At 38.8% G+C, this 104,464-nt stretch overlaps 1 protein-coding gene across 2 annotated transcripts; it reads right to left on the bottom strand.

The window, feature by feature from the left end:
* Positions 1-4,503: 4,503 nt before the first annotated feature.
* On the bottom strand, positions 4,504-99,016 carry FKTN (fukutin). 2 transcript variants are annotated; one of them, XM_078061547.1, is made up of 14 exons: positions 98,882-99,016; positions 94,672-94,859; positions 89,698-89,757; positions 85,717-85,920; positions 81,636-81,913; positions 80,846-80,978; positions 73,813-73,942; positions 71,105-71,238; positions 69,476-69,603; positions 52,571-52,668; positions 38,312-38,411; positions 25,473-25,652; positions 13,677-13,905; positions 4,504-4,773 (listed from the first exon to the last, which is right to left on the bottom strand). In XM_078061547.1, the coding sequence occupies exons 2-13, from the start codon at positions 94,774-94,776 to the stop codon at positions 13,683-13,685; spliced, it is 1,773 nt and encodes a 590-aa protein (XP_077917673.1). In that variant the 5' UTR covers positions 94,777-94,859; positions 98,882-99,016; the 3' UTR covers positions 4,504-4,773; positions 13,677-13,682. The 2 variants fall into 2 exon arrangements, 1 of the variants encoding a protein (XP_077917673.1); XR_013443786.1 differs by lacking the exons at positions 4,504-4,773; positions 13,677-13,905; positions 25,473-25,652 and having other exon boundaries at positions 52,187-52,668.
* Positions 99,017-104,464: the final 5,448 nt, after the last annotated feature.

Genomic DNA, 104,464 nt, shown 5'->3' with positions numbered 1-104,464 from the left:
TATATTTAATTTGAATTCAACTTTTTTATTATCCAGCATTATCTGGGAGAATTAACTAAAGAACATCAATTGCCCTCAAAATACCCACTGCATTCAATCAGTTCAGTGAGATGCTGGTGCATGATATTTAAGTGATAAACCAATCTGAGTATACACTTAACTTTTTAGACTCAGTGTGTATCTAATAATAGTGCCTTTTGATATGGTGACTTGTAAAATATGACTTGGCTCACCTATTTCTTGCCCTGGAAGCTAATTCTTTTCTATAAACATCACATATACCTCTAATATAAACTATCAAACGAAAAATGTTCTCCCTGTGTAACAAATGCAAATATACCTAATTAAAAATCTGACGTTATTAAAAAGAATTATCTCTAGTATTCATGAGTGTAAGGACTACCAAAATGGCAGTCACCCACCAGTGCATAGCTGCTAGGTGTCTGTGGTTACCAACACCCAAGGTTACAACTCACCTCTGTTCAAGATTAACAGGTACCATTACATCAAAGAATAATAACATTGTAGAAGTTGAATGGACCCTTTAAAAAAATTACCTTGGATTGCAAGTCATAGAGAACAGTTTGGGGCAGCTTAAACAAAGTGAGGGATTTACTGAAAAACTACCAGGAATCTGATGAAAGCCAAGGAAGAGTGAAGCCATTAAGCCCCAAGAAGAGCAAGAAGCTGGGCATTTCTGAGGCCAGCAGCAGCAGGTGGGGGTGGGTTGCTCTCAGTTACTAATGATAGTCAATGTCAACATTGTCCCATCTCTGTGTCCCCCTATTCAATACTGCAGGAAAGAGAGCCTGCTGGCCTGATACAGATGTCCTCTCCTGCTTAATCAGCTCTGAAGGGAGGCTGGGTCACATGGACCCAGAGTATTGCTAGGTATCAGAGGCAATGTCCTGAAAACAAAGTGAGGTAGGCAACCATCACAAGAAGTATCTATTACAATCATTTTCTTTAGTCCACTTACTTCAGAGTAGGAAACCCAGGGCTACAGAGAGATCGCAAATGCAGTCAGTGGCAAACCAGGATTTGTTATTATCCTGTTTCAGTCTCTCCTAAGTACTCCTCCTGGGCTTTCTCCTGTCCTGCAGACACCAAATATTCCTCCTAAATTTGCCTTTTAATAACAGATTCATCACCCCTACAGCAATGAAAAGGCTACCAGGTAAGAGCCAGGAAGACTTATTAGGAGTCAGGGCAGTGGGTCAATGGTCAGGATTAAAGGAGTTTGTAGTTTCTAGCATAACCAGTTTGTTGAAGGGGCTGAATTTAGTGGAACACAATCAGGAAGTGAATTTATCTTCCTTCAGACAAAACCCCCAACTATCATCCTATGTCAATCTCCCCTTCCCATCCTTTAACATTATCTCAGCAGATCCCATTGCTTCTTGTCATTAAAGATACGAAAAAATAAAATTAAACAAAAATGTTAAAGTCTACTACTGTTAAATTGTCAGTCTTGCATCTAATTCAGAGCTTCTTATAATTCCATTAGCTTGGTCTGCCTAGCCCAGAAACTTGCTATGGAAGAAAAGGGCATGTGGTCTTTTACCTTTCCTCATCTTCTGCCCCTTCCATCTTCTGTGCCCTCCAAAGTCCAGGTAGAAGGTAGGGAAATTATAGAAAAAGAACAAAGGCCTTCTAGTTAACAAGTGTTGGTTATAGTTTTTGGTTTTGTTTTGGCTATTGATATTTCTTTATGGCAGGCTCCCAGTGCTGACTTATTCATGGGGTGCATTTGTGGGTTCCACAATGATGCCACAGACCTCAACATAGCGAGGTTTCCCAACATCTACAGTTATGGCAGACATCATCAGATGGCTAACACAACAAGTGTATCCAACATTGCACATTGAATTAAAACGTTAAATATGGCTTTTACAGCCTCTCAGCAAGGGGTATTAGAATATCAGCAAATGAAAATGAAGAGGGAGTCTGTTGGAGTGGTTCTAAAAACAAAGTGAAGAAGAACATAGTTGGTGGACTGACACTGCTTGCTCGACCTTAAGACTTACTATACAACTATAGTAATCAAGACAGTGTGATATTGATAAAAGAAGAGACAAACAGATCAGTGAAAACAATGTGACTTCTCTTACAAAGGTAACCTGTGCCCTTGAGATGGGTCTTCCTTTCTTTCTGCCTAGAGCTGTAGCAGCCCTTTTGTGACCATGGGAGAAGGTCAAGAAAAAGCAGATAACTGAAGATATCAGCTATCTCTCTCAGGCTTACTGTTTCATGAGAAAAAGTTACCCTTTATCTGTTTAAATAGAGTCTGAATTGGCTTGGGGGAGAGCTGTGTACCTCCTTCCTCACAAAGAGAGGAGTAGAAAAGCAAACACTCCAAACCTTTGAATTCCCTTCTATGAATTTCCTTTCAAATTGTTGACGTCTTAGGGTATTGGGAGTAAAGGTTTCTGGACCAGTTGTTATCTTTAATTAAGTCCCAGTTAGATGGTCTACCTCCTCTCTTTAGAATATGAAGGTAACATCTTTTGTCTTAGGGGCGCTAGCTGGAGTTCCAAGATAATAACTCCCAATTAACATCTTGGTACACCAGAAAATAGGCAAAAGGGAGAGATTAGAAAATGAGGTCGATGAGGAAGGCTTGAAAGAAAATGCATGTAGCTAAAGCTAAGAACTCACAAAATGTAAGTGATCTGTGTAGATGGGTTGATTAAACCAAAACATTAGGAATGAGAACATAATATGCACCTGACATTTGGGCAAACCAAAGGAATCCTACCTAGAGATGCAGAAGTGTGTCCAAATAACAGGGAATGAATGGTGAGGAGGGTCCATAAGTACAAATAGAGATGGTTAATGCAGTTGCAGGTGGTCTCTGTCCAGTAACAATCACTGAGGCAAATTAATCCAATGTAAAGCTGCCCTTATAGGACAGTTGACAATAAATACGTATTTCATTGCTTGAGCCCAAAGCTATCTAGCTTTCATTCAGAATGTATCTACATTACATATCTCCCAGGTCTATTTCTAAAGTCCCTGTCAATTAGTGGAATTGTATATGTTTCTGTGGACAGAATGTATATTCCAGGGACTGCTTCAATCACTGAATGTTCTTTGAATATTTGTAAATCTGTGTAAATCATGTTAGATGTAAAATCTGTAAAATGTAAAGACCTATTAGTATTTATTATCCACATTCTTATGTTTTTGCATAGAAAAATTAGTAACAAGTTTCCTTAGTCTGAAAAAAAGAAAAGCTGAAGAGAATATTTAAGATTGATTTATTTATTTTAGAGAGAGCGAGCGCGCGCACACATGCAAGCAGGGGGAGAGGCAAAGGGAGAGGGAGAGAGAGAAAGAGAGAGAGAATCTCAGGCAGACTCCCCTCTGAGTGTAGCACTGACCAGGGGCTCAATCTCACAACCTGAGCCAAAATCAAGAGTCCAACACTTAACCGACTGAACCACCCAGGTGCCCCAAGAGAATATTTTTAGTAACAGCACAACTTCTTATAGGCATTATGATTATCTAAGCAGGGAATAATTCCCCAAAGTGTTTTAAACATGGAAATCTATTTTTTTTCTCCCCTTCAAGCAGTTCATGAAACTGGAAATCCAGCATGGAGAACTCATGGTATAGGAAGATAAATCTTTTCCTATCTCCACTACAGTCAGCTGGACTATCAGATTATTTATAATGTTCATTCACTCAGTAAATATGTATCTCATCTTTCAAATGGAGCCCATCAAATCATAACAGGAAAGTCTTTCCCTCCATCTCTTTAGCTACCTCTCTGTTAAGCTTAGCCAGCTAGTAGCAGCATATCAAATTGCATTCTCCATTTTATACCAAGGAGTTAACTTGGGAAACTCTCATCTTGGGAGACAGTGTAGCATACCTGCTTGATAAATCTTAGCTATTAGTCTTCTCCTATGATATTCAGATCTCTTGGAAGGACCTTGGACATTCTTTCCTACTGCTTTCTTAACTACTGAAGTATAACTTCTAATAACTACTAATTTTAGAGGCGTAGTGGTTAAGATTGCAGGTGCTGAAGCCAGAGATCCTGAGTCAAATCCTGGCTCTGCCCCTTGCTAGCTGAACTACCTTGGGAAAGTTTCTCTGTGCCTCAGTTTTCTCATTTCTAAAATGGTGAACATAATACTCTGGACCTCATGGGGTTTTGTGAGGATTAAATATATTAATGTTTGTAAAGAGCAGTGCCTAGCACATAGAAAGCCCTCAATAAAATGTCAGTTATTATTCAGAATTTACTTAACCAGCATTATAAGGACTTCAATAATTTTCTCTTATCATGAATATAATTCAATTGGGACCTAATTTCATTAAAAAAGTACCTACCACATAAAAGCACTCTCAAATTGGTGATCTAGTATATTAACCTAAATAATGAATGAAATCATCTGTGTGCAATAGAAAAGGATGCTGAGGTGACAGACTTTAGTAAGTTCAGTGAAATTGTCTTTAGCATTCCAAGAAAAAATATAGGCATTTCTCCTTTATTTGCTTCCTTTTGGTTTGTGTTTTGTTTTTTATTTTTATTTCCTTCTCTTTAGCATTGTACATTGTAATAGTAATGTGTGCCCAAATAGAAATAACAACGCTTCCCTTAATACATGAAGACAATGCTATTGCTTTGACAAAAGTCACATTCTTGAGCTTTCCTTGAATTCTCTTATCACATCTTCTCAGGAGAAGCCATCTACATTGAAGTCTACCAGTTCAATTCAGAGAAGTCTTTGACAGGGCCTCCAATCCTGTAAATTCACCTAACTTTGAGGTGCCAAAGTAAAAAAAAAAAAAAAAAAAAAAAAGTTAGCCAGAGCATACTCTAAAGAAGGGCTGAGAACATTCCCTACCAGACAGAGGTTAGGACAACTGGGCCAACAGTTGTTGCACATTCATAACTAGGAGAGAGACTGGGGATAAAATTAGATATAGAGACATTGAGACTACCTAAATAGAAGTGGGTAATTGGCAAGTCTGGTCAGTCAAATCATAGCTGACACTAAGAAATCTAACCTGAGGACCAGATGAGGTTTAGTCATCTGGCATTAGCAGGAAATAGCCAAATATATTACCAGAACAAAAATGTCAGGTGAAGAAAAAGTCAAGCCAATGAAGAAAGAAACACTTCAGTGACAAGGTATGGATGACTCGCCGTTGTAAAACCACTGAGGCTCACTGGGCAGGAGCCACACAAGGATTTCTCCCAGGTGGGTGAAGAGTTGCATCAAAAAGGATTTGCTATCCTAAAGTCACCTCCTCAAAAAAAGCTCAAACCATGAAAGAAAAAATTGATGAATAGGATTACATTAAAATTAAGAACTTCCAATTATCAAAAGACACGATTAAGAGAACAAAAAGGCTAACATGAAGTGGAAGAAGATACTTGCTATGTGTATTTATCTCCAACAGAAAAATCTGACCCCAAAAATATAAAGAATTCATATAAATTAATAAGTAAAAGTCAATTAGCTTTTTCAATACAAAACCGAGCAAAAACTCAAATAGATAATTCACAGAAGAGGATAACCAAATAACTAATAAATATGTGAAGAGGTGCTCAACTTCAATAGTCATCATGGAAATGCAAATTAAAACTGCTTATTAAAATTCTTTAAATTAAAAAAAGAGACAATACCAAGTGCAAATATACAATACCAGGTGAGAATATGAAGCCACTTGAACTCTCATACACTGCTGGTGAGAGTCTAACATGATACAGCCACTTTGGAAAACTGGTAGTATCTGCTAATGGTGAACATAGATACCCTCAGACCTACAAATTCCATTCACAAATATACATAGCACCATTATTTATATATATAATTGCTATATATGTATGTATATATACACACACACATATATATATACATGCATACACAATATTCTGTACAGCAACGAAAATGAATGAAATACTGCTACTTGCAACAACATCAGTGAATCATGAATCTCAAACACTATGTTGAGAGAAAGAAGCCAGGGATTAAAAAATATATATATTCTGCATGATTCCGTTAAAATGGAGTTCAAAAACAGGCAAAACTACTCTGTGGACTTAAAAGTCAGGATGAGTGGTTGTTCTTGGAGGCAGGAGAAGGGAGCTTCTGGAATTTTGGTTCTTTATTATGATGTTACTGTGTTCACTTTATTGAAAATACTTACACTTCTAAGATTTGTGCACTTTTGATGTGTATTTTATACTTCAAAAAAATTTTTTCAAGCAAAGTGGAGGAATGGCATTTTCTAACAAACTTACTAGGAAGCTTGGGGCTTGGCATGCAGTCTGGCCCTGACTGGGTTTTCTGTCTCTCCAGGAAGAACCCAGGCTCTGTGAGAGTAGCATGATAAGCCAAGGCATAAAAGCCTATCTTAATTCAATCAAAGGCACTGTTATGTTATCAGCTCAGTCAGAGGTTTCTTCTGGAACTTTGAGAAAAAATAGCTAAGCTGCATGCAATTTTCTTAGTTCATACTCTCCTGAAATCTGTTTCCTAAAGAATTCCCTCCAGAGGAGATGAAGTTAATAATCATCCTGGAGTTAATCTTCAGGTGCCAATAATCTTGGGCCTTAAGAATGGTTAGTTCTTTATATCATTTACCTTTTAAATATATATTCAGAGGCAGAGATGCTTTAAAAGTAGGAGAAGGGGATCAGATGCCAAGTCCACTGTGGGGCCCTTCAATTATATGCTTCTAGATGCTACAAGAGCTCTCTTCTCCTTCCTGAAAGGGAAATAATTTCCCCTAAGTAGGGGTAAGATTCTTGTGTCATTGCTTGAACAAAGGTATACTATGGGCTCCAGGCATACAAATTTTAGTGGGCACTTTGAACTCAGAGCTGGGTGACAGGGAGACCCGAAGTCAGGCTCAAATTTCATTAAGCATCTATTTTCCACCAGGCTGCTAGATCATGAGAGCCAGCGAGGGTAGGGATCAGAATACATCAACTCCCCTAAAGACTGCCATTCAGAAGAAGAATGGTGAATGGTTCAATAGTTATATGAAAAATGACCACCAGCATCTCTGCCTACATTGGGTTCTTGTGAGATATTTGTGAGAAATTCCAATAGGCTGGTTCATGCATCTAATCAACTTTATGGGTAGATGAAGAACACTTCCAGGCTCTTGGGAGCTTTGCTCTACTTGGCACACAGATAAATGAACAAAGATTGTATAGCATAATGAGTACTGTAACAGCAGGAAGCACAACGTACTATGAGAGCCCTTGGAAGATGAACTCCTAACCCAAACTCGAGAGGTTAAGAAAGTCTGGGAAATAGCCATTTAGTAAATGCACTCGAGTCATAACCCCATCTTGTACACCACAGTGTTTGCCTGCCATTTCTGGCTATGAAGCAGGGGATTTCCTTCAGGAGGCTCTTAGCCAATCTCATGGCAGCAAATTAGGCCACTGAATAGCAGATATTCTCCCAGATCTTAATTCACAGTGTGTCCTGCTTCCACTAAAAGAAGAGACTTGGAACTTGACCAGGATTTTGGTCTCCAAGTCTAGAATTTGTAACAGCTGTCTCATAGAAGCCCAAGTACAAGTCCATGAACTGATGTAACAATTTGTTTAAAGTAGAAAGATAGTTGTCCTGGAGGCAAATCAGCCATTATTCGATGGACTATTTTATAGAGCAATCGATTTCTCTTACTCCTGTTTATATATCCACCCATGGAAGCATAGGCCAAGCACTCCACGCACACACACACACACACGCACACACACTCACACACACATATGCACACACACACCCCAGCGTCATATTCTCTAAGGCCCACTGCTATGTCTATTGGTACCTCTTGTGGCCCTTGTTCCATGACCTATTCATCTACCAAAAACTAAGCTCAGAAAGCAGATAATCTTTTGTATCTTTCAGAAGGATTTCCACTACTCTCAGGGCAATTGCAGCATTTACTGGATGGGGACTGGAAATTGGGAAAATAGCCAGAGTGAAACTGAAAACTTGCTGCCAACTTCTGCAATACCTAAAACATATGACATCCTCCCACTACCTTCCCACAAAGTCCAAAGACTAGCCACTACTTGGATGAGAGAACTGGCACAGAGTGGCAGGAAAGAACAATGGGGGGAAAACCAGTGTCACATACCAGTCCAGAGAACTGGGTCTTTATGAATAATGAAAGAGTCACATGGATGGTTCTCTGTATCTTTATAAGAAGCCCCAATACACCAAATCACTAGATCTAATAATCATTTGTCTTTCCTATTTAAAAAAAGAAAACAACACTTTACTGAGGTATGATTGACATACAAAAAGTTACACATATTTAACATACACAACTTGATGAGTTTGGAGATAAGTATACTTCCACGAAATGATCACTATGAGCTATGCTATTGGCATAGCCATCACCTCCAAAAGTTTCCTCCCATCCTCTCTATTTATTATTACTTTGTGTTTTTGTGTTTTTGTGTAATAAGATCTACGCTCTTAGCAAAATTTTAAGTATATAATACAATATTGTTAACTATAGGCTCTAAACTTCAGTAGGTCTCTAGGACTTATTCATCTTGTATAAGTGAAACTTTGTCCTCTTTGATTTAACACCTTCCTATTTCCCCCTCCCTCCAGCCCCTGGCAACCACCATTCTACTCTCCGCTTCTATCTAACTATTTTAGATTGCTTATGTAAGCAATGTCATGTGGTATCTGTCTTCTGTACCTGGTTTGTTTCAATTAGCATAATGTCTTCAAGGTTCATCCATGTTGTTGCAAATGGCAGGATTTTTTCTTTTTTAAGGCTGAATAATATTCCATTGTACATACATACCACATTTTCTTTACCCATTCATCCATTGATGAATGGGACGTTTTTAGCCATATTTCTTTAAATAATCTTTCTGCCCCTTTCCCTTTCTTTTCCTTCTGAGATTTCCACAATGCATATATTCATTTTCTTAAAGATATGCCATAAGTCCCATAGGCTTTCTTCAGTCTTTTCTATTCTTTTTTTCTTTTTTTCCTCCAACTGGATAATTTCAAATGACATGGCCTTGAGTGTGCTGATTCTTTCTTCTGCTTGATTGAGTCTGCTGTCGAAGCTCTCTATTGAAATTTTCAGTTCAGTCTTTATATTCTTCTTCAGGTCTAGAATTTCTGTTTGGTTCTTTTTAATGTTTTCTATCTCTTTGTTGAACTTCTCATTTTGTTCATGTATTGTTTTCCAGACTTTATTTATTGTTTATCTGTGTTCTCTTGTGCTCACTGGGATTCTTTAAGATGATTATTTTGAATCCTTTGTCAAGCAATTCATAGATCTCCATTTCTTTGAAGTCAGTTACTGAAGCTTTATTTTGTTCCTTTGGTGGTATTTATTTTCCTATCTTCATGATCCTTGTACCTTGTATTGGTGTTTGCACATTTGAAAAAGTAGTCACCTTTTCCAATCTTTATAGAATGGATTTGTTAAGGAAAGCCTTCCATCAGTCAATACGGCCAGAGATTCTGTGTGAGCTCGCTGCTGGGGTCCACAGGTGGGCCTGGTCCCAGGGGGTCAAGGGCAGGCTGCTACTGGGGTTTGCAGGCCAGCTGTTGAGAAATGTACATTGTTGGTGAAATCCCCTACCTCTTTTCTTTGTTCTTAACTGATCCCCAGTGATCTAGTCTTGCTGATTCTCTCAATGTTCTGAGTGAAGCATTACAGAAGGGGGGTTCACAAGTAACACCCTGAAAGGCAGGGGAAGTTGAATGCTCACTTTGCTCTCTCTTTCCCTCGTAGAAGACTCACAAGCCAAGGGGATCCCTTTCAGCATTGCACTGTGCTGGCTTGAGGGAATGGTGACATATATAAAGTGAAACTGTTCTTCTTACCCTTTCATTGCATCTTTTCTCATTTCTGTGCTCCACTGGGGTGCTATAACCTCTCACCTGGATTCTAGAGCTCTAGTGATAATATTCTATTCCAGGGATGGTTGTTAAATCAGTGTTTCTGTGCAAGGGATGATGGCTGGAACTTCTTATTCTGCTATCTTGCTGATGCTATTCCTCTGATCTTTTCTATTTGTTAGCTTTCTCTGACTCTAATCCCAGATGTAACAGTGGGTTTTGATTCTTATGTTGCATGTGCATTTGCCAATTTCCATTATGGTACCATAAAAATTGATCCGAGGCAAAACACCCAAAGGTGTTTGGACTTTGTTTTGGATCCTGTCTATTCTAACCTGATATATATAACTCCTTTCCCATTCTTAGTTTTGTCTTTAGTATGCCTGCCTCAATAGTAGCATCCCTTAGAGACTGCACTCTACTGTATAACTGGGGTGGAAAGATCATTCACATGGTATTCTACATTCAAAGATTTGCTGGGTTCTGGCTTTGGAAAATTCTGGGGTCTACACAACACATGGGGAAAAAAACTGCCAGAATGAATTCAATCACATATTTTCTAGCATAACAATAATGTATATTAGTATATTCCATGAAATATCTAACTTTATACAATACAAGCATTTCTTACTCATCAGGTTTTTCTAATGTTAGCCTTTTTTTTTTTTAACTTTCTAGGCTTAAAGAAAATCTACATCACTACAGTTTTCTTAAAGAAGACATCTTTTTCACAGAGCTATGTCCATGATACTTGATTTGAGTGAAGTCAGGGCAGTTAGTTTGGGAAAGTCCCAAGACTTCAGCCCACATCCATCCTAACCCCCAGCCCTTAGTTCATTATAAGAATTTGACATGAGAGTGTGCACTAAATGAGCACAAAAATCCAGTAGGGCAACATTGTAGTGGCAAAAGAAGGCCATTTGCAGCAAAATTATACAAAGATGAAGATGTTTAAATATTCATCCTTGTTTAGATCGCTGAATATTAAACTCAAGCAAAAGTCTGAGATTGGCTTATAATATTCAACCATACAAGGAAATTAAAACTACTGGTGGAAACTCTTCAGACAAAAAACTATCTTAAACCAACTATAAGTTGAGTAAGAAAAACATTTTTGTGCTGAGAAATGGTTTATTTAAGCACATCTGAAATCTGCCACGTCTAACCCTCAGCCTTGCCACTCTCCACTCTAACCAGGGTCTGAAGCTATGAGATGATAAGAATAATTTTTTTTAGTTTTTAAACAAAGATGGGGAGGGACAGACAGCAGAAATGAAATATGCCTTTCTGTTCTTCTGATGGAATCTGATTATTGTTGCATTCTTAGGCTATTTTAGAGGTGATGGAGAGGGAGAAGTGGTAAAGTGAGCACGTGAACTGAGAAGGCCTGAATCATTCATTAATTTTAGGATAGTCAATCTTGTCAGCTCTGTAAGTGAACTGGGAATTACGAGTCTCTCAGATCAGATACAGGAATCAGTGTCAGATCCCAGAGGGAATGAAGACTCTTGAATAAGAGGAACTTACTCCTCTGCGAGCTGTGACAGAGAAAGGTATGTGGCAATCTCCAGGGAGGATACCTGCAACGGCTGGGGCTTCATAACCCAAGGGTACACTCAGCTTAGAAACTACTTAGCAAAAGTGCTGAGTGCTAACCACCTGGGGCAGCAAGAACCTGAAGTGTGAAAGGGTCTGGCTTCAAAACGTGTGTGAGCGACCAATTCAGGGAGCATTTGATGTCTAGACCAAGAGAGGAAGAAACTGAATGGTATAATTACACAAGAACAGTGATAGGAGAGGTAAGGGCTAAAAATGAGCTGAAATTTATCAAAAATGCTTGTTTAGATTATTCCAGCTGAACAATTTCATTTACCCATTTGAAAATTCAAATTGGTTTTGCTAATTGCCCAAAGCATGATTTTTTTTTTTTTTAAGCTGTTGGTGTAACATGTTAACATTTTTGTGCAGTCCTACTCATCCTACACAATAGAATGGAGTACTTGGTCTCTAAGGTCCCCTCTAGCCTTATGTGAGGCAGCATGCTGGGGGTGGGGGCAGGAAGCACTCGACTGGGAACCAGAAGCCCAATTATTAACCAGAGGGTTCATCTTACATGAGCCATTTAATGTCTCCAATTCTCAGTTTCAACACTTGAAAATGGAATTAGAAATATCAGTTTTACTTGTCTCACAGTCTGTTATGAAGATCAAGTTATATACTTAGGTATTTTGAATAAACACAAAGCTTTATATGAACATAAGTGATTTTTAAAATAATCTGTGGAAGATTGTGGAAGATGACTAGCAGGGTCATCAAGCATGAGGCAGAGAAAACAAATGGAAGAATTGCAATCCCCACACTAGGTGTTTCCTACTTTCTGTACCTAAATATCTTTCCCTACCAGAGTGTAAATTCTGAAAAGCAAGTACTAAGTCTTAGACACTTTTGTGCAGACCATAGCACAAAGCATCATCCTTAATGAGTAGTAGGATCCAATAAATGTTTGTTGAACTATACCACCCAGCTTTGGCTTCTGAATTTATATATTGATTAGCCAAGACAGTAAATGCGAGTAAATTGGGTGAAAGAAAGAAGAGGAACCTTACTTTATAAGAGGGAAAAACAGCCTTGTCACTGTGGTCCTTATTGTTGCCTTCACTGTGCTCACTGCCTTTTCTATTCTGAACACAGACTTCTGAGCACTCTAAGTTGTCAAGAGCGCTGTGGGCTTTCCAGAGTAGCAGCTTTGTGTGGCTAAACACAGGACGCGCTTTCTTTTTGCATTTTTTGGGGGGTAGGTTTACCAACAAAGTCCTTGTCCCTCTCTTCCTGGCCTTAGCCCTCTGCAGATCTAGTTATGCCATTTAGGTTCATGAAGTACAAATTAGCATAATCCGATTAGATTAGCTGCTGAGGGACGTCTTTGGTGTGAAAAGCAGAGAAAAACAAAAGTCTCTCACAAAGAGGGGAGCCTGGAGCTTGCAAGGGGAGGGGCGACAATTGGTCCTGGGCTCCTGGCCTGAAAGCTTGCACCTGCACAAGCCCTCTTGTAAATAAGGACTCTTAGATAGTATTAAACAGGGCACTGAGGAGTCCGGGGGAGTTTGGGGAGGTAAGCATCGGGAAGAGAAAGGCAAGACAGCAGCTCTGCATCCCATTAATTGATTTATCTGGATTGGCAAAGCGGGAGCTGCTGACAGAAGAGAATGCCCATTTGATTCCTACTCAGCATTGAGAGTGGGTCAGCCCCATAATCTGGTCTATCGAGATAAGCGTTTTAGAATCTCTGCAAGAGACTGATAAGGGGTTTACTTGTAGGGAACAAAGTTCATTGGATGTTTGTACTTTCTGAATTGGACTCCTGTATGTTTCCTTTATTTCTGGAAAAGAAGGGGGAAAGTGAGGTGGTGGTACCTGTTTTAGGCCTTTGGGTAATGTGTGCTTAGAAGCCACAGAAGAAAAACTCAACAGTCAACTTGTTATAACAAGTGAAGCAAGAAAACTTTTTGACCAAGTGCACCTTTCTCTGCTCTAGGCCGTTTCTGGGTAGAGACGCAATTTTCATCATTTGGAAAACTAAGAAAGGGACTCTACGTGTGCAGTAAATCTCTGTGTGATCTCAGGTTTGTCTCTTAGACTCTTTTAAGCCACAATTCCTCCAGCTGTAAATTGGAACAAGTACTGCCATTAAGTGGTTATTAGTATCAAAGATGGCATTTATAAAATGCCTGGCATGTAATAGACTTTCAATGGATATTAATGACCTTCTTAAGGTGTTTAAACATCCCTTCCCCATCCCCACCTTGCCATACTCACGTCTGTTTATGTTGTATGTAGACGTAGGGGTATCATGATCTTCAAACACAGAGCAGAGAGTTTACTAGTCCCAAGAGCTGACTTTTCTCTGCTTTGTCTCCCCCAACTTTTGGCCAGTATATCTTTCCTTCTCAATTTCTGTGATGGAACATCTTTCCTCTGGGAGCCTAGAGTCATTCTGTCTCTCAGAGAGGACCCAGGAGACCCTGCAAGGTTGTTTTCAGAAGCTCTGGAACCGAAGGAAAAAATTTAGTCTGAGGAGGCAGGTAGGAAAATAATTTCTATGTGCTAGAAGCCAAAGTGAGCATGCAGAACACCCTGAGTGTGAGATGGCGGTCTGGAGGCCTGATACCTAGAGGAAAGGGTAAGTAGGTGATCAGGGGAAGTCCTGAGAAGCTCATTAACCCTGACAGCCCATATCTCCCTCAGGCTGTGGGTTGAAACAATTGCACTTCATACATCTCTTACGTAGAGTGGTCAGATGGCATAAAAGGAAGTGGTGCAGGGTGTCCTTAGTCAGACAAGATGCTCTGCCTTCCTGTGCAGACTTTAGTAAAGGTCGCTTTTGCAAGTCTGACTTTTTCAGGGATATTTTACATCATGGTCAAGATAGAGACTGGGAACATAATTTGACAATATATGCAATTATATACAATTATATATCATGATATTTAGATCATGACCAAGTTAAAGACTTATCCAAACAATGCAAAGAAATATATTAATATTACATATCCCATACCAATTTCAGTAGATACCAAAAACCTTTCATTAAAATGTATTACCTGGCCCTTATTTGGGGTGGGGGGGAGTGAAAACTGCCTTCCTCTATGCCCCAGGAGGTAGATCTATACAAACCTCAGCCTCCCTACTCTTTGACTTCTGGTTGGCTTCACAAATGGAAAGCAGTAGCAGAGCAGAGGGTAGCAGGAGAAAAAAAGGTCAAGGTATTCATCCGTCCCCCTCCCCACCCCTTCATCTGCAACCACAGCTCCTATCAGACGGCCCTCATCCTGAACACGGCTTTGCAGGAGGCCAGTCACACAGCGGGTACCAGGCAGTAGCAGACTTTACCTTTACCCAGCTCTCCCTTTCTGGAGACCCAATTTTTGAGAAAACTGTTCTTCTGAACTTTTATTTCTTTTTTTGTTTTTTTCCTTCCTTTTCATTTTGTTTTGCCTCTTGGATGTTTCTTTTTCTTCCTGCCCAAGAGTGTGTATCTTCTTAGCTCTGCCAGGTTAGGATAGAGAGGGCCGATCTATCTCAGACCTGGTGGGCCCTGTGTCAGAGCTCCAGGAAGAAGTTTTTGAAACTTCTCTTTATTAGAGCCGAATTTAGAATTTGGTGAGGGAACAATTTTATCTATTTGAATTTATTTGAAATATGTAAATTTCTTAATAAGTCCTTCGTATTAAAGGGGAGGAAATACTCAGCATCCCACCACCACCACCATTTCTTGCCTCAGAAACCTCAAAAATGGGACCTCACAGCAAGATTTTAAAGTGGGTTCAAAAAAACAAAAACCTCAGAATGAAGGAAGTCTTTCTAACTATGACTAGAAATTCAGAACCATAAAACTGATAAATTGTATAACATAAAAATCAAATTCTTATACATGACAAATGAACACCATAAACAAAGTCATAAGACAAATAAAATATTGGAGGGGGGATATTTGTTATTCAGGAATATGGTTGATCTCCTTCATATATAAAGAGCTTTTAGAAACTGGAAATAAAAAGCCCAACAACCCAACAGGAAAAAAAGCTAAAAATATCTATAGACAGTCCACAAAAACACAAATGATTCATAAGCATATGATGTCAGCCTCACTCATAAAAAGAAAAATGCAAATTAAAACTGCATTGAGATAACATTTTCATCTATCAGATTGGCAAGTATCCCAGCAATGATCAATATGCTCTATGGTCGACTGTGGAAACAAGAATTCCCACACATTGCTGCTAACAGTGCACTTACCCCACAGATATCTACAAACGGGAAATCTTGTGTGTTGAAGGCTCTTCATTGCTATTCATTGCAGCATTGTTAGTATCAGCAAAAGGCTGGAAAAAGACCCAGTGTCCCTCAGTAACTAAGGTACATCCATATGATATAATACATGCGGAGGTTAACAAGAGTGAGAAAGTTCTCTATGGTATTGGAAGATCTCCAGGATATAGTGTTAAGAGAGAAAGCAAGGCGGTATAAGAAAGAAGGAAATGAGAATATATAGTTTTGTTTGCACAAAGATACAGGTACATTAGTTAAAAGATAATGGTTCACTCCTGGTGTTGTACACTCTAAGGGTTTTGATAAATGTGTAATGACATATGGAAGATGGTGGAATAGGAGGATCCTAAACTCAGGTTTAGGGGATTAACCGTACACTTATGATGAACACTGAGTAACGTACAGAATTGTTGAATCACTGTATTGTACACCTGAAACTAGTATAATACCGTATGTTAACTATATTGGAATTTTAAAAAATTCTAGTTTTGTATTCACTAGAAGGACTAATTTTGTATTCACTAAAAGGACTTCTTTGTTATCATTGATTAATTTTATAACTAGATATTACATAAACTCATACAAATAAATGTTATTGATTTAAAAAATCTAGTTTTTGTTGATGTTACGTGTTGGCATCCTGAATAAAATTTCGACTGGGAGGGGCACCTAGGTGGCTCAGTCCATTAAGCATTCGACTCTCGGTTTTGGCTCCGGTCATGATCTCAGGGTTGTGAGATCGAGGCCCCCCCCACAACCCCTTGGGCTCCACACTCAGCATGGAGTCTGCTGGGGATTCTCTCTCCCTCTCCCTGTGCCCCTCCCCCCACTCACACTCTAAACACATACATACATACAATCTTAAAAAAAATTTCTACTGGAGGGAAAAATGTATAATAACATGTATGCATCATTATAATATCATACAGAATGATTTCACTGCCCTAAAAATCCTTTGAGCTCTCCCTGTTCATCCTACCCCCGCCCACTTCTGGCAACCACCAATGTTTTTACTGTCTTCACAGTTTTGCCTTTTCCAGAATGTCATGTAGTTGGAATCAGACAATATCTAGTTTTTGCAGATTGGCTTATTTCACTTGGTGATATGCATTTAAGTTTCCTCTTTGTCTTTTCCTGGCTTGAAAGCTCATCTCCTTTTAGTGAATAATACTACTTTGTCTAGATGTACCACAGTTTATTTTTCTATTCATCTACTAAAGGATATCTTTGTTGCTTCCAAGTTTGGGCAATTATGAATAAAGCTGCTATACATCTGGGTGAAGGTATTTGTGTGGACATAAGTTTTCAACTCCTTTGGGTAAAAACTGAGGAGTGCAATTGCTGGAGTGTATGGAAGGATATGTTTCGTTGTCTAAGAAACTGCCGAACTGCCATCCAAAGCGGCTGTGCTGCTTGGCATTTTTACCAGCAATGTCTAAGAGTTCCTGCTGCTCCCTATGCTTTCCAACATTTGGTGTTGTCAGTGATGGTTTCAGCTGTTCTAATAGGTGTGTAACGGTATCTCATTGTTTTAATTCACCTTTCCCTGATGACATATGATGTGGAGCATATTTCCATATGCTTATTTGACCTCTGTATATCTTCTTTGGTGAGGTGTCTATTAAGGTCTTTGGCCCATTTTTTAATTGGGTTTTTTGTTTTCTTCCTGTTGAGCTCTTTGTATATTTTGGATAACAGTCCTTTATCAGATGCGTCTTTTGAAAATATTTTTTTCTCCAATTTGTGACTTGTCTTCTCATTCTCTTCACATCGTCTTTCACAGAGCTTAATAATCTTTTTAAAAGAAAAAATAATGCTGTTACTAACCCCACTCCCACTCTCTTTTTTTCTTTTTTTTCTTTAAAAAAATAGCCTTTGAGAGGTGACTGGCTTGCTAGTTGGTAGAGGATGCAACTCTTAATCTCAGGGTGGTGAGTTCAAGCCCCACATTGGGCATGGAGCCTATTTAATTAAAAAAACAGCTTTGGAAAGTGACTTTTTGATAACCATTTCCTGGGCATATTACTATATCCTCCCTATTATCTCAATCCTATCTTTAAAAACATTACTTCTAAAATACAAAAACTATAGATTTTAAAACACTTCAACAACTTATAAAAATATGGCAGTTGTATTGAGACCATTTTATTTTAGTATACTCATAGCCACAAATGATAAAATGTATGGCTTTTTCACTTTTTATACATTTAGCCTATCCACTTAAACATTTTATCTCACTGGGTAACACTTACACATTTATTCTTTAAACAGAAGTACTGGGGAAAAAAGATGTTTATGGCTTGGAAATTTTGTATTTTTAAACTTTTGCTTAGAAAGTTCTCTTTTCATCTATGCGTGTGACTATCTGCTGAAAACTAATTTTTACTCCAAAATATTTTTCAATATGTTTGCCCAAATTAGGGCTCCAAGGCAAAAGCTTTTTAGAAGATTCAGATCTTAATTTGGCAAACACTATATTATCTTGTTTGTTTATTTGATTGTTTTGTCCTCAGCAGCCCTCTCCTCTCCTTTTTAAATCTACTCACGCCCACATGCCGGGGGAGTAAACTCAGAGAACATTTGGGGCTCTCCTCTCACATACTGTTTAAAAGCTAAACATGTATCTGGTTTTTGCCCAGGAAGTGCCTGATGCTCAGTCTGGCAGGCACAGTAATATTCTGTCCCATCCTGAGTATTACCGTACCATGTGATAAGACTGGGGACACCCCAGGACCCTTGGCGGCAATTCCTCCCCCGGCTCCTCCCTATGGGATCTGGCTCATTTTGTGATCTCTGTGACAACCTCTACCTCCTTGGGTAGAGTGTTAAAGAGCCACCAAGAAACTGGATCTTGGGCCAACAGATCCTCAGCTATAACCTTGTCTAGTTACTCATTGGTCCAAACTGAAAGGAGTTGAAGGGCAGGCCAAAAGATGTTACTGATATGACAACCTCTCCCTCCGAACTTCTCTTGGAGACCCAAGAGTCTCATGTAACTGATTAGCCCAACCCCTTCCACATATTTTCCGGGCACCATTGTCTCATTTTTTAAATCCTTCAAAATCCATTCTTTGTGCGATGGCTGTATGAGGTGCAATGGGGTTGGTGCTTCCCAATTGCTGACACAATTGTACACTCTTGGGTGTATTACTGGTTGGTGGAAAGAGAACATGTGCACACATACACACATCGTCAAGTTTGTTGGTTTATTTAGTGAAAGATCAAAAAAAATACCCTGAAGTTATCTGACTACTGAGCAGATGCTAAATATTCACCACAGCACTCCACTTCTTCCAAACTGGGGAGAGGGTCACAGTGGCCATAAAACTATGTGCAAGGCAGAGTCTTGTTGAATCTAAGAGATTTAATTCTCTGCTCTTCCACAGTGTTTCTAAACCTGGGACTTGTATCACTAATTAAAAAGAATTGATACAGCTAAACTGAATATAGGAAGAGAATACGATCCCATACCCAGTGAAGAAAAACACTATCCATTTCCTTAGACCCTCCTTCCTCCTCAACTCCAGAGGAGCTAAAACCAGAAGAAGGACAGGTAGGAGATATGGAGGAGTAGATTTCCCACCTTGTGCATGCTTGTGCACGCACGTGCGTGTGTGCGCACACACACACACACACACACAGTCATTCACAAGTACCAATGCCCTGAGCCATAGTTCATGCTCAAGCCAAGGGGGAAGGGGGAAGCCAAGTCCAAACAGAGGAACAAACAGCTTCTCCTGCAGGCTCCTCCTTTCAAGCCTGCCTCTGCAGGACAGTATCCTCACGGTGTCTTACCGTGGTATCACCCCCAGCTTGGTGCTTCTAAACAAGAGGCTTTGTTTTTCAGGGTTGTGTTTGGTTACTCAATAGTGTTATTGGGTAATATGCCTGCTCCATAATGTTCCATGAAAGTGGTCAGGATTTAAAAGATTAAGAATTCCCACACCTGATATTTATCCAAAGGATACAAAAATAGTGATTCGAAAGGGTCCATGTTTATAGCAGCAACGTCCACAACAGTCATTCTGGAAAAACAGTATGGAGGTTCCTCAAAAAGTTAAAAATAGAGCTACCTGATGACCCAGCAATTGCACTACTAGTTATTTACCCAAAGGATACAAAAATAGTGATTCGAAGGGGCACATGCATCCCAATGTTTATAGCAGCTATGTCCACAATAGCCAAACTATGGAAAGAGCCCAGATGTCCACTGACATATGAATGGATAAAGAAGAGGTGGTGTATACATATACAATGGAATATTACTCAGCCATCAAAAAGAATGAAATCATGCCATTTGCAATGACGTGGATGGAACTAGAGTGTATTATGCTAGTGAAATAAGTCAGTCAGAGAAAGACAAATACCATATGGTTTCATTCATATGTGGAACTTAAGAAACAAAACAGATGAACATAGGGGAAGGGAAGGAAAAATAAAATAAGACAAGAACAGAGAGGGAGGCAAACCATAAGAGACTCTTAATTACAGGAAACAAACCGAGGGTTGCTGGAGGGGAGGTGAGTGGGGGGTGGGGTAACTGGGTGATGGGCATTAAGGAAGGTACTTGATGTAATGAACGCTGGGTGTTATATGCAACTGATGAATCACTAAATTCTATCCCTGAAACAAATAATATAGTATGTGTTAACTAAATTAAATTTTAATTTTAAAAATAAATAAAAAATAAACATAAATAAAAAGAATTCCCACACCTGAAACTAATGCAACATTGTATGTCAAATATACTTCAATTAAAAAAAGACAATAACTTTTTAAAATTTAAAAATAAAAAAGAATTAAGAATTTTGATGCAAAAAAAATCTGTGAAAAGCAGTAATTTTGAGTAAAAATGACTGAGAGTCAAATTCTGACTGCAGTGGAAACTTGAGCAAGATAAATAAACTCCTAAACTTCAGTTTCCTCATCTGTGAAGTGAGAACAACACACATAATTAACATAATGTTAACGATACAACATTGTTATGAAGATTAGGTGAGCTGATACATTGGAAGCTCTTGGCTCAGTTTCTGGCATTTGGGAGGAACCCCAAGAGTCTGAGCTCTTATTCTTATTATTATACTTTTATGTACATTGTAAAATTCTGAAACAGAGATCCATGTACATACATCTCTGACCATAATTCCGATTAATTCTTTATGATAGGTTCCTAGAAGGATAATTACTTAGGTCCAAGCGTTTAGGTTCCTAGAAGGATAATTACTTAGGTCCAAGCGTCTGAACATATTGGATGATAATCCTGTTTTATCAGAGTTATCCAGAAAAGGCAATTCAACAGTTTGCTTCACTTGACTACCAGAAAATCCTCGAGCTCTGGAAGTTAAATTCTTAAATTTATTTGGCAGATGACAAACCTAACTAAATTTATGTATATTTATGTTAAAATCTAGTGCTCTTTAAGATCTCTTTGTGATAGGTCATTAGCAAGAAAGAGAAAATAAGAGGGAAAGTTTCCCTATTTCTGATAAACCCAACAGTCCCAGAGGCGAAAGTGGTTTAGGAGACTGTGCCCCTGGCCTCCAGCAATCCTTTGAGTGCATTCATTCCTTGGCGTTCCTTTCTAACACCTGCCAGTTTAAATCCCTCACTTTGCATTGCCATTGGACTTTCAGATTCCCTCCTTATCTTTGACCTTCTTATTTAAGGATGTGACTTTTAACTAACCTTTGGCCTGTGGGTCAGCAGTTAAGCTGTCCATTCTCCCAGACTTCTTTCATCTTTTGCCTTTTTAAGGACAAAGCCAGTTGTGCATAACTTACACATATTTTGGCCATCTCAAGCCATTCTTAGGTGGTGAAACCTCCTAAGACAGGTGCTGCCAGGGGCACACTGAATAGAAACGAGAAACAAACTGTTAAGAAGAGCAATAGACTTTGGGTTTCTCAGGAAAACTCAGCCTGTTCCAGTTTCATTTCAATGTCCTCTTTTAGGGGAGGCTAGAGGATTATTCTTAACAGAGGCAGTCTTGATACAGTTTTCTCATTTTGAAAGTGAGGTCTCTTGCTTGTGAGGAGTAAATGTTAAAAACCATCCCTCTCCTCAAGGAGATCTTAGCTTACTGGAGAAGGAGGACAGAATATACACACATGTCTGCAACCTAGAGTAGAGGAAGTAAGGGTCACGAAGCACAAAAGGGAATTCTAAGAAAGGAGAGTTTCAATTGAATGGTGGAAATCTAGGAGGACTTCATGTAAGAGATGGTGTTTAAACGAGGAGTCAAGCTTTGTGAAGGAGTGGTGTTTAAGATCAGTCATGAAGGATGTTAGTGAGTGGAATTTGGTGCAGGTGGAGGGGTGAGTAGAACGAGAATGGGAACATTCATGCATGCAAGTGGAATCACAAGAGAAAAGTCAGAGCTACTAAGAAGTAGAACATGTCTGGGGACTATCAAGGGAGGTAGTTTCATTAGCATGTACAATATATTTAGGGGATTGTGGAAGGTACAAGGAAGGACCAGGCTGCAGAGTGCCTGGAGTAAGGCATTTGTCTCAGTCTGGTGGACAAGATGCTGAAGGTTTGATAGCTAGGGAGTGATCTGACCCCAGCTGTGGTTTGAGAAGGACAGTGAGGGAGCTGTGTGTAAGGTGAAATGAAGAGAGAGCCAGAGGTAGAGAGAGAGAGAAATAGAGAGGAGAGAAAGACTAACCAGGGCATGTTAGATTTTTTCTAGACTAAAGACAATAGTGGCAGAGGGGGTCAAAGCCAGAACAGTGGCTGTGAGGATGGAGAGAACAGGAGGAAAAGCTTAGTAAATTTATGAAATTCTTTTTTTTAAGAATAATTTCTTTTCTTAAATAATTTATTTGCAATAAATTAATAGTTAAATAGCAAATTCAGTGGTTAAAAACTCACAAAACACATCAACAAAAAAATCTTTGGTTAATACATCTAATCACATTCTATAAAGCACAATAAATCAATTTCAATAAAAAGGCATATGAAGACTACTGTATGCTGTTGAAAAGAGATGAGCATAACAATAAGGTGCTTATCTGTTTTCAATCTTAAAAAACTTAGAGGCTGAACAGGGCTGTAGAAAGGTTGGACACAGGGTCAGGAAATCAGGCACCGTGTCCTGGGTTTCCATTAATTGTCCATGGGACCTCTGGAAAGTCACTTCATAACACTGTGGACCTATTTTCTCCTCTGTAAAACAAGGAGTAAAACTAGCCAATCTCATGATCTATATAATCAGTGGCCCTGTTTATACCTGGTTTCCAGAAATTTCTAGTGGTGTCCAGAGCAGACCAAACATTTTTTTCAAGTAACAGAGTAGTGTAGATATAATCCATCTAAACTTTTCTGTTGGGTTCAAATAATCCATAAAGAGATGTACCATCAGTGAACTATAATGTGTTTTAATGGAAAATTCTTACTACTGCAATCACCAAGCCTTGAGTATAAGACACCATGAAAGACCACAGAGTAATTTTTGAATTAGCTTCCAGTCCCATGGATACCTTGCCAAAGGTTTTGATCCATGTGTACCTACAATTCCTTTTGACAGTCACTTTAACCCCACACAATTTGATATACCAAAATCTAAGCTTGTAAAATAATTTAAGAGGTAAATTACATCAAGTAATATTTTAAGTGTTTATTCGTTTATCAATGGAATTTCCTGCAGGGTTTCTTTAAATCATTATCCCCCTCATATAGTTTAATGATAACTCAATCTCCTCACGACTTTTCAGGAGCACTCTCTTACACTTTAGTGGAAAGGCCCTCTGTACTCACAGACATGGCCCCAACAGCAGAAAAGGGCACTCAGTCTGAGAAGAGCAGTAAAATCCTGCATTCAGGCAAAGAGGTCCTCTGTGCCCTCGTCAGCAACATGTTAATAGGAAGCTAACATAAAAACGCTGTCAAAAGTGTTATTTTGATTTAATGCTAGATGAAGAGAGTAAGTAATGTTGTTCAACTGACAACTGTCATCAAAGCTTTGAGATATACTATCAGTTGGTAGTTTGGGGACAAATTTAAGTCCACATAACCTCATGAGCAAGAAATGCACATTTGGAGGAAGTCCCTTAGTCTCTGTGCACATGTGTTTCCCTGGACTATTCTGGGTCCATAGGGAAGTGTATAGAATGCAGTTTATAGGAAGACCTAGAAGGAAAACATAGTGCTTCGGATAAATGCACTGGGCTATGAGTGCGAATGCTGTGTAAATGTTAATGACATTATGACCTTGTTATTTGGGGGGAAGGAGATTTTGGGGGAGCCTTATCCAGCTTTTTTTCTGATCACCAAACCAAAGAGGCTCAGTTCAACCTTCCATAAATCAATATCTTCTTTCTAGAGTAGCAGGAAATTTAAATTCTTCTATTGTGTATACACTGGAAACCCATAATTGCAAATCCATCAATTTCATACCTGTGGTTCAGAAGGTTTTAAAACCAATGTACTGTCAAGAACTTTAGGGAAATAAAATGTCCCAGAGACAATCAACTGACATTATTTGTATTCTGGGCTCAGCTATGGGATTCATCCTTGAATCCATCTTTGAATCCAATCATCGGGGGGGGGGGGGGCACGTGGTTGTAAGTAGTTCTGCCAGATCTGCACTGTTTCATTGACTAGTGGGTACCACTCCTACCAGCATAAGATTGAACTAATGCTCCATAGCTAGGAAGACAAATTACAAATTCATTAATTCATTAAAGTCTGTTATTACATTCCTATTGTCTACTAGATCTTTTGTTTAAACTAAGCTCTCTGTTAAATGAGTTGTTAAATGGTAATGTTTGGATTTTCATAATTATATTTGAAGTTTACAGGTCTTAAACCAGGAGGAACTCAGGCTGAATTAAACGTTTTAATGCCTGACATGCGCAACTAAGGGGTTAGATAACCTATTTTAGCTATTTAGAAAACTATGAACTCTAATTCATAAATTATCAAGTCCTTTCCTCTCACAGAAATAATCCACCATTTGGCTTTAGAGATAACATAGATATAAATGGCTCAAGGCAGGTAACACTTCATATTTCCACAGGGATAAAGGATGCAGAGCTCTTCCACATGTTATCTGCTGTGTTTCTGTAATCCTCACGTCAGGAGGGTCTTTTCCCTCAAGTTTTCACAAGTCTCCAGGTTGGTTTCCGTGAGGGCTCTCTTCACATTTATCAACGTTATTTTGTTCACCCTCGATCACATATACCTCGTTCTTCAAAACAATCTGTAAAATATGTTCTGAGGCAAGTATTTTCTACTCATCTGTCTGAGATCAGTCATGGGGAAATTCATTCCTTGTAACTGAAAAAATACTGAGTAAAACAGCGATTTCCAAACCTGTTTTTAACCTATGCATCCCCCCCCCCCCCCCAAACAACATCTTATGCAGATCTTGGATCCGTAAAATAGAGGCAGGCTGCTCTGCCTGGAGCTCCGCGGGCGGCAGACTCCAAAGCCATCTTCCTCATGCCTCTGTCTGGCTCCCTGCAGCTGTCCCTGAGCCACCTCCGGTGAAGCTTAAATGCATGCCTCACAAATTATTCATCAAGTTGACACTGGAACATGCAAAAGGCTGTCGACAGCTAGTGGCTTCTGAGCAACTGCTGCCCTGGGTGAGGACCGCCAGAGCCCTGCTACGCAATGCTGCGGCTTGGCTCAAGTGAAGGAACCTGGTGGTCACCGAGTAGAGTCCTGTCCGGCAGGTGGGATCCTTGGGGGAAGAGTCCCAGAATGTTTCCCTGAGCAGCCACTCCAGTTTGCTGCAGGGTTTGCTCCCCCAAGACCTTGACCAAGAAGTTGATGTACCTCATTGCCAGGCGAAGCGTTTCATTTTTGCTCAGCTTTTTGTCTGGAGGGTGTGTGGGGATGAGCTTCCTCAGCTTGGCAAAGGCGCTATTGACGTTCTGCTGCCTCCACCGCTCCCTGGTATTTGTGAAGATCTTCCTGGTCATGTTTGAGTTCCTGAGACAGGAAAGAGAAAGGGCCCTAAGGGCCAATACCTTGTAAGCGATGGTGGGTATCGCATGCCCTGCTAAGAATTTGAGATGTTAGATCTTTTTGACCCAGGTTTTAGGAAATTCCACTTCCTTATTTTTAGTTTTGGGGTTTGTTTGTTTGTTTTTTCTCTTTTCTTTCTTTTTTTGTTCTTTTTGAGTCTTCCTTTTGATAAAAGAAGAAAATGTGGTAGAAGAAAGGACAGTGTAAGAACAGTACCCTTCAGCCTTTTTCTCCCTAGATGTTTCGAAGCCTCCTGTCGCAAGGTTGTTTTATCCCAGTATCCCCACTATTTCTTTTATCACCAAATCCTCCAAATTGTTCAGAATCAGGCACAGTATAGGATTTAGTACTTGCGCAGATAAAATATATATTTAACCAATAGGGATTTAAATATGGATTCTCAAAAAAATAAAAGCTGTACTCCTAGCTTTCACTAATAAGATAATTTGGGGAATGAAGATGATAGCGTGAAGACCTCACCTGCAGGGTTGGGCCTCACTGTGCAAGACCTAAAATATCCAGCCTGGACCACATTTAGAGGAGGAGGAACAGAGTGACGAAGAGTCTTGAAACCCTGTTGTATGAACAACAGAAGTGGCGATATTTGGTGTGACAAGAAAAGACAAGGGGCAGGTGGGAGTGGCGATTTGCCGTGGATGCTACAGAAGATATTCAGGCCTCCACAAGCCTGCACTTGGGTGACCTTTCCAACCCCGGGAGAGTTGACTATCACCATCTACTGCCAAATCTTCCTTTGCCATTTTTAACTCTTAGGGGCATGGGTCCCTTTTGCCAGGCAGCTTGCATTAACATGCGTTAGTGGGAATGCAGAAGATGCATCAGCAAACAAACCCCTCTGTGTTCTCAGCGTCTGGTGGATATTGAGCACCAGAGCTCTACTCTGGAAATAGGAACCCCTCATCCCTCTCGAAACTCTGTGTCATAAGGAAGCAGTACACTCACCAGATCCCTGCAGTTCTGGAGGCAGGTATAGGAGCTCAGCATAAGGGAAAAACCACCTTCTCCCTCAGAGGGTGTGTGTTCTGGTCACAGCACCAAACACCAACCAGCTGTGAGGCGCTGCCTAAGCCACTTCACCAACCTGAGCCTCTCCTCAGCTATACCATGGGCGTAATTATACCGTCCTTTCCTCAGAGTTTGTTGTACGGATTAAACGGAATACTGCATGTGAAAGCATTCTGTGAACTATAAACTAAGGAATGTAAGCGCAACCAGCGCCTTTGCTTTGTGCCAGGTATTGTTTCTCGTGCATTAACTCATGCTAAATACATATGCAAGCAGTGCTGGTTCTCTGACGGCATTGTAGACACTGCTGGGATTGGCCGAGGGCTGCTGACATATTCCAGAAGTTATTTCTCTACACTGTGTGCTGGGATCTCTGCCCTTAGGTAGGAACCAAATGATGATCTCAGTTAATTAGAACAAGCCACTCTGTCACCCTCAAGCCCTGACTCTAGAGGGATCAGTCTCCAGTGGAAGCATCTGCATGGTGGGTAAGGACACGGGCTTCGGAGCCAGAACCCTGGTTTGGCTTTTGGTTCTGTTCCTTAGCTGTGTGACCCTGAGCAATCTACTTAAACTCTCTGTGTATCAAATGCCTCATAAGTAAAGGGGGACTCAGGGTACTACCTGTAAGGACACATAAAATGATCCACATAAAACACTTTAGCGAAGTGTTTGGCACACAGTAAGTGGTCAATAAATACTAAATAATTACAATTATTATCTCTACAAATAAAACAGGGAAAAGTAAAAGTTCGTTGCAACTTAGCATTTTTTTTTTTCCTAATGAAGAAGCTACAGTGTAGTAGAAAAGGTCTGAGCTTGATTTATGTATTTGTTTGTTCTGCTCTATATGTCTATGGACATATATGTATGTGTGGATGCAGAGCAAAATACCTGGAAGGATTCAGGCCAAAGTGTTGACAGTGGGTCCTTGGGGGAGGACAGTGGGTTGGGGGAAGACAGAAAAAGGAGATGGGTGTGTTTTATTTGATATAGGTGGGTAATATTTTACATTTTTATAACTAGAAAGGATTCATATATTATTTGCTTCATAATAGACAAAAACTAAGAAAGTTTATGGGCTTTAATGTAGAAAGACCTGGCTGTGAATCTCAGCTCCCAATTTCTTAGTTATATGATTCTGAGAAAATCAGTTAACTTCTTTAAGCCTCGATTTATTCTCTGGAAAATGGAAATAAAGCCATCACCAGGGTTCTTGTGAGGATTAAATAATACATTCTGTAAAGTATATAAATACATAAATGTGCCTGCTACATAGGTGCTTAATAAATACAAGGATTCTCTTCCCTATACAGATGGGAAGGGTCATTACTCCAAAGAACAGCATTTTTCAATCAACTCTATGGCCCCAGGACACTTCCCCAACCCCGTTCTTGTTGCCTTTCCTGCTTCTGTCTGGGTTGAAGACAGGCGGCTGTGCTGAGAACCCAGTGGTAAGGGGAAGCCGTGGCCGCCCAAGCTCACTGGCTGGCTTCAGGCTCCCTCCACCAGCCACTTGGGTCTCTGTGGAGACACTCTTGGTAGGACCCATGATCCAATTACAATCATACGCACTCCGAGCTTACGTAACAACACTTACTGACCCAATGTGCCGGACACTGTGCTGCTGCTGGATCCTGAAGAAACCAGTGCCTTGTGAATGGAAAGAGAAGCCCAGGGCCGGTAGGAGCAGAGAAGCAGCACCTACCTCAGGCATTCTGGGGGCCTTCCGGGCTTACCATGAATCCTTCCAAACTGAAGGGGGTGGACTAGGTGATCCCGAGGGCCATTTCTGCTCTAAAACGCCACAGTGCCCTGCCTATTGCCTTTTTTTTTTTTTAAGATTTTATTTATTTATTTGACAGAGAGAGACACACACACACACACAGCGAGAGAGGGAACGCAAGCAGGCGGAGCGAGAGAGAGAGAGAGAGAGAGAGAGAGAGAGAAACAGGCTTCCCGCTGAGCAGGGAGCCAGATGCGGGGCTCGATCCCAGGACCCTGGGATCACCTGAGCCGAAGGCAGACGCTTAACAACTGAGCCACCCAGGTGCCCCTGCCTATTGCCTTTGATCTCACTTAACTCATTTCTAAATAGCCTACTCTTTCATCTACAATGAAAAATATGGGTGTCGTCAGAACTGTAACCAAGTAAAACTAACGTATGACAGTTTGAACCTAAATCAAGGGATTTTAAGATAGAAAGAAAACTATCCAGTTTTGCTTACACCGAGGCTGGCTGCTTTGCAGCCTGGACTGTGGGAGCAAAGTTACTTTCAAGCTTCTCTTGCCAAAAGAGGGTTTAGCTCACTCACTAAGTCAACTCTAGTCCCTTGTGGTGGTGGGGGCAGGGGGCGTCTTTTTCAAGCTGGAAGAAAAAGATTAAGCAGGATAAACTAACTGGTGTTCTCTTCTAAGAGGGCTCAATCCTATTGTGCTAGAAGCAGACAGAGGAAATAAGGAGAGGAAAAGATAGGCTTCAGAAATATAGCCTGCCATCCTAGAAGGAGATTAATAATGCCTTGTTGATTTATCCTCAAGGGTGTTACTCTCCTCCACAGGGGGAAACAGAAATCAGTTCTTTAACAAGCTGGGAAAATTCAAAGTAGTGGTCACTGGGAAATGACTAACGTACTCATTAAATCAAAGGAAAATTGCACTTAGTGCTTTTCCAGTTGTAAGGACTGATTACTGCTAAGCTTGATTTCAGAATAATTTAAGACCTTAAAAAATACACCAGATGCCACAGAATCAGAAAACGTCTGATAGATGTCAAAACAGAGGTAAAACATGTTGTCCCACGTCACATGGGGAGTCAGTGGCACAGCCTCTGTCCCACGCCTCTGTACTGATGCATCTTTGTCACCACCGACTCCTGCTGGGTCAGGGTACATAACATTTTTGCGGCATGGATTCTTTTGGCAGTCTGGGGAAGCCTAGGGGAGGACTCTATCCCAGAACAATGATTTGAAATACATAAAGTAAAAAGCCTTTGGTTCCCTTCTCAAAACAATTATTTTAAATGCATGAACTGAAATAGACACATAAAAATCACCAATTATAATTAGTAATTATTAAAATAATTTTAAAATGCAATACAGTAATAATATACTTTGTTTTTAACATATTAAATTATTTATTACCATACTTTCTACACAGTGATATGTAATCAAAAGATACACATCTGTAAGATGAAAGTATTTATGATTTTTGTCGATGACATCGTCACCCGTACTATTTTTTATTACCTACATTCATAAATAAAGGAAATGCTAAATTTAGATCAAAGGTTACTGGAAATAAAGATGTAATTTTTTCCCCATCCAAATGTATAGAACCCCTGATTTCTAATTACATGCCTCTGGTTGGGTGGGTGTCACGGACATGGGGTTAGGGATGCCTGGGCAGGAGGAACGCAATGGTAAATATAATAGGAATATAGGTGTGCACAAACTTCTCTCTATTATATTGTCACCACTGAAGGTAACAAGTTACCAGAGAGAAGAATGACAACTATGCCCCTGCAGAAATGGATGCCCCCAGTAGGGATTGCTTGCTTTTTTATGACCGTGGTTTCTGGACACAGAGCCTGCGGCAACAAGAAAGGGAGCGCACGGGCTCACTGCTAACATTCCTGCGGTGGCCTGTCCCAGGCATTCAGACTCATATGGCTCTTTGTACATAAGACTTTAAATTTCTTCTGTCCTTTGGTCATGTGTATTTGTCTCTTCTTTCATCTTTTTCTCGAAAATAAGTGAAAACAGACTCCGGAAAGAGAGAGATGAAAGGTGGCTTATAAAGTTGGGTTAGGGGAAGGCGCCTAACCTCCAGCACTGGGCATAGCTTTGCCTTTTGAAATCATTATAGAAGTAACACGTGCTCATCCAAGAAACAAACAAACAAACAAACAAGCACTACACAAGTGCATAAAGTAAAAAAATATAAAGGCTCTCTACCTATTCAATCTTACTCTCCAGAGGCAGCCAGCTTGGTGTGTATAAATATAATACAGATCCTTTAGAGAGAATACATATGTCCTTTAAAAATCAAAACACATACTATTATGCAAATTACTCTTCTCATTAGACAACTCTGCACGTTGATGTTCTAAATAAATACACTTACCATGAGTCACAGTCTTTGGGTGGGCACCCCGCGCTCTGGGAGAGCTGCCTGTTCCACCCGCGCCTCACCTCCTGATGCACCTGAACACTCCGCCCACCCCGCCCAACCTGAAACCCCGGCACACTTCACTTCCCATCTTTTCCCTTTTTAATTTTATAACCTTCGCTCCCGCTAGCCTGAATGCGGCGGCCAGGAAAGCATCTCGCGCTCAAGTTTCGCACCTGCCAGGTGCGGGGGAGTAGCTCACCCGGACGCAGAAGCTACCCAAACGGCCCTCCGAGGTGCTGCGGGGTGTCTCCAGCATCGCGTATCAAGGTGAAGCGGCCAGGCCAACACGCACAAGGGCATCGCTTTGCTCCCCCCGGAGTCGCGCCACCACCCGCCCCCACCCCCCACCCCTCGGAAAAACCCCAGGTCTTCTCACTGAGTCGACTTGGTAGCTGCTACCAAGTCGCCTCCACACCTCTGTCCTCCCGGGCGAGTGCGGCTCGGACTCCAGGGCTGCGCGGGAGACCGGCTGGCCTATGAGCCCGGCCCCGGCGGCACCCACGTCCCTCCAGGGTCGACGCACCTCCTCGCCAAGAGCCGGGAGACCGCGCCGTCGTTGTCGCCGTCACTGGCCGTGTGCGCCCTCGCCTGGACGCCGCGCCTCCGCGGCTGCCTTTATAGGACACGGCCCTTTGTCTCCGCGACCCACGGGGCCCCTTCCCGCCCGTCCCTCCCCACTGCCTGTGGCCCCGCTTCCCAGGCCCACGACCCTGACCGACTAGATCAGGTTTTCTGGGGGTGGGATCCGAAATCTGCGTTTTTACTAAGCATTCCAGGAGATGAAGATGCCCAGCGAAGTATAACAGTCACTCTGCACTGGGCGGACACCCGGATTTATGCATCTCGGGGTCCACAGTGCCCAGCACACAGCTTGGTTATTTCAGTGGCCTTCTACTTGGTCTTTTTGCTTCTATGCTTGCTCTGTCTGTCTGCTATCCAGCATCACTCAGAAGGATCCTATGAAAATCCAGTTTGGATCCCTGTCACTTCTGGTTCAAAACCCTTAGGCGGCTCTCCATTTCACTCAGAGTTAACTTAAGTCTTCACAATGGCCCCTAAGATATACCCTTTACTGACCTGTCTGTTCCTTCTCTCCCTGTGGTTTAGTCAAATGTAGCCACTCTGACCGTTATTTCAGGAACACACCAAACACCCTCCTGCCTCAGGGCCTTTGCACTCTTGTCTCTGCCTGAAACACTCTGCCTCCAAGTTATCCACATAGTTTCCCACCCCCCTCCCCACCTCCTTTCATTCATTCCACCCTTATTACTGAGCACCTACTATGGCCCACCCTGTTCAGGTGTAGGGAGACAACTTCAAACAAAACAGACACAAATCCCTGCACTCAAGGAGCTGACATTCTTCAGGTCTTTGGTCAAATGTCACCTTCTCATGAAGATTCTGAGAACCACATCTAACATTGCACTTCACACACATAGGGACTCTTCATCCTCCTTCCCTGCTTTATTCTCTTTAGTGCTCATCCCCATTTAGTAATATTTTACTTATTTATTCTGCCTGTCTCCTCCCAACCCCAGTGAATAGGAATTCATCAACATTGGTTAATTAATGAATGGATAAGTAATGAATTTCTAGACATCACATTCTCTGAAGGACCCAGCAAAGGATTTGGTACGATGAACTCACAATGCATTACAGCTCAGCAGTTAAGAGTAAAGGACTCTGGAACTGCATTACCCAAGTTGAACTCTCTGGTCTACCCCATTTATGTGACCCTAGGCAAATTATGTAACTTCTCCCTGCCTCAGTCTCCTCATCTGGAAAATAGGGACAATGACAGGATTGTAAAGACAACTACCAGCTCCCTTCCCTGGGAGAGGATTATATAGCCTCACCCACCGCCATGAGAGGGACAGTGCCTCCCTATAGGTGGGGGGAGAGGACTTCCCCACCCAGGGCCAGGCTTGCCCATGTGACTTGCATCAGCCAATGGAATGTGAGCAGACCTGCCATCTGTGGTGATGGAGTGGGAGCTTTAAGAGTCATTCCTAGGGACGCCTGGGTGGCTCAGTCATTAAGCGTCTGCCTTCAGCTCAGGTCATGATCCCAGGGTCCTGGGATCGAACCCCACATTGGGCTCTCTGCTCGGCGGGAGGCCTGCTTCTCCCTCCCCCACTCCCCCTGCTTGTGTTCCCTCTCTTGCTGTGTCTCTGTCAAATAAATAAATAAAATCTTTAAAAAAAAAAAAAAAAAGAGTGATTCCTAGTTGGGTAATCATGAGAAAGTTATGTTTGGGGTTGCTCTTTCAGGCTGAAAGCCACAGAGCAAACCTAAAACCAACCACAGCCCTCATGTAACATGAGTGAGGGGTAAATTTTTGCTGTTGTAAGCCACTGAGACTTTGGGGTTCTTTGTCCCCCTCCATAAAAAAAAAAAATTCAGTTCTTATTATAAATAAAAAAAGCTGTTGCATGCATTGCTAGAGTTTCAGGAGGCAAGAAGGTGAAGAAAACGTTCCATCTGCCTTCAAGAAGTTCACAGCCTTTGGGAGGGAAAGGCATGACAAAAATGACTAAATACAAAAGAAAGTCCTGAGTGCCAGAGAGTGTGATCTTGGAACTGGGGAGGCACAAGATTCTAGCTGGAGGATCAGAGATGGCTTGTGGGAGGGATGGCATTTAAACCAGGCCCTGAGGCAGGGCTAGCCCCTGACATTTGTGGGATCCAGGACAAAGGTACAATTGGAGACTCCTGACCCATCCCCATTCTTTTCCCACTGCCCAGCTCTGTTCTGCTCTGTGAAGGGCCTTGAGTGAATGATGTGGACTCCCAGCCCACATGGACCTAAGGAAGAGCTCTGTGCAGGCTCTGAAAATGGGCTCAGGGCCACTGGAGCAGAAATTCAGGGGTCCTGGATACCCAGAGTGGGGTCTAAATCCAGGGGTCCTGAATACCAAGAATGTGATCTAGAATGTGGAAAATGGGCCCCAGATGGGTACGGGAGGAGGGCTAGTACAGGGCCATCTAAAGCACATCTGAAAAGGCAGGGGTCCCAGTTGCCTGGGTACCTGGGTGGAAGGGTGGGAAAGACTGCCGGAATCACCTGGGGAAGAGTGGAGGAGAAGATAGTCCATGTGAAGCCAACTGTGTGGATTGAAGATGGGAATGATATGTTTAGATTTACAGGTTACAAGGCTCATTCTGGTGGCAATGCAAAGGATGGATTGGAGGGTGAGTTGGAGAAAATTAATTGGTCAACTTTTGCACAAAGGGGGCCTTTAGAAACACAACTTGATATTTCCAGCAAACATCCCTGATTTGTCCTCTTTCTGCCCTTCTGTCTTCTCTGTGTGCTGTGGAAGGGGCACTGTGTCCTCCCAGTACCCAGGCTTTTCTACCAGGCCCTGTTATATCACAATTCTGATAGAGCGCAGGTTATATTTTAAACCAAGGACCTATACTACCCTTCATCTTAGCCAAAAACCTGTGAGAGAATATATGTGCTTAATAGCATATTCTGTGAGTGTAAAAAAGAATTGTGGCAACTGGACCACAAGATCAGAAATGTGTGATGCAAGATGAAACAAGAAGCTGTAAGGGGGATCTGTGCACAGCTGGACATGAGCTGCAGAGAAAGGGGGACCCCTGTGCTGGCACACGGGGACCAAGGTCGACATCTGTTTTCTTCTCAAAACTGTTTTACACGTTATTGTTGCCTTTATCATTTTTAAAATGGGAAAACATTTTGGGGCCCCATACCACTAGCAGTGATTCTTCAGATGATGGGCCCTCTCCCATCCTGGTCTCCCAGTGCCAGGAGTTAGGGGCTAGGTCCGGGTCCCCTAGGGGAAAGGGGTTGAAGGAGGAATTTACATAATCCGATTATTGGGGGATTAAGTTTGGGCAGCTAAACGCCTCTGTGTGCTCGAGCTAAAACCCTTACTATTCATGGCTCTCACTGCCCCCTGGAGAGACTGCACCTGCGGACTCCTGGCCAGGGAAGGGCAGGTCGCTAGGAGAGCCTGGTTTTACCGGCTTAATTGATCTGTCTGGATTAGCCGGTGAATACTGGACCTCTAGTCCTATGTGCAGGGGTTGTCAGCTTCAGGAGAGACCAAACCTGAGGTTTTCAGAAGGGAATTCTCTCAGTCCAGGTGGTTGTGGGCCAAGGTCATTTTGGCTGGAGGTCAAGCATCAGCCTTATTTACCCAATCTTAAAAACTCCTTCCTCCCCTCTCATTCTTAACTCCTTTCTCAATCCCCAATTCTGCATTTCCAGGCCCCAATCCATCCATCCATCTCTCCATTCGTCCATCCATCTGTCCATCCATCCAACTGTCCATCCATCCCTTCTTCCATCTACCTATTGAGTATGCAGCCATCAATTTATTCGTCACATGAGTTAGCTAGTTCTTGATAGTTAATAGAATTCACTAGTAAATCCTTTTAGGTAGGTTTTGTTCCTTCAAGTGTTCTATCTCTTAAGTTAATTTTGGTACTTTGACATATAAACTTTGACATTTTCAGAATCATTAATAAAGTGTTTTATACAGCTATTTGATGATTTTTTAAAAAAATATATCTGGGGGCACCTCGGTGGCTCAGTTGGTTAAGCGTCTGCCTTTGGCTTAGGTCATGGTGCCAGGCTCCTAGGATCGAGTCCCGCATCGGGCTCCCTGCTCAGTGGGGAGCCTGCTTCTCCCTCTGCCTCTACCCCTCCCTCCCGCTCATGCTCTCCCTCTCAAATACATAAAATCTTTAAAAAAAAAAAAATGAAGGGACACCTGGGTGGCTCAGATGATTAAGCGTCTGCCTTCGGCTCAGGTCATGATCTCAGGGTCCTGGGATCGAGTCCTGCATCGGGCTCCCTGCTCCTTGGGAGCCTGCTTCTCCCTCTGCCACTCTCTCTCTCTCTCTCTGTCTCTCATGAATAAATAAATAAAATCTTAAAAAAAAAATGAAAATAAAAAAATGTATCTGTATTTGTGTTGCCTTTCACAGTCCTCACGTTATGTATTCTCTCCTTGATTAGCTTTGCAGAAGTTTATACATTTTATTGTTCTTTTTGAAAACTACCTCTGTGTTCCAACATTTTTATGATTTTCTAATGTATTAATGTCTATGCTATCTTTATTAAATCTGCTCTTTGTCATTTGCTTATGTTTATTTTATTCTCTCTCCACCTCCCATTCTTAAGATTGAATGTTTATTTTATTAATTTTCAGGCTATGAATTTTTTCCTGATATACCTTCAGTGTCATTCTGTGTTTCCATTTATACTACCGTTGTCATTAGTTTCTAACATCTGTTGTTTATTTTAATTTTTCTTTTTGAAAGTATTTTTAAATTTTCTTTTTTTTTTTTTTTTTGTAAGATTTATTTATTTTTTTGCCAGAGAGAGAGAGAGAGCAAGACAGGGAACACAAGCAGGGGGAGCGGGAGAGGGAGAAGCAGGCTCCCCGCGGAGCAGGGAGCCCGATGTGGGGCTCGATCCCAGGACCCTGGGATCATGACCTGAGCCAAAGGCAGATGCTTAACGACGGAGCCACCCAGGCGCCCCTAAAATTTCTTTATTGTATTTTTTGGTAACAATTTGCCATTAATTTCCAATTTCATTGTGGTATAGTCAAAGATATGCTCTGTATATTTTTTGCTTTGGGATATTTATTGAGAGCTTCTCTTTGGTAAAACATACGATTAACTGTTATAAATGATCCATAAGCAATAGAGAAGGAGGTAAATATCCTGTTTGAAAAATAAAATGTGTTTATATACATCCATTAAATTGATCCTTCACATCCTTCTTGGGAGTTTTGGTCTGTTTTAATCCCTTTGACAGAGTTGTATGAAAATTTCCCTCTATTGCGCCATGTCTGTTCCTTCCTTTCAGTTTTTCCAGGACTGCTTGCTTTAGATCTTTATATTTTAGGATACAATGCGTTTGACACATGAAGACTCAGGAAGTTTTATTGATTTAGAGAATAAACCCCATATCAATATAAAAATGGCCCACTTTGCCTTGTTTCTTATCATGAATTTTATATTATGACAACCTACTCTGCATTTTCCAAATAAAACCATGCTCGTTCTTTTACAGTTAATTTGTAGGTGTGTGGGTGTGACTCTTGGTCCTAGGTTTTATCTTTCTGTGAAACTTTATTTGGTAAACTAAAATTCCTTTGACTCTGGTGTTTTAAAGGAGCCCCATCACCATGGTGAATTCTTCAAAGCAAATCTCTTTCTGGTTTACTTGCTCATTGGCTTGCCCACTATACACTGTAAATGTCAAGAGGGCAAGGACTTAGCTTCGTTAATCACTAAACCCCACAAACTGTGTTCACTGCACATAAAAGCTGCTTGATAAGACATTTGTTGAATGAATGCAAGACGGCGCTGACTCATTTCTCCAAACAGCTGCCCCCAGCCTGCCCCGCTTTCTGTCCCAAGACACATAACTTGTTTCTATGAAACGAATGCTTCCAAGGCCATGGGAGGGGTTTGGATGATTGTTTGTTTGTTTTAAGGAGAAGAGAGGAGCATTCTGGCTGCTGGACACAGGGGGTTGAGAAAAGATGTGAGGAGACTAGCTAGTAGGCCGTGACAGGAGAGCAGGAGAGCGGATGCTGCTTGACCTAGGGGGTGATATCAAGCACCAACTGGGGGCCAGGTGCCAAATTCTCTATCCCATTATTTTGCACTGGGTACTAGGTGTCATGCAAGGTATTACATCCAATTTTTCCATTTAATATGAGAAATTATATATTTTGATTAAAAGTGACATAACCAGTTATCATCCTTGACGAAACAAAACATGGCGCCCAAGCAAGTGAAATACTAAAAAGTAAGCCCAAAGGAGCAAGACTTCACACGCAGCTGACTCTGTTTTACCAGTGGTCCTTATACAAACATCTTTCCAGAGCCAGCAGAGGCTGTAAATTCTCATGGACATTAATGTCATTCCATTCATAGGACCCACAGAGCCACTTAGTGATTAGCTCACCTCCTCCAAAGCTCTTCCTGCCTCCCCTTCTCTAACCTCTTGCAAATAAAAAAGTAATAAAGCAAGCAGCTGCAGAGGAGAGCAGGTGATGTAGGAAACCAGGGCATCTGGAAGGAGAAGTAAGCTGACATGGTCCACATCTCTATGGGAGCGCTGGGAAGGGTGCTTGGATGAGTGAGAGCTTTGGTCTTCTCTCATAAGGAAACAGAGATTTGGCTGCTTTATCATCATTTTTGGACTTTCCTGAGGTCATTCCCTAGTCATGACAGAAAAGGAGGGATGCTAGAATCTGCAGGCCAGAGTCTCTGATGTACACTGGTCTTGTGGCCCTGGACATACTCACAGATAGGAACAATCAAGGAAAAAGTGGTGTTGATTTAGAAGGAAACAAACCTGCTGTCCATTGGGTTTTCCCCTACAGCATACAGTGACTTTAGTTGACAAAGGAAGAGAAACGATATCACTCTGTAAACAAAGTTATCCTTACTTGGAAGATTGCCATAGCCTGCCATCAGACATCCTGCATTTCAGAAGCAGCCAACATTGAATCTCAGGGATGATCCTCCACTGGATCCAAATGTAAGGCCCTGTTTGAATGAAGAAGAGGGGAAGGGTGAGTGATCCATCTACAATCAGATTTCAAAGATTTGCAAAGACTTCCTGCACTGTTGTAACACTGTCTTCTTGATGCCTTTTCTTGTTTCCTCTGTTTTCTCTGTGTGCTGTCTAATCCTGCGCCTTGTCTGGGATAAGTACAGTGATAAGGTTACCGGTTCTGATGGCAAGTAGAGGAATTTATTAATTGCTTTACAGGCCCATGCTGCTTTGTTGCCTTCCCACTTAAACTGGCTACTTATTTAAGAAACAAAAAGCTGGTAGAATTGCCAAACAAACAAACAAACATATTTTACCCTTCTGAGGCTGTTTTCTATAACATGGGAATAACAAATACTCATTGATGTGCTATGAATTAAGTGGGATAAAGTACTAAGCAATACCAAGTGAGTAACAGCTAAGAGGCCTTTTCTGTGGCTGCAGAGGCAGACTGATTGGTGTCTGAATCCTTGCTCCCACACTAGTCTCCCAGTTTCAATTTTCTCAGCTGTGAATTGGAAACCTCGGCTTCATGGCTTACTGTGAAGATTCACTGAATGATTTGGAGTAAATGCTTAAAAACGGTGAGAACAGGCATCTAATAAAAGTCATAGCTGCTCAATAAACAATTGTGTTTTCATTTTTATTGCCAGAAAAAACTCTATCCAAAAACTAAATGGAGAGTCTGAACACATGCCTCTAATATCCTCCAGAGGGCACTTTCATTTTTTTTCTTTCATTTGCCCAACCCAGCCATCCCGGCTCCCACTTATTTATTTCCTTCTAGTATTTGAAGCAAACAGAGCCCAGAGCTGGATGAGGGAGATAACAAAGAGGGGAAAGAAAAGCTTCTCTTGAGCATCAGGTTCTCTCTTACAGTTAATTGCCACTCTCCAGCTCCCCAGACCCAGGACCCCTTGGTAACACCCAGAAACACACATGCACACAAATATCTCCCTCAGGACACCTGGTGTTGAGGCCTGTCCAGAGCAAATGTTGACCATTGCAACAGAAAGCGGGGCACATAACTGCCTCAAATGAGTGGGCTTTTCTTCCCATAGTTACAACTAGAGAGATGCACAGCCCTGGGTGTGCCCAGCTGCTGACTCTCTCAAGACCAGGCTGGTTTGGCCTTCACTCCAAAGGCCTGGAGCGGAAAGTGCTACTTCTGGCCAATAACCCCAAGGGCAGTGGGAAAGCAAGGAGGTTGGGGGTGAGCAGAACCAGGTACTGGAGAAAAGAAAGAGGTGGGGTGTGACTCCCCTTCTCCTCTTTATATTCTTTGGTCTTTGTCTACGAGACATGACTCATCAAATGGGTCCCCTAGATGGGGATTTGGATGCTCTGTGGGCAACAGATAAGAGTGCAGCCTTCTTACGGAAAGTAAATTCATTGAATACTCTCCATAAAGTCAATAATGTCAGGCTTATCAGCTGTCCTCATTCCCCACTCAGCCCCCTGGGGACCAGGGGCTGTAGAGTGGAGGCACAGGATGAGTCTGGGAAGGGGCCTCTGCCCCCCTGGGCTATATTTTTGGCAGGTGGGGGAAATCTGCCAGGCCTGAGCTTCCCAGAGCCCTCAGCTCTCCAGACTGACAAATTCCAAACCAAACAACACATCCGCTGAGGGGATGAGGCAGGCACCCCCTTAGTCCTCAAATTGAGCAGATGTTTTCAGGATGCTCCACTGGGGGCTTCTTAGGACAATTAGACGATGTTATTTTTTTTTAATTTTATTTTATTATGTTATGTTAATCACCACACGTCATTAGTTTTTGATGTAGTGTTCCTTGATTCATTGTTTGCATATAACACCCAGTGCTCCATTCAGTAGGTGCCCTCCTTACCAGGCTAACCCATTCCCCCACCCCCCTCCCCTCTAGAACCCTGTTTGTTTCTCAGAGTCCATCATCTCTCATGGTTCTTCTCCCCCTGCGATTTCCCCCCAGGATGTTATTTTAAATGTAACCAATAAAAAACCTACAGAGGAAACCTTGATTTCTTGCCACAGTTCTCATGTTTGCTTTTCATAATACAGATACTTTTGCGCTACCCAAGAACACATCCATCTTTTCTAGCTGGTGGAGATCTGGTTTCTTTGCAAGTTGCCTGAAATAAGTCAATTACCAGCTCGAGTTTCAGACTATTCTGAACGCACATTGTAGCTGAATTAGACTGTTTTTTTAACAGAATACAACTGTGCTTGGCTCCTCTCCTCCTACACTCGACACCCTAGGATCCAAGCAGGCAGTGAGGCTGGCCCAGACCTCATTAGTGAGTAGTCCCGGCTTCAGCTCTCTGACCTAGGCAGCAGAATCTGGCTGGGTGGAAATGGAGAAGAGGGAAAACAAAATGGACTTGGCCTGGCCTGGTTTTGAAGCCTAGAATGCCCCAGAAAGCCAATGGGGACCCAAGCTGTCCTGTGGGGATAGGAGGTAGGGTGGGGAGAGTAAAGTCAGTTGTTAGCATCAGCTGCCCTCCTCATACAACTAGAATAGCTCCTCTTTCTACTTTGGAGACCAGAGTCTCCAGAGGTAAACAGACAATAGGGAAATGAGGACCAAGTTAAGACCTGGAATTTAACATCTCTACTGGGCCCATCTCCTTTCCTGACTTCTGCTTTCCCCAGTTCCCATAGCCAAGCCTTGTCCCCACATGGAGAGTATGTCCTGTCCTGGTTTCCAGCTGCAACAGGTATAGAAACGGCTCCAGCCTCTTCCCCACATCTCTCACATTGCCTGCATTGTTCTGTCCCAGGTCTAACACTGACCACTGTGTCCTTACTCCTCCATCCCTTTCTAGAAATTGCTTTTATCTTCTCCAGAACCCGGACCTCATTACCAACTGTCCTGCCCCAATTCATCTGACAAACTTTTGCCTTGGCTCTCTAATCCCGTGAGCTCTCTGGATCACACCGTACCTCAGTCCCATCATACTTCTTCTCTGTGGCCTGTAGCACTGCTCTTGAGCCCCACTTCCCAGAACAGTACCAAGTGCCCCTGAGCCTTTCGCTCTTCCTATTCTTGGATGCCCTGTGTCAGTGTCTGGCACTAGCTGGGAATTCCTAGGAGTGACCTTACCTGAGCCACTTGGCATCTTATGCCCACCTGGGTAAGCCTCTGTCCTCTGTCCCTGCACTGTAGGGATCCCAGGGTTCTGGGATCAGTCTCAGTAAACCTAAATTCTCCCAAATCCCCACTCTGGCCTTGCGGGTGCTTCATGAATATTTGCTGAGTCAACAAATGAACCTCAGCTCTCAACACAGTATCTGTGAGTAGTACTCTAGCCAGGAGTGTTCATTAAAGACATCATGTTCTTATTCAAATAACCTTTCTACACTTTTCTCTTACCCAACCTTCACAGCAGGATATTCAGTCCCCCGCCCCCAATGCTCCTTGCCCACTTTTCTAGTTGTGTGTGTGTGTATTTTTTTTTTTTTTACTGTTTATCCATATATAGCCAGGTGGTCTTATGTACTGTCCTATAAAGGCCACTCCATGATTTCACTGGCTTCTTTTCTTCAGAAATGCTTTCTTCCCTTTCTTCACTCATATTTACTGTTCATTAATAATGTCTTAAGATCCAGTTGCACCTCACTGTCCCTCCCATGCTCTCCTTCCTGGAGTTTTTTGTAGCCTTGGGTGCTCAGGCTGCCCTCTACAAAGTCTGGGACTTTTGGTCTCCTTTTCTAAGCTTGGTCTGTCAAGTGTTGTTTTAATCCCATGTCCCGTCTCCCCAAAAGACAGCATGCACCTGTGCGCTTGACGCCAGGGTCATTTCTTATCACCAGACCTCAGGACAGGGCCCTATACCCAGGAGAACTCAAATATCTAATCTTACAGAAAAATTATTACTTGGGTTTATCAGGAAAATATAAGTTCATAGGATTTATTCCAAAAGCAGAAATAAAAGCAAGTAAAGATAATACTGACAATAGCTATCATTTATTAAACATCTACTATGTACTAAACAGTGTCCCAGATGCTGTAGATTTCCTGTATTTCTTATAATAACCCTCAAAGGTAGAAATTAATTTTAGCCCCATTAGATGAAAAAAATTGGAACTCAGAACTTAAATAACTAGCCCAAGATCACAAAACTAGGAAATGTCACCCCTGGAGCTGAGTCCAAATTTGTACAACTCCAAAGCCCTTGCTGGTCCCATCAAACTCTCTAGATGTACATTATCCAATATGCTAGCTACTAGCTACATGATGCTATTTAATTAATTAAAATTAAACATTCAGTTCCTTGGTTACATTTGCCACATTTCAAGTGCTCAATAGTCACATGTGGCTAGTGGCTACTGTATTGGATTGTGCAGACAGAGATCAATTCCAGCATCATAGGATGGATGCTCTAGTGGGCAGCACTGCTATAGATAGTCTCTGGTCTTCCACTAGAATATGGGGAAAAGATGGCTCCTAGTAAATTGTAACAGGCATGATATGAGGAGAGGACAGCTTCCTAAAAGCAAAGGCTTTTCCTTTGTCTGTAAAGTCAGACAAATGGAATCTGGTCGGATTAGAGGGTTGCACAGTTTAGGTTCCAAAACAAACTCTCACACACTGCAACTATCATTCTTCTAAGTGACCTGAAAGACATTTGGTGGTGATAAACATTCAGAAAATTAGTCATCCAACTACCCTTCCTGCCATATTCACTAGAAAATATTCTCCAAATTACTGAAACTAGAGAAAAAGATGGAATTTAAAAGTTTTAGGTGAGAAAAAAAACTGGTGATAAATATGAAATTAATTAAACTTACAAAAACCTAAGGATAATGACACCAGCTGCTAAAGGGCTTTGGCTGGTAAATTAAATTGGGGGAAAAGTTAACTAAAAAGGACACAAAAGAATAAGAAAATAAATGTTAAAGAGGATTATTAAATTTACAGAGCAAATCAATGAAGAATTGGAGGAAAGAAAGGAGAAAAAACAAAAACCTAAAAATCTGTCTTCTAAAAATGGTGGCAAGATCATTCCTTTAAATTTTTTATAAAGAGTGTTATATGAATTTTTGTACAATGTTGAAGGGCACTCTCTAATAAAATCATAGTACAAACCATGGTGCACAGTACACATGCAAAAAGAAAGCCATAAAAGAGACAACTACAGTATTTGATGTTATCATTATTTAAAATTTTAGCCATTCTAATAGGTGTGCAGTAATATCTCGTGGTTGTAATTTGCATTTCTCCAATGATTAATGATGTTGAACATCTTTTTTAAAAAGTTGTATTAATAATCAATATTATAGATCTCTCCCTTTACTTCGCTATTATCAATGATAACTTTTACTCCCTCCAGAAAATGCTGTTACATTTAGCACCTTTGCTCAGCAGTTTATAGGTAGCTTTGCAGGGGGAGAAGAGTCCTAGGGAAACATTCTTTATGGGACGAACAGTAAAGGTAAAAAGGTTAGAAATAAAAGTAGTAGTGACTTTTAGTAAAGATGGACGTTTTCACATTTTCTGGAAAATGATACATTTTGGAAGAGGAATATGCTGAAATTTAGCAGATTTTGTATGTTTGCATCCAAAGGAAAGAATAAGAGCTCCAAACACAAAGTGTGATGAAGCGGAGCTGAGGGAGAGGATGAACTACCTGGAAGCTCTCTGACCACAGTCACTTCTCGTACCAGCGACAACACAGAAAATGCTTTCTAATTATCAGCTGAGCAAGGACTGATTTATTAGTATTTGCTTCAGTAATACTTCAGGAGGTGTTCATGGAAGAAATTATGACAAGGAAAAATGGCAACATTTCCCCTAGTTTTATAGAGATATAATTGACCTACAACATTGTACAAGTTTAAAGTGTACAACATAATTATTTGATGTACGTATGTATTGTGAAATGATCACTACAAGTTTAGTTAACATCCATCACCTCACATAGCTAAAAATTTTTTTCTTGTGATGAAACGGTCTTAGCAACTTTCAAATATACAATAGAGTATTGTCAACTATACTCATCATGCTGTACATTATATCCCCAAAATTTGTCTCATAACCAGAAGTTTATACCTTTTGACCACCCTCACCCAATTCCCCCAGTCCCTACCCCCTCCTCTGGCAACCACCAATCTGTTCTGTTTCTGAGTTTGGTTTTTCTAGATTCCACACATAAAATGAGATCATAGTTATTTATCTTTCTCTAATATTTCCCTTAACATAATGCCTTCAAGGTCTACTTACATTGCCCCAAGTGGCAGAATTTCCCTCTTTTTTTGTGGCTAAGTAATATTCAATTCTCTGTATATACCACATCTTCTTATCCATTCATACGTTGATGGACACTTAGGTTGTTTCCATATCTTGGCTATTGTAAATAAACCTGCAATGTACAGGGAGTACAGAAATCTCTTTGGGATAATGATTTCATTTCCTTCAGATAAATATCCAGAACTGGAATTGCTGGATCATATAGTAGCTCTATTTTTAATATTTTGAGGAACATTCACACTGTTTTCCTAGTGGCTGCACCAATTTACATTCACATCGGCAGTGAATAAGATTTCCCTTTTCTGCTCATTCTCATCAACACTTGTTAGCTCGTCTTTTTAATAACAGCCATTTTAATAGGTGTGAGGTTTCGATTTGCATTTCCCTGATGATTAGTGATGTTGAGCAGCTTTTCATGTACCTGTTGGCCACATGAATTATCTCCTTTGGAAAAATGTCTATTCAGTTCCTTTGCCCACTTTTAATTGGATTATGTTTTTTTGCTATTGAGTTGTAGGAGTTCCTTATATATTTTGGATATTAACCCCTTTTCAGATATATTGTTTGCAAATATTTATTCCCAATCTATAGGTTGCCTTTCATTTTGTTGTTTCCCTTGTTGTGCAGAAGCTTTTTAGTTTGATGTAGTCCCACTTGTTTATGTTCACTTTTGTTGCCTTTGGTACTTCTGGTGTCATATCCAAAAAATCACTGATACGAGCAATGTCAAGGAGCTTTTTCCCCATTTTCTTCTAGGAGTTTTATGGCTTCAAGTCTCACATTTATGTTTTAAAATCCATTTTGAGTTAATTTTGTGAGTGGTGGAAGACAGAAGTCTAGTTTTACTCTTTTCCATATGAATATCCAAATTTTTCCCAGCCCCATTTATTAGAGACTGTATTTCCTGTTGAGTATTCTTGGCTCCCTCATCAAATATTAGTTGACTGGATATGCATGGGTTTATTTTCCAGGCTCTCAACTCGGTTCCATTGGTCTCTGTTTTAATTAGTATAGCACTAGAATATGGTTTGACATCAGCAAATGTGATGCCTCCAGCTTTGTTCTTTTTTCTCAGGATTGCTTTGGCTATTTGGTTAACAGTCCTGAATGCTTTTTAGCATGCTTATCACCTGCGGATCTTTTCCAGTGAAATGTCTGTTTATGTCTTTTGCCTATTTTCTAATGGATTTTTTAAGCTGTTGAGGGTCAAGTTCTTTATATATTCTAGATGCTACTCTTTTGTCAGCCATGTAGTTTACAAATGTTTCCTCCTAGTCTGTGGCTTGACTTTCCATCCTCTTCTTGTAGGCTTTTGCCGTTTTTAATTTTGGTGAAGTCCAGCTTATCAATCTTCCCTTTTTCGGATCGTGCTTTTGGTTGGTATCAAGTCTTAAGAAAGAACTCTTTGCCGAGCTCTAGATCATGAAGATTTTCTATTTTTTTCCCCTAAATTTTCATAGTCTTACACTGAAGTACAGGATACTTTTGGGTTCATTTTTATATAAAGTGTGAGGTGCAAGTTGAGGTTATTTTTGTTGTTGAAAAGGCTATCCTAGCCTCTACTGAATTGCTTTTGCTCTTTGATCAAAAATCCATTGAGCATATTTGTGTGTCAATTTCTGGGTTCTTTATTCTGCTCTAGTGATCTATGTGTCTATTTCTTTACCAATACCACACTGTCTTGATTACTGCATTAATCAAGGGCTGCCTAATAAAGTATCACAGATGGGGCACCTGGGTGGCTCAGTTAGTTAAGTGTCTGACTCTTGGCTTTGGCTCAGGTCATGATCTTAGGGTCATGAGATGGAGGTCTGTGTCAGGCTCTGAGCTCAGCAGGGGTCTGCTTGAGATCCTCTTCCTCTCCCTCTGCCCCTCCCCTGCTTGCATGCGAGTGTACGCTCTCTCTCTCAAATAAATAAATCTTAAAAAAAAATAAAGTATCACAGACTGGGTGGCTTAAAACACATTTATTTTCTCACAGTTCTGTAGCCTAGAAGTCCAAGATCAAGGTGGTGGTACGGCTGGTTTCTTCTGAGGGCCTTTTTCCTTGACTTGTAGATGGCTACCTTCCTTTTCCCTAATCAGTCTTCCCTCTGTGCCTGTCTGTATTCTTAAATCTCTTCTTATAAGGACCCAGTCATATCTGATTAGGGCCCACTCATATGATTTCATTTTACCTTAATTTTAGAAATACTGTACTGGTGGCAAGATTTATTATTTTACCAGATTGCTTATGAACATTAGTGGCTGTAATATGTAGTACTGTAAACTTCAAGAATAAACTCAAAACATCTCAAGTGATTAAAAAAATTTTATTTGTCATCCCAAACTGATCATATATTACAAATTCTGATCAAAATAATAATATTAAAGGTATTTTCAGTAGTACCACAAACTACCTGTACCTGAAGATAAAACCAAATAGTCAACTGGTAAGCATACGCTGAAATTTACCCATGTTTAAAATATCATTTTGTTTAAAAAATTCACATACATGTTTTTCTGGTTATGAAGTAGAAGGGGCACACAAATAGCTATATATGATTTTCATTTAACAAACCCATGCTCTGAATGAGTCATCAAAAGACTATAAAATCTTGTAATTTTTTTTAATGGTGCATGAGACAGTACATTGTTTTATAAAACAAAATACAGTACTTCTAATTCTCCTCATAATCCTTTTCAACTCCACTGTGAGAGCTGCTCTGAAGTGTCTAGCAGCTTGGCTGGCTAACGGGTTCCTACATCATCTGTACATTGGGTTGGGTTGTGGGGGATGGCAAAAGGGGCATTCTAATCTACAAGTTCTGAGAATACAGAAGTACAGATTCCTCATTAGAAAAATGTAGACTTGCCTACTGGTCCTGTGAAAAGGTATCACTATTGAATTGGTCTGTTTGACTTATAAACTATAATTAGATTTTAGTTTGTGCAGAGAAGCTTAAAACAGCTTAAAACATACCCTGTAGATTCTTGCCTAAGTGAGACAGAAACACAAATTTGATGGAAGAAGGTGGAAATGAGTATTTTCAATTCTCCTTTACTAAAACACAGATATAAACATTCATCAGCACAGACAGTTACATGAAACTAAGTATTCCAAGTTCTTTCCCTCTGCAAATCATGACTTATATCTGATTTTGCTGGGTAGAGATTTACTAACAAGGAGATGAGGGTTTACCTCTAGAAAAAGCTAGAATATTGAAGAAGTCCAAGGCAGAACAAGTACCAAGAGGTAGAGAGAGTGAATTGCTTGGGACCAAGGAACTATGTAACATAAGGGATCATATAAGGAGAGCTTAGGAGACAATAGCTTGACCAATAAAATGAAAATACTAGTTCTATTTAGAGAAGGAGGCAACTCGGTAATGTCTCAGAATTCATGAACCATACAATTTGTCCTTTAATGCCTTGATACAATGAAACAATTTTTTTCACTAAGCAAATTCAGTCATCCAGCCTCCTGAGTAAGGCTTATGTACTGAACCATAGTTTTTTTAATCGCATTTGAAGAATAATTAGAATAGGGACTTGGAAGTAAGAAATGGAACATTTCTTGAGTATTTACTTAATCCTAGGCCTGATGCTAAGCACTTTACGTTCCATTTTATCCTAACTAAAAACCCTGAGAAGTACACATTTCCCCAATTCACTCATGTGGAAGTTGAGGCTGAGAGGTCCTCTACCACAAACCCCATGTGATGAACCTGGGATGCAAACTCGGGCCTAATTCAGAAGTTTGTGATCTTTTTATACCAACATGTTGATTCCCCTAAGTGAAATGTCAGAGGTGACCTAGCCCAGGTCTTAATGAGAGAAGAAGAGGAGGAGGAAAGAGAAATTGCTGCTGGGACATTTCTTCAAAGATATCCTTTTGTCTGATCAGGAACTGGAGTTTTTCCATGGTAATTATATATTAGAAGTTGGGAATGTGGCACTTTCTCTGACTAGTCTTTGAGGGAAATTTTCCCATGGGGATTTATAATATTAAGGATGAAAGAATTGTTCATTTTCCAGAAGTTGAAACTTGGGGGAGACTTAGAAACATTTGCAGCCTTAGGCTTATGATACTGGGTGAGGTGTTAGGCTAGAGTGTGGGAATTCATTCCAAGTGTGTTTCCCAAATGCAGCTCTGGTCCCCAGTCTACAAACTGCTGCTCTTCTATGTAACACCTTGTTGCCCTATGTGCCATCTGAAGTTTGGAGCCATGTTAAGACTAGATATAGTGGTTTGGGGGTCACAAAGAAGAAAAGGAATGAGTACAACTTATTCTCAACTGCTTGTATCCATCAGAGAGTATGAATAAGGGAAGGAGGAAGGATTCTTCGGAAATGAGTGCTTAGCTAATGGTTTCCTGGGGAAGTGGAAGGGGTGAAGTAGCAATGGGACACATCTTGAGCTTACGAGAATCAGGTACTCCTGGATGTTAAGAGTATCATGATCAAAGGCTGATGTCTCCAAACATGAACTATTTCACCTTTTGGAGATATGGCATTTTGCAGATAAAGGTATGAAGATAGCCTAAGTATTCTGGACAAGGAAGAAATACTCCTTCTTGATCTCTTTTTCACCTCAGGCTCTCAATCTTAGCAGAAAGATATGAAGTGGGGAATGGCAGAAACACCCTGAAACTGACTCCTGAGGCACGGGATGACTTCTCTGTCAAGCATCTCAAGCAGAGTTAAAGATGCTGTGCTGTGATGCAATGACACAGGAACTGGGCCAAAAGTCATGGCACTCTTGAGTTTTAGCTTCAGGGGGTTCTCAAATCACTGCTCTCTCTTATTGATTTAGCTATAAAATAAGAGGGATAGAATGAATGTGACCGCTATAGCTTTTAAGACTCAAGAGCAAGATGATTTTCACTTGAGATGAACTTGTTCTGGGAGGATGGTGGTAGACATTCTGCCATCTAGTGGTCATACTTCAGAGTTTGTAACTAGGGAATCAAACTGGCTATCCCACTGCCCAGCTTCTTAGGGATGCCTGATTTTAGGAACTGCAGTTGTACTGCAGTTTTATTCCAGGGGCCAGATGTCAGTAGCTGCAGCGGAGGGGAGAAGGCCAAGTGATCCCTGCTTAGAGAAGAACCAAGTGGCCACCTGGTTGTCAAGTGAGAGGTTATCAATCTTGCCTCTCAGGATCTGTCTGGACATATCCATGGGTGCCTAACTTCCAAGTTAATATAAGAGGTTTTCTCCTGTAAACCAAAGTGGACCTGAATGTGGCCATAAGAGGAGAACTGTTGTTGGAACACTCAGGTGAAGAAAGAAAAGTGGTCTGATGAGGTTTGATGGTAGATCCACTGGACACTGAGCACAGTTAAGAACTGTCAAGAAGCACAGAATGAAGTATGGCTGAATCTGTATCAGAAGCAAGCCCGGCCTTCAGAGTCTGGGGAAAAGCTTTCATTCCCTCAAGTTAGGGTAGGAACCAAGCAAGAGCAGAAGCCTGTGAAACCAGAAGGTAGTCAAGAAAGGTATTTCAGCTGCCAGTGGGCTGTGGAGGGAAGGATACAGAATCTCTGTCAATGGGGCCAAGACATCCTAGATTTTGGATTCTTCAAGACCTTGGACTCCAGGGATAGATAAAAGAAAAATAACTTAAATAAGGGTGGGTAGAGGGGCGCCTGGGTGGCTCAGTCGTTAAGCGTCTGCCTTCGGCTCAGGTCATGGTCCCAGGGTCCTGGGATCGAGCCCTGCATCGGGCTCCCTGCTCAGCAGGAAGCCTGCTTCTCCCTCTCCCACTCCCCCTGCTTGTGTTCCTGCTCTCGCTGTTTCTCTCTCTGTCAAATAAATAAAAATCTTTAAAATATATATATATATATATATATAAAAAGGGTGGGTAGGACCCCCTGGCAAACAGTGGAAGCCCCAACTTGAAATGGGCAGAAATATGTATGTACTTTTACATACACTTCTGGATGCTGAGCACAAGCAAATGGTCCTCACTAAGCAGGGTAGATTTTGCCAAGGAACACTATTATTATCCTGATATTTTTTCAACCATGAAAAATGAAATTAGGTTCAGCTATTTAGAATTCGGGTATAATTTCTATGGGCTGATTTTCCAGCAAAGAGAATCTGATTACAGTGGCTGGTCATTTGGGGACAAGTGTACTGGTAATCTGTAAGAGTCCCTGAAAAGATCCAATGAGTACACATTGAAAGCTCATCCTAAGAGAGGAAGGTCAGTGGTTATCATTTATCAAAAAAAAGTTTTTGGTGTTTTGAAAATATAGAGTTCGGTGACTGCAGGTCACTTTTCCCAACTTTGTTTTAGGAAAATTCAGTCAGCCTATTCCCTCAGACCCTCTGGTTTCCATTCTGACATTGCTATTATTCTCTGGTTTTAGAGGAAAGTCTGGGATTTTGTTGAGAAAGTAGTCCTAAACAGCCTGGATGAAATGTAAGACTTGGCTTCCTTTCCTGGACAAAGAAGAAGATAGCAGTGTTTACTGTGCCTACATATACCTTTACTTCTCACTTGGAATATACCGTTAAATGACTCATGAAGAGATGGGGGAGACAGGGCCATCCCAGCCCACTCAGAAACACATCTTGAGGTGGGGAGAGGAAACTGAAGGGTTTTAAAATTGGTGGTACTTGATAAAGCAGGGAAGTCTGAGTTCTCGTCCCATCAATATGCAACAGATAGAACATCTAGATAGAACAATGAGAATGGACACAAATTTTACGAACACCATGATCTGGGGGTAGGAGGACGGAGAAAGCATTTGTCAGATTTGCCATTTATCTTCATTTTGGACATGTGATATAGTATAGAGGAGAGGGGACAGGTAGGCTTATATACCATTTAAATTGGTTTATAGGCCATAAATAAAGATATGGAGCTGTAATTGATGAATGAATACACAGAAGAGTACACTTAGAAAAATTAGAGGTATTTCTATTAATATTTTAGTGTTAACATTAAAATTGGAAGTACAAGGATTAAAAATTCAGAAAATATTAAAGTCCATGAATAGCTCGTATTTTTACCTAACAGATGGTTGGTAATGAAACAAGGAAAGTAAGTTTTGTGAAATCATAACCCTTTCAAAATCACGTCTGGTAGCATGATCTCGCTTGAATGATTTGTTAACAAGTGCTACAGAGGTCAGTGAAAATATTCTCACAATAGCTGGAAATTAAAGCATCACACAAGCACAAGCTTCCTTTTCACTTTGAATATAAAAATAGAAAATGTACGGAAATTTGCATATCTTTGACAAAGCTAGAAAGAAGCTCTCATTCTATTGCCTGTAAAATGAATCTGGCATCTTTTCTTGATGCCACCTAAAGTCTGATCACTTAAATATTAACTCCAACTCTACAACCTTAAAAGCAGCACTAACATACAAGCTTAACTTCTGATTACAGGAGCGGGCTATTCTTTTTTACTGGTATATCCCTCCTTAGCTTTGCCCGATAAACCCATCATCCAGTCCAACCATTATCTAACCTTCTGAAAGAACATCATATTTTATAGGAGCTTCAAAGGTAAGGGTGTTTCCCTCAAAGGAAAACTGAGGTGCTTACCAAAGGGAAGGGGAAGAGACAGGCATGTGTATCACTCATCTCCGCTTCTCCACTCTAACCTAGCACTGTACCTGGCACACGGGGACTCCTTAATAAAAGTAAAATCAGAGAATTAAATCAGATGGCTCAGAGGTTAGGACTCTTTCTGCATCTTCACACTTGACATATCTTTGGCCCCTACTTACATTTGACAAATAGAGATTTATCTTCTTAAACAGTTATCCACCTTTGTTTCAGAAGGGGGATTCCACCATTTCAACCTACTGTCTCAGTATAACTGGATAACCTCATCCCACTCAGAAATAGGCCAGATTCCATTGGGCCGCACATTGGGGGGAGAGCGCTTCCAGTCCCATGTCTTCACAGGAATCTTCCAGCTCTTACCATAGTTGGCTTCAATGTACTCAATAGTTTCACAGGGCACATGAATCTTCATGTCTACAAACTCGGTCCAGCACAGTGTAAACTTGGGAAACAGGTATCTGTGGCAAAACAGAGGCAATGGGGAGAGGGGTTAGGCTCAACAGTACAAGTTTGATCTAAAGAACCCAGCTGCTAGTGAGCTCTGGGCTGAAGGAAAATCCTCTCCCATTAAATAGCTTTGGGGATGGGGCACCTGGGTGGCTCAGTCGGTTAAGCGTCTGCCTTCAGCTCAGGTCATGATCCCAGGGTCCTGGGACGGAGCCCTGCATCCGGCTCCCTGCTCAGCGGAGAGCCTGCTTCTTCCTCTGCCCCTCCCCCTGCTCATGCTCTTTCTCCCTCTTTCTCTCTCTTTCTCAAATAAATAAATAAAATCTTTTTAAAAAATAAATAGCTTTGGGGACAGATATAGTGGACATTTTGTTGTTTCTGACTGTCCAGCATCCCCTTCCTCTTCTACTGTTGACAGCATCCTCATTTCCCTCCCCTATGGTTCAGGAGGGGCTGACCCACCCTCAGTCCCCAGAGATGGGCAAAAAAGACCCAGGCCTAACCGGTACATAATAGTGATTGGATCAGGGATAAGAATATACGCAAATTAGGCAAATAAAAGTCAGCTTTGGGATTTTCGTTGGAACTACTGGAAGAAAGAGGCATTCTTTTTGCTGAGGTTTCTAAGCTGGTGGGATGGAAGCTGAGCATCTTTGTTATCTATTAGCAAGGAGAGCCTGTCTGAGAATGAAGTCAAAGCAAAAAGCACCCAAAAGGTGGAGGAAAATGACAGCGCTCATAAAACCCTAGGGAAGGACTTGGATTTGGCTGTGGCCATTTCTTAAACATCTCAGGCAAACCAATGAATATACATATATTCATATATTCATCAAGAATATATATATATTCTTTTTTTACTACATTTCTAATACTTGCAATTCTTCCTACACAGAGGGAGGCACATGTAGCAGTGAGAAAGGAAACAAAACTCTTCCAGCCAGCCAGAGAACCTGAATCAGCTCTGGCAATACAGGACATTCTCCAACTACAGCATCACCCATGCTTGTGCCTTTGGGGCAGGTCTTATTAACTCCCGTGTCCTGGGGTTCACTGTGCTCCTAGATGGCTTCCGATGACCTACTTAGTTGAGATAGTTAAAGAAGAAACTCCCAGAGTCAGCCAGGGTATTTTTCAAACTCCTTTCCTAACTCATACTGTAGTGAAAATTCCACATGATACGTGAGCATGGTAGGATGCACTAAGATGGCTTTTTGAGGAAAGCTTCACACCCCCACCCGCTCCTCAAATGCAGGAATAGAGAGGTCTAATGCCTGGATGTCCGTATGTCAACAAGATGTCCCTTAAAGACAGCTATACAGACCACATTTTTCCTGCTCTGCCTTTTATTTTACTACCTGCCCTTTTTAAATCTCTGTTCTCGGCCACAAACTTACTTTCTTATTTTTAACAGTTCACACATCATTAAATCCCCATCAAATTCAAACTGCTACTGAAAGACTCTAACTACAGAACACTAAAATAAGCAGCATATGTGTCAGGTGAATCTTCTTTTCTTTCATAACCTGGACTTCCCAGGGATAGATAGCAAGCATGACTCCAAGATGCACTCCCAGGCTTCTGTCCCTCACATGAACCTATCTGTAGTTTCTGCCTTTCTTTCATCTCAAATACTAAAGAATCTCTACACCAGTTCAGGCAACGTTAGTTATAATGAATTCTACTCTATCTCTAGTGGAACTATTTTAACTAGCGGGTAAGTTTAAGAAATTAAACCAAAACATGTTTCTTAAAGGTACTCCAGATCAGTAAATTTAACATATTACAAAGGAAAGCTAAAACAAGCAGTTCGTTAGATTTAAGTTTGTATTATAGCCCGATATTCTGTGTTGGTGTTTTCTGAGAAATGTTTCTTCTCTTCACAAAATGAAAAGAACTTTCAGTAATGAGATCTGAAGTGACAACAGCAGAGATCACAGAAATTTAAAATATCAGAGGATTAAAGAAAAAAGAAACAGGAAAGAGCCAGATGTCAAAGCATAATCATATTGTGGAAATGGGATCTAGCTGGGATGTTCTCCAAGGAAAGGTCAGTTCTCATATATTCTGCTTTTAAATATCATGTTTTACCACCAGATGAACATAAAGCCATACATGAAAATGAGAGGCTGAACAAATTCTAAAGAAAGCAACAAGTCCCTTCTACCCAAACCAATGGGTGCTGGCAGTTAATAGACAACCCCAGCTGGCTTCTGTGAAAAGGCGGCCACAGCAAATCTCATAGCTGAGGAAGAAATACGATACAGCATAGCTCTACCATCTGCTGGTCCCAATTTTATTCTGCACACTCATTTTCATGGAATTGCTTATTTTGTCATCAGACACAGCCATCCATCATGGGCCTCCACCTTCCCCTATCAGATGCTGGTCAGCAGAATGTCCACCTGTCGCATCCTATCAAGTTGACACACTCTAGCTGAAATGAGGCAGAAATTATGGCCCATCTCATAACATAGCCAGGAAACTCCTCTCTTAAATATTAGCCTCTCCAGTCTATCAAAGATCATAGGTCCAGGATAGACAGGGTAGATGAGAGTACTACAAATTCTACAAAAGCAATATTTTAAACAATGAAATGTTCAAATGAACCAAACCAAAACATTAAAAATACATAAACAATGTGAAAAATAACTCAAAGACAATTTAACTCAAATGTTCATTTTTGTTCCTAAATGGAAACATCCCTGAATCGTTGCGGTTTTCTTTTCACTGAATAATTTTCAATTCAGTCAGCAAAAAAGAATATTCCAGCTTCCTTGGAGGAGAAGAAGAAAGATAAACAAACCATAAAATGTGAAAAGCGGAGTGTAAAATAGGATGGAGGAGAGGCAGACGGGGGCGGGTGACACACCACCACATGCCATGTACTCTGTCCAGGTTACCAGTGAACAATGACTAAGACTAGAACACACCATGGGTCTGCGACATTACCTTAGCTTTCAGAGCTAAGGTTAAGTTTGGCTAAGCAGTGTGTACTTTAGAGTTCTGGGACAGGATCCAAAATGTGAACAGATTTAAATTCAGACTAAGGCAACCCTTGTAAGCTCAACGAATCTTCTCACACACACAAAAATCCTTCCATTCATATTTTCTATTTCATAGCACGTTTACTTCATTTCATCTCTGCACGAAAGAATAATTAGAATTAAGAGTTAGCTGGAGTTAAAAAAAAAAGAGTTGGAGTAAACTATTTCATTTTTTTCCTCACAAACCTCCTTATAATCTGTAAAACTACTTACTGGTGGTTGGATAAAGTAATCTCATCAGTTTAATTGTACAACCTATAAACATAATTGCTAAATGGAAAACACTGTTTTTATTATTACTAGTTAGCTAGGCTAAGAGAGAGACACCATCATTTACAACTGAATTTGGCCTTTTTAAAACGTAAGTTGCGTTAAACTCTGGAGTTGGAATAGCAGAGCCATTTTTTTAAACAAGAATTTCCTGCAAAACAACACAAATGCTTTATTCTCATTACCAATTTTGTCTCTGCTTTTAATTCTTAATTTCTTTTTCTTGTGTTACTCCAGTGCCTAAGCCCTCTAGCATTCTGCTTAATAGAAGCAGGGGGAGCACACTTTTTTTTTTTTTTCTGATTTTGATAGAAAGTCTTCTAAAGTTGATCATGAAATATGATTGCTCACTCTAGGTTTTGAGAATATTCCCTTCATCCAGTTAAAGAAATTCCAGATCCATTTTATTCCAAGCTTGCCAGAAGGCCTTTCCCCCACTTTTGGTTGATTATGAAATTATCAAAAGTTTTTAATGTCATCTATTGAAATAATAATGGAGGGTTTTTTTCCTTTAATCTTTTAATCCTTTAATGTTGAAAATTACACTAATACACAAGTACTACAAAATTTGATTCATTGTGTTTAAGATAGTCTCATCCGTGTTTAACAAGTGTATTTTCCCTTTAAAAATTTTTTGGCATTGTCCTAATCCAGTTTTGCTATCAGTTTCATATAATGAGTTGCTTAAAGCATTTTTTTTCTTTTTAAATTTTCTGACATAGGAGATATAACATAGGGAATAATCTATTCCTGTGAAGGCATGGTAAAACTTTCCTGTAAACTTTCTTTTGGTAGGGAAAAGAAAGGGAAAGGAGAATTTCTGATTATTCAATTTCTTTCATGATAATGGGTTATCTAGATCTTCTTGAATTGATTTTGACATTTATTTCTTCCCAGAAAACTTTTATCATTTTCACATTATACCTAATTATCAAATTTAATGATTTAAAGTTGTCCCTAGCATTTTCTTTTGAAAGTCAGTGTAACTTAGTTCAGAGCATAAATTCTAAAGCTCTTGGGCTTCAGTAGTGAATACTGTCTTTTAATTTTACTTTTTTTTTTTTCTTGATCAATCTTGCTAGATGTCTGTTTACTAGTTTTTAATTTATTTTTTTAAGAACCAGCATTTGGATTTGTTGATCTTTGATACTGTTTTTTATTTCATTAATTTTTTTTTCTTTTGACTTTCTTTGCTTTGCTTAGGCTACCTGTATTATTCTTTTACTTTCTTCAATTAAATGCTTAATTTTTTTAATCTGTTTTTTCATACTTGTGTTTTTAAGGCTGCAAGTTTACCTCTCTCCTTTTAACTGCATCCTACAAGTTTTGATATGTAGTACATTATCTTTGAGCCCCCCAAATTTTATAATTCCCATTATTTCCTTTTTAAGTCATTAGTTATTAAGGAGGGCATTTTAAAGTTTCCATACATTTTATTTTATTTTTAAGATTTTATTTATTTATTTGAGAGAGAGAGGGGGAGAGGGAGAAGCAGACTCCCCGCTAAGCAGAGATGGAGGACTCGATCCCAGGACCCTGGGATCATGACCTGAGCCAAAGGCAGACACTTAACTGACAGAGCCACCCAGGCACCCATGTTTCCATACATTTTATTTTATTTTATTTATTTATTTATTTATTTTAAGATTTTATTTATTTATTTGACAGAGAGATAGAGAGAGAGAACAAGTAAGCAGAGAGGCAGGCAGAGGGAGAGGGAGAAGCAGGCTCCCCACCGAGCAGGGAGCCTGATGCGGGGCTCGATCCCAGGATCCTGGGATCATGACCTGAGCTGAAGGCAGCCGCTTAACCAACTGAGCCACCCAGGTGCCCCTTTCCATACATTAAAAGATGTCTTTAATTGTTTATAATTTGATTCCATTGTGGTCATACAACGCCATCTATTGAAATAATCATGTAGGTTTTCTCGCTTTAATGTTAATGTAGAGAATCTGCCTCCCTCCCCCCTCCTCTCTTTCATACACACATACACACACAGGAAGATTTTTATTAATGCTTTGAAATTTATTAAGATTGCCTTTATGATATAATACATGATCAACTTTTGTAAATGTTCTATTTATAGCAGATAAGAAAGTCTATTCAGCATTTGTTGGGTATATATTTTATATATATCCAATAAATCAAGCTTGTTGATTTTGTTCATATTTTCAGTAGTTTTACTAATATCTTCTTTGCCTGAATCAGCAGTTTTTTAAATAAAAGTATTTCAGAATCTCCCATCATAATTGTGGACATGTTAAATATTCATTAGAATTTCATCAGCTTCTGATTTACACACTTAAAGTCATATATTTTTAAAAGATTTTATTTATTTGGGCGCCTGGGTGGCTCAGTTGGTTAAGCGACTGCCTTCAGCTCAGGTCATGATCCTGGAGTCCCTGGATCGAGTCCCGCATCGGGCTCCCTGCTCGGCGAGGAGCCTGCTTCTCCCTCTAACCCTATCCCCTCTCGTGTACTCTCTCGCTCTCTCAAATAAATAAATAAATCTTTAAAAAATAAAAATAAAATAAATAAATAAAAGATTTTATTTATTTATTTTGAGAGAAAGAACTAGCAAGCAGAGAGGCAGAGGGAGAGAGAGAATCTCAAGGAGACTCCACGCTGAGCACAGAGCCCCACGTGAGGCTCAATGTCACGACCCTGAGATCATGACCTGAGCTGAAATCAGGAGTCAGACACTTCGGGTGCCTGGGTGGCTCAGACTGTTAAGTGTCTGCCTTCGGCTCAGGTCATGATCCTGGGGTCCTAGGATCGAGCCCCGCATCGGGCTCCCTGCTCAGCGGGGAGCCTGCTTCTCCTTCTCCCTCTGCTGCTCCCCCTGCTTGTACTCTCTCTCTAATAAAAAAATTTTTTAAATCTTTAAAAAAAAAAAAAAAGAGTCAGACACTTAACCATCTGAGCCACACAGATGCTCCTAAAGACCATGTTATTAAAATCATACAATATTTCTGGGTGGACTATTTCTTTCTAAAATTATGTAATGGGTCTTTCAATCCTTTAATATTTTCCCCCTAAAATTCTATTTTGCCTGATACTAATATTATAACAGCAGTTTTTTTTAGTTAATAATGTTGGGGCATATCTTTTTCCGTCCCTATAATTTTCAACCTTTCTGTGTGATTGCTTTAGGTGTGCCTCTTGCCAAGCATTATACAGCTATGTTTTGTTTTTCTATCCCATTTTAATCTTCATCTTTATATGGGTTAGCTTAATCTGATAATATTTCCTGTAATTAATTTTATATTTAGACATATTTTGAATTCTAGAGCCAGACTGCCTGGGCTCAAATCCTGGCTCCACTTCTTACCATTACAATACACCGGTCAATCTCTTTGTGCCTTAACTTCCTCATTTCATTTACAAAATGAAGGTACTAACAGTATCTTAGAGAGATGTTAGCCAAAATAAATAAAGTACTGAGAATAGTGTCTAGCACATACACAGTAAGTGGTATTACAATGCTGACTGTTACAATTACCTTTACATGTTTTCAGTTTGCCATACCTTTTCTTTGTCCCACTTTCCTAATTTCATTTAATTAATAAAGGTTTATAAATTCTCCTTTGTTCTGCTTAATTAGAAGTGATTTTTTTAACGATTTTATTTTTTTTTAAATAAAATAATTTCTACACCCAACATGGGGCTTGAACTTACAACCCTGAGATCAAGAGTCGCATGCTCTACCAAATGAGCCAGCCAGGCACCCATATTTGGAAGTTTTAAATAATATTTCTATCTAGTAGTAGTTACCGTTTGTAATAGCTACTGTCTATTTTTTAACCTATACACTTCAATCTAAGAGTTTCTAATAAAAACTGAATGTATGCAGAATCTCGACCCTCTTCCTACTACACAGAACTTAAATATACTTCACTCCTTCAACACTGACAAATCACCTCCTCCTCAACTTATCATCAAGAATTTTCCTTTTTTGACTTTTCTCTTTTTAACACATTGTCATTTTATTTTTTTACAGACAATGGCTCACAAATTTACTGACATAGTTTACCCATTTTTTTGTTCACCATTATTTCATATATCCTTCTGCATCCTTTAATAGATCTTTAAGCGTGGATCTCTGAGACGTGAACTTTCTTAGTCTTTTTATACATGTAAATGTCTTTATCTTGACCTCCCTCTTGAATGTTAGTTCTAACTGCACATAACTTAGTTATTTCTCTTCAGCTTTTGAAAGATGCTATAACTTCCATTATCTCCTGGCCTCTATTGTTAAAGAGGTATATTTGCTGCTCCTTTGTGAACAATCTATTTTGTCTGGTAGCCTGAAAAAAAATTTTTTTTTAAAGATTGTATTTATTTATTTGAGAGAGACCGAGATAGCAACGGAGATAGTGAGAGAGAGGGAGAGCACAAGCAGATAGTGAGAGAAAGCACAAGTGGAGGAGATGGAGAAGCAGGCTCCCCGCTGAGCAGGGAGCCCGATGTGGGGCTCAATCCCAGGACCCTGGGATCATGACCTGAGCCGAAGGCAGACACTTAACCTACTGAGCCACCCAGGCGCCCCAAATTTTTTGTTTTTGACATTACAGTTTCCTTAAGAAGTATCTAGATGTAGATTTATTATTTATCCTGCTCATCTGTCTTTAATTTGGGAATTCTGTTTAAATATTGCTTTTTCATCATTCACTCCATTTTCTTTTAGCTCAGCTATATCTTTTTGTATTTTATTTGCTTTTATATCTATTTTTTATATTTATTTGAGTATAGGTGACACACAATGTTACATAAGTTTCAGGTGTACAACACAGTGATTAGACAAGTTTATACATTATGCTATGTTCATCACAAGTGTAGCTGCCATCTGTCCCAATACACTGGTATTACAATATTATTGACTATATTCCTTATGCTGTGCCTTTTATTCCCATGACTTATTCATTACATAACTGGAAGCCTATATGTCCCACTCCCCTTCACCCATTTTGCCCAACTCCCTATTCCCCTCTTCTCTGGCAACCATCAGTTTGTTCTCTGTATTTATAGGTCTAATTCTGCTTTCTGCTTGTTCATTCATTTAGTTTAGTTTGTTTTAGATTTCACTTATGCATGAAATCATATGGTATTTGTCCTTCTCAGTCTGACTTATTTCACTTATTATAATACTCTCTAGGTCCATTCATGTTTTCTCAAATGGCAAGAACTCATCCATTTTCATGGCCATGTAATATTCTCCCGTGTGTGTGTGTGTGTGTGTGTGTGTGTGTGTGTGTGTCTCTGTGTGTGTGTACACTTCACATCTTCCTTAGACATTTGTCTACTGATGGACACTTAGTTTGCTTCCATATCTTGGCTATCGTAAATAATGCTGAAATAAACAGGGGTGCATATATCTTTTCAAACTAGTGTTTTTGTTTTCTTTGGGTAAGTACTCAATAGTGGAATTAATGGATATGATATTTCTATTTTTAATTTTTTGAGGAAGCTCCATACTGTTTTCCACAGTGGCTAAACCAATTTAAATTCCCACCAACAGTGTATGAGGGTTCCTTTTTCTCCTTGAAAATACTTGTTATTTCTTATGTTTTTGAATTCTGACAGGCCTAAGGTGAGATCCCGTTGTGGTTTTGATTTGCATTTCCCTGATAATTAGTGATGTTGATCAGCTATGTCTTTTAGACATTCATCAGTGATTTGTGTTGAACCAAAGGGAATGTGGCAAAGTGAGGAATTACTGTGCACGTTAAGTCATTAAGTCCTCACCATCAATTTTGCCCAATTTTCTAAGAATTGCAATCTATTCTTGAGAACCAAGGTTACAGCATGCTGACTAGCATTTTTTAAAGTATCTCTTCCACTAAGCCCCTCACAATTCTACCACAGATAACACAGAAGCAAAAAGGGTAATAGTGGAATGGCTAATATACTTTTCAGAGCCTAAACTAGAATATAATCTCTGAGATCTTTATTGATCCCATACTCCACTCCCATCCCAAACTTCTAACATATAAGCAATATACACAGCACATACATGTTTTATAAAATAAAATTCTACCCACTGAACTCATTTTCCCACTGACTTCCAGTGTAAATTGAGTGATTCCATCTATCCTACCGACTTTTAAACTATGCTATGCAATCTCCATAGGACAGAACTACTGATTATCTGTACCACAGGAGGAACAAGAACAAATTTATATTATCAATGAGTAGACAAATTAAAGCTTGTATAGGTGGTTGTTATCATGTAACACCCGAATGCACCTGCATAATGACTGTATTAAAAACTACCCATTAAAGCATGCACATAACTCTTCTTTAATGCCAGAAACAAAGCCCCAGGACATTTTTATTTCTACTGCATAACTTCCAAAAATTAGATCTATAGTTCATCAACAACCAATTAGACTCAGCTGTGCTTGCTTTCTCTCAGACAATTTTAATAGTATTTCTCTTTGGATATAATAGATAATTTTAAAAAGAGATTAAATTATGATTTCAAATGTTATACTAAATAGAAAAAGCTTGTTTTATTTTGAACTCAGATTACCTAATTTGTACAATCAGATGCAAAAGGCTCAAAGCTTATCATTGCAATTAAGCCTGCCTTGATCAAATTCATCACTCTGGTCCCAGTTATCCCTCTATTTCAGTATGTAATCTTGGGCTCTTTTCTCTTCACATCAGTTTTCTAAGTCATAATTTTTTTAAAGATTTTATTTATTTATTTTAGAGAGAGAGTGCACACAAATGGGGGAGGGAGCAGGAAAAGAGACAAGCAGAATCCATGCTGAGTGCAGAGCCTAATGTGGGGCTCAATCCCATGATCCTGAGGATCATGACCTGAGATGAAATCAAGAGTCGATGCTTAACTGACTGAGGCACCCAGGCGCCCCCATAATTTTTTTAAACTTGTAAATAAACTTGTTTTCTAAATACACTTTTTTGAGAAGTAATTTACATATAACAAAGTACACCCATTTTAAGTTTTGACAAACACATATACCTGTGTAACCACCACAACAATTAAACACAGACTACTTCTACCACCCTGCTTCCCAAAGGTCCCTGTGCTCTTTGGCAAGTCATGCAGTAGATCCACCCTGGCCCCTAGCAATCACTGATCTTACTACATCCTTCATTGGTTTTGCCTGCTCTACAATTTCAAATACATGCAGTTATATAGTATGTACTCTTCCTATCTGACTTCCTCCACTGAGCATAATATTTTGGAGATTCATCTATGTTATTGCATGTATCAGTAGTTCATTTCAGTTGGGCTGTTTCCATTGTTACCATGAATAAGAATGCTATGAACATTCATGTCAACTCTTTTAGCAAAAATATGTTTTTATTTCTCTTAGACTACTACCTTATAAAATACTTTATAGAATTACATTCAAACAACAAGACGTATGGCAGTCTTAAAAAACATAATTTACTTCACATAAATGAAAGGTCTGCCATTTATTCATTCTCAGGTAATTTTTTTTAAAGATTTTTTTATTTTATTTTAAGTAATATCTACACCCAATGTGGGGCTCAAAATTACAACCCCAAGATCAAGAGTCGCATCCTCTACTGACTTTGGCAGCCAGGTACCCCTTGAGGTAATCCTCTCTTAAAAAAACAAATAAGCAAAGCTAACTATATAAATAACTCCCACTTCTGTACATTGTATACAATTATCATACAAAATGCATACAAAATGCATTCAAAGTTCTTCCCTCATTGATATAATGTGTACCTGCTACTCACTAGAGGTCTGGAGATACAATTAAGGAAACCTAAGACAATATATCTGTGGTAAGATATGAAGGCACAAACAGAGTAGGAAATGTGAGATTATTTTCAGAAAAGCCAATGTTTTAAATATACTAATTTAAAGAAATAATCCAAATTTGCCTTTTTAGCTTCACAGCTATAAGTACTAAAAAGGCACTGTATTTTTGAGAGCTAAAACCACGGTAGCCTGCTATCAATCTATGAAGCTGAGAGAACCTATGAGTGGGGATTCAACAATGAACTCTCATCTTTAGCTTCTGGTAAAGCAGAATGACTGAAAAACTGGGTGGCTTCACCTTATGGTTTTGATTCTCCAAAGCTGGTAGGTTGGATCAAGACATCAATCTGGCATCACCCTATCATCTTAACAAAACAAATACACTTAAGAGCTGATTTTGGTTCCATGTAGGGCTCAGGTCTCACTCAGTCCCAACAGATTTGCCAGGCCTGATTCTATCTATAACTCAGAAACAACAGACAAATCAGCAGAAGTCCCCAAATAAGGCATGAGAAAAAAACCTATGGAAATTCAGAGGAAGGGGAGATTATTTCCAGTTAGAGGTACTGAGGAGCAACATCAAAAAAAGACAACTCAATGCCCTTGAATGGGCAGAACTGGGACATGTGATGATGTATAACTTGGTACTACTTAGTGATTAAAATCTTGGTCTCAAATGAAGTTGCAAAAGACTGGGTATCTAAATGCAATGTGGTATCTTGGGTTAGACCCTAAAACAGAAAAAAGAATTGAGGAAGCCCATGTAACTTTAAAGAGTCCTAAGGAGTCAAAGGAAAAAGTAGAGACTGAGGAATAAAATCTTGAACTTTACTGGTATTAGAACATTGCCCACTTACCCTTTCTACTTCTTAAACAGCACAAACAATAATAATTCCATTTCTGGGAATCTAGTCAAGGAAACTCCCTAATAAGCCTTTTACTTTATGTAAAAAAGACGCTCACAGAATTTTTAATAAGAAAAAAATCAGGAACAGTCTAAAGAGAAAAATAGTTAAGCAAAACTATTATCAGGCCTTTCTCCATATTCCTACCAAGTCTACCTAACAGACTTCTCTATTTTTAAGCCACACTTCCTTGCTGTTGCTTCTAGACAGACTTTGATTTGGTAGCTCAATTATATACAACACATACTTCAATTACTATACTACTGATAAAGTACTTCAATAATTTGTTTCATGGTCCTCATTATGAGAACTTTGAGAGCAGAACCTAAGTATGTTCACGTGAGAATCCTTAGCACACAGGGTTAGTAAATAGGCTCTGCAGGAATGAAACGTTACATTATATAGGAGGCACACCTGGACAGGAGTCCCACAGAGAACAAATCCAAATTTTCTGAAGATCTGTACAATAAGCAGAAACTACAAATATCAGAAGATATAAGGAACCACTAGTAGCCCAGAGGGTAGCATATTTCCTATTAGAGGTTAGAGAGGTAGCTGTATTACCCTGATAATATCACTGAGTAGAAGGGCTATTTTCATAGAAGGAATATTAACAATATGATAGATCATGGTGACACTAACATTGTGTTTTATCTAAGAATCCAGGCTCTAAAGGGATATGGCCCCACGTCTGAATCTTAGCTCTGCCTTAATTTCCACATCTACAGAATGAAGGTGACAAAATTAAGATCTCTCTCATAAGCTTGTGAAGATTAACTGAGATGATGCATACAAAAGCTTGGCATAGTGCCTGGCACATAGCAAATATTCAAAGTTAATTTTTATTATTGCCTCTCAAACTTCTGGCCCCTACTTACATCAGCTGATTCAGATGGGAAGGAAAGAAATAATCCCAAGAAACCTGGGCAGCATCTGTAGGAACTGTGACGTGATGGAATAAAACATCACATCCTGGTGGCACAGTTCACTTTTTATTGCTAGTGACTGGGACTCTGGAGAAGAAAAATAAGTATAAAAAATTCAGAGCCCACTGGAGTAACTAATCCAAGTTACCACTGTGTTGAAGGCACCATGCTTTGTGTCAGAGAACACAGTAGCAGTAACAGTAGTAATAATACTGTCATGATAGTAGCAGCAGTAGTTAACGTTCACAGAGCACTTCCTATGTGCCAGCTACTGTTTTAAATGCATTTCATGTATTAACTCATTCAACCTATTAAGTCTTAGAAATAAGCACTTAGGCTGACGAGTCCAACAGCTCTGGAGTTAAATCGTGGTCCTGCCATTAATGAGCAAGTTACCTCACTTCTCTGAGCATTAGTTTTCTCCTAACTGGGAGTGAGAACACCTAACCCACAGGCATAATGTGAGGACTGTCTGAGATAACAAACGTAAAGTACCTATCATGTGCCAGATAACCAGCTGATACCCTCGTAGCTGTGTCTTTATTATTGCCGCTAATATTATTATTACATCTGAGGACCAAAAACATCATTCTGCAGGCATGCAGAGTAAAGTTTCAAAAGGGGGAACTTTCTTCTTCCTTCCTGAGTTCCTCTTAGCCTTTTTCTTTCCCCAAATGGTAAGCATCTATATTATTAAGCTTTTCTCAGAATAAACTATACATGAATACAAAGTAAAATATTATACAGATAAAAAGACCTTTAGAGTAGCTTTAAAAGGTTTCTTTTCCCCCCTCTAGGAACAGTAGTGGTGAAAATACTGTATTTCCTTCAAGTAAATAGTGCTGAAAAGAATGAAAATGGCATATGGCTGGGGGAATCTTCCAAAGAAACTACTCTACACAGCCATCCCCTGTTCTTTTCTCTGCCTTTTAAGGTCACAGTAACAGGATAGAAAATCTGGGACTCACACCATCTGTCCAGACAGTTTCATCACTGCTCATTTCTCTTGTTAAATAATTAGAACACTTCACACTTCCCAAACACTGCTACCATAAAGAGCAGTTAAAGCAGAATGAAAGAAGCTCTTTCTATGCAGAAATGTAGTGGTTAGAAATGAACCATTCTTTTGAAGTTTGTGGGTTTCAGATCATGTCAGTGAGAAGAAAGAAATTCAAGTCTTAGAAGGAAATTTAAGAATAAAAGAATTATAATACTGGCTCTAGAAAGTATCTTTCTTAGAAAAAAGGTGACATCCTCATATGACTTCTCTAAGAATAGATTTGGCAGTTTAATACTGAGTTAATTATATATGTATCTAATCTGTAATTTTCTCATAAGACTATGAAGAGAGATCGTTTTCTTTACCCCTGTCCTACTAGTATAGTAATAGTAATAGCAGCTAATAATTACTTGGCACTCAGGACTTCTTTAATTCTCTTCAAAACCCTTTTTTGTATTAACTCACTTAATCCTTAAAGCCATTCTATGTAGCAATTTCTATTATTATTCCCATTTTACACTTGAGGAAACTTAGGCGGAGAGGTTAAATAACTTGCCCAAGGTATGGGCGCCTGGGTGGCTCAGTTGGTTAAGCAACTGCCTTCGGCTCAGGTCATGATCCTGGAGTCCCTGGATCGAGTCCCGCATCGGGCTCCCTGCTCGGCAGGGAGTCTGCTTCTCCCTCTGACCTTCCCCCCTCTCATGTGCTCTCTCTCATTCTCTCTCTCTCAAATAAATAAATAAAATCTTTAAAAAAAAAAAAAAAAAAAAAAATAACTTGCCCAAGGTAAAATAGCTGGTAAAGTATAAAGCTGGGGTTCAAAAGCAAGTAGACTGGCTCCATCCCTTTAATTTCTGTGCTATACTATCTTACAGTTTTTAAAGAAGCCTCTAAATTATACATTAAATTCAGCTTTTTTTGTGGGGTTTTTTTAAAGGTTTATTTATTTATTTTAGAGAGAGAGGGAGAGAGAGCGAGCACAAGAGGGAGGGGAAGAGGGAGTAGGACAGAGAATCCCAAGCAGACTCCATGCCAAGTACGGAGCCTGACACAGGACTCTATCTCATGACCTGAGCTGAAACCAAGAGTTGGATACTCAACCAACTGAGCCACCCAGGCACCACCAAATTCAGTTTCTTTATTATATCTGAATAAACAAATTATAGCTGAATGTCATAAACACTTACCCCCATTCACCTAGTCACAGGGAGAATGTCAATTATATATTCATAAACTTAATTTCGGTCTTATATTCAGAGCTTACCCAGCATGAATGTATTGTTGTCATAAAGCAAAATAATTTTTCATATTAAATAAAAGTTTCAAGAATATCCTCTGGGGTCAATGTCAGTTTGGGGATACTTTATAACTAGAAAAAGGTTTGGATTACTCTCAAACCTCCAGAATTTACCTTACATGAAGACTCCTTACCTTCAAATAAAGATTCAGCAATACCAAGAGGGTGTGTCAATGTACCCAGGAGAAACCAGTCTGAATATGGCATTTCTCTTCTGTGTCACAGAATTCTCCCCACTCTGCCCAATGACCCAAATTTATGATAGAAGCTCCAATCTCAGCTAGTTAGTGAGTCAAATTTAAGCTTCTGGTCACATAACTACCATAATAATGACAGTAATGATAATAATCACTTTAGTAATCATAATAATAACAATGATAACCATCATTTACTGATAATGAATGCTAAGCATTATGTCAGGTGCCTCATATCGTCAGGTGTATCAGGGAGACAGTGGGGAGTAGTGGTTAAGGGACAGGCTGCTGTCTGAGTCCTTTCATTACTTGCTGTGTGGCCTTGAACAAACTACTTACATTCTCAGCACCTCACAGAATACCTGTCTCCTAAGATTGTTTTGACGATTAGATGTGTTAACACATGCAAAATGTTCATAACAGTCAAACGCATAGTAGTGCTACCCAAACTTAATAGACTAGGAGATTAATGTTCAGAGAAAAGCTAAAGGCCACAAATAGGTTAGGGTGCAGCCAAGGTCCCCCAGGTCTGCCTTGACTCCAAAGCCCATGCTCTTTGGGTTCTCATTCCCATTCCTTTGCCTCTCCTTCTCTTTCTCTCTCAGAATTGAGAATAGGTCAACTGCTTCATAAAGGAGAGCATTGTTACTCTAATGTCATTTTTGTCTTTTCTCATCAGAGAGTTTTACTGTAGCAGCATTAAAAAAAATGTTAAAAATGTCAATCTAACATACTGCACTCCATCAATTCCGAGACATTTCCCCCCACCCAAATTTTTCCATCTGTGAATCATGTGTCTTAGAATTATAATTGACAGTATTTTTCCTTTCTGAGTAGCACATAAAATAATGGTGCAGCATCTTACAATCCATATCATCTTACATTTGACAAAATATGGTAGCTGTTAAGCTCAATGAGTATGCTTTAAGGATCAGCCCTCAGTCATTGTTGAAGGCTCATTCCTGAGCTTGCCGAGCATTTGTGGCCTCAGACCAGTTCAGTTCCAGTGTCCTCATTTAATCTTCACTTCACCCTATCTCCTTCTTACTGACCCTTATCCATTTCCATCAAATTAACAAGCTCCTGTAACTCTAACAGCCAATCAGTATTTTGGCTAAGGCTCTGGGCTTGGTTTTTGTGTTCCTTGTTTTGGTTTTCCCTTTCTGATGACTCAAAGGCTTCTAATCATAATGACTCTTTGGACTGAAGTCCCAGGGGCACTTCCTCCTCTTACACTGTCCTTATAAGTAGTCCATACTTTCCAAACACAATTGGGCTTTATGGGTAAACTGAGGAAGTTAGCTAAGAGTGAAGCTGTGACAGTCTTTCGTTTGTTTTTCATTTTCAGTTACTTCCTATTTCTACCTTCTGAAATTATTTCTCTAGCCCCTTTTATAAGTACTTATCTGATTCATACTTAAATTTTTTTCCCGTTTTGGCCTGAGTGCCTCCATTCCACATATGGTCAGTCTCTTCATAGAAGAAAAAAATGTCGAGTTTTATATCATCTTTTCCTTGGAAAGATAGTTCCAAGCTGTCCTCTACCTAGGAGGAAGACAAAAACCATCACAGACTGAAACGAAGGAAATATATTTTCTTAAAAAAAAAAAAAAAAAGATTTTGTTTTATAGAGAAAGAATACTGATTCTAAGATAATATATTTTTTCAAACTGGAACATCTCTTAAATTGGGATTTATCAATAGTGTGCCAAGATTTGATTTCTTTTTTAAATGCATATAAAATAATGTTGCTTCTGATAATTAATGAAAACTCAAAGTAAATGATTTACAGTAGCTCAATTACCACTCTGCAGAACATTCTGTTCCTGAGCCCCTTTCTGACTAAAGAAGGAAAGGAACCAAAGAAAAATGATTCCCTTTAATAATCAAGAAAAACTATTAGGAAATAAGTCTCTCATCTCAATCAATAATAAGTACTTAAATAAATGTGGCATCATAGAAACCCATCTATGTAGCATAAATTATATTATGTATATAAAAAAAGAAAAAATAAAAGTTAGAGATACAAAGAATTCTGAGAGCATTTCCCTAAAGAAACTTAACCTACAAATAATTATATTCCCATTAGACTTGGTGCCTCTGTCTTGTTATAGCACTAATCACATAATTACTATGTTTTTTTTTTTTCCCCAATTAGACAGTGAACTCCTCAAAGAAAAGTACTGTAACTTATTCATCTTTGTGTCCCAGGTGCAGAGTGCAGTGCCAGGCAGAAAGTGAGTGTAGAGTAAACATTTGTTGCATGCCTAGAGTTCTACTGCTTTGACTCTGACCTCTGGAAAATATTTTATTAAATATTTTTTATAAACTGGAATAATTAGGATAAAGAAATTTTTCAGTGACTAAACATACTTCTACTCACTTTCCAGGACAACACCTCAGTGGGAACAGTCAAATTAAGAGTAAGATGTTGTTTGGGGAAAAAAAAAAAGAGTAAGATATTTGCAAGGAATCATGGGCTTAGGGCATAGAAATCAAATTGTCTAAAAGGAGATTTCATTTAAGTCATGATGACCTATTCCTAGTTGAACTCAGAAAACTGCTATGACCCAGAACATGTGAAATAAATAAGAAATTCAAGTACTATCTGAAATGATTCTATATTTCTAACCCTTAGCCACCAAAGGACCATTTCATGTTGATAATGACAGGATGCCTAAGTGAATATGAAATTAAGTGACTTATGAGAAACAATATAATTTCAGGTAGGGTAGGTGAGATTCTTAATAATTGTATTAATTTTACATTACATGGTATACTAATTACATTATATTGTTATCTAACATAATGGCAATAAATTCACCTGTAAGAGTTCAAGATCCTTTTCTCCTTCTCATTGTCAAAAGAAAGCCAGATTTTCTAGTTTCCTTAAATAGTGCAAAAGTCACATAACAAGCTTCTGCTAAGCTCAGCCTGGCCAATACTGATACACATGTAACATTCTTAACCATCTCTGAGTTGTTTAATATAAACTTTACTTTTGAGACATGGTACTTATGAAGTAAAGCAGATTTTTACTACTGACCTTCCCAAATTTGTGTTTGAGTGGAAGTCCTACATCCTGAAATGCTGAAATAATACCAGATTTATAATCTCGTATAAAAATTCCTAGGTCAACATCTTTACTATAAGGAATAATGTTGCATTGCCGATACCACCCTAAAAATAAAAAAGAAAAGAAACAAGAAAACTTTTTAAAAACTTAAGTTTGGAAAAAATTAGTCACTATTGTATGATCTTTGTAAGAGTGGATTTTATTTCTTAAGATTAGACTTACAGTGCTTTACCAAAAATATTTTTAAAAAATTAAATCCCAAACTAAAATCTGTGGTTATAAGAAGCCATCTGTTGAAGAACCTTTCTTTCCTTTTTTTTCTTTCCTTCATTTTTACTGCTCTGAGCACTCAGCATCCTCAAAAACTTTCATGATGTATTTTAATTTCTAAATAAGCTATTAGCTTTAATAATGTTAACTGGGCCAGGCCGCCGGGGTGGCCCAGTCGGTTGGGTATTTCAGCTCACGATATGATCTCAGGGCTGTGGTACTGAGCCCTGCATCAGGCTCCGCGCTCCATGCAGAGTCTGCTTGTTCCTCTCCCTCTGCTCCTCCCTTGCGTTCTCTCTCTCCTCTCTCAAATAAATAAATAAATAAATAAATAAAATCTTTAAAAAAATAATGTTAACTGGGCCATCCATTTAAAAAAATTAAGTTACTTTTGAGAATGTTTGATCAGAAACCTCTAATGATGAAGGCTGCCTTTAAGGTATGCTAAAAAATATAATTTAATTCCTTTGCTTAACCAATATCCCTTTCCTGAGAAATAATTTATAGAACTTAACAGCTCTGAACAGCTTGTGTCTGATGGCTCATATATTTATTTATTTTAGAGAAAGAGAGCGTGAAAGTGTGGGGGGAGGAGGGGAGAAGGGAGGGGGAGAGAGAAACTCAAGTAGACTCCCCATGGAGCATGGAGCCCAACGAAAGGCTCGATCTCAGGATCCTGAGATCACGACGTGAGCTGAAACCAAGAGTCGGTCGCTTAACCGACTGCACCACAAGGTGCCCCTGATGGGTCATATAAAAAAGAGAAGTATCATCCTCAATTTTCAGCACATTGTCAATATCAAAAGATATTTCTAGGTATATTTACTATGTACCTACTTCTCAATTAGGTGCTATACTACTGTTCTAAAAAACCAAAATCTATACCATAATACTACTAAGGGCTCTTGGGTCTCCCCTGTATCCTTCTAATTCTTTCATCCAAATTATTCAGAAAGTATATAAATGTCTATGATTGTCTTTATAGGCATTGCTATTGGGCAACACTGTTTGGCATTCTAAACTTTAATTTCATTGTAACACAGATGTTTAGAAGTCCAGGATGGCATCTCATCTCTAGCTTGAGAAAATTCCACACTCCACATCTATCAGAGAGTCATAAACTATTAAAAATGGAAGGGTCCTTGGGGCACCTGGGTGGCTCAGTTGGTTAAGCATCTGACTCTTGATATCAGCTTAAGTCTTGATCTCAGGGTTGTGAGTTCAAGCCCTGCATTGGACTCCACGCTGGGTATGGAGCCTACTTAAAAAAAAATGGAAGGCTCCTGAAATAACATCTAATTCAACTCCTTCATTTTGCTCTTAAACGAAGAAAACCATGGGGCTAAAAATGCATAATAAAACATGACAAGTAATTAAGAAGTATTTCTGATGACATAGTTTTATAACACAATCTTACTTCAAAAAGTTAAACCTTAAAGCATATATCATATACATGTGTGAGATGTGTTCTTTTTTTCTTGGCTTACTCTACCTAAAAGCTCTGTGACAATAAGAACCACATGAATTTCCACAAAGCCTAATAAATAGGATAACCATATATCCCAGTTTACATCTGTCATATCAACATAATTACTAATGGTACTCCTTTTCACTCTTAAAAGTCTCTCGAATTGGACAACAAATTATATTGCAACACTATAAAAACAGAAGCAGAATTAATTTTTGTACAAATAAAGTTATAATCAAGAAAGAATACAGTTATGACCAACTATAGTTATTAACAAGAGGGAATAAAAACAACAGAATTTAGATTCTTAATAATTCTAAATTCCAAGAAGTTTGATCTAATGTATAGTGGAAGGAGATCCAAAAATCTTTCTCTGATGCTAATAACAACTTGCATAAGGACTCTAGAAAAGTGTACATTTCCCCACCTCAGGATGAATGGAATGTGGTAAGGCAGTGATGTCCAAACAGTGAGAGTATCAGTGACCTGGAAAAGACTTGTGGAAAGACCTTATGGAACTCCCTTCAGTCTTTCTCTTGTTTACGTAAGTAAATGTGTAAGTAAGTAAAGAAATAGAATAGAGGTTTTTTTGGGTTTTATTTTTTTTTTAAAGGCAGAACAATCTTTGGGACAGAAATAATAAAATGCTAATCCAAGGATTGCCTGAAGATCAAATATAGTCTACATGTTCTGATATAAATTTTATACATGACTTACAGTTTTTGGTAAACACAACATGGCCTTCCTAACTCTCTTGTATGTTTCTGAAATTAATTTCTTTAAAGAAATCAATAAATTCCTGCTCCGTGCACTACATTTATTCTGTCTATAAATATGACACTTCAAATATCACTGATGTTTTGTCATCTCAAGCAGTCATCCCTAAAGCCAAAGAGGATGAAATGACAAAAAGACAAATGAAAAGCAATAAGAATTTTACCTAGACAAGTTCCACTGCTCAGCCAGAACCGTACTCCCAATTTCTTTAATGTTTTGGCTGCCAGTTGCAATAATTCCTTTGCATTCTTCCGAAAGGCCATCGCTTCCACAGTGTTATCATCAAGGTACTGCTACACATACGACAAATACTCAGCTATTACAGCCATTTCTAAATTGCTAGAAATATTTCTGTGACATCTAAATTAAATCTGAAAATTAACCCCATATTATACATTTTTCTATTATAAAAAAATCAAGTTTCAGAGTTCCTTGTTAGTTGCACATTTATAAGACTACAGGAACAGATTCTAGAAAAAGACAAGTTAAAGGGGAAGGAGTATAACCAGGATTCCCAAAGGATGAGACTTCCACTTTTATCAACTCCCTTCACATCACAATTGAGCAGATTGGGCAGTTAGGAGAAAAGAAGACTAATTCTGAGAGCTATAAGCATATCTGAACCAAAAGCACTTAGTGACATTTTCATGATGCACTGATTCAGTTGGTCTTTAGAGACTACAGGGCATAATGAAAAGAGCCTGGGATTTTGGTTCAGATTATCTGTGTTCAAGTCCAGCCCCACTTCTTCTTAGCTGTGGTGCTGGGCGTATCACCTCAGGAGAGCACAAGCTCCATGAGGAAAGTGACTTCATTTTATCACTTTCTCTCTAGAGCCCAGCACAGCACCTGAACATCTGCGGAATGAGTGAGAGAGTGAAAGAACAAAGCTCTCTTAGATATGGTTTCCTCATCAGGCACTAAAGGATACTAATTACACTTTGTAGGACCGCTGTGAAGACTTAATGACACAATGGATTACAGAAAAATGCCTCATAAATATGAAGTTCTAGACAAATATTATCATTATCATTTACCTAGTCAGGCTTTTCTAATTTTCTCCATTTTTAGGGTGTTCTAGACTGAGGAAAACACTATAAATTCTTCAGTGATGCTTCGTTACCTATGGGTCAAAATCTAAACTTCTTCGCATAGCAGACAAGGACATTTGTGTTGGGGTCCCTGACTACTGGTCCAGCCTCACCGCCCCCCTCCTCACACTTCATAATATAGCAATAACCTCTAACTCCCCAAATACACCGTGACTTTTCAAGCCTCTGTGCCTTTATACGTGTTTCCTTTCTCGGAAATGCTCCTGACTAAAAAAATCTTTCAGGTCTCAGTTCTACCTTTTGAAAAACATTCCTTAATTTTTCTAGGAAGATGTATTTATTCTCCCAGTGCTACCCTTTTGTTCAACATTTAGGGAGCAAAGAATAATATTTGTCCTAGATATAGACAAAGACAAATGAAAGAATCTGTCCAATGAGTTTATAATAGTTACCATGTGTATATACTTTCACTATAATTATTATCATTTTTAATTCACATTATTGGTTTTACTTATGTTTCCTCCACTAGGCTGTAAAGACAGTTCCTTGAGGGCGTGTACTAAGCCTCTGTATCACTGTATGTAACAATTTAGAATGGTGCCTGACACATAATATGTGAGAATCACATATAGTGGTGAATGGGTAAATGAATAAATGACTAAGCCCCTCCTGTGCTAGGCCCTGCCTATAATATCCAAAATATCCTGTCACTCTTTTACAATATAGCAGGAGAAAATATAGCTGCTGGAGGGACTCTAAGGATCTTAAGAAAAAAGTATCCCTAGGAAGAAAGTGGGATCCCAGAAGATAAGTTGCCTTCTCTACACATACAAATTATACAGGATCCCTTCAAGATGAAAACATTCTCAGAGCTACAGCTTCTCTGAGGACACATGATTGGAATGGGAGGCACATGTTCTTATCCTTGGTGTGATGGAAAATGCTCAGTCTATGCTCAGCCAATAATGACTGTGCAGCACACTGAAACCTCAATTTTTTTATTTGTTAAAAGCAAATACTTGCCTAATTTCAAAAAGTGACTGAAAGGGTCAAATTAAGTAACAGACATGAAAACTCTGTGCTTGATAAAGACATTACTCTGATAGTTATGTCCTACTGAGGCTGCCCCTGCATGGACATACTCTCACCTCTGACATACCTTTCCTAGCACGACACTCCCAGAAATTCCATTTCTTAGAATTGATCCTGTATGTATTAAAGTATATACACCTATAAACCTTTTGCATCTGTTAGGGATTTTTAAAATTATAGTATGCATGTTTTTTTCTACTTAAAGATGTCTTATATCAATCTTGGGCTTATCACGCCTCTAGAAAAAGACAAAATCCTAATTTAAACATCATGTCCATTTGATCTTTGTTATTCAGGTAACCTTTCCCCAGGCTTCCCCCAAAATACGGATGGAAAATAACGTGACATTTATTTTATAGATGAGGAAATTAAGACTTAGAAATTTGTCCAAAGTCTCAGAAAAAAATTAGTAAAAGAAGGAGGATAATATAGCTTTGTAGATATCCCTAGGCCAGGTGTCCAGATAGTTCCATATTTCCCTCTGGTTTTTCACTGGAATTCAACAGACTGGACTGAAAGTCATTAATTATTTTTTGATGGTTACTGCTGAAACAAAATCAAGTTCAGGAAAATGTATATTATCCTACTTCTAAACTTCTTGATAGATTGAGAAAATAGAAGTAAATAAAGTAAGTCAAGAGAGCATTTCCTCTTCTCCGCCTCCTCCCTTCCTGAACTATTCAATACTAGAACTATTAGGTAAGGCAGAGCAAGAAAAGGCACATGGGTGGCCTGGTATGGGTATCAGAGCCTGAGGAAGTGATGAGGGAATCCACATGGAAGGGACACCCCCTCCATGTCCAGTGTGGGGAGTCAGAGCCCGAGCAGTCTGAGAAGTGTGTCCATAGATGGGGGCAGCACAGGGGGAGATTAGCAACATTCAAGCAGGGTGAGGACAGCAACCATGTGGGAGAGGGGACAGAAGCAACGACAGGAGATTGAACAAATAAGCAAATGTATTAAGAATAATAGGAGTCAAGTTTCTCACTGTTTGAGAAGGGAGTCACAAATAAGGAAATAAACCCTATGCTGTTTAACTGAAACATAAATTAGTTGGACTGGCAATATCTATGTAAATTCACGGATCTTGATAGATAGACGGATACAGAAATAAACACACACGCACAGTCACTGAGAGGGCCTGTGTGCAACAAAACCCAAGTAGCAAAGAGCACACCTGGCATCCAAACCTTGGCTTCTAAAAGGAACCAGGACTTAGAGAAATGGCTGATTCCAGTGTTGTCACAGGGAAATCACAAGATGAACCTAGAGCATCTTGTTCCAAAAAGCAAAAAAGTACTCAAAAAATGATGAAGACATGTCAAAAAGACATGGAAGCCATCATGAAGAGGTTCCCACTGGCCAAATAGAGAATAATTTGAGGATCAAAGTAAATAATGAAAATAAAGGGGGCTCCTGGATGGCTCAGTCAGAAGGGCATGCGACTCTTGATCTCCGGGTTATGAGTTCAAGCCCCACATTGGGTGTAGAGATTACTAAAAAAAATATGAATTAATTTTTAAAAAAGAAAATAATGGACTATAACTTATTGAATAAAATAGGAAATCATGAGTTCATACTGATGTAAACAAATAAATTGAAAGATTGATAAGGATGTTGACAATTATTTTTTAAGAGAGAGAGAGTGCAGAAGTAGTGGAGGGGCAGAGAAGGGGTAGAGGGAGAGAGAAAATCTTAAGCAGGCTCCATGCCCACTGCAGAGCCTGATGTGGGGCCCAATCTCAGGACCCTGAAATCATGACCTGAGCTGAAATCAAGAGTCTGACTCTTCACCAACTAGGCTACCCAGGAGCCTCAGGATATTGACAATATTTACCTGGTGTTAAGGTACCTTCGGGGCACCTGGGTGGCTCAGTCAGTTGAGCTTCTGACTGATTTCGGCTCAGGTCATTATCTCATGGCTCATGAGATCAAGCCCTACAACGGGCTCTGTACTCAGCAGGGAGTCTGCATGGGATTCTCTCTCTTCCTCTGCCCCTCCCCCACACCTCATGCACGCTCTCTCTCTCAAATAAATAAGTAAATAAACCTTTAAAAAAAGATTCATACCAAATTTCTATTAGTTACAAAGGAAAAAACAGAAACTTTAGAGGGGTGAAGCTAGGATACCACTTTAATCAAGTGATCAATGTGAATATCAGCGGTAATGGGACAAATCACAACCATGCAGCACCTGATAGGATGTAATGAGAAAAACATAGAATCACTTCTGTATTATTCCTACTACAGGTGTATTACCTGAATCTAACATGAGGAAAAACCAGACAAACCTCAAATAGGGACAATTTACAAAATATCTGGCCTGTAATCTTCAAAAGCATCAAAGTCATAAAAGTTAAAAAAAAGACTATGAAATCATTCCAGACTGGAGGAAACTGAAGAGAGAAAAATTAAATACAGGAGTGCCTGGGTGGCTCAGTCAGTTAAGCGACTGACTTGATTTAGGCTCAGGTCATGATCTCAGGGTCGTTAGATCAAGTGCTGGGCTGGGCTCCACGCTCAGTGCAGTGTCTGCTTGGGATTCTCTTTCTCCCTGTCCCTTTACCCCTCCCCCCACTCACATTCTCTCTCTCTCTCCCTAAAATAAAAAAAATCTTTAAAAAAATAGAGGGAAAAAGAAATATTAAATACAACATGTGATTCTAAATCCTTTTATCATATTTTACTCTGAACTGGATCCTTTTATTATAAAGGCCATTACTGAGACAATTAGCAAAACTTGAATGGGGTTAAATAGTGATACTCTATGTGTTAACTTCCTGATTTTTTTATTAAGACAATGTAGACAATGTCCTTGTTTTGGGAAAATACTAAATTATTTGAGGTTGTGGGATACACAGTCAACAACTTACTCCCAAATGGTTTAGGAAAAAATTACTTGTATTTCATTTATAACTTTCCTGAAAGTTCGAGAATGTTTCCAAAAAAATATTAGAAACAGAAAGTTAGAAGGTTGTTTTATGAGCTCTATTAGATTAATTCATTGCTTGTTTTATGCCGGGCATTGTATTTCAGACTGTTTGGCGCCATCAAGCGTTCAAAGTGATGTATGCTCACTTCAATTTGAAAACTGAAACTCCTGGTACTTTTAAATGATGAAGAATGAAACATTTAAGAGAATAAGAAAAAAGAGTTATCAACCTAATTAGGCACCCTACATCAGTAATATCAATACAACAGCAAAAGAGAAAAGCAAATTAGAAATCACAAGTATACCCTGCTTCAAGTGAAGGACACACATGATCCTACTATAAATATAAACCTCCAGACAAGATTACAGTCTCCAGTGTGATGGTACTTTAAACACCAAAACTACAAGGCTATATATGATAAGCCCTCTGAGCATCTGTCATTCGCATCCTTTACTCAAATGCTGGTTGAGTGCTTGACTGAAAATTTCAAAAGCAATAATAAAAATACAGAATTAAAAAATTTGATACTATCCTAATGCTGTATCAATATTTTGAAACATTTTATATTTTATACTGCTTTCTCACAAAGATCAACAAAATGAGTCTGGGGAAATGCTTGCTAGGTAATGGAGTAGTCCTAATAAGTATCCTTAAAAAAAATAATTTGATTCAGATGAGCACCTTACTCTCCATACGTTTTTCCATAATTCTAGGATCTTTTCTTTGTGCCAGATGCTGTTCTAGATACTGGGGCTACAGAGGTGAATAAAGTAAGATGCCTGCCATCAATAAGTTCACATCATCTAGTAGGGGGACAAGACCTACATTCACAATTCACTGTGATAAGAGCTCTGACGGAGGCAGCAACCAGAACAAACTCCCTTAAGGCCAGAAGAGTGAGTGGTCAAGTCCAAGCACCAGGCTGCATCGCCTCTGCGTCTTGTTATTACCACGTGATAAATGAAGATCAGCGCTTGCCTATGAGAGTAGGCCCATCCATAGATGCAGTTTGCCAGCTTTTCATCCATGAGGCTGACTGGGTATGTTTCACAGCTCCACAATTACAGATTTAAGGGGACTGGGCTGGGAAGACCCACCAGGGAGGCTGGCAGGCCTCGGTCCAGGGGAATAACACAGCCTACCAGAAAAACCTTGCATTTGCGGGTGTGGGGCACTTGGCCAGTGATGATACGGCTGGTACTTCATTTCCTCATTCCATTCCTGTCCATGTGTCTACAGTTTTCTTGGAAGGGAATCCCAGATAATAAAGGGCAAGTGGAAGGATTAGGGTACCAAAACCCCACCATAAATCTGTTTTTACTGTATTTCTGTTTCAAGTCATACCTTAGAGCTAAACCTTGATGTCTCTCAAAATCATCTTTACATCCCCAGGGTCAGGAGAGTTCCTGGGAAACAGGCTTTCAATAAATGTTTATTGAATTGAAAGCTACAGCAGCAGAATAAAGTAAAGTTCAAAAAGCACTGGTCTCTGTGTAGCATTTACCTTCAAAAACCTTCATAAACGCAAAAAATTCATATTCATTTCATTCCATGAAATCTTTTCCAAATCTACATGGTCTATCTTCTACAGCGGCTTCATCCTAACTGGGGTGCTTCAAGAACACACCACCTTTGATAAAGCATATGGTGTATCCTAACTGAAAGCAGAGGCCAGTGCTAAACCTACCAAAAGTCTATCCAAATAAAACAATGTCTCCATAAACATCACACCATTCAACTAGGGAAGAAATAGTTTCTTAAGGTTAATGTTTAATCTACTTTAGGGCACCTGGATGGCTCAGTCAGTGAAGCCCCTGCCTTCAGCTCAGGTCATGATCCCGGGATCCTGGGATTGAGTCCCGCATCAGGCTCCCTGCTCAGGAGGGAGTCTGCTTCTCCCTCTGCCCCTCGCCCTGCTCGTGCTCGCGCTCTCTCTCTCAAAAATAAATAAAAAATCTTTAATCTACTTTTAAAAAATTAAAACAATCTAGAAGAAAACAGATGAATCAAAAAAGATGTTTTCTTACCGATTTTCCGTAAGTCCCTACATTTCCTCCCCAGAAATGTTAAAAATAAACACATCTCTTTTTACAAAGTACAACACTTCATTATTTCTGACCTGAAAGAATGCTCGAGCTTCTTTATACCTACACTCAATAAACCTAGAGTGTGGTATTTCTTCTAGAAAGTGCACTGGATCTTTCGGGATGAAAACTTCTAGTCCATCAACAGTAATTTGTTGCAACTCTGGCCTGAAAACAAAAGTTAAGATTTATTACAAGGACTTAACCCAGAAAACTGGCAGCCTCTTCAAAATATACAACATAAGTAAAACAGCTAAATATCAAGCATATTTTCCTCAGTCACCTCTGAGATCACTTTTTAAGATCTACTCTCTCAGCAACTTTCAAATATACAATTCAGCACTGTTAGCTAGTCACCACACTGTACATTATATCCCCAGAACTTATTTGTAACTGGAAGTTTGTACCTTTTGACCATGTTTACTATGTAAGCATATATCCATCAACATACTTTCTCCTGTGCTTGCACTTTTAATAAATATAATCAAGAGCTGTATTATTTTATGTCTTGCTTCTGTCACTCAACATTGTAGGATTCATCTATATTGTTACACAGAGCACTAATTCATTCACTTCCATGCTCTACAATATTTCATTGTATGAATATACAATGTTTGGCAGCATTGAAAACAATGTTGTTATGAACATTCTTATATATATTTCCTGATGCACATGTCCCTGAACTTCTTCCTGTTGAATATTTACATTTCAAAACTGATTTTTGTGAATTACATATTAGATTTAATTACTAAGTGTAAACAAAGAATAAGAATTCATGACTGGACAATAGAGGTTTCAGAACTCATCTTTAGATCCTGAATTTACCTGTCAAAAGCTCCAGGATAACGACCAAACTGTAACTTTCGAAAAGGAACAAATTTCCTATCCATGTGTCCTTTGAGTCGTAAATGGCCATGCCAGAGGTAGTTGCCATTCCTCTCATGAAAGACCACCAAGTGGATGGCATGATTGGCCAATCTGCAGACATAGTGCAGGGGAATTTCAGTTCCAGAAAGGGAGTCTATCCCATCTAGCCGGGGATCTTTGCTCTCAATCTTTAGGCATTGAAATCCCATATTTTCAGCTATCCGGAACCAGCCTTCCTAAAACAAAAGAAACATCAAGCTTAAATATTTAAAACCAAATACTGGTAGCAAAACTAAAGTGATTCTTACACTGAATTAAGCCATACATATTTTTGCTAATCTGCTCTTTGCCCAAAGATTTCAAACTAAGGGTGGCAAGGGGGAAGGTGGTGGTGGGAGAATAAAGGAGAATACCAAAAAGGGAAACTACGTAGCTTGGTGGACATGTTCAAAGACTCCCTTTATGCAAATTAATACCAATTTCTTCCTTGAAAAGAGAATGCTCAGGTTAGTGTTCTCTGGTTAGTATCTATACTAATAATAACCATAACAAAAAATAAACACCTAAAATGAAGGGATTTAGAAAAATAAAAAGTAGCAGGGAGCAAACAACTAAACAAAAACCAAAAAACATGAAAATCTACAGAGCGAAAAAGACAAAACTGCACCCATGAAACAAGAATCCTATTATAAGAGTACACAAAATTTTTAGAAAAATATAAAATTTTTGAGCAAGAATATGAAGAAAATCAATGCCATTGTTAAAGATTTTGCCTAAAAGTAGAACAGTTAGAAAAAAGAGATGAAAAATCATTGAGCAAAGATAAGAAAATGAGAGAATTCTGGAAGTCCAACATCCCAGTAATAAAATGGTCTTTCTTTCAGAAAGAAAAAACACTTTTAATTAATACTATCCTGGGGGGAGGGGAGTCCTACTTAAATCAATAACACAAGAAAAAGAAATAAGGTCTAAGGGTTGGAAAGGAAGAGACTAAAATGTCTTTTTGTGCAGAAAATACAACCATCTACATTCAAAGAAAGAGAAAAAGAAAGAGAGGGGGAATGGGAATGAGGAAAGGAGAATGGGAGGAAGAAACTTTGGAGTTTATCTATACAGTGCAGAGTTCAGAACAGTAGCTGGGAAATAGCATCAATACACAAAAATCAACAGCATTCTCATTACCTATAACAATGAATTGGAGAAGGAAGAGGAAAAATATCCACATTATCCACCGCCCCCACCCCTCACACACAAACATACACACACACCCCACACACAAAACTATAAGGTAGCATGGAATAAATCTTATCAAAAATGTGTAAAATATGGAGCACCTGAGTGGCTCAGCTGGTCAAGTGTCTGCCTCTTGGTTTTGGCTCAGGTTATGATCTTAGGGTTGTGGGATTGAGGCCCACGTTGGGCTCCACACTCAGTGCAGGGTCTCCTTGAGATGCTCTCTTTCCCTCTCCCTCTGCCCCTCCCTCCACTTGTGCGTGCTCTCACGATAAATAAATAAATAAATAAATAAATAAATAAATAAATAAATAAAATCTTTTTTAAAAATGTACAAAATCTGTTAGAAAAATTACAATATTCTGTTAAAGCTCATTAAAGGACACCTGAATGAAAGGAGGTATATTTATGTTCATGGTTAAAAAATCTTAATATTTTAACAATGTCAAGAAACCTCTCATGTTTTTGCTTTCTCAGACTAGCCTGGATAATGAAAGACACATGGCCCAGGCACCTCCACTGCCCATCTGACAGCCAGCCATCCTGAAGAAGTAGAGCTGCCTAGCTGACTGGAAACTGAGCTTAGCTGAGATCAGAAGAACTGCCCAGCTAAATGCTACCCAAATCATTGTCACAGAATCATGAGCTACACAAATGGTTGTCATTTAAGCCACTACATTTTAGGGTGATTTGTTACACAGTAGAAGCTAACTGCTATATAAGTCAAATTAGAAATCAAATATGCAGGTAAAAAGAAACATTTTCAGATATGCAAGGTTTCGACCTCCCATTCGCACTTTCTCTGAAGGGAATTCCTAAATGTTGTGAAGGGGAGTTACAGAACAGTATCTGCACAGCAGATCAGTCTGTATTAAGGCAAAAGACCCAGAGTTCTAGGAGGGATGTCTCCAAGGGCAAAAAAGTGGAACTGAGAGATTACCCAGTATGTTAGATCCTATTGGCAGTGTCATGTTTCTGTTACAGAGTTTATACACAGATTATTAATAGATACATAGAAAACTAGTTAACAGAAAAGGAGGAAAAAAGAGCAACTGATGAATTGTTGAACACAACAAAAACTTACGATGTACTATATGTTGGCAAGCTGAACATAATGGAAAATAAAAAAAAAAAAAGAGTTGCATGAGAAAAGGAATATAATGAGATTAAATGAGGTAGCATCCAAGTGATTATATGTTCATAAGGTCAACACTACTGGTTTAATACAAAATGTGATATAGTCATTTTAGGATGATGATGGCAGAAGAGATTGTGTGTGTATATAGGAAGACAAAATAGATATGAGCTAAATTCTCATAATTTATAAACTAAATTAGAAATATTAAAATATGAAAATTTTATAATTAAAATATGAAATATTAACATGAAATATTTTATGAAATATCAAATATGGAATATTAAAAATAGAAGCGGAAACATTTCATTTATAAATGAGAAAATAAACAAGGTAGAAAGAGTTGAGAGTGGTTGACTCTAGGAGTAGAAATAAGGGATGAGGAGAGAAGAGCAGATACTGCTCTTTTTCCTTATGAGTTCTGTATTACTATCTGACTTTTAAAACTTAGGACTGGTATTATTTTAATTAAAAATATAAAAATTAAAATACCACATCCTAACTTCTCCACAAGTTTAAATATTTTAAAAATATAAAATTGGGAAGAAAGAAAAAATATGCCAACAAAAATCATGTACTTACATGTACACTTTGTCTGTCTCATCACTTGTATCACTGCCTGGAAAAAACCAACTGTAGGCCAGAAAAAAGTCAAAGCTCAGTCTCTTGGCCCTGTGTAAGAGCCCGGGGCAATCAAGGAAGCGTGCCACTTCTACTGCCTTCCCGTCGCCACCCTGGAGCACAAGCCTACCTACCAGGGGTCAACACACCCAGAACAGGTCCCACTGCACAGCTGGTGCACATCCATCACAGGTGGCTGGCTAACTACTTAAGTTCATTTAATCTAATGCTGATTTTCTCACCCTTATTTGAATAACTCCTCAGAATGAAAAACAGTGAAACTGGGTAGTTAGAGGTATTCCAAAAAAAGAAGTAAGCAAATTTTTGGCATGTTTGGTCGACTCTTGCTTGTAACCATTAAACAGGATGGAAATAAAGTTTGAATTTTTGGATACACTTAAGCAGCCCTCCATTTGAGTACCAAACAAGTACTGCACCCCTACAGAATGGAAAGAGTAGTGCTATAGACTAGTGATATTGCCCTCACATACCTTATGTGGCAGATACTGAATATTCATTACCAGATCCCTTCCTACTTGCCTGCCTACACTGATGGAAATCCTAAATACCTGTCTTTTTAGCTCCCTTTACAACAAGAAGACATATGAGTCTAATTCTGGACAGTGAGTATAAGCAGTTTATCAGAGCTTTTGAGAAAAATTTTTGCTTCAAAGAATGAATAGCGTCACCATCCCTTCCTCTCATATTCCTGCCTTAAACATGGATATGATGCGTGGGAACTATGACAGCTATCTTGTAATGACGAGAAAAATGAAGAAAGAACTTCAGTGATGCCATCCTGACATCAGTGGGCAGCTGAACTAATACCAATGGCACCAATCTTTCAACCGCTTGTTACACAAGAAAAATAAGTCCCCTATTTGCTTAAGCCACTATTAAGTGTCTTCTGTTACTTATTGCTGAAAATATTCCCAATACAATTTATAAAAAGCTTTAAAGATTTTTGAAATGTTTTACTTTTCAAACTGGTTTAACCCCACACTATTTTGCAAAAGACACATTCTGTTATCTGAAAGTGAATCATCTTACCTCATTCTTCCACAGGTGATACCGCAGTGCAAACGCAGTAAAGTCTCTTGGAACACAGAAAAACTTGCATTCTGAAGTGGAGCCATGAGAAGTATTTTTGACTTGTTCAAAGTCTTTATTAATCAATTCCAGAATCAAAGGATCAATAAGGAACACTGGTACATTTTGGCTGGATGTTAGCATAATAAATTTTTTAACTGCACGCTGTTTGAGAGGAAAAGAATCCCCTTAATTCTTCTAAACCAATACAACAATCTACCTTATTAAATTTTTATTCATTAATTTTATAAGAATATATATGTTTCACTCAGTAGATTCATAATATAAGGTAAAATATGCTATAGCAAAAACATATGCAACACACTATAGAGAATAGTAAGCTACTAATTAACTGTACATCCAAAGAATAACAAAATCTTCACAGAGGAAGTCGTATCTGAAATGAAAACTCTGGGCTTACAAATTATTCCCTAGGTATTAACTAAATCTTTTTGAGCCAAAGTGGGAGAGGAAATACCAGATGTCAGTTTTTAAAAACTGGTCATGTCAACCTTTTCAAAATCAAAAATCAATTGTATGGCCACTTTTCTTCGTATTTGTAATACTGCTTAATAATTTTTCTAAGCAAAAGATTCAAACTAAAATATATTGCCTGCTTGAGTATTCCCATATATAGTTTGATTTTCTAGTAATAATGTAATATTTTAAAATACAATTCTTTTGGGCAGTAAGTAGAGTCCCCTACTGAAAATGTAAATTTCAAAATTAGAATAGAAACACAATAATCACACTCAAGAGTAACTAACACCAAAGAGCAGCAAAGATAAATAGAATAACTGGTGTATATCATTGCTTAAAAACATACTTCAATGAAAGTAATAATCATTTCAAAGGGATGTACGCCATCAAAAAGGTGCCTCATAGAATTAAGGGTAAACTCTTATTCACAAAATCTGAAGAAATACGTAAAATATATACAAGATATAAATAGATAGGATATTAAGAATTTTAAGGATAGAAAAAATGACCATAAAAGACCCTCTTTTTTTTTTTTTTTTTAAAGATTTTATTTACTTGACAGAGAGAGACACAGTGAGAGAGGGAACACAAGTAGGGGGTGTGGGAGAGGGAGAAGTAGGCCTCCCACGGAGCAGGGAGCCCGATGCAGGGCTTGATCCCAGGACCCTGGGACCATGACCTGAGCCAAAGGCAGACGCCCAACGACTGAGCCACCCAGGCACCCCAACTAAATTGAATTTAAATAAAAAATGAGATAAAGCTAGTAGTAAGCCTTTTACCATTTGTTTTTAGTTCTGAGTATGCAAATACCAAGACTACAATAATCTGTGCTCTAGAGGAGTTTATTATCTCTTAGTGGGAGAAACAACTAAGTAAAAAGTTAGAAAAACAACTCATGCTAAAAGATTCAGTAACTTAAATAAAATGGACAAATTTCTTTAAAAACACAATTAACAAATTACCACAAGATGAAATGAAAAATCTGAATTGCCCTATACCTATTACCAAAATTGAATTTATATATATATGTTATATATTCATATGTATTTGTTATACATAGATATATATTTGTTATATATCAAAACAATAGCAACAACAAGAAAAAACTCCAGACTCAATGGTTCACAGGTAAAATCTATCAAATATTTAAGGAATAATACCAATTCTACAAAAACTTTATCAGAAAACTGAGCAGGGAGGAATCCTTCCTAACTCATTGTATGAGGCCAGTATAATCCAAATACCAAAACCTAACAAAAATATTACAAAACAGAAAATTATAAACCACTATAAAGATACTAGAAAATAAATTCCAGTAGTTTAAAAAAAAAGATAAAAAAAAAAAAAAAAGTAAATATCCTGACCAAGTAGGGTTTATGGCAGAAATGAAAGGTTAGTTTAGCATTTGAAAATCAATCAATGAAATTCACCATATCAAAAGAATAAAGGGGGGAAATCTTATGATAATTTAAATACAGAAAAAGTATTTGACAAAATTCAATACCTATTCATGATTAAAAACTCTCAGCAAACCAGGAATAGGATACTTTCTCAATCTGAGAAAGAGTATGAACAAAAAATCTGTTTCTGAGTTGTGGGAGTTCTTTATATATTCTTGATACCCTGTCTTTTGTCAGATACGTGTTTTGCAAATATTTCTTCTTCTGTGGCATTTCTTTTCATTTTCTTAATGGTGTCTTTCAAGGAGTAGAAGTTTTAAATTTTGATCTTCTAATTTATCAATTTTTTTTCTTTTATAGTTGTTGCTTTCTGTGCTTTACACCAGGAGAATAAAAGAAATTATTTTGGAAGAAAGATGATGACGTGACAGACACCTGCGCATATAAGGTGCTTAATAAATGTTTGTTGAGTGAATCTCTTTCAGCTTAGTGTTAAATAGAAACATGATGAACACATTTATGGCTTCATTACAATTATTGATATAAATATAGATTAGGGCAGGGTAGAGGAGAGATTCTCTAACTCACCTTCTAAATATGCCTTCCAGGTTGTTATTAATGCAATCATCAATGCTCCTTGGAAACAGATGTCCAATTGACTCTAAATCCAATTAATTCTAAATAAACATGACTATTATCATCTGACCTTCATTTTGTTTGCAAGAAAGAAAAATGTCTTGTTGAAAACAGGGTATACTGAGACTATAATAGTCTATTCATCTAAAAGGGCTTGGTGGGACTTGTTCTTAGTGAAAGGCTAGCTCCTAATAATCATTCCCTTTCCTAAGTGCTCTCAAGTCATCTGTTTAATAACTCATTCTAGAATTTTTTTCAGGGCTCAGTATCACACTTACTGATCAGATTTCACTTTTCCTTCCTTTTAAAATACTATTACAAAGTATTTTAGTACTTCTCCCCTTCCACATGATTCTGCAATTATAAAGACTAATTCTTAGCACCATGCAATGTAATTAACAAAGAACTCACTGAATGTAGTGAGCTGTTCTTTAATTTTTGCTCATTTATCTTGGAAGTAAACCCTTTAAAAAAAAAAAAGTTATTTTCTCCCACCTCAGGATCCTTCCCTGAATGAAAAAGATGGGGCTTCCTGTTCCCCTCAGACTTCCCTAAGTCCACAGAGCAAACATCTGCTATTTTTAATAAATTAAAAGTTCATCTTGATACTTCATAACTGAGGAGCCTGGTATAGGATATCCCAGACTTTACTTTTTAAATAGTAGTTCAAAACCAATTGGTGCCAGCAAGGACCTAAAATTATTACTACTTCATTGCTGCTTCATGATTTTCAAAACCCACTTCCTATCTTAGAAGCTTCATGTCCTGGTTAAAGAGATGCCAAAGACTGAGGTCATCCACAGAAATAACTAGTCATATCCAAAATATATACAAATAGGATAAATGTAATTTTTTATTAGTAACTAGTAACCTAGCATTGTTTTTCATTCAAAATTTGCTTAGAAAAAAGGTAGGAAAACATTTTTATAAATGTATAGGCTCTGAAATTTATAAATCAAAACAGGGCTATATCATACATACTGCTAGTTTTCCTTATCTTAAAAAGGAAACCAGCTGAATAGATTTTTATTCCTAATCATTATTTTCCCTTATTCATAGTTCAATTCTGATTCATATATTTTTTCATTTGGGGATGCACCATAGTTCAGTGAGTGAGAATTTTGAAGGCAAACACTTAGGAATCTGGACTCAGCCACTTATTAGCCAACTAACCTTAAATCCTTTAAGTGAACTAAGGATAACAATATGTACTGACTTCATAAAGTTTCCATAAGGACTAAATGAGATACTGCACGTAACGCACTTGACACAGGGCCTACCCCTTCCTCTCCACCACCTACTCCCACTGCCCACCAAGACAGCTATTATCATCATCATCATTCAACAAATACTTATTGAGTACATAAACAAATGAACCAAATGAACACTGTAAAGGAGGAATTTCATTCGTGCTTATCATACATACCCACTGTGTGCTATCAAATCCATTTCGGCTTCCTTTAGATTTTGATAAACCAGCTCCATTCTAAGAAGATAACAAAAAAACATTTTAGTAAACTCAAAGCTATCTTTCTCTGACTTATTTTGCTTGGCATACAGAGAACAAACTGGTTGCGGCTAAAGGGGAGGAGGTGGGGGGATGGGCAAAATGAGTGAAGGGGAGTGGGAGATATAGGCTTCTAGTTATGGAATGAATAAGCCACAGGGGTGAAAGGGACATCCTGGAGAATACAGTCAATGGTACTCTAATAGTGTTGCATGACAGATGGTAGCTACACTTGTGGTGAGCATAGCGTAACTGCTGAATCACTGTGTTGTACTAATGTACTAACTAATGTACTAATGTACTAACTGCTGAATCACTGTGTTGAAACTACTGTAACATTGTGTGTCAACTATACTCCACTAAAAAATTAAAATTAAAAAAATATTCAGGTCTATAGAATCAGAAGGAAGAAAGCATTATCAGTTTTCATCTGATAAGCCCCAAAATACTTTTTTTTTTTTAAAGATTTTATTTATTTATTTGACAGAGAGAGAAACAGCGAGAGAGGGAACACAAGCAGGGGGAGTGGGAGAGGGAGAAGCAGGCTTCCCGCTGAGCAGGGAGCCTGATGCAGGGCTCGATCCCAGGACCCCAGGATCATGACCTGAGCCGAAGGCAGACGCTTAACGACTGAGCCACCCAGGCACCCCAGGCCCAAAATACTTTGAAAGTAACAGGAAAAAGAATGTCTGATGGTCTAGAGACAATAGGAAGAATGTTTTAAGCTCAAAGAAGATCCAGAGAAGTTTCTTATGCCTTGAGTAAGTTCTTTACCTATAAGATATAGCTGGGAGGATGCTGAAGAACAGTAAGAATAGCTTTATCCTAAAAATGAAATATGCCCCAAGTTCCTAAAAAGGAGACTCATCTCCCCACTAAACTACAAATTTAAGGGTAGGGACCAAGTCCACTCCTTCTCTGTATTGACAGTGCCTAGTATAGTGCTTGGTAATGAGTAAATGTTTAATGATGGTTTGTTAAATGCAGGGAAGGAGAGTGGAAAAGAGGAAGAGATATACTGAGTAATTAAGGTAAAGCCAGAACTGGTCTCTCCTCATAAGCTCTGCAACTTAGACAATAACATTTTCATACCAAGGGATATTTGAGATTAAACCACAAAGAGACAGCTTTGTAATCTTCATCCTTTAAAAGAGACAGCAAACTGTAACACAGCCCTTGTTGCTCACCATAGCCCGCCATGAGTAGATGAGAATGAATTTCTGAGCTGTTTGCTTTCTTTGCTGGATCATTCTCATCAATATATAAATGATATTATTTCTCCTATCTTAAAACAAACAAACAAACAACTCCTCTTTTCCCAACTAACAATTTTCTGTCCTCCTTTAAGCAAAACCCTTAATGGGTTGTCTGTTCTCACTGCTTCCGATTCCTCTCTTCCCATGAGCCCACAAGATTAATTTCACTCTTCCAAGTATTCATCAAGATCACCAATGACCTCCACGTTGCTAAATCCAATGATCAGTTATTACTCCTTGTCTTATTTGATCTATCAAGAATTGTTGATCACTTTTGTCTCACTCAAACATTTCACTTGGCTCTCAGAATCCCGACTACTTCTGGTTTTCCTGCTACTTCTCTCTGGCTGCTCCTTCTTGTTCTTATTTGCTAGGTCTTCCACCTCCAATGTATTGGCGGGTCCCAAAACTCAGACCATGAGACTTTTCTCCCTCTTTTTACTCTATGTTCACTTTCTTGGTAACTCATTAACTCTAATGGCTTTAAACACAATCTATACGCTTACAACTCTCAATTTATATTTCCAACCAAACCAGTCCTTTGAATTCCAAACTTATTCAACTATCTATTCACCTTCTTCATCTCGATGTCAAATAAGCATCTCAAACTTAACATGTATGAAAAAAACTCCAGATCTCTAACCATCCCTCAAGCTTGCTTCTCCTAGTTTTCCCGTCTCAGTAAACAGCAACTTCCCTTTTCCAATTATCTAAGCCCCAAATACTAAAGTTATCCCTGACTCCTTTCTGTTTTTTATACCCAACATCTCACCCATCAACAAATTCTGACAGCTCTACTTTCCACTTTTCATGAACTCTGCCATTAGCTCCCTTGTCCAAGCCATCACCGTCTTATGTAAATTACTAGAACTGCCTTCTAAATGATCTGTGTTAGCCCTTGACCCAATAATCTGTTCTCAACAGAGCATCCACTCTACTACTTTTTTTAAGTCAGATCATGTCACATATCAGCTCAAAACTTTCCTATGGTTCCTAATCTCACTTAGAATAAAAGCAAAAATCCTCTATAGCCATATTCATCTCTTTGCTGTTCTTAAAACTGCCAGGCATGTTCCTGCCTCAGGACTTTTGTGCTTCCTTTGGTCTCTAGGTAATATGCTCCTCTTCTAGATATCCACATAGCTCATCCTTTTCAAATAGGCTATTTCCTCTATTTGCAATGGCCTTCCCATCCTTCTTTACCTGGAGAACTTATACTCACATAAAACCAACTCAAAATATTATTTCACCCATTAAATATTCAATCATAACCTCCCTATGTAGGTTATTCAGCTGTTTTTCATTCCTTATAAACTTTGCACTTACCCAAGCTTGAAGGGTCAAGGATAAGGACATAGGAGGATCCAGTTTTATAGGGGCCTGAAAATTATACAATTTTGGTGGTCCTTTTTAAGAAAAAGAATGCAAAAATATCTTCTGCAAACTTTACCAAAATATATAGCCCTGCAGTTTAAATTTCATTTCTCTTAATGGCTAATCTATCTCTGGTGAGGAACAGTTACTGGCACCCAGTGGCTACACTGTAGCTGTTTCGGAGGAATGCAGTCCCTATCAAGCAATGATCCTAGAAATAGAGAACCAAGAGACTAAATAACCTGACCACTCTTTCCTGCTGGTCTCCAACCTCCGGGTGATGTTTCCCATTGCCTGACCTCAACTAGAAAAGGCAAGGGAATTCAGCTAATGCAGTCCATACAGGTCAGCCTCCTGAGGCCCACAGTATGGGGAAGACAGGATCTTGAGAAGCAGAGACTATCTACCATACCATGGTAAAAAATTTGGATCTTATTCCACAGGTATGCTATGCAGAGAATAAGTGGATCAGATCTTAAGAAAAATAACTGTGACAGCTGTACAGAAGAGGATTACAAAAGCTAGAGACTAAAGAACAGAAGAGTTCTTAAACTATAACTAGTAAAGTAGGCAGAACAGGGTTTATGAAGTGTGCTTTGAAGAAGTAACATATTGTCATTTGTTTGTGTGTCTCTTTATGGGTTTCTCTCCTTTCTTTTCTTTTTTTTTTAAGATTTATTTTAGAAAGAGCCAGAGAGCAGGGGGAGGGGCAGAGGGAGAGAGAGAATCTCAAGCAGACTCTGCGCTGAGTGCAGAGCTGGACATAGGGCTTGATCCCTGAGGATCATGACATGAGCTGAAATCAAGAGTTAGACACCTAACCGACTGAGCCACCCAGGTGCCCTAGGGTTTCTTAACTCCTCTCCTCTTCAATCCCAAATTTCCCCGATTTGTGACTTCTTAGACAGCAAGGATTACACTTGACTCATCATCTTGGCTCACAGCCTAGTACTGTGTTTGGCACACAGAAAGCACTCAACGAACACTTGAGAGAAGGAAGGGAAAAATGAAGGGGGGCGGAAATCAGAGGGGGAGATGGACCATGAAAAACTATGGACTCCAGGAATCAAACTAAGGGTTTTAGTGGGGCGGGGGGTGGGGGGATGGGTTAGCCTGGTGATGGGTATTAAGGAGGGCACATTCTGCATGGAGCACTGGGTGTTGTATGCAAACAATGAATCATGGAACACTACATCAAAAACTAATGATGTAATGTATGGTGATTAACATAACAATAAAAAATAAATAAAAAATAAAAAGTTGGGAGCTTCAGCATCTATTACTCTAACTACACCTACTATTTTTAAATAAAGAATTTTTTTCCTGTTGGCATAAACTACTTGTATTCCTTACAGATAATATTTTATCCTCACACTAATAACATACAAGAAGCATCTATACTTCCAGTAGCATCCATCCCCAACAAATTATAAATAAATGGAAGAGAGGAACCATTTCTCATTGCTTCTATCACCCTGTCAAAATGCCTGGCAAATGGTGACTTTTAAATAAAGTTTTGAATTAATAAAGTTTAAAGCTCCATTTTATAGAATGCAAAATTACTTGATTAGGGATAGCTTAATGTAATTTCCATATTTTTTAATAAAAGTAACCTTTGGTATTTCAGAACTTAGATGTCATCATTTCTACCTATTTTAATAGTGAACATAAAAAACAAGAACTCTAGTACAAATAATACAAACTTTGCAAATTTAATAGTATACAGGTTTAGTGAACTTTAATTTTATGCCTTATTTTGTTCAATTCTGCTTAATGAATATGGCGCTTATTACTAAGGCAATTTGTATGCCATGGACATGATATAACAAATACTACTTCTGATTATAAAATTGAAGATAATAATAAAAATAATAGCTCATAGGGGTGCTTGGGTAGCTCCAGTTGGGCTTGTCCCAGTCTTAAAGACTAATATGCATTTATTTTCTGTCAGATCTGCAAGTCAGCCAGGCAGCTTTCTTTGGTCTGCTTCATAAATCCCATCCAGGGCCCAGACTGGAGGGACAGGATCTACCCAGGGCACATTCTTCTCCTGGCAGGTCAGGGATGAACAAAGGGCAAGTCATACCATAACAGCCCCTTTGAAATTTCTGCATATGTCTATAACATTCCACCAGCCAAAGTAAGTCTCATGGTCAAGGTCAACTAGGACAGAGAAGTATCCTCCCCTAGAATGGGAGGGAGAAGTACACTGTACTAAAATAAACTAATTTGCCTAATGATGAGAAAAGAGAAAAAATATTACCTTTGCGGATAAATAGTGCTTGTAGTAGTACAACTGAAACAGTAGAAATGCAGAACTTGTCAAAGTTAAAAGCGCCAAAATCACGTTCTTATTGATTCTACTCATTAGTCTAAGGTGCTCACTTGGTTGTCTTTTGAGAGTAACCGTGTTGGTTTCATCTTTTTTGAATAAGAAGATAATCTTGCTTTCTGTAAACAAAAAAGATATTGTAAACAAAAAAGATATTTCTAAAGAAACAAAACCTACTTTTAATTTTTCCACCTCTAATAACCAGCACTACAACAAAGAAAAAGTTACCTAAAGTTCTACGGAACATTCTTTGATTTACTAATTTCCTCTCCTAAATAATTAGATATGAGACCAAACATGAAAGAACAAAAATATTTATCATGGCATTCTACAAATAACAACTGCAAATAACAAACATAAATGGGATATCTGTAAAACCTGACCAGCAGAGATTTGGGGGCTTTTCCTACAGTTTCTGATTCAGTAGATCTGGCATGGGGCTTCTGAATTTGCATTTCTGACAAGTTGCCAGGCCATGCTGATGCTGTTGACCATATTAAGAACCACTTCCATAGAAGAAATTGAGAAAATTTTTGGTCAAGAAACATCATCTGGGGTGCCTGGGTGGCTCAGTCAGTTAAGCGGCTGCCTTCAGCTCAGGTCATGATCCCAGGGTCCTGGGATCGAGTCCCGCATCAGGCTCCCTGCTCAGCAGAGAGCCTGCTTCTCCCTCTCCCTCTGCTTGCTGTTCCCCGCTTGTGCTCTCTCTCTCTCGCTCTCTGATAAATAAATAAAATCTTTAAAAAAAAAAAAAAAGAAACATCATCTGTATGATAGCTTTTTGTTGTTTTTTTGTGATCTAGGATATGGTCAGTTTTTATAAATATCCCATATATGTTTTCAGTTTTTTTGCAAATGTAAAGTGTAAAGATAAAAATTTTTATTCTTTCATCTTTGGTTGCATCTACTTAAGAAATTTAATATAGTTCTACTTCTTTGTACCTCCTATGCACTATTTGATTTTGGTTAAACATATTATATTTAGTTCTTCAAGTGTTCATCTTTATTCCTTTAAATATACTAACACCTCCATTACTTGATGTCTAAACTTTTTGTCCTTTGTTCTCCAGCTGACAAATAAGAGGAAATCAGCAAATTTATACTTACCCTCCTGCTTTTTCTCCTCCTTCAATCTTGACTTTATTAGTTATTTCTACCCTGTAACAGTTCTATTATACTCTGTTACTACAAATCTCACAGTTAATTTGTTCTTGTTCATCCTATCTTCCTGCCAATCCTTTTGCTGAATCATCTCCATTCATCTACTGGATTGCTGATATTCATCTTCTTATACTTTATCAAAAAACTTATAGATACTATTTACCTTGAGTTCTTACATTGTTCAAATACACTTGTCAACTGATAGTTTGGCTGAGACCACACTTTCTTTCCCCTGATGACTTATAGGCTTTGTACCACTGTTCTATAATGCTAAATATCCCCTTGACAATATCTGATCCTTCCCCCAGGACTCCCCTACAGGTAAATTGACCCTTTTAATGGTGTGAACAGAGAATGCACTCTTTACCTCTGAAATCCAATTTTTTAAAAACTAGATTACATATTGATGTTGATGACTGTACAGTTGACTCTTGAACATGGGTCTGAATTACGTGGATCCACTTATACGTGGATTTTTTACAGTACTGTAAATGTATTTTCTCTTCCTTATGATTTTCTTAATAACATTTTCTTTTCTCTAGCTTACTTTATTGTAAATATACGATATATAATATATATACAAAATATGTGTTAATCAACTGTTTATGTTATCAATAAGGCTTCTGGTCAATGGTAGGCTATTAGTAGTTAAAATTTTGGGGAGTCAAAAGTTAACACAGAGATTTTCAACTGCATGGGGGGGGTCGGTGTCCCTAATCCCCACACTGTTCAAGGGTTAATGTATACTAATTTTTATTATATGCCCTTTCGATCTGTAGAACTAAGATTTCTTTAGTGGGAAGTTTCTTAAGTTATATGTTTGAATATTTTTCTGGTCTAATGTTGAATTCTCTATTTCCAGAACACAACTGGGCTTTTGTTTCATCTCTTTTCATTCTCATTTCACTTTGTTCAACTTTCAAAAGCCTGCCGTCATGCCCTTTTCTGACTTTTCAACAATGTTAATTCTCCTTTTTGCTTCCAATATGGCCATTTATTTGATTTTATTTTTCTCCTTTTCTTTCTTGAGCTCTGCCAGAATATGATTTATCAGATCCTGTTGTCTTACTATTTCTCCCTGGCCAATAAACTTTGTCTATTATTTTCAAGAAGTGATTGTTTCATCAAATTTGTTAGGCCAATACAGTTTTCTCATGGGTTCTTTTTCACTTGTTTTTCCCTGTTTCTTTTTTCCTTTTTTCTTGCAGCATTTTTGTGTAGATACTGTGCTTGTTTCCTTTTTATTATTTACCTGTGAACGATGTGAACTCTACTAGGATCAGTTATTTGCAAGAGGACTGTGGAAGGAAGAAGCAGGCTTGGTTCTAGACCAGAAGATAGTCACTGATGTACAAGAAAGCATTTATGACAGAGTGTTTTGCGCATGTGTGTGTGAATGAGAGAGAGACAAAGAGAATGTGTCTGAGAACAAGACAGAGAAAGCTGTTTAGCCATCACTTCTTGCTTCACCAAGAAAGTGTGTTCTGCAAAGATGGTGTATCTGTGTGTTTTCTCATTTGCTCTTCCTTTCCTGCTAGTTCATGCAGCCAAACAATCCAAGGACGCTCTCACTGCCTTCCTATACATCCTGACCCACTGTAAACAGATGATCTCTCACACGTTGCTCTGCAAGCTTTGAGATCTCTTCCTACTAGCATCCTCTTTGAATCTCTTTCTGCTTACATTTGACTACCATTTCTCAAATATTTTGATTTGGGGTTATAGGATTTCTGGTCTCATCAAAGATGTAATCTCTGTCTCTCATTCTCCTTGTTGTTTCAGGTAATTTCAGATAGAAGAGGGCATAAATGTCTCTACTCTGCCATCTTAAAAAATCAAAAGTCTTGGTTTAGAGTTTTAAAACAATACAAAGGAGCTTCCAGAGCCGAAGCCTACATGAAGTAAACACGATATTATATAAAGTCAACAAACTACTTAAGAGAAATGATACCAACAGTAATATAGAGCAAAAACAACTGAATAAATCACAATCATGTTCTGTTTCCTCAAACTATAAAAACTAGCAACATATATAAAATAACACTGATGATGACATTAGTTTTTGCTGTCAGTTAAAATCTGTTAAAATAAAACAAATACTCTGATAAAAGTAGCTCACAAGATGACAAGGAGAATATCCTTCATTTTCAATATTTCAGCTCAGTTTCTTGTAGTTATATTAAATAGTGCATCAACATATTGTATACTGATTCCTATGTAATTTTCTAAAATGGCATTCAGAGTGTGCCATAACTGAGACTCTTCTATGCCTGAATTAATAAATAGAAAGAAAGCATAAAAGGCCTATATACACTACTATAGAAACATAAGGTCCAAATTATTGTCTTGTTCTCTTTTTTGGACATGTCTCTAATCTATAATTAATTCTTAACATAAAATAAACCTCCAACACATATCATCACTTAACTCTACTATTATTATCAAGATGATATCCAATTAACTTTACTTATTTTCTATAAATGCCAAGGCAATTCAATTGCAAAAGAAGAGTATTCACCTGTCAAAACATTCCTTTTCACTAGCACGATCTCTTTATTAGGAATGTAGTTACCACTTTAAAATGAAAAATGTGATACTTAAAAAAAGAGAGGCCAAGACTTAGTGATTTTTCCTCTAAAATATCTCTGGCATCAATTCCCTCTTCTTTCTTCACTGTCATTCTAATTTAGACTCTAACTGTACCTAATACGCTAATTTTAACTGAAGCCCCAGTCTCCACTTTCTACCTACCCATAACCTCACCTACACAGTGACAAATATACCAAGTTGCTGATAGATGAATTAAGTTATGCCATGATAAAAATTTTTCAGTGACTCTCTACCACCTACAAATGAAGTTCCAATTCCATACAAGAGTATTCACAATCCGACTGAACACAGGCACATTCTGTAGGCTTCTCCCACTTCACACACTCTGAAATTTTTGCCCAAGAATTCCTGGAATACATACCACACTTACCTGCCTCTGCTTTTGCTCATCCCTCTTGTGTGAAATGCTCTCATCCATTTCCATAAAACTAGCTCAACACCTCTTTTCATAACTCCTCTTGGGTAACCCTTTTATAAAGTCTTTCATGCTCTTCCGAGTCAAAATTAATCTCTCCTACCTCTAAACTCCTAGTTTTACCTTCCTGCTGGGAACATTTACTGTCTACCTTACAAGCACAGATGCCACAAAAAGCTAAGAGCTGGAGATAAAATGATAAATAAGATACAGTTTCCTATTTTCTAAGAGTTTAGAGATGAGTAGAAGTTTTCAAAAGAAGAACGGTGATGTTGATGGTGATGGAAGGTGTGATGTACCTAAAGAATAGCATGGAAGTTTTTTCCAAAATGCACAAACCCCATTCCTTACCACCCCCACATCTAGTTTGTGATAGACCCTATCAGAGGCAAATATGGGGGCAATGTAAACAGTGTAATTGTTATGAAGGAGTAGGCACAAATTACTACGGGAGCACAAGGAGAGGCTTTTACTACCTTCCATTTTAAATTATACTTATTAGTACCTATGAATCATTCCCCCTACCAGTCTAAAACTGGCTGAATTAATATAAAGAAATAACATGTATGCTAAGTATACTCATATACATTGCACAACGCTCAAGAGTACACAAAATTATTTTTTAAAGTTTCTATTTTAAAAAGTACTCTGTCCTGCAGGAACGTCTATGTTAAAGCAAAATATGAAATATGAAAGAGTGATTTTTTTTTTTTTTTTTAGAATTTAAAGCCCATACTTTGTTCCAACTCCTGAACAAGAAACATTTAAAAATAACATATGGAGAACTATGGCAAAATAGAAGCAAAATAAAAACATTCTTTGTGTATACATTTCTTTTTATATGTTATATTTTACCTATCATAATAAAAGTTCTGGGGAGGATAAGTAATGTATTTTTTTTACTTATACTTAGGGAAAGCTTCTTAAAGAAGACAGTATATCATGTCTAATGAAAAAGAGAAGAACAAGTATTGCAGAGATAATAAATTAAAACGAGGGGAAAATAAAGGGAAAAAAGCAAATGTTTTCAGAAAAATATATAATGCGACACTAAGAGGAGTTAGGAGGTTTAAGTAACTCAAGTATCTTCAAGTTCTAATGCAAATATGAGAAGGTTAATGTAAGTATGGTATATTACAGCACAGAATGTGTCTCAGATGACATGGAAGCCTGCCATCACTAGTGCCATAAACTGAGAATTGGCAATGAAGAAAGGAATGGGTATATCTGCTTCCCAACGAATCTTTAATGGGTTATACGTGTCAGAACTATCAATCCTCTCGTTCTTTGGGCCTGGGGTAGCCAGAGCCCAAAACTGGTCATCTCCAGCCACGAACGAACACGTTCTTATATCCTTTATTATCAATTTCACTATGTGTCAAGACATGAAAAAGTTTGGAAAAAAACTGGTGGTAGATCAAAGCTATACACAAATGTGAAAGGAAATGTACAGGATGCGGAATTCAAGACAAGTTCCCAGGCTCTCTCTACAGCCAAGAGCAGCATTTCATGTTCTTTCGGCTTCCCATTTGCCCGTTTTACATTATTTGTTTTTTTGCAGATAATGGCAATGAAAGACTCTGACACTTGGCTTACCTGACATCCCATGACCACCACCACCACCACACCTTTGAGAATCATCAGTAAGGATCTGTCTGAAAGAATGTCTAACTGCCTGACTTTTTTATTCCACTTTTCCCTACTCCTGCCTTCTGGATCATCTCTCTTGACATTAGAGGCCCTCCGACAAGAAGTATCAGCCCTGACACCTAATTTAGGTTCACAGATGATGTGTGCTAGCCTGTTCCCCTCAATGCTGCTAGGTCCCAACTTATTCAGGAACATGAGAGAAAGGAGAGGGAGACATGGGTGGTATGAATCAGACAGAACTGAAATTCAAATATGGCTTGCACTGCAAAATAAAACAGGAGGCTAACCTACAGAGAAGAGGGCAGTGTAATTAGGCAAAGGCACGATTAGAGAGATGAGGCAGCATTTTAGAAAGCACAAAGAGAAAATGCTTCTACAAATGTATTCAAGGTTAAGACATGAAAAAAAATCAACATTTCCAGCTGCTCTAAGCAAAAAAAGGCCGAGTAGCAATAGATGCTACCCATCTTCCCTAAATGCTGCCGGTCTTTCATATTGGTCATTTCCTTTTCTTTCAGGGCTAACTTCTTGAGAGTTATCTGTAGCCTGGGGGTTAAGGTTACACTGCATGGGGTTAAGAATTCTCTTTAACTGCTTAACACTCATTTACTTCTTAATCCTCTGCAATATAACCTCTACCTCAACATGCTGACACCTGGGATTTAAAAAAAAAAAAATTGGTCTATTTATAAATGGGTTTTTTTTTTTTTAAAGATTTTATTTATTTATTTAACAGAGAGATAGAGAGAGAGAACAAGTAGGCAGAGAGGCAGGCAGAGGGGGAGGGAGAAGTAGGCTCCCCGCCGAGCAGGGAGCCGGATGCGGGGCTCGATCCCAGGACCCTGGGATCATGACCTGAGCCGAAGGCAGCCGCTTAACTGACTGAGCCACCCAGGCGCCCCAAAATTGGTCTATTTAATGCTCCAGAAAAATTGCAAATATATAGTGACTCCGTTCTAAATGACTAGGGAATGATAAGGTTCTGCAAAGAGTGTCTGAAATGATAAACCTAGATAAGAAAGTCTAGCTAAGAAAGGAAGTGAAGATAGGAGAGGACTGATATTACAAGGGCAAAGTAAAAAGGTGAAGAAAGCCATGTCGTCTAATATGCCTACGATACTCTCCTGGATATAAAATCCAGAGGGAAGTTCTCTTTACATTCTCCTGTTCTTAATCATTTTATTAGGGATACTTCCCATAATCTACTGGTTAATTACGACTTATAAATATTCCAGCTGACTGCTGGATACGTCTTCTTGAACATTCCACTAACACCCAAAATGAATCACTGTCCGCCTTCACACCAGATTTCTTCCATGACTTGACCATCTATTCCGTTAATAGTATCCCTATATTCTCAATTACTTATGTTCAAAATAGTTTTTGTGGTTCTAACTCTATATCTAATGAGTCAACAAACTGTGTATCCTTCTCAGTGCCTCTAAAAGCTGTCATTTCTTTTCCATTTGCATATAGTTAGCCTCATTTAAAGGCCTTATTACCTCTGTCTAGATAGAAAGCCTCCTACATGAATATCCTACTACCAGGCTTTCCTCAAAACACCCATCTTAGGGATCAAAGTCAAATTATTTCTAACATACCTCTTTGTGTCACTTCCTCTACTTTAAGACCTTCTATGGCTGATTTTGTACTATTCTTTTATATGAATCCGCTGATACAGTACCATCTCATCTGGGTGCCTTCGCCTATGCGAACATCAATTGATTTTCAAATATTTAAAAAAAAAAAAGTTTTAAAAAAAGCTTTTAAAAGTCTTTCATTCTGAGTCAATTAACAAGTACTCATTTACTATAGCTTACAAGTTATAAGCTTTAATTATGTTAATACCTTCCCATTTTTTGAGTAACAGAATGGTGTTAAACCAAGTTATTTTTAACTGAGTAGAGTCTTCCCCTCAAGAATGCGAGTACTTAATTGCTTGGTTAACGTTTGGGTACTGAGCTTAGTAAAATTATACAGCTAATAGAATCAAACACAGGGCTCAGAATGTATCAAGTACTTAAGACAATATATAAAGTGTGAACATATGCACACATATAAAATCTGGATGGATATTCATCAAAATACCAATAATGTCTAGGTGGGGGAAATGGGTGATTTTTTACATCATTCTTTATGCTTTTCTATACTGTCCCAATATTGTTATAATGATCATACATTATTTTCATAAAGGCAATGAAATTATTAATAAAAACAGATGGTGGGTAGTAGCAGTGGTTTAATAACTGCCACATTTGCCAGACAGGATCTAGATCTTCGCAACTTAAAAGCATGGTCCTCAGACCAGCAACATCAGCATCATGCTGGAGTCTGTCAAAAATACATAGAGACCCTACCACAGACTTACTGATTTAGAATCTACATTTTAACAAGATCCTCAGGTGATTCTTATGTATGCTAAAATTTGAAAAGCACTGACCTAGAAGCTAAGGCCCTTACATGCACAAATAATAGAAACAACATCTGCCTTGTTCATCAGTATATCCTTAGCACCCAGCAGTGCCTGAAACACATAAATATTTGTTGAATAAATAAATATGTAATGATATTACTTCTGAATAGACAATGGAGATTATATTTATTTATTTTCTGCCAGTGTTCCCAGAAATGGGTGCTTAATATTTGCTGCAAATGCTGTTAAATTATTTTAATAACAACGCTGGCCTCAACAACCTACTATGGCTACACGTAATCTTTTTTAAAACGAGTCCTTGCTCATTGCTCTGAGAGCCACGTGTCTCCTTCAGTCATTTTTCTAGCCACCCATAAATGGGCGCATCCTCTAGTTACTCTAGAATCTATCCCTCAAAGCAAATTTATTTCCAGATTTTTAACTACCACCTCTGAGAGAAAACTCACTATTTAAGTTCCAGTCTATGAACTCCATCTGCCTATATTTCCAACTCTACTTCCTACACCTCAAATTCAGTTATGTTCAAAATTAACCATTTCATTCTCCATCAGCCATCTCCCTCCCCCATTTCAGAAGGTTGTTCTCCATTCTTAGACTCAAGTTATACAGGCTTTAGAGGAGAGACCACCTTGTCCAACAATATCATTTTACAGAGAATAGGTTCTAGAAGAATTAAATGATAGCCCAAGAAGCTAATTATTGGCAACCTCCAGAGCTACAACCTGAATCACCTTACTGCCAATACATTATTGCATGCTAGAATTCTGATAAAATGCTTATTTTTGTCAACGGCACTTAAATTCAAAACCCACGTTCTAAGTATCAATCACCTAGATCCAAGAAATCAAGTCCTATATATTGCTGACATGTCTCTTATTCCTTTTTCTTCCTTTTCAGACATACTGCACTTTCTTTCCACTTGGGGTTCCTTTGATATCCAGTGCCATCCTTCCCAAGTTCTCTATGCCCTTGAAACCTAGCCAGAAACAGACTCTAAAATATGAATGCCTCGGGGCACCTGGGTCTCTCAGTCTGTTAAATGTCCGACTCCTGGTTTGGGCTCAAGTCATGATCTCAGGTCATGAGATCAAGCCCTGAGCCCCTCCACGGGCTCCACCTCAGCGCAGAGTCTGCTTCAGATTCTCTGTTTCCCTCCCCTTCTGACCCTCCCCCACCCTCTAAAATAAGTTAAATAAATAAATAAATAAAATATGAATGCCTCTTCCTTGCCTTTTCTAGCTTTACCCAAGGTGCTCAACAGAGATGGTTCCTGATGATTCAAACCTTACCCAACCCCAGAGTATTCCAGTCTTTTCTACTAGGCCTCCCTCGTTTCCCAATCCCTAATGCACTGCTCCATCGATCATTTTGATATCTGTTCATAGGCTGACCTTCATTCTTTGGAAACCTGCCATCTTCAAAAGTAGAAAGAACCTGACATCACGTAGGTCCTC

This window comes from Halichoerus grypus, chromosome 14, assembly GCF_964656455.1.
Source record: "Halichoerus grypus chromosome 14, mHalGry1.hap1.1, whole genome shotgun sequence".
NCBI lineage: Eukaryota > Metazoa > Chordata > Mammalia > Carnivora > Phocidae > Halichoerus > Halichoerus grypus.
The sequence above is the reverse complement of the archived record's forward strand: the minus strand, read 5'-3'. Positions and strand labels throughout refer to the sequence as shown.

What these genes read in the sequence shown, in the direction of transcription:
- FKTN (XM_078061547.1), bottom strand. Translation starts at nt 94,776, where the DNA reads ATGAGTAGAATCAATAAGAACGTGATTTTGGCGCTTTTAACTTTGACA. An exon ending in AAGCTCGAGCATTCTTTCAG is followed by an intron (nt 73,943 to 80,845) that starts GTCAGAAATAAT and finishes TCGTATGTGTAG; the next exon opens with CAGTACCTTGATGATAACAC. An exon ending in GAGCAGTGGAACTTGTCTAG is followed by an intron (nt 71,239 to 73,812) that starts GTAAAATTCTTA and finishes TTTTATTTTTAG; the next exon opens with GGTGGTATCGGCAATGCAAC.